The sequence below is a fragment of the Pteronotus mesoamericanus genome, unplaced genomic scaffold (assembly GCF_021234165.1).
Source record: "Pteronotus mesoamericanus isolate MK-2021 breed Mesoamerican mustached bat unplaced genomic scaffold, CSHL_Meso_final scaffold_21, whole genome shotgun sequence".
NCBI lineage: Eukaryota > Metazoa > Chordata > Mammalia > Chiroptera > Mormoopidae > Pteronotus > Pteronotus mesoamericanus.
Genome location: NW_026555310.1, coordinates 4,042,539 through 4,164,434, shown reverse-complemented (window position 1 = coordinate 4,164,434; position 121,896 = coordinate 4,042,539). Strand labels below are relative to the sequence as shown.

The following is a 121,896-nucleotide window of genomic DNA, read 5'->3' as shown; positions in this document are numbered from 1 at the left end:
ACCCCACAGGAAGCAAGTAGGACCTAACCTAAGAGCGACGCCACTAGTCAACTGCCCCCAAAACTGGTGATGGCTCCCGAACATGGTCGTGAAGAAAGAGTGCAGGCAGAGCTCCGGAAGCGAAAAGGAGTCGCAAGCAACTTTCACCTCCAACTCTACTAAATAAGCGTAACTCGCCATTCCAAGGGAACCCGGCACAAGATGGCGGTGCATCACGTGAGCAACGTGTTGACGTAGACGTAGTACGGCGGCCCTTACGGAGGCACCGCCTTAACCTCACCCCCCAAAGCTCGCTCAGTTTTGTCCCCCTCCCATCCCCGCCCCCGGCCTGGTGTAGATCATGCCGCCAGTGGCGGCCTTAACTGCCGAGGAAACGGTAGCCTAGGACAGTTGGCTGTTAAGTGACACTGACTGTCCCCGCCCCGCCAGACGCTAGAGAAAAAGGCACGTCCTCCACCGCGTGACGGGGTGGGGAAATAGGTAGTAAATTCGGAACCACCTGGGAGGGGGGAGTGGAAGTTCCCGCCCCGGAGAACGGCAAGGCGACAGCCACAGGTAAGCGGGGGACGGGGGTGGGGCGTGCTCCCGAGTCCCCGGGTAAGGGGAGGGTGCGGGGACGCGGCGCCGCGGGGACGCAGAGCCGGGTAGCACGCCGGGTGGGGGTCGCGCGCTGGCATGAGCGGTGGGGGAGGGGTGCGGAGTGCGTGCGGCGGAAGGGGGCGGGCTAGCCTGCTGTCCCCCGGCCGAGTGCGCTTCCGGTTTTCGCGGCTTGGCCGCGCTTTTCGCTTTAATTCTCAATCACCTTCTCTCCCGGTGTCCCCCAAATCAAAATAAAACCGAAGACCTCCTGCCGCGGTGTGGCTTTGGCCTCAGAAAGTGCCCCTCTGCGGCTCTAGGCTCTAGTGCCCTCGGTGGAAGGTCTTGTGGTTGGCGCGGGGGTGGGGGGGGTAGGGGCGGCGGCGTGGTCTGGGCTTCGCGCGTTGTCGGCAGAGCTAGGGGACCGGTTACCTCCTCCAGGGAGGGAGCCCACGGGAGCGACCAGGTGCCCTTGAGGTGCCAAGCCTTGGACGGGCTCGCCGGGCAGAGCAGCAACAACAGTTCATGAGCTTACGGTCGAGTAGGGAGACAGTAAAGTAATCACACAGACGCACGAAAGAGTAACGGAAAGATGCAGCGATGAGCGAGGAGGAGTGTGTGGAATGTCGCAAGCTCGTCTGTTTATCTCTGGACAGACGATCAAACCGAGGAGACTTTATTTGATTTTATTTCTCCTGTATTATAAAACTAAGCATGGTATTTCACAGCGTCAACTACGCCGTGGAGCACGCCGTATAATCACTTTAAAATTATTGTAGATGTTAGATAATGTGTACTTAGTTAGCTTTTGAGGAGCAATGGGCCTTTACGCTTCTGAGGCTTTTTCAGCATAGGTTTGGCAGGCGTCTTGGTCACAGTAGCCTCGTTTGTAGTAATAGTTTGTACACTGCAAAATGCACTTTTATCTTGAGAATTCTGTTACTAACGGAAATGCGCACTTTTATTAAAATACTATTTTTCCTATAGACTTTATAATGTGCAGTTATCCCAGTCTCAATAAGATTCAACTCTGTTGTCCTAAAGCTGAATGTGTTAGGCTCTATTATTTGTAGTTATAGTTTAAGGCAGCGATATTCACATCAGGTGCTGCAACAATCACTGACCTCTTTTTCCTCAGATTGTAAAATTTAAAAAGTGACAGCAGCCAACACAACAGTAGCCGTCTGGTGTGAATGAATCAAGATTATACCTTTTCTTTATTTTGGAGAGCAGGAGAAATACTGGTCTGTTGTTCCACTTATTTGTGCATTCATTGGTTGATTCTTATGTGTGCCCTGACGGGGATGGAACATGCAACTTCAACATGTCACGATGTCACTCTAACAAACTTAGCTTCCAGCCAGCGCTATACCAATTTTTTGTCAGATTGGCAAAAAATATATTTTTAGGTGTGCCGCAGAATTTTAGTAATTAGTTTATGTGTGCCATGAGATGAAAAAGGTTGAAAATCTTTTCTTGAAGCTTATGTTTTGGTCTTCCATACATCTTGCAATACTGATATATCACCAGTAGGCGGTAGCCCCGTCTAAAAGTGCCCTTTTTTTCTTTTTTCTTTTTTTAAATGTCATCCCCTTTATAATGAATTTCCAGCTGTAAAGTAGGGTGTTTTTTTGTGCCTTAATTGTCCTGGTTCTTTTTTAAATTTTATTTTATTTATTAATTGACTTTAGAGAGAGAAACATCGATTTGTTGTTCCACGTATTTGTGCATTCATTGGTTGATTCTTGCATGTGCCCTGACTGGGGTTTGAACCCACAGCCATAGCATATGGGGACCAAGGCTCTAACCAACTGAACTACTAGGCCAGGGCCCTGAGTTGTCTTGTTTCTAAAGCTGATTGTCTAAAGATATTTCTTTAATAATTATTTCTATCAGTTTTAAGTAGGTAAACCCAACTAAATACATTTATTTTATTCAGCAGTAATACGTATGTAAGGTATTAGTGTTATATTGGGAATAGGATGTGGTCTTTGACTTCCTGGAGCTTGCATTCTAGTGGAGACAGAAAGTAGGCAATTACAAGGGGGGATAAATGCTAATGGGAAAAAAACAATAAAACTATTTTTAAAAAGCAGGCAATTACAGTATTGTGATAGACATCATGAGAAGGGGAGGCATGTGCCATGGGTATGTTTACTGCCAGAGCTTCTAGATCAGTCTAGGAGAGTGCTAAAAGTTTGCCCTGAAGAATGCCTCATGGGAATAGGCCACATGAAAAGAAGGGGCATAATGTTTCTGGCAGAGGGAATAGCATGTGAAAGCCTGAAGATGAGAGAAAGCAAGGCAGGCACATTTGAAGATCTGAAAGAAGTTCAGTATGACTAATAGCAATTTTGAGAGGAGATGATGAATTCAGTTGCAGAAATGGTGAGCAAGAAACACCTTGACTTCAAGCTTATCACAGTTTATCAACAAGCTTTTCAACATCCCCTATAGGCAAGGCAATTAAGAACCTCTTCATCAGATAAAAATAATATACTGTATCTGTTGATGTTAATTACTGTAAACGTGAGGGGCTCTGCTGGGCACAGCATACGTTCACGCGATCCAAGCCCTGTCCTTAGGTGCCTTAAGACTAAGGGAAACAAACATGCCAATAAACACAGTTCAGAGTGTAAGCAACCTCCTTAGAAACATCTGTAAGGCACAATGGAAACATTAAGAAAGGAGGGATGTGGATCAATAGGGTAAGTAATGTTTTGGATGTAACTTGGAAACGGTAGAAGTTTATGAGGTGGACAGGTTGGGAATGTGAGGATATTCCCAGGAGAGAGGCAGTGCAGAATAAAAGAATATGGACTTTGGATTAAAACAATTCTGGCTTCAGGTCTTGAATTCACATCTTACTGTGAGATCCACAGTAAATGACAGTTTTCTTTGAGCCTCAATTTAGGGAACCCAGGAGATAATATATAAAAAAGCTCTTAATGTCTAGTACATGATATTCATCCCTTTGAAAGTTTTCTCGAAAGTACCAGGCCTTTACTTAAATTTCTCACTGTGTCTTCTTCACCCAGATCACAGCCTGCTGCTGTTGGGTTGGCCAAAAAGTTCGTTTGGTTTTTTCCTTACAGTGGCTCTCCTAGTGCTTAGTTGTCTTTAACTTCATTCAAAAACAATTTTGTTAGATTGTATTATGACAGCTGTCATATCAGTTTGCAATTAAAAATAAAACTTACCAAAATTGGTAAGTTTTAGTACAGCCATTTTAATATTGAAGATGAAAGAATTATACATTTTCTGCGTATTATGCTTTATCATTTCAAGCAAGATGAAAACACAATTGAAATGCAACTGAAAAAAAAAAAGATTTGTGCAGTGTATGAAGGAGGTGCTGTAACTGGTTGAATGTGTCAAAAGTGGTTTACAAAGTTTCTTGGTACTATTGACATTTTGGCCAATTTACTGTGGGGCTCTCTTATGCATTGGAAGATATTTAGCAGCACCCCTGGCCTCTACCCACTAGAAGCAAATAGTGGAAGATAGGTGACATACTCAAAATATCCAAATCAATAAAGTTATTGGTGAAAGTGAAAAATGTGTCTTTTATTTAATGGAAAAAACGTAACAGACTTTTTGGCCAGTATTTCTCAGCTCCCCAAGTTCATGGCACTTTTAAAACTGTTTCACTGCCTGCATTGTGATTCTGCCCTACTTGGGGTTGTCTCATGTTAAGCTTCCAGCTGCTGCCTGGGGTTGACTTGACTTAAGTGCGTTGGTACACGTGACATCTATTCTATTGAGCAAGTTTTTAACAGATTGTTTATCTTAACCTCAGTTTTAGGAATAATAGCAAAAAATAAATGAACATATAAAAGTTACATTCTGATAACATCATTAAAAATACAAAGTATGTATTGTTTAAAGTGAGATGAAACTATAAAGCTGTTTTCATTTTGGGGGTGGGGGAGCTGATTCCTCTTTTAAAAAACTATAGAAAATAGGTTATTTTCTTTTCCATAGGAAATATTGTTATTCAAAATGTTCTTTGCTGACTCTAGTAGCTTTTACTAGGAAATGTGTGTTGTTTTGTTGATCAGGCTAGTTTCAATTAGGTATAGGATTTCTGAGCGATATCGTTATGGGGGAAAAATCAGTGAGTCACAGTGGAACAGAAGAGTACCATTTCCAGTAATTTAACAAGGTTTTAAAAAATCTTTTATAGTTCCTTTTATTACTTAACAGTACATTTTTTTTTCCTTCTTTGTTCTATATTCTAACTTATGACTTCTTAAATGTTTAAAAGGGTACTTCACTAGAGATAGTGTGTAGAAAATATGTAATTCCATCTTTGGTGATATCATTTACTTTGTGGGATTACACTTGTATTAGTGTAGACGAAAAAATCCTAAGGAACGGACTGTTGTGTAGGCTTAAAAGCAGTTGAAGAAAGAACAAAGGAAATGGTAGGTGCATTTGTCAGAATTAAGAGTTTTAAAATAATCATAGTTAAGTCATATTGGAAAACTATTTGTATCAACATGATAGAAATAAAATGTATGTGAAGAAATAATATAGGCAGATAAGAAAAACACTAAAATCTGGTAGATGGATGGACAAACAATATGAAAAGTGAGCTCCCAGAACTAACGGAGAATTAAAGAAATGTAAAACAATACATCATTTTTCACCTGTCATTTTAGTAAAGACTTTTAAAAGTTCTTATTGCTTTCTTATGTGCTACTGGTGGACTATAATTCTTTCAGAAAGCCTCAAATAGTCATACTCCTGAATCAAGCAATTTTTTTTTGGAATATAGCCTATGGAAATAATTTAATTTCAGGAAAAGCTTTATGTACCAAAGATATTAACCACAGTATTGGTTTGGTTAAGAAAATAATAATTATGTACATTCACTGGGTGGAGTATTATGTAGCCATTAATATATTTATTTTCTGCAGAAAAGCTTTATTGTTTCCATTTGGTCCAGTGTATGTATGGGAGAGGCCTCCAGGGTGGTTAAAAGGATGCCTGGGGGTTTCAGGGGGAGGCTCAGGCAGAAGCCAAACATCAGGGATGCAGGGGACCCCTCAAAAGCCTCTGGGCTCCAGAGGCTCCTAGGTGCTTGAGGGTGAGCCTTTCAAGAGATACTTGCCCTGCCCAGCCTGGGGGGTGGCCAGTCTGTCGAGGTTAGTCAGGTGGTCTAACTGTGTTAATTTAAAACCTAGAAAATATTCTTGATAAATGGAAACATGATAAAAATGTGGAGATACAAAATTGTACATACAGTATATTTATGACTTTTAAAAAGTTGTGGAAAGAAGACAAAAGAAGTAGATAATATTGTAATTAAGATCTGTCATCCTTTTTTCTTTCTGTTACATACTTTCCATGTTAGGAAAAGAAAAGGCTAGTGACATGCTTGGGGAGGAGGGGTGGATTAAGACCACTTTATATTTGAGGTGACTTTATACTTTTTCTCAATGACTGGAAACAATAGCTTCAACCCAGATGTGACTCAATTTCTGTTTTCTGATCTCAAAAAAAAAAAAGGAAGAAAAAAATACATAGGCTTAAACTTCACAATTATGAAGTCACTGACGCTAAGGAGCAAGTGCCTAGTTTCTCTCTCTCTCTTTTAGAAAATGTAAAATTGTGGTAAAACACACATAACATAAAATTTATGCCTTGACTGGTGTGGCTCAGTTGGTTGGGCATCGTCACACAAAGCAAAAGGTTGCAGGTTCAATTCCAGTTGAGGCACATGCCTGGGTTGCAGATTCGGTCCCCAGTCAGGGCAGATACAAGAGGCAACCTATGAATGTTTCTCTCCATCTTTTCCTCCCTTTCCCCTCTCTAAAAAATAAATAAAATCTTTTTAAAAATTTACTATCTTAACCATTTTTAAGTACGCAGTTTACTAGCGTTTAGTACATCACATTGCTGTGCAGCCAGTTTACAGAACTTAACCACCACTGAACTTTGTTTTACGAGTTTGACTACTCTAGGTACCTTATATAAGTGAAATCATACAGTATTTTTTTTATGATTGACTTATTTCACTTACCTTAATGTTCCCATGTTGTAGCACGTGTCACTTGTCACAATTTCCTTCCTATTTAAGGCTGAATAACATTCCATTGTATCTATATATCACATTTTAAAAATTTATTGGGGTGACTTTGGTTAGTAAGATTATATAGGCTTCAAGCATACATCATTTCTGTGATACAAGATCTGTATGTTGCATTGTGTGCCCACCACCCAAAGTCAGATCATCTTCCATCACCATATATTTGGCCCACTTGACGCTCTCTACTCCCTCAACCCCCTTCCCTCTGGTAACCACCAAACTGTTGTCTCTGTGTGAGTTTCAGTTTTATGTCCCACATACAGTTCTTGTCTTTTTCTGTCTGGCTTATTTCAATTAGCATAATATTCTCATGATCCATCCATGTTGTTGCAAAATGCAGTATTTCATCTTTCCTTATGGCTGAGTGGTATTCCAGTGTGTATATGCACCACCTCTTTACGCACTCCTCTACCGAAAGACACTCTCATTGTTTCCGTGTCTTGGCCACCCTGAATAATGCTGCAGTGAATATAGGGGTGCATATAACTTTGTGAATAAATGTTTTCAAATTTTTCAGATTGATGCCTAGAAGAGAGGTTGCTGGTTCATATGGTAACTCTATTCTTCATTTTTTGAGGAACCACCATACTGTTTTCTGTAGGCTGTACCAGTTTATATTTCCACCAGCAGTGAATGAGGGTTCCTTTTTCTCCACAACCTAATACTTGTTTTTATTAATACTTGTTGATAATAGCCATTCTAGCAGGTGTAAGATGTTATCTCGTAGTTTTGATTTGCATTTCCCTTGTAGCTAGTGAAGTTGAGCATCTTTTCATATATCTGTTGGTCATTTGTATGTCTTCTGGGGAGAAGTGTCTGTTCAGGTCCTCTGCCCTTTTTTTAGTTGGATTGTTTGGTGTTGCGTTATATGAGTTTTTTATATATTTTGGGTATCAGCCCCTACTTGGAGCTCTTGTTTGCAAATGTCATCTCCCATTCAGTTGGTTGCCTTTTTGTTCTGTTGGCAGTTTCCTTTGCTGTGCAGAAGCTTCTTAGTCTGATATAGTCCCCATTCATTTATTTATTGTCTTTACTTCCCTTCCCTTTGGAGTCAAATTCATAAAATCTTCTCTAAGACCAAGGTCCATAAGTTTAGCATTTTTGTGTTCTTCTGTGTAATTTCTTGTTTCAGATTTTTATTTAGGTCTTTTCATTTGAATTAATTTTTTGTACATGGAGACAAAAGGTAGTCTAGTTTCATCCTTTTGCTTGTAGTTTTCCAGTTTTCCCAGCACCATTTATTGAAGAGGCTTTCTTTTCTCCACACATTTTGTTTATCCATACATCCATCGAGGAACATTTAGGTTGCTGCCACCTTTTGGTTGTGAATAATGCTCCTATGCATGTGGGTGTACAAATATTTCTTTGAGTTTTGTGGATACAGACCCAGAAGCAGCGTTGCTGGATCAAATAGTAATTCTATCTTTAATTTTTTGAGGAAACACAATACTGTTTTCCACAGAGGATGCACCTTTTACACTCACACTATGGTGCACAGGTGTTCCAATTTCTCCATCTCGTCACCAATACATATTTTCTTTTTTGGGGTTATATTAGCCATCCTAATGGATGTGAGGTGATATCTCATTGTAGTTTCCCTAATGTTAGTGATATTAAGAATCTTTTCATATGTTTGCTGGCCCTCTCTCTTGTTTTTAATGATGTCTTTGCACATAACCATAGGAACCTTAAATTCTACCCCCTTTTATTTTTACGAGTCTTTCAGAACAGTCCTCCTCCATTTGACGTATTCCATCTATGACGCATAACCCATTTATCTTATTCTTACCCAGCTTACATATACTTCAGTTGATTATCTGGATCATCTAGATTTTTTTAGAACCTCTTTAGGTATAGTTTTATTTATTTAGTTCAATTTTTACTCAAATTCTCTATCTAAAACTACATGTGCAATTAGAAACTTTTTCCTAGGCTAGAGAAAGGGATTCTGTGTCCACGGACAGGAAGACTGTCATACCTCTTGAGTAGGATAACATTTGAAAATTTAGTCCCAATAATTGATTTACATATGTGCCATTTATTAATTTAAACATATACACTTGGATTGAAATTCAAAATATTTAAAAGAATGCACAAGGAGAAATCTCTTTTCTACCTCTGTATTATAGCTACTTATTCTCTTTTTCTTTTTTTTTAAATAAGAGAAAGTTTATTTAACAAGTCACAGAGATAGAAAAAAATGAGCCATGGAAGAAGTGAGCCAGCTGGGCTAAGGGGGCTCAGAAAACAAAGTACGGAGGCAAAAGAATGACTCTTGGAGTTTAGGAAAAAGAAAGCAAAAGTACGCGCCTTGAGGGAAGAAAAAGGGGGAAGAACGGCGCAGGTGCTCCAGAAAGAGCTGCGCCCAAATTCACTTGAATGGAGGCAACCAAGTTATCAGTTTTCACACTACTATGCAGTATACTATACATATTCTGTAGTACTTCTTATTTACCATCTTTACCATTTTATAGTTAGATTACTGTACACCCAGAGCACAGTGGTGGCAGCATTGAATCTGGTTAAAATGAGTTCAGGTGACAATATAGAAAAGCTTTATCTTGTTCCTCTGAAAAACTATGCGTGTAGTTGAGGGAGTGTGAGAGGCAACCAACTGATGTTTCTCTCCCTCTCTTTCTCCCTGCCTGCCCTTCTCTATAAATAAATAAATAAAATGTTTTTTAAAAATTAAAAAGAAAAGAAATGTCTTCAGATTTCTTGAAAATGATTAGAAAGCATCTTTTAACTGACTTTTTTTCCCTTCCAGTTGATTATGGAAGATTCCCACAAGAGTAACACTTCAGACACAGCACCTCAACCTGCTTCAACAGTTCAGGGAGCTCATATTTCTCATATTGCTCAACAGGTAAGGCAAGGACAAGCCAGGATATTGAGCCAGTTAGGAATATTTTATATGCAGATTAATTGGTTGTTTCAGATCTCTAATTACTAATGTTTTTTAAAAAAACAAGGCAAAAAAAATTGAAATACGTGGAAGGTAGATTTTATTTAAATATTTTATCAGTATAATTCAGTTTTATTTCTTTTATACAAAGTATATTTAGTGTTGTTTTAATACCTGTATACTTTTCAAAAACTTGGAAGAAGTGGATTTTATTTTATGTGGTGCATCATTATTTAGATTGTTTTTCAGATTGATTTTGTTGCTCTGTAAGAAAAATGAAAAATTACTGACTTACTGCAATAACTGAAACAGACTGATAGTCTCAGGAACTAAATCATATTATTTTCTCTCTTTTAAATATATTTTATTAATTATGCTGTTGCAGTTGTCTGTTTTTCCCCCTTGGCCTCCCTCAATCCAGCAGCCTTCACTACCCCCACTCCCTCAGACAATACCCACTCCACTGTTCATGTCCACGGGTATGTAAGTTCTTTGGCTGCTCCATTTCCTATACTGTACTTTACATCCCCATGGCTGTTCTGTAGCCACCTATTTGTACTTCTTAATCCCCTCACCCCCTCACCCGTTCCCCCACACCCCCTCCCGTCTGGCAACCATCATAACGCTCTCCATATCCATGATTCTGTCTGTTCTTCTCATTGGCTTAGTGTGTTTTTTTAGATTCAATTGTTGACAGGTATGTATTTATTGCCATTTATTTGTTCATAGTTTTGATTTTCTTTCCTTAGATAAGTCCATAAAACATTTCATATACTAATGGTTTGGTGCTGATGAACTTCTTTGGTTTTTCTTGTCTGGGAAGCTCTATCTGCCCTTTGATTCTAAACGGTAGCTTTGGGAGATAGAGAACAGTCTTGGCTGTAGCTCTGTGCTTTTCATGACTTTGAATGTTTCTTGCCAATCCCTTCAAGCCTGCAAAGTTTATTTTGAGAAGTCAGCTGATAGTCTTTGGGAACTCCCCTGCAGGTAACTAACTTCTTTTTTCTTGCTGCTTTTAAGATTCTGTCTTTATCCTTAACCTTTGGCATTTTAATTATGCTATGTCTTGGAGTGGGCCTCTTTGCATCCTTCTTGTTTGGGACTCTTGGTGCTTCCTGGACTTGCATGTCTATTTCCTTCACCAGATTAGAGAAGTTTTCTTTCATTATTTTTTCAAATAGATTTCCAGTTTCTTTTTTTTTTTTTTTTTTTCCTTTATAGATTTATTTTTTTTTTTTATTTTTTTTAATTAATTTATTTCACTCTTCTTTTTTTTTCGCTCTTCCCCTGGTGTCCTGAGTCCCTTATGTCCTTCTTTTTTCTTAGTTTCTGCTCTTCCTCTTCTCCTTCTGACACCTCTATGATGCGAATGTTGGAACACCTGAAGCTGTCCCATGCTTATGCTATCCTCATTTTTTTTGGAGGGGGAGGGGGGATTCTTTTTCCCTCTTGTCCTGATTGGTATGTTCTAGGACCCCACAGGTTCCTCCAACGGACTCTGCTGTGTGAGACTGGAGGTTTCTCTCGCTGCTGCCACCCATACAGATTTTTAAAGCCAGAGGTTTTAAGGCTGTATTTCCCTGTGCTGGGACCCTGGGTTGTGTGGTCTGTCGTGCTCTCTAGTTGTTCCTCCTGGTTTACCCACACGCAAATGTGGGACCGCCCGGTCCACCAGGTGCTGCCTCGCCCACCTGGTGCTCCAACTGCATCCTTGCCACATGTCCTTTCCTCCTCGGCTCCCCCTCTCCACTCCTCCTACAAGTCTGGATGTATGTTTCTTCTTTAAGTCCTTAGTTGTCAGACATCCATACAGTTCAGTTTTCTGGCAGTTCTGGGTTTTTTGTGTTTTTAAATTGGTGGTTGTCCTTCTTTTCATTGTGTGAGGAAGCAAAAAATATCTACCTACACATCCCATCTTGGCCAGAAGTCCCATCTTTGCCTTATTCTGTTGGTTAGAAGCAAGCCACAGGTTCCTCCCACAACTCAAGGGGAAAGAATTACACAAAGACATGAACACCAGAAGGTAGGGATTATGGAGGCCACCTTAGAGTTTGCCTGCCAAAGCATACAAGCAGATTTGTCCAGTTGACAATAGAATATATATGGTCTGGAGTAAAGGGGAGAGGTCCAGATTAAAAATGCAAATTTAGGAGTTATGGATAAATAGGTGGCATTTAAACTCACGGGGATGATTTCTGGCTTTCGCCTAGGATGTAGAAAACAGTGTTGATCCCACCCTAATATAAGAAGAAGCTGAAATACAGAAAACCATAACTTCTCTCAACCCATCAGAAATGGTATTTGGGCATGGTTTACCCGTAGCAGAGGACAGGAAGAAGGCAGGGCTGTCATACAGGGGAAAAGAAGGATTTAGTTATATTTTTAATGAATTGCTAAAGTTTAAGTGTAAGCTAGCATGAGAATAGAACCCTAGGGAACTGCAGACACAAGGGTGGGTAACACCCACTTACAGCGTTTCCTCAAGTGAAACCAGAAAAGCATTTGTGCTGCCTGTCACTACCAGAACCAATAAGTAGAGACAAGGATTGAATCTTTATCGGCGTTTGATTCAGATGCTAGTGATCTGAGAAGAGGGCAGGTTATGTGCCCTCAAAGACCATCTAAACACCTCATCTCAAGCCAGCCTTTTTATAGAGAGAAGGAAAGAGTAGGTAAGAGGTTTGGGAAAAGGTTAATCAGATAAGATTTGCAGTCCTGCAGCAATTTTCATAGTGTTTCTTTATCTGCTGATTAACAATTCTTTACCTGAGTCCCTTTCTGGGGCACACTGGCTCAGGTTATCCTGGGGCACAAAGGTTGAATTGCTCGTGGACCTCCTGGAGTCTTGTAAGTCTTGGATTCCAGTTCTTGGAACAAAACTTTTCCACATGCATAAATCACTTCAGCCTATCAACTGTGACTGAAAGTAAAATCTTTAAGTCCTGAGTTCCCCTGTCACAAGGACCTTCTTCATCAGTTGTTCATGAAAAAGATTGGTAGAAGCAAGGAAGACCAGGGGAAGCTTTGTAGGGGGTCCTGGCTTGCCTGGACCCTTTCTCCTTATGGAAAGCAGCTTTAAGCTGCTGAGGGAAAGGAGTAAATCCCATTTTACTCCCAAACTGTGGCTGGCGCATGTGAAAGGAAAAATAAAACCCATAAACCCTGAGGGCAGGAAACTGTCCTAGGTTCAGACCATTAATATTCCTACTCCAGGGAGAGGCCCACCCACTGAGACCCAGGGATGTATGGCATGAAACTGGGTTCAGGATATCAGAGCACCTTCCCCCTGCTAGCAAGTAAATCAACAGCAGTTTACCCTTGGAGGGACAAGAGTATGAAGAGAGCCTCTGGGGAAAGTACATGGAGAAAGCCTAAAGCTGAGGGTAGAATAAGAACATTGAGAAAAATCTCTTGCATGCTGGCACCCACTCTAAGCAGTAGGTAGGTCACAGTAGAGGAATTTGAAGCTGGTAGTGCACTTAATCATAATAAGAAAACCCAAACCCAGCCTCAATTCCTGAATAGATTGACTCAGTTCCTGCTGCCTTCTAACCCCCTCCCAACCAACAGCTAGTAGAAGAGCTCTGGTGGGGTTGCTCAGTTGGTGGTAGTGTTGTCCCATGCACCAGTAGGTTGCAGGTTTGATCCCCAGTCAGGACACATACAGGAGGCAACGCATCGATGTTCCTCTCTCACATTGATATTTCTCTTCCTCTCTCTCCTCCATTCCCATCCTCTCTATCTAAGATTAGTGAAGGTATCCTTGGGTGAGGATTAAAAAAAGAAAGAGGTATGCCCATTTTCAAGCATAAATACTATTTCTTTATACTGTATTATAATGATATCCACCATTCTTGTGAAAATTATGAAATGTACAAAAAACAAAAAGAACTAAAAACCTATAAATTCAGAATGACCCATTTGTTAGAACTATCAGAAAGTGAATTTAAAATAACAATGAATAACATATAAAGGTGGAAAAGATGGACAGCAGGTATGAGCAGGTAATAAATTTCAGCAGAGGAATGGGACCATATGAAAGAGTTTAATGGAAATGCCAGAAATAAAAATTGAGACATAGATGGAGTATGTTCAGGGGCTTATTAGTAGACCTAAGCTAAGGAAAGAATTGATGAACTTCAGGATAGTTCGACAGAAATTTATCGAAACTTAAAAAAAAGTGGGGAGAACAACAGAGCATCCAAGGGCTTTGGGACAATATATATTTAAGGTAAGTGTAATTAAAATCATGGGACTAGATGAGATTACTGTGGGCTGAGTAGTGTTAGAGAGAAGGTCAGTAGATTTCACTCTGGGGTTAAATTTGGAGTTTGAGGAGATTAAATGAAGATGATCAGTGAAGTAAGAAGAAAATCAAGGGAAATTGGGATCTTGGAAATTAAGAATAAGATGATGGTCAACTGTGTAAAATGCTGCTGGTAGGTCAAATGAGGAGTAAAAATTATCTGTTACACAGTTGATCCTCATTATTCAAGGATTCTGTATTTGCAAATTTGCCTACTTGATAAAATTATTTGTAACCCCAAAATCAATACTCAAAGTACTTTTGTGGTCATTAGCAGAGATATACAGAGTGGTGAGAAATTTGAATCACTTGAGACATACCTTCCCAACTGATGTTGAAAAGACAGTGCTCTGTCTTATTTAAGCTCTCATTCTGTAAACAATTCTTTGTATGGACTTACAGTCAAGATGGAGGCATAGGTAGACATGCTTTGCCTCCTCACACAACCATAGAAAGAATTACAACTAGATCTCAAAACAAATAACACCCATAAGTGTCAGAAAATCGAACCGTATGGAAGTCCAACATCCAAGGATTTAAAGAGCCACATTCATCCAGATGAGTAGGGGGGCGGAGTCACAGAGACAGGCAGAGGGGCAACGGAACAGATGATCCCACATTTATGTATGGTAGATAAAAATCCAGAGGGATAGAGGGATACCTTGGTAGTGAGTGATGCCAGCCCCAGGCCAGACAGCACAGTCCAGGGTCCCAGCACCAGAAAGATAAATCCCCGTAACTTCTGGCTGTAAAAACCAGTGAGGATTAGGATGGTGGAAGAAACTGCGGGGACCACTTAAAGGGCCCGCACGGACTTAGAATATACGCAAACATACCCACTCTGTGATTCACCACCAGAACAACAACTGGAAAGGGATCAGTCACATATGGGAAGTGGATGAAGTGACTGGAAATTGGGTGAATGCCGGGCAACCCTCCAGAAGCCAGGCAGCAGCATTGGCCTCTTCTTGAGCCGTCCCTGACACAGAGCCACAAAGTGATGAAGCAGATTATCCCACCCTGGCAATTACCTAAGGCTACGCCCCACACAGTTTACAGGTGCTTTTTCTACAACAGACCATGCTACCAAGACATGGTGTCAAAGCAGCTCTACCTAATACACAGAAACAAACACAGCAAGGCTGCCAAATTGAGGACACAAAGAACTATGGCCCAAATGAAAGAACAGAACAAAACCCCAGAAAAGGAACTAAACAAAATGGAGGTAACCAACCTATCAGATGCATAGTTCAAAATACCTGTGATCAGGATGCTCAAAGAACTCACTGAATATGGCAAAAACATGAAGAAACGAAGGTTACACTAAGTGAAATAAAGAAAAAATCTATCCATCAGTGGAAGGGAAGAAGTCACGATTCAAATCAACAATTTGGAACATAAAGAGGAAATAAACTTTGAACCAGAAAGCAAGAAGAAAAAAGAATTCAAAGAAATGAAGGTACTATAAGGACACACTGGAACATCTCCAGCGTACCAACATCCAAATCATAAAGATACCAGAAAGGAGAAGAGAAAGAGCAAGATATTGAAAACTTTCCTGAAAAAATAATCAAAGAAAACTTCCTTAATTTAATGAAGGAAATGGACTTACAAGTCCATGAAGTAGAGAGTCCCAGACAAGTGGGACCCGAAGAGGACCACACCAAGACACATCATAATTAAAATGCCAAAGGTGTAAGATAAAGAGAGAATCTAAAAAAAGCAGTTACCTTTAAAGGAGTTCCCATAAGACGGTCATCTGATTTCTCAAAAGAAACGTTGCAAGCAAGAAAGATTCAAAGTGATGAAAAGCAAGGACCTGCAACCTAGATTGCTTTACTAAGCAAAGCTATCATTTAGAATGGAAGGGCAGATAAAGTGCTTTCCAGACAAGGTAAAGCTGAAGGAGTTCATCATCACCAAGCTATTATTGCATGGGATGTTAAAGTGAATTACTTAAGAAAAAGAAGATAAAAGCTATGAACATTAAAATGGCAACAAATTAACACCTATCAACAACTGAATCTACAAAACAAACTAAGCAAATAACCAGAACAGGAACAGAATCATAGATAAGGAGATCATTTGGAGGGAATGGGGTAAAGATGCAGAGATTAAGAAGCATAATTGGCAGGTACAAAATAGGAGGATGTTAAAAATAGTATAGAAAATGGAGAAGCCAAAAAACTTACATGCACGACCTCTGAACGTGAGCTAAGGTGGGGAGGATTGCTGGAGGGAAGGAGGTGCTGGGTGGAGGGGGCCAAAGAGAGAAAAATTGGTACAACGGTAATAGCATAGTCAAAATATTTTTTTTAAAAAAACAATTCTTTTTGTGTTCTAGTTAGTGTCATGATTTTTGCATTTTTATGCTTTTTCTTGGTGATTTTGCTCTTTAAAATGACCTCCAAGCATAGCACTGAAGTGTTGTCTAAGTGCAAGTCGGCTATGATGTACGTTATGGGGAAAATACATGTGACTTTCATTCAGGCATGAGCTACAGTGCCGTTGACCATGAGTTCAGTGCTAATGAATTATCAATGTATGTATATAAGGTGTCTTCAAACAGAAACACACATAAAACAAGGTTATATATTGATCAGTTGATGAAAATGTGCCCAGAGGTTTGCAGGGATCTTACCCTCTATTTTCCCTGAGAGCATTGGTTCAGAATTTGTCAGTTCAGTGTACAAGGTGATTTTATGGAGCATAACTACCACAGATAACAAGAACGGATACTATCTGACAACATGTAATTAATTGAAAACCTTGACAAGAGCTATTTTAGTGTGAGTGGGGATAAAAATCTAATTGGAACTGAGAGAGCCTAGAAAAAGAGGGGGGAGAAAATGAGTAGACAAGCTCATTGACCACAAAATGGATAGACAGTCCCTTCTACAAGCTTTCCTGCAAAGTGGAGCTAAAAAGTGAAGTTGCTAAGGAGGGTTGTAGGTTACAGAAGTTTTATTTTTATTAGTACTTTTTAAGATGGGAGGAATTAGCAGCATGTTTGTATACCAATGGGAATGATAAAAGGGGGAAATTTAATGATACAGGAGAGAGAGGACAATCCTGTGATGATGTCGTAGAGCAGGGGAAGAGATGAGAATTAGTCTACAATAGAAAAATTTGTTTTATAAGCACAGGTACCTCATAATAAGGTAGACACAGATTAGGCATGTAGATTCGAGGTGAGATATCCTTAAGTTTTATTTTGATAATGTCTTTGCTTTTCAGTGAAATAAAATGCTTTGAGAAGATAGGGAGGAAGGAGAAAGGATAAAATAGTCTGCTGAGAGACAGAAGCAGATTAGGGATATGTCGTAGGATTACTAGAGAGCATTAACAGTAACTTGAGGTTACTGACCATGGATTTAAAGATTTTATGTATTTTAGAGAGAGAGGAGGAAGAAAGAGAAGGAGAAAAACCTTGACTGGCTGCCTCCTGCATGCCCTCAACTAAGGACTTTTCTCACGCAACCCAGGCATGTGCTGTGACTGGGAATCAAACTGGCGACCTTTCGGTTTGCAAGCTGGCACTTAGTCCACTGAGCCACACTAGTCATGGCTGATCATGGATTTAAAGTGAGATTATTAAATTGAGTGTGTTTTTCTCCAGTCAGATTCAGATATTGTACTTGCATACCTGTTACAGGCATTGAGTAGGTGAGTTAATAGGATTGTTGTTTAGTCAAAGGACTACGGTGAAGCAGGAAAATACAGGACATTAGAGGTGTGTGAGATACAATGCTGGACCTTGAAATTTTAAGCTGTATAAGGAAGGAAGTGGAGACTTCTTGGGGTCAAGAGCAGGAAAAAGATAGTAAACTCAATGGATTATAGGTTCTTATGGAGTTGAAGAGTTCTTGAGAGTCCTATTAGTGGAGGTAGTGAGTTGGAAGTAAGTGGTACTCAGAGAGAGGAATACTTGAATTTGAGATTATGGAGGGTTGTATTTATTGGTGATGATGAGGTTTAAGTAAGTGGTTCTCAACTGGAGTGGTATTACTCCCCCACTGAGATGTCGAAATTTGTCGGGATGGGGGTGGGTTGCCACTGGCATTTAATTGGACAGGGGCCAGAGATGCTAGAAGTTTTGCGTGAGCAGGGTATCCCTGCACATGGAAGAATGGTTTCTAAACAGACATTTCCCAAGTTAGAAATCCAACATAAAATATGACAATGGGAGTGGATGGCTGAGGAGGGTGGAAGACAGGGCTCTGGAGGAGAGGAATGAAAAACAGAGGCTTGGGCATGGAAGGTTACTGGATATTGCATATTGAGATCACCACAAATTGTATCAGGAGTAGTGTTGGAGAGAACAGAGTGATTAGTGTGTTGAAGTCTTAAAGAAATTGAGGGCACATGACCACTACACAGACAGTCTGCTGCTGTGAGTCTCAAAGTTTGGAGTTTTCTGGAAGGAAGTTGAATGGACAGTTTTCTGAAAGTAGCAAGGAAAAGCAAAGGAAACACCCCACCCCCCGCTGTGTGTAGGGTCATGGTAGGGAAGTGCAAGGGAGAGCTATAGCCGAGGCAGTGTTCTTCAGAAGAGAGCTGAAGTTCAATTATGGCAGGAAGGGAAGGGGGAGAACTCAGTACTTGTTAAATTTCATTTAATTACAAAGTATATGGAGATGGAGAGGCAGCTTTGCTCTGTGGAAAGAATAGTGGATGCAGTCAGACCTGGTCCTAGTTTTGTTGCTTAGTAACTTTGGAACATTGACTAAGTCACTTAACTTGCTTGGACTTGATGTTCATCATCTGGAAGTTAAGGGCAGGAGGCTTGGTGAACTCGTAAGGTTTTTTCCAGCTCATAACTTCCAGTAATTCTCATGCTGTAAAGAAATTTTTATACTTTAACCATGTGTGAGTGGGGAAAATGATGATAGTACCGGCTAACATTTACTGAGTGTTCGTGGTGTGCTAGGTGCATTTCTAAGCATTTTACATATTTTTAATGCCTTCAAACCTCATATCAACCTACCTTGCCTTCCTTTTATAATTCCCATTTTAGAAGTCACACACCAGTAAGTAAGGCCAGAGACATGATTTAAATTCTTCAGTTTGACTGGAATTTAAACAGTTTGGGTATCCAAGGAAGCAGACTATGAGACGGAGATTAGCACACAGGTTTATTAGGGAGTCCTCAACAGATAACTATCCACTTTCGGAAGGGAAAGAAAGGAAGGGAAGAAAGCAGGATTTAGCAGAGGGAGAATTTGGACTGTCATTCAGTCTCAATGAATAGAGCACTTTGAAGCTGAACTAGTTCTAAAGAATTGGGGAAAGGGACCAGCCAGGCCTTTGTATCCCTGCATGGCACCAAGTTATTGGATCTCAGGGAGGGAGTGTGTGCATCCTCAAGCAAGGTGACTCTCATCGCCCAGGGCAGCCCGGAAGAGAACTGGCAGCTGAGCACTCTGCCAGCGGCTGTCCTGCAGCAGCTGCAGAGTAAGTCTAACTAGCAAAAGGGGATCTGGGAGTTACCTCACAGTGTCTAGGACAGCACCGGAGTCTGTAATCACTGCAGTCCTTTACTGCCTCCAGGAAGAGGATGAGGATAAATGAGATTATTTGAAGAAAGTACAGATAGGCTTGGCTCCAATACCCATTTATAACAGATTGATCTTCATTCCATTCATATTTTTGATGTGAGAATTTAACCCAAGGTTTGTCCAGGGATATGCTGAGAATGTGAGTGTGGGCAACAGAGCTATTGGTAACCCTTTCTTGCCTAGAGATTCTCTGTCTTAACATCTTCAATGTTCTTGGTCATCTGGGTTTTACTTTTGGTAGAGAGAGGTCCTCCTATAGAGTGAGTTATAAAGCTAGGTGAATTTATTTGGATGTTGCCAGCAGGATGGTATGGGGGAATAGAAGAATAATTTTTCTTATTTGCTTAACAAGGTCTTTCACAGAACCAGGAGTTTTAAATTTTGATTAGGTTCAATTTATCAGTTTTTCTTTTTATGGATTTTTAGTATCTCAGAATTCTTTGTCTCAGAGGTTTTTTTCCCTGAATTTCAGGGATTTTTTTCCCTAAAAGTGTTACAGTTTTATATTTTACATTTAAATCCATGATTCATTTTAAGTAAACTTATCTTTTTAGGTCATTCTTTTAAGTGTATTTTATTGATTATGCTATTATAGTTGTCCTATTATTTTCTCCCCTTTATTCCCCTCCACCCTGCACCACCCCCTAACATTACCCCGGCTTAGTTGACGTCCATGGGTCGTACATATAAGTTCTTTGGTTTCTCCATTTCCTATACTATTCTTGACCGCCACCTGTCTATTTTGTACCTACCAATTATGCTTCTTAACCCCTGTACCTTTCTCCCACTTCTTTCAGCTCCCCACTGATAACCCTCCTTGTAATCTCCATTTCTGTGATTCTCTTCCTGTTCTAGTTGTTCGCTTAGTTTTTGCTATTCTGTAGCCACCTATTTGTACTTCTTAATCCCCTCACCCCCTCACCCGTTCCCCCACACCCCCTCCCGTCTGGCAGCCATCATAACGCTCTCCATATCCATGATTCTGTCTGTTCTTCTCATTGGCTTAGTGTGTTTTTTTAGATTCAATTGTTGACAGGTATGTATTTATTGCCATTTATTTGTTCATAGTTTTGATTTTCTTTCCTTAGATAAGTCCATAAAACATTTCATATACTAATGGTTTGGTGCTGATGAACTTCTTTGGTTTTTCTTGTCTGGGAAGCTCTATCTGCCCTTTGATTCTAAATGGTAGCTTTGGGAGATAGAGAACAGTCTTGGCTGTAGCTCTGTGCTTTTCATGACTTTGAATGTTTCTTGCCAATCCCTTCAAGCCTGCAAAGTTTATTTTGAGAAGTCAGCTGATAGTCTTTGGGAACTCCCCTGCAGGTAACTAACTTCTTTTTTCTTGCTGCTTTTAAGATTCTGTCTTTATCCTTAACCTTTGGCATTTTAATTATGCTATGTCTTGGAGTGGGCCTCTTTGCATCCTTCTTGTTTGGGACTCTTGGTGCTTCCTGGACTTGCATGTCTATTTCCTTCACCAAATTAGGGAAGTTTTCTTCCATCATTTTTTCATAAACATTTCCAGTTTCTTGCTCTTTCTCTTTTCCTTCTGGCACCCCTGTGATGAGAATGTTGGAACGTTTGAAGTTGTACCAGAGGCTTATTATACTATCCTCTTTGGTTTTGGATTCTTTTTTCTTTTATTGTTCTGCTTGGTTTTTTGCTTCCTTATGTTCCAAATCATTGATTTGATTCTCAGCTTTATTCACTCTACTGTTGTTTCCTTGAAATTGTTCTTTATTTTTAGTTTAGTGTATCCTTCATTTTGACAATCTCTTTTATGCTGTTGAGGTCCTCACTAAGTTCCTTGAGCATCCTTATAAGCAGTGTTTTGAACTCTGCACCTGATAGATTGTTTATCTCCATTTGTTTTACTCTTTTTTCTGGAGTTTTGATCTGTTCTTTTGTTTGGGCCATGGTTCTTTGTTTCTTCATTTTAGCAGCTTCCCTATGTTTGTTTCTGTGTATTAGGTAGAGCTGCTATGATTCCCTGTCTTGGTAGCATAGCCTAACATAGGGTCCAGCGGCACAGCCCCCCCCCATCACACAAGCAGGGTACTCAAGTTGTGCCTTGGTGTGGGCTGAGTACACCCTCCTCTTGTAGTTGAGCCTTGATTGCTTTTGGGAGGTCAATGAAAGGGATTTACCCAGGCCAGTCAGTTGCAAGAATTAGCTGTGATTACTGACCACCAACCTCCTCCCTCCCTAGATAATTAGGCTGTGCAGGGGCAAGATGGTGGTACTACAACATGGTCTGTAGCTGTCCACAGGGTGTATAGGCCCTGGGGTTTCCTAGATGGTAGAGGCCAAGGTCGCCTTCATCTGTGTTTTGCCCAGGGCCACCCTGCCTGAGCTATAGAGCAGTCTGCAAATGGCTGCTACTTGTGCTGGGCCTGGAGATTCCTGGGTGGAGTTAAGCTGTAATTCTAGGCTGGCTGCAGTTAGTGCCAGGCCTTGGACCATTTAGCAAGAGATTATAGGGGCTGGGAGCTCACTGAAGCCAGCGAAACTTGAGCCAAGACCGGTCATTTATATGGAAAGGCTACTGTTAACAGCTTTATGTTGGGTGGGACGGAGCTTCAGGGGATCTCCAGGGAGGGGCAAACGGTGTTAGTCAGGTTGCTGGAGTCTCAGATATGACACCCACCTGCAGCAGGCTCTGTGGCCCTGCCCTCCTTTCTCTCCAGGAGAAAACTGTCCCCCAACTCTCACCTTGATACCAGCCACTTCAGTCCCTCCATGTATGTCACTGGTGCCTTTCAAGCTGCTACTGCAGTGCTGGAGCTCAGAGGGGGTGAGTCTGAGTAAGTTCCTGTGTGGGTTCTTTAAGAGGAACTGCTTGGGACTCCAGAAGTTTCTTCCACTGACTCAATCCCTGCTGGTTTTTGCAGGCAGAAGTTATGGGGACTTATCTTCCTGGCACTGGTATCCAGGGCTGGGGTGTGTGGTGTGGGGCTGGGGCTCCTCACTCTCAAGATACCCCTCCCAGATTTTTATCCACCACACGTGTTTGTGCAACCAGCCCACTCCATGTCTCTGCCCCTCTTACTAGTCTGGATTGATGTGGTTTCTTTAATTCTCTAGTTGTCAGACTTCCATTCAACTTGATTTCCACCATTTCTGAGTGATGGTGGTTCTATAATTTAGTTGTAATTTTGGTGTGGTTGTGCAAGAAGGCGAGCCGTGTCTGCCCACTCTGCCATCTTGACTGGAAATCAAAATGCACTTTTAATATAAATACTTAGATTTAAAAATTGAAGGAGTGGTGAAAGATAATACAAACAATTCAGGAACGCTGGAGTAGCTATATTAATTTTGGACAATGTATCCATTGATGTCAATGGGGTGTTACAGTCTCCTCCTATAACTGTAGGTCATCTCTCCCTTTGTGTCCATCAATATTTGCTTCATATATTTAGGTGTTCCTATGTTGGTGAATAAATGTTTACAAAGGTTATCTTGTTGGGTTGATCCGTTTATCATTATGAAATGTCCTCATTTGTCTCTCATTATAGCCTTTGTTTTAAAGTTTATTTTGTCTGATACAAGCATTGCTACCCCAGCTTTTTTTTTTCCATTTCTATTTACATGAAACATCTTTTTTTATCCCTTTACTTTCTGTGTGGGTCTTTTGGTCTGAAGTGGATATCTTATAAACAGCATAGGTATGGATCTTGTTTTTTAATTCATTCAGGTACGTGGTATATCTTTTGAGTGGAGCATTTAATCCAGTTACATTTAAAGTGATTATTGATAGATATGTAATAGTTATTGCCATTTTATTATTCATATTTATGTTCCTCCTTCTTAAAGAAGTCCCTTTAACATTTCTTATAGTACTGGTTTGGTAGTGATGAATTCCTTAAGCTCTTTCTTATCTGGGATGTATAGTAAGCCTTAACATCAGGAAGAATGATTCCTCCCATTTTATTCTTATTTTCCAAAATTGGTTTGGCTGTTTCAGGGCCTTTTCCTTTCAATGTAAACTTTACAATAAGTTTGTCTATCCACAAAACCTACAGATCAATTTGAGGAGAATTGATGTCTTTACTTGTTGACTCTGCCAGTCCTTGAATAGGGCAAAGCTTTCCAGTTATTTAATCTCCTTTGGTTTCTTTCTATAGCATTTTCTCATTCTCAACATATAGATCCTGGTTACATTTTATTAGACTTGTAGCTAAGTTTTTCACTTTATTTGCAGTAATTGTAAATAATATTGCATATTTGGGTCTATTGTATCGATTTTGGACTTTGTTGTTAGTATTTAGAAAGGCAGTTTTGTATATTCAAAACAAACATTGCTGCACTCACTTATTTTAGGAGAGATGACTTTTTAAAAAAATACTCCATGGGATTTTTTACATAAAGAGTTGTGTCATCTGCAAACAGAGATGGTTTGTCTTTGTTGTAGTTTTTAGATTTATTTATTTATTTTTATAGAGGGAAAGGGAGCGAGAGAGGAAGACAAATATCAACTTATGGTTGTCTGTCTAGTGCCTCCTACTGAGGACCTGGCCTGCAACCCAGGCATGTGCCCTGACTGGAAATAGAACCGCCAACCCTTTGGTTTGCAGGCCAGCACTCAGTCCACTGAGCCACACCAGCCAAGGCTAGAGATGGTTTTATTTTGTCTTTTCCAGTCTGTATGAATTTTATTTCTTTTTCTTGCTTTGTTGCCCTAGGTAGAACTTCTAGAGTTATGTTAAATACTATGGTAAACATGGACATCTTTTCCTTTTTCCAAATTTTAAAAGGAAAGCATTTATTCTTTCATCACTAAGTCTGATGTTAACTGTAGGGGGGGTTTATAGATGCTTTTTGTGAGTTCGAGTAAATTCCCTTCTGTTCCTAGTTTTACAAGAGGTCCTCCCGAGCTGGGCTCCCCATCCCCCCCGCCCCTGCCCATGAAATGGTGTTGGACTTGTCAGATGCTTTTTCTGCATCAGTTGGTGTGATTATATGATTTTTTCTTGTTTGGCCTGTTCATGTGGATTGCATTGGTGTTTTTTCAGATATTAAACCAGCCTTACATACCTGAAATATCACTTGGTTATGGTGTTACATTCTTTTCATATGTTGCTGGATTCTCTTTGCTAATATTTTGTTGAAAATTTTTTCATCTACATTCATAAGAAATAGTGGTCTGTGATTTTCTTATTTTGTAATGTCTTTGGCCTCATAAAATGAATTGGAAAGTATTCCCTTTCTGTTATCTAGAAGAAATTGTACAAAATAAGTTATCAGTTCTCCTTTTCATTTTTGGTAAAATTCTTAAGCAAAATGCGGGCTTGGAAATTTCTTTTTTGGGAGAGCTATTCAGGCTATTTCATCTTGGCTGAGTTTTGATTGTTTGTGGTGTTCAAGAAATAAATGCATTTCTTCCTATATTTTCAATTATAAGTATAGAGTTGTTCTGTAGTGTTCCCTTATTACCCATTTAATGGCTGTGGGGTCTATAATAATATGATGTTTCCTGTTTCTTATGTTGATGATTTTTGTCTTCTTTTTTTCTCTTTGACAGTATTGTCAGAGGTTTATAGATTTTAATGATTTTCCCCCAAAGAACTAGCTTTTCATTTATTGGCTTTTTCCCCTAGTGTTTTCCTGTTTTAAATTTTTAAAAAATTTCTGGTCTCATATTTATTATTCCCTTCCTTCTGCTCTTTTTGGATTTATTTTATTGTATTTTTCCTAGTTTCTTAAGGAAGGAAGTTATATTCCTGATTTGCGCTTTTTCCTCTCAATGAAAATACTCAGTGCTATGAATTATCTTCTCAGCACTCTTTAGATGCTTCCCACAAGTTTTGATTTATTTTGTTTTTGTATTCATTCATTTCTGTGTGTATTTTATATTTCTTTTGACGCTTCCTTTTTGACCAGTTGGTTAATTAGGAGTGTGTTGTTTAGTTTCCATGTGTTTAAAGATGCTTCTATTTGTTTGTTACTGATTTCTAGTTTGATTCCATTATGGTCATAAAACATACTCTGTATTTACAGTTCTCTTAAATTTGTTAAGATTTAATTGTCTAGGATATGGTATCTTGGTGAATATTCTATGGGTGCTTGAAAAGGTCATTTTCATTTGGAAAGCAAATTAATAAGAGTTATGAGAGCTCAAATTTTCTTATCTGATAATTTTGTAGATAGTGTGAAATATGGTATTTTGTTGAATAGAATGTCTCTTAGCTTGGGAAAGTTTGAGAAAATGTATTTATAAGGAATATCTATTTCAGTGGGATCCAAAAGTAAATATGGCTTGGGTAAAGTATGAGAAAATGCATACGTAATGAATATCTAATTTTTTTAGTAGGATCTGAGAGTAGATTTGATTTACAAATATGCTGTAAATAAATTCTTTCTGTAGTAAACATTTTATCATCTTATAATAACTGTGTCTATACTGTTTTACTATCCTGGATTTGCCCCATAAAACTGTTAAGACTACTGCCCCAAAATACATATTACAAGTAATATGACTGAACTAATAGACCAGAAAGGCTCATAATTTTTTTATAATAAGAGAAAGTTTATTTAGAAAGTCACAGCGGTAGAAGTGAATAGTAGAAAATATGGGCTCAGGAAACAAGTTACAGCCAAAGAAGGGCCCTTGGAGCTTAGGAGGGAGAAGGTAAAGGTAATGCACCTGCGGTAGAGGACGCTGAGGACGAGAGGGGCGGGAAAGGCCCTGGGCGTGCTCCTGGGAGGGAGAGAGCGTAAAGTGTTCGCAATTTAAATTAACCAGTATATATGGAGGAATTTAATGTGAGAGGTTGTGCCTTCACGGTCCTTGATAAGAGATGAATGTTCCCCAAAACATAGAGTGAGTGTTCTAATCTACAACTGAAGTGTGGTAGTAGTAAAATAGTATTATAATGTGTAAATATCATGTAGGCTAGGTTACTGAAAATGTCTGGCTATTGGAAACTGGAGGTCTTAAGTGTATATGTGTGTTTTTCAAAGGTAATGAGTACACACATTAGCATTCTTTGTTGATAAAAGGCGCTTTTGTGGTAATAGGACTAAGAACAATTGTACCTTAGAAGAAAATTTAGTACACTGTATCACTTAGAGCTACTCAGAGGTACCATGAACTGCAAGTTTCTGCCCTTAGGTTAAGACTCCAACTTTGCTGAAATTATTTAAAAAATATTGAGTTTATATCTCAAATATTTCATATTCGGTGCATTTTTCTAAGTGATACAATTTTGAATAATTTTACTTCAGAAGCACGTTTGTGGTTCTTTGATATCTCTTCCCATGAAGTAATAGAATGTGTTTGATTTAGATCACAAAATTAATGTCAGGAACTAATTTGTAATACAGCTATGCTCTCATGGAATCCATGGTAATTAAAAAAAAATGTTTAGTGTGCACTTGAAAAGAAGGTATATTCTGTTGGATGCAGAGTTTCATATATTTACTAGGTCAGCTTTGTTGGTTGGGTTTAAATCTGCTATATCATTTTTGTTTGCTTGTTCTATGGCTGAAAAAATAGAGTAATCTTCCATTATAATCGAGGACTTAATTCTCCTAGTGAGCCTTCATTTTTAGACTGTGTGATTGTGTGTTGGGAGGGGGCGGGGGAGACAGAGACAGAGAGACAGACACGAGGCTATGTTATTAATTAAGGTAGATTTTTTTAATTATTGTATATTCTTTGAGAATTGTCCCTTTTAGCTGTGTCCCTTTTGCTTTTTACTTTAGAGTCTAATTTGATACTAATTTAGGTTTAATGGCATCTTTTTTCTGAACTTTGACTTTCAAACTTCCTGTGTCTTTGTGTTTTAGCTGTATCCCTTTTTAAGAATATATAGGTAGATTTTTTTAAAAATCTAGTCTCCTAGACTTCCCCCACCCCACAGTTTTTAGATATTGTGTATTGTACTTAATGAATGTTCTTATATTGTACATGTCTGTGCTGCATATGAATTGCTTGGGTATGCAAATGTTTAGTTATAAAAGATACTGCCAACAGTTTTACAAATTTATACCAATTTACACCACCACCGGAAGTGTAGGAGAGCACTGTTGGTCCATTTAAGTGCCCAAAATTGGTATTATGAATTTAACTTAACCGTTCTTGTGGATGTGTAGCAGGAACTCATTGTGGTTTTGTTTGGTTTTGTTTGGTTTTGTTTTATGGTGGTATAATTGACATGTTTCAGGTGTGCAACATAACGATTCAACATTTTGTATATGTTGCGAATTAATCATTACAATTAAGTCTAGTTAACATCTGTCACCACACACAGTTAAAAAATATTTTCTCTTGTGATAAGGATGTCTGAGATTTACTTTCTTAGCAACTTTCAAATATGCAACAGCATTTTTAACAATAGTCACCATACTGTACATTATATCCCCATGATTTATTTATTTTATAACTGGAAGTTTGCACACATTGACCTCCTTCGCTCATTTTTCTCCCCCCTCTCCCCACCCACCAAACCCCCATTCTGGCAACCAACAGTCTGTTTTTTGTTTGTTTTTAATTTATTGATTTTTAGAGGTGGGGCCAGGGGGTGGGGGGAGAAACACTAATTAGTCGTTACACTTACGCATTTATTCATTCATTGGTTGCTTCTTGTATGTGTCCTAAAAGGGGATCAAACCTGCAACCTTGGCTTATTGGACAATGCTCTAAACAGCTGAGCTGCCTGGACAGGGCCAAGATTTCATTCTTTTTATGGCTAAATAGTATTCCATTGTAGTCTTCTAGCCTTTTAACAGACCTTTTTGGTCCATCCACATTTAACATAATTACAGAGAGAGAGAGAGAGATCTATCTTATTATATATATATGCGGTTTAGACCTACCATCTTAATTCTGCATTTTCAGCCAACATGTTCTCTCCTTTCTTGCCTTCTTTTAAATTATTTCTTCTCATTTTATCCCAGAATCACTCGTATCAGTTTGGATGGTCCATAAACTAGATAACTACTTTTTAAGTGATTATCCCAATTACAGCATGCCTACTTAGTAAAATCTAAAATCAGTTAATACTTTTTACTGTCCTCACAGATGATCCAGGGACCTTAGAACTTTTTCTAACTTGTTACCTTTCTTAGGATTTAATTTTACCTTTTTCTCTTTTAATCCCATTAAGCATCATAATTATTTTATGCAGTCAACATTGTTTTTCCCCCCACATATGTGTCACTTTTGCTGCTCTTCATTCATTCTTACGTGTCTAAGTTTCCATTCAAGATTATTCTTCTTTTTCCTTAAGTATAAGCAGTGTAGAAATGTTGGGTCAATTTTGTTAGGGAGGACTGACTGCGCTGTGGGATGTCCAGCAGCATCCTGGCCTCTGCCGTTAGATGTCAGGAACAACCCCCATTGTGACAAACTGAAATGTCTCCAGATGTTGCCAGATGTGGCGTTGGAAGTAAATATCATTCCTGAGAATCACTGCTTTAAAATTTCCTTTGATGTAAGTCTTTTTATGGTGGTGACTTGACTATTTTTGTTTCTTGAAAATATCTATTTCATCCTCATGTTTAAAAGGTATTTTCAATGAGTATAGAATTCTAGGGTTTTCTTGGGTTTTTTTTAAAGATGTTTAAAATATCATTCCTCTGACTTCTGTTTTCCATCGTACCTTTTGAGAAGGCAGTGGGCAATTGCTGTTTTAAATATAACTTGCCTTTCCTCTTTCCTCTTGCTTTTATAGTTTTCTCCTTAGTTTTACATCTTCCATTATGTTGTGTTTAGGGGTAGACTTTATTTTTCATTACACCTGGGAATTATTAGGCTTCTTGAATCTATGAATTGGTGTCTATCATTATTTATATGTAACATTTACAGCCATTTTCTCTTCACATTTTACCCCGATCCATTCTCTTTGTCCTTCTCACTCTATCCTCTGTGTCTCTTTTTTTAATAGATTTTTTTATTTATTTTAGAGAGAGGGAGAGAAACATCGATGTGTGAGAGAAAATCAGTCAGTTGTCTCTTGTACGTGCCCCAACAGGGGACCAGGCCCACAGCCCAGGCATGGGCCCTGACCAGGAACTGAACTGGTGACCTTTCCGTTTGCCACACCAGTCAGGGCTCCTCTTAAGTCTCCTAACCGGTAGTATGTTTTCCAACTGTCTCCCTGTGTCACAGTTCAGGTAATTTCTTCTTACTTGTCATCCAGCTCACTAAGTCTTTCATTAGCTTTATCTGTTCTGCTGGTATATCTGAAACTTTCAAATATATCTTTATTTATAGAAAATGTGTTTGGTTCTTTTTCAGATCTACTATAGTTTCCTGAAGATATTTTAAAGCTTGTCTTAAAATAGAATCCACTGTTTCTTTATGAACATATTAAGCATAATTGTTTTTATTGTCTGTTTGATGTCTGGCCTTGGCCAGTGCGGCTCAGTTGGTTGGAATGTCGTCCCTTTAAACCAAAAGGTCGCAGGTTCAGTTCCCAGTGAGAGCATGTGCCTAGGTTGCAGATTTGGTCCCCAGTTGGGTGCATACAAGAGGCAAACAATCTGTGTTTCTCACATCGATGCTTCTCTCCCTTTCTCTCCCTCCTTTTCCTTTCCTCTAAAATCCATAAGCATGTCCTCAGGTGAAGACATTATAAAATAAAACTAATAAAATAAAATAAATCACTCAGGTCTGATTCTACTGTCGTCTTTGCCTCTTGCTCACGGTGCCTTATGTGATTGGTTATTTTTTTTATTTACTGTCTTATTAATCTTGAAAAATTTAAAGGGAATTCTTTGTGGCCAAAGATGAGAGTGCCTTTCTCCGAAAAGAATTTACTATTACCTGGTGCCTGGAGAACTATTTTCAGGGTTTGAGGCTCTTGTCTTTTTGAACCTTGGTGATGTTAACTTGAGCTGTAACTCTGCTGGAGAGTGAGTTACATCCTCTTCAGCCCTTCCCTCCTCCACACCCACACAACTTTCTTTCTGTTCTCTTCCCCTGAGTGCAGGACCCTTTGGAAGTCCCAGTTTAATGGAGGACTCCTGTCTTTACCTAGAGAATATCCTGGCCTTTTAGGTCCCCTCTCTCTTGAGAGCAGTTCAAGTCTGTCTCGATAGGCAATTCTGTTTACTCTTTATTTATTCTTGCTCTAGCTCAGATTTTGGCCTGGTAATTTAGAGTCTAAGAGTCTAGTTTAGAATATAAATGAAGCAGAAGACAGAGAAGCGTCAAGAAATATGAAGGGCCTGGGGCTTTATTTTACCCTGCCTGCAAGCTAATAAGCTAGATGGCTTCAGTTACAGGGATGCTGGCAAAAGACATGAGAATCCTGGTTCAGAGGAAAAGGACTTTATAATTTGTGGCACAGCAAACAGCTTGAGCTTCATGTTTGTGCAGTACCCTCTTCCCTCCAGGTTCCACAGGGTAGCGGACAGTGGCTCAGGTGGACACTGTACTTACAGGGGCTTTGCATCACTGCGGAGTGGGACTCCAAGCTTAGGAAACACCAGACTTTTAGAAAGAACTACTAGCAAACCTGTCCAACCTTTGCCCTCAAGGAAGACATTACGTTTATTATTCTGGACAGCAAACAAATCTGCCCTTTGTATTCCAAAGCTGTTCACCTTACAAACATCCTTGAAAAGATAGCCCAGAACAAAAGTTGTCATTGCTTCTACTCAGAACATTCACAGAAACACAAAACCTTAGAGAATCATCTCTCAACCAGATGAAACAACAATGTATCTCCTGTTTTCCCCCACTGTCTCCTTGTTTCTATCTTTATGTTATTTTCCTAGATGACAGAAAACTAGATTTTATTCTTTTACTTTTGCCACATATATCCCCCTTTCCACACACCCCCATACACCATCTTACACATTTGTTTGGTGTGAAATTTTGCCTTTCAGACAAGCTTTTAAGAATAAATAAATGCCTTATGTTAAAGCATATGTGTACTGAAACACTATATTTAAAAAGTTTTAATTGGTATCTTTGTAATTGGCTCTGAAGGCAGTAAAAATTGCCTGTTTTATTTTGTCTGTTTTGTTTCATTATCTTGAGGTCTATCATAGCACCTGGCCCATAGGTAACATTTATTGAGTCTTGTTATTTGTTTAATGCAGAATCTTAATCCTGATATTCAAAGGGTAATATTGGCTAGACTTGCTTACTTAACTAATCCCACACCGGTTCTCTAGAGTAGTTTTCTCAAAATGTGGTACACATTCCCCACCACTGGAGGTGTTCCAGATCTCTTTAAGTAATGCATGGATGAACATTTATTTCTATTTTATTGTATTGAATTCAAAGACATCAGATCTTTTATTGGAAAGTTAGGGCACCGACTGGAACAAGATGGGTTGTCAACAATGAGAATGGCCCTCGTAAAACTTAGAGCAAAAAATCCTTTCTCCCTGGTCATACTGGCATGAGGAGTCTGAGAAGGTTGGCATTATCTCTTGTGCCTTACCACTTATTGCTGTTTGGCTGGAAATAAGTAAATTGGTCAAATGTCCTGAAGGAAATACAGAATTCAAGCCAGAAAAGTCAAAGATATACCTAGAAGAAATTACATGAATAACTTCACTAATTATAATATCCAACATTGGAAGGTATTTCATTAATTCAATAAACAATGCTTTATTTAGGATTGAATGTGCTAGTTGGGTTAATACCCTAGCTGGAAATACAGAGTGGAGCAAAAAGAGGCACGTTCCTGTGCCTCAGAGCACTTGCTGCCTAGTGAAGGAGGGAAGACATATGCCAGATGTTCACCAAGATGTGAAACTGTGACCCTGAGAAGTGCTGCAAAGGATTGTACATGGAACACATAGGATAGTACGAGAGATTCTAATAGGTTTTTGACCTTGTTGGGAATAAGACAGCTTTGCTAAGGAAATAATTCTTGAGTTGAGATCTGAAGAGTGAGTAGGTGTTAACTTTCCAGGATGGAAGTGAAGAAGGACCTTTCTAGGCATGTGAAAGAATATCTTATGCCAAGACCTTGTGGTGGGAAATAGCATGAAAAATAAAAGGGACCTCCACTCCACTGTGGGCAGGACTAGGGGAATATGGTTTGAGATGAAGCAGGAGAGGTAGGAAGTGCCATTCTGTGCAAGATTTTGTAGACCATGGTAAGAGTTTTTCGAGTATTTGTTTTAAAATTAAAAATACAGTACTTAATAACTTTTTTCATTATATTTACTTTTATAGTTAAACAAAACCCAGTGCCACTTTCTTTTTTAAGTACATCTGAGTTTACAAAGAGGGATTCTTTAAAGAAATAAGTACATAATTGTATAGGAGATACATAGACTTGCTGATGAGTGTGGATTCTTTACCCCAGTCAGTGTTAAGTGTTTACTGTGTATAAATGCTGGCTGTCCAAGGGTCATTTGAATCTTTTGAGACCTAGGAAGAGTAACATTTGGGGGCAAGTACAACATAGACTTAACTATGGAAAAAAACTTAAAACCACAAAATTACAGTTAAATTATCTTTACCTTAAACTAAAAGATGTAAAGTTTTGTTCATTTTATTTTTCATTTGTATTTTGAATTAACGGCTCCAGTCCATTAAGGAGTGAGCAGATACTCTGGGCTTAAGGGTTTACCAGAGTCAGTGCTGTAGTAATTAACAATCATCATTCCAAGTGCCATAGTCTGTGCTTTCTTTCTCCTTGAAATGAAAAAGCAAAACAAATACACTTGCTATGTGGGAAGCAGACTGAGAACATACAGGGTGAGAGGTTGTAAAACTTGACTGGCACCTAGAGAGATGTCTTGGAAAAAGCAGTGGGCTCTGGAGCCAGACAGGACAGGACCAACCATGGTGTGTTCACCCTTGTGCTGGGTACTTTCCAAAACACTTGTCATGGAAAATTTCAAACGTATTCAGAAGGGGAGATTATTATGTTGAATGATCATGCTTCTCATCACATAGTTCCAGCAATTATTAACCAAGGCTGCTTGTCCCTGCTCCCCTGCCCCCACATTTCCCAACCAACTGGATATGTACTGAAGCAAATCCTAGATATCATTTTAGCCTTCAATATTTTGATATATTGTATTTCTTCAGTATAAAGACTCCTCTAAAGAATGTAACCACAATACTATTATACCTAAAAATATTATTTCTTAATATTATCAAATATTCATCAGTATTTAAAATTTCTGACATATATTTAACAGTTGAACCAGGATCCAAATAAGAGATACGTGTAGGCTCCTTCTCTTTACCTTTTTCTCCTTTTGTTTTTTACCTGTTACTCATTTAATCTTCATTATAACTCTGTGAAGAAGATAATATCAATTCTATTTACAAAGGAAGAAACTGAGGTCCTGACAGGTTAAGTAATTTGCTCAGCATCACGGAACTACTGAGTGCCTTTAACTGAAAATCAGCTTCAGCCTGTCTGACTCCAAAGCCTGTGTGCCCTTCCGGAGTAAGGATATTTTGAATTCAAACTCGGGCTAAATAGGGGCCTTTTCCCCATGCCACTCTACTGACTCCCCACCCTCCCTCACCCAAGTGCTTGCAGTCCAGGAGTCCCCTAATTAGGGAGCTAAGAAGCATGCTAATTTTTGTCTACTCACTCTAATAAGAGGAACTTTGGGCTCAACTGATCCCATGGAATGAGAGGAAACCAGCAGGCTTTAAGTCCTGCAGCTCCCAGTTTAACCAGAGCAACTCCAGAAAAATTCTTTTCTCTCTCCTCCTTCTACAGTTGCCTAAGAGGGGTTCTGAGGTTGGAGCCATAGCATACTAGGAGGTTCTGCATCTCCTAAGATGTAGAACTGCACTGTTCTGTATGGCAGCCACTAGCTACAAGTGGATATTTCAGTTTTTTATTTAAATTACTTAAAATTGAATAAAAGTTAAAAAATCAGTCACAGTAGCTACATTTAAAATGCTTGATACTCACATGCAGCTATTGACCACCATTTTGGATAGTGCAGATATAGAACATTTCCATCATTGCTGAAAGTTCTGTTAGTGCTGAAAGGTAATGAGTGGAGGCAGTTGTCTGTGACCCAGCCTCAGGTTAAAACTGGAGGACTTAGTTCGTGGTTTCCTCCTTTAAGAGAGAGCTCAGGATTTAGATGGATGAGTTTGAGAGTGGAGGTGGGGAAGACACCAGGCTTTGGGAGCCTGAGTAATGAGCCTTTTGTATTTTGTGAGGTCGGAACAGTAATAATAAGGGGCACGGACAACTACAAGCTAAAACAAATTCTGGTGCTTTTTTTTCCTTTCCACCTGTCAGACCCACAGTCTGCCCAAAAATCACTACTGATTCCCAGATAACCTGGAGGAATTGGTTGCTTTTATTCTTTTAAGAAATGTAAATTAATCCTCTTTAGGATTATTGCTCTCTTTAGTTGAGTGACTGGCTTAAGTTGGCATCTGAAAGGTAAGGGGACTTTTCATTTATTTTTCTGAGTCTGATAGTAACTCTAGATCTTGACTCTTAAGAATTGTGAATTCTCGGTTTATTTTTACCCTTTAATTTCTGTATCCCCATATTGAAGTACTGTCAAAGAGATACAAAGCTGGACACTTGTTAAAGACAGCAAGATGGATTTCATTCAGACAAGTGTAGGGAAGAGAGACTCCACCATAAATTGAGGTCAACTCTGCTGAATCAAAAGGTGGGCCTTTTTAAACACTGGGGTAACATTGAAGATGGTAGGTAGGGAGGTTGATCATTTTGATTAAGCCGTCTGTTTTACTAATTGGTGCTTATCAAAGTTAGGCTCCTACCCTCCCACAGAGAAGGGGTTGAAGGGGGGGCCAAAGAGGGGTGGCAGTGGGAAACAAAGTCCCTGTCCTTGGTGATTACATTTTAATTTCTGGGTTGTAGAAGAATTACAGTTTAAAGGTCAGAGAAAGGATTTACAACTGCAAGTTTTCTAAAGTAAATGCTCTAAGAAAAATGAGGTCGGGGCCTATAGTCAGGCTTTGGCTGGAACACTCTGAATTCTTTTGGCAGCATTGAACTTACTTTCTCAGGCAGGCATTTGGAAGTTGGGGGGGGGGGGGTTAGGGTCATCCTAGGGACATGGCCTTGAGCTTATAGAAGATGTGCTAGAATTTGGTTCTGTGTATTGCCTGTGGGGTGAGGGGGAGGTGGATGGAGTCCTTTGTGCTTTGAATTTACATTTCTCAGCTGAATAGAAGTTTATATACAGAATTTCATGACTTGGGCATTTGGGGAAATGATAGACTGGATTTTAATCATAACTCGGGAAGGGGGAAAGAAACTTTAATGAGGGGGACCAACGCACTGTTTGGAGATCCAGTGCAAACAGGGGAGCAATCAAGAAGGTGACTTTCAGGGCCTAAGAAGCAACCTGGAGTGCGTGCCTGCATGCGTGATTTAGGTCCAAGATGAATGGTATGAACTAGAGTAGTCTAGAAATGTGGCGAGAAATCTGTTATCTGAAAATACCCAAGAAAACATCTTGAAAGAGGAATATGTCTGAAAAACCCTTGAGAGATGATGTGTGGGGGTTTTTTTGGTTTAGCATTTTATTGTGGTATCTCCATGAAGCCCCATTTAATTTCCCCATAAATAAATTATAATCTCATGACTCAATTATTTACTTGAAGTATTTTATTTTTCTTTGACGACACTATCCAAAGTTGGCATTTCTCTCACTTTTTGACTCCGGATTGGTCTTCAACCAGATCTCCTCAGGATAGCGTACTCTAAAGAAGCCTCCCTGGTTTTGTACACTCAGTTCCTCTGCCCAGAATACCTTCCAACCCTCTCCCCCATACACACCTTTAGGAAATTGTTTATCCTTCAAACCCAGCTGAAGTAGCACCCTTTCTTTGCTTCCATCGTACAGTACTCTTTCTTTTTCCTCTTATATTATAGCTCTTACTCTGTTTGTTGTAGTTTGTACTCTTAATCCCCTAGTGCAGTCTTCAGCCCATGGAGGAAACCTAATGTTCAGCTAATAGATGTGGTTAAGTATAATAATAAACTCTGAAATGTGTTTTCCAGTGTTAAGAACTCGGGTATCTTATGTGTATAGGTACAGATATATTTTGTTAATTGAATTTTTATTTGTTCTTAGATGTCATTAAGAGGATCTGCGCCAGTGACAATTGTACCTCTTCCTGGAGAGCAAGTACAGGTTCAGGGGGTCATCCAGACAGCTCAGTCTTCTGTAATTCACCCACCACACGTGCAAACGGTACAGAAATTCAAAGACTTAGTGGTTGAGAGAGGGAACTTTTATATCCTAAGTCTTCAGACATATTGAAGTTGCTGTAGTTACTATATTATAAGCCAACATAATAAACTTGTCATGGAAATTAGACTATAGAGCAAATGAGGCAAATAGAAAACTTTTAGAAGACAATTTTGGAGAAAATTATTGCTTAGATTCTAAGGAAATGACTTCTTAAGGGAAACCACCCTTTTTTATTGCTGTGGTGTCTATCCTGCACGAAAAAGAATTCAGAAGCAAGGGTGATAATGTGAGTGGCTTAGCAAAGAGAGAAAGTACCTTATGCTTTATGGAGGTCAAATAAAAGAAGGTTCTCATACTTGAGGGAAGTTCTTACTTACATCTGTCTACCTTCATATTAACACCTGACAATACTAGGAAGGAAAGAGCCATGCTGGGTTCCTTTTCTTCCTGCTCTTTATCCCTATTTTATCTTTTGGCTCCTGCGAGTATCATTATGACCTTGGTCTTCTCTCGTCTTTAGGAGCAGCTATCCTAGAAAAAGCTATATACTTCATTTTTCCTCCTGAATATATAGTGTTTGGCAATACTGTCAGCTCTAGAGCTGCGTTTTTATTTGGTTTTCTTACATGAAAAGAGGGTGCGGCTTGGGTTGTTTTTTTTTTTTTTCAGTTTTTGTATGAAGAGTTTACTCTTAGTCACTAGTACTGTCATTAAAGAGAAATACTTGATCTTTGTCATAAGTAATCGCTTAGTTTTAGAAATTATTTTCTTTCTGAGTTCAGTGGGAGGCTTGGGAGTAAACTTAAGGACAGTGAAAACAGTTGAAAGAGTAATTAGAAATGGTTTATCCATGATGCGGAAGGAAATATAAAAGAGATAAATTTTTCTTACTACTTTTAATATTTGTTACTCATTATTGCTTAATAATTATAGGTTGTGAACAGTTCTTTCTTATCTGTCAAAAAAAAGATTTGATGTAAGGTATAAATAAGAAGTTGTACGGTAAAACTTGTTTTCGAAGATATAAAACAAGCTTCTCTGGAAACTTAAGATCTAAGTCTAAATAATTTAGGGGAAGACTTTTTATAGCTACTGATAGTAATGTGGAGAACTGATTTATGTCCTTCCTAGAGGCCTGTTGGAATTATTATTATTTTTAAAGGTCATATTTTTTTAAGATTTTATTTTTAAAGAGAAGGGAAGGGAGGGAGAAAAAGGAGAAGAGAAGCATCGACCAGTTGCCTCTTATAAACGCCCTGACCAGGGACCAAACCTGCAACCCAGGCAGGAGCCCTGACTGGTAGTCAAACCGGCGGCCTTTCACTTTGCTACGAGATGACGCCCAGCCCACTGAGCCACACCAGGCAGGGCTGGATTATTTTATTTTTTTAAATGAAGGTGAAGTCAGGAGTTACAATGCAAATTTAGCCAAGTGTTGGGAAATCTAATACATTTAAGAAATTGAAAATAGCTTGTTTTCTCAATTGTAAGATACTGTTGTAACTTAAAGCTTGCATATGTTAATTGTGTTGACATAGTTTCAGAGGGTTTGTTATTCATAAGTTAACATTTAAAGTGTGACCACCATACGGGTATAATGCACTAAGTGCTTTACATGTATTAACTAATTTAATTGTGAAGTGAGATAAAGCCAGTACAGATTTTTAAGTAGCCTGTGTTTATACCTGCCCTTTCCAGTGACCTCCACCTTGCTAAGTCTAATGGTCTGTTTTCAGTCCTTGTTTTCCTTCACCTGTTAGCACCATTTGACATGATTGATCATTCTTTTCTCCTCAATACACTGTGTTCTCTGCCATTCCAAAGACACCTCTTCCTGCCTCACTCATGGCCTGTTCTCAGTTTCATTCGCTGGTTCCTCCCCTTCTTCCTAACCTCTTAATGTTAGTGAGTGTTCCTGGGTTTTGTTCTTGGTCCTCTTCTCTATTTTTTTCCCATGACTGAGCCTGTCCAGTCTTGATGGCTTTAAGGACTGTGTAAGAAACCATGACTCCCAAATGTGTATGTAGCCCAGACTTTTCCCCTGACTCACAGACTTGGGTACTCAGCAGTTTCCTCAATGTCATTATCTAATAATAAGATATTAGTTGGGTATCTAATAATATTTCACAGTTAGAATGTCCAAAATCCATATCAGATAGCATTAATGATTAAAAAAAACTGAGTGATGTGCATCAGTTTAGAAATAGGTGGAGATCAAAGATTGGTCTTTACAACTCTAGTGAAAAGTATTGCTTTATTTTGAGGATAGGTTTTCTTCTTAGTTCCAAGCCACTTGTACTGTACGCTCCCTTAATTAGTGTGGGCTCCTGAAATATACTTTCTCCTTTTTTCATTTCCTTTTGTTTCTTTCTTTTAGAGCTTAGATTTAATGACAAGTGAATTTGAGTTGTAGGAAACAGATCAGTTTTTCTGAAAGTAAAATTTAAATTCTTTTTCCACCTCCATCCTTCATCATAGTAAAACCAGTTTTGTTTTTTTTTTTTTTTTTTTTTTAAGGTATCATCTTTATCAGAAAGTGAAGAATCTCAGGACTCATCTGATAGTATAGGCTCCTCACAGAAAGCACACGGGATCCTAGCACGGCGCCCATCTTATAGGTGAGTACTCTCATATCAAACCCTGCGTGTGCTATAAAACCAAATGATTTCAAATGGTGCTGTGTAAAAGCAAACTATATAAAGATGGAGCGTGTGCTTATTTAGGAAGGGAATTGTTAAGACAGATTCAAGCCAGATTATGACAGGCCCAAGTTGCTGTGCTGAAGAAGAATTTAGACTTAACTTTTGGCAAAGTATTATATTTCCACATTTACTTTTACATGGTTAACTTTAATAGCAGTATGAAAGAAGGACTACAGATTTTATGGATTGAATTACTTTGTGTTCCCTTTCTAAACTTCCTTACTCTGGGCCCTTGTTCCTTATCTGTCCCTTTGCTGAAACACATTGTTCTACATTCTGTATAACTCCTGCATATTCTTGAAGCCTTACTTCTTCCTGGAAGCCTTTTCTGATTACCTTCTTTCCAACCCCCCCAAGACTGCCAGGAGCAGATTGTGTCTGTCTTCTGTGGCATCCTTTTGCTGACCCCTGTTACAGTACTTACCTCATACTGTTGGAAATCCAGTCCATGTAAGGTCATGGTCCATATATTATTTTTTTGTGATCCAAGAGCCTAGCAAAGTGACCATACAAGATTAGTATCAGTAATTTGATACTAATTTGATAATTTGTTGAATAAATGGAGTGCTGGAAGTAGTACAACTAATTGACAGAAAACTGTTGAAATAATCTGGGTGATTTCGTATAAGTAGCAGGATGGCTCTGGAGTGGGTGGGCTTGAGACAATGCTGTGGTAGAATTGACAGACCTGATGACTACACAGATGGTAGGGGAGATAGGACAGATAGACAGGGGACTGAAAGGATGAAACCCTGTCTTTGAAACATATAAACAAATGCAGTCAGATTTTTGATGTTATGAGAGAACTACATCTACGTCATTCCTACCTGGTAGAATGAGTGGAAAAGACTGTAAAAGATGTGGTTTATTCACCATCAGTCTGATCAATTTTTTGAGATAGGGACAGGGAGGAGTTTTGCAAGTCAGGGAAATAGCTTTTAAGGCTGAGGGAACAGGGTACTCAAAAGTAGGTTATATAGTAAGAAAAAGGTTGGCCTGTTCTGGGAATTGGGAATTTAAGGTGCAAGGAGGTAAGGAGAGGTTTATCAAGAAAAGGTAAACAAAAGTCCGATTACTGAGAACCTTGTTACAAAAAGGAAGAAAAAATGCCAGAGGCAGAAACATGTAAGAAAGGAATGGTCTGTTCGTTTGCAAATTGGCCCCTATATACAGAAAGTGAGCAGAGACCAAAGAAAAACACAGACCACTCCAAATTGGTAGGTGGCAGGTTTAATAAGCAAGAGAACTTACACTTTTCTTACGTGGCTGCACAATGAGTAGAGCTTTTCCCTGCCCCATCAGAATCTTAAAAGTTTATATAGGGTTCTTAAATGAGTTCAGTCACATATGGCATTATGTGTGAGTGATCACCAGCCAAACTGCTCTGAGTTTAGTTTCTGGCTGCTGCAATTTGGTCCTTTTTCGAGGCATCTGTATACCAGGCCGGCATCAGCAGGAATTTCCCTCATTCCCTTTCGACAGGCCTCGGGGGCCACCGTAGGAACAGGGGCAGGAGTATTTACTCCTCTACAGGGTGGCACCCACATTTATAGAGACATTGAGCTGGCCGAAGGTGCTCCTCTGCTGCGAATAAGTGTGCCACTTAGTCACAGTGGAGGTTTGTGCCATGGCAGGGGTGAGTCACTGGTGGCTTAGGATCAGATTGTGGGCAAGGAACTTCTACAGCAGGCGGAATTTTAGAAAGCCACCACACACACACATACACACAGACACACACACGCACGCACGCACGCCACACCCATGCCCGCCCCCCCCGCCGGGCAGCCCAAACTTTTTTTCTTACGTCTCTGTGGATCGTGTTAGTTTATCTGCTGGACTGTTTACATTTCAGACATGATAAGTTTTATAACTTCAAGGGACAGAGAAAGAATGCAAGTTCTCTCCTAGGAGTTTTGTGGTATATTTCTTTATTATCACAAGTCTAGTCTAATTGCTATTTGAAATTCTTCTTTTTATTAAGATAGAGTGCAGCATGGGACATTCCATCTCTTTTATTGTCAATCACCACACATGACCCCCTTTGCTCTCCTTACTTTCCCAGGGAGTCTGCCTCTTAGCATCCTAATCAGGCCTTGTCACAGCACTCAGATCTTAATACATGACAGCTTGTGACCTCTTAGCTTTGCAAAATGACATGCTATGGTCCCTAGCTTATTATTCTGCTCTCCCACCTTGTCTGCTAGTCCCAAAGCTAGCAGTGTAGTGGACATTCTCCTCTATTCTCAGCCCTTCCTCCAATTTGTCAACTCAAGCTTTAGCCTCTAGCTGGGCATGGTGGCCAGCCAAACTGCCCACAGTATAGGCCAGCCCATTGCGGCAGCCATCTGTTTCTCTTCTTTGCCACAGTATAGTATGTATAGTTTTGTTCTTGTTTTTAAGTAATAAAGCAGCCAGCATTTTCAGGGTACCCCATGCTCACTTAGTGGTCCACAAGCAACTAACACACAGACCAACCCTTCCCAAATAGAGGTTGATGGCCAATTGTTTGTTTGAAAACTGGCCCTGGTACACAAATGGCAAGAGGAGACCAAAGGCAGAGGTAGACCACCCCAGATTGGTAAATGACAGGCATAATAAGCAAGGGAACTTACTTACAAAGCTTGTTTTGGGTAGCTGCAAGATTAATAGATCTCTGCACCTCTACCAGAATCTTAAAAGTTTATATAGAGGTCCTAACTGGGTTTAGTCACATTTACATTCAGATGGTCTCAACAACACCTTACTCTTTCAAGACTATGTCCTTGGAACAGCTTCCACTGTGGGAATAGTAGGCAAAGTGTACATTCCAAGGACAGAGGAGAGGATGAGGTGGTTTTTTTGTTTGTTTTTTTTAAGAAAGGGAAAGGGAGGGAGAGAAACATTGACCAGTTCCCTCTTGCATGCTCCCTGACTAGAGACCAAACCCGCAACCCAGGCACGTGCCCTGATCGGGAATCAAACTCATAACCTTTCGCTTTGCAGTATGACGCCCAACCAACTGAGCCACATTGGTCAGGACGGAATGAGAAACATTTGAATGGACAGGTTCAGCTTGTGGATTTCTTCAAATGTATAACCAGAAGTGGAAATTCTGGGTCATAAGGCAGTTCTATTTTTTTTAATTTTTTGAAAAAAGTTTCTCCATACTTTCTTAATAGTGGCTGCACCTATCTGCATTCCCACAGTAGTGCATGAGGGTTCCCTTTTTAGGGAGATGTTATTTAAATGTTCTAACAATTAAGGATGAAATCTCTTGAAATAAAATGTAAAAATAGGAACTCAGCAAAAAAGAAAAGGAAAACATAGAAATTTTAGAGCTGAGAAGTACAGTAACAGCAATAAAACCTAACTGGATGGGTTCAGTAGGAGAATATAAATAAGGAGGGAGTCAACTTTGAAGATAGGTCAGTAGAAATTATCCAATCAGAACAATAGAGATTAGAAAAATTAACATGTTCTCAGGGTCTTATGAGACACTACCAAAAGATCTAACATTTAAGTCATAGGACAGGAAAAAGTATGTTGCAGAAAAATATTTGAAGAGATAATAGCTAAAATGTCCCCAAATGTGGTGAAACCTACAGATTCAAAAAACTCAGCAAACCCTAAATAGGATAAACACAAAGAAATTCCTACACAGATATATCGTACTCAAACTGTTGAAAACTAAAGACAAAAATCTAATGAGCATCCAGAGAAAATGACACATTACTTACAAGGGAACTGTGTGAATGACTACAGATTTTGCATCAAAACCCATGGAGGGCAGAAGGAAATGAAATAACATTTTAAAGTGCTGGAGGGGAAAAAAAACTGTCAATCCAGAATTCTGTATTTAGTGAGAGTATGGAGGTAAAATAAATAGTCTCAGACAAAGAAGGAAAACAAAGAAAAATCATTGAGAGCAGACCTGCTCTAAAATAACTGCTAAGAGAGTTCTAAAGACAGAAAGAAACTTGGAAGGTTAGAAAAGAAGAAACAGCAAGATCTGGGCAAATATAATGGGTTCTATTGAATTCTTTAAAATATATTTGATGGTTAAATAAAATATGACATTGTCTGATGGGGTTTTCAATGTGTGCATATGTAATATAAAGGACAGCTACCTGGTGATCATATTGGAAAGGTATCACTATGTTTTGCACCTGAAAGTAAATGTTGTATGTCAACTCTAATTTAAAATTTTAAAAAATATATAACTACAACATAAAGGAGGGGAGGATAAAGAGATGTATTATAACATGGTGGTATGGTTCCCAAGGTTCACTTGAAGTGGTAAAATAATGATTCTGAGGAGACCAGGTATCTATATTGTAACACTGTAGAACAACTACTAAAAATACCATGCAAAGAGATTTGTTCAGATATACAATAGATAAATTAAAATGGAATTCTGAAAAGTCTTCAAATAACCCAAGAGACTATAGAAGAACTTAAAAGTAAAAACAAAAAAGCAAATAATAAAATGGTAGATAACCAATATTAATAATTATATTAAGACATGTCTTATATTCACTAATTAAAATACAGATTATAAATTTATAAACCAGTATTCCTCATGAATCTAGACACAAACTCCTCAACAAAATAACAAACCAAATCCAACAACATACAAAAGGTATATACACTGATCAAGCAGAAGTTATCCCAGGAATGCAAGATTGGTTTAACATTTGAATGCATCATATTTACAGAAAAAAACTTACAATTATCTCAGCACATAGAAAAGCATTTAACAAAATCCAGTACCCTTTAATGATAAAAATGCTCATCAAACAAAAGGGAGTTTCCTCAAGCCTAATTAATGATTTAAGGCATCTACAAAAGCCTATAGCTAATATCATATTTAATGGTAAAAGATTGAATGTTTCCTTTGTAAGATTAGGAACAAGATAAGGCTATGGATGTCTGTGCCCACTACTTCTATTTAACATTGTACTTAAGCAATTAGACAAGAAAATGAAATAGAAGGCTTCCAGATTTGAAAGGAAGGAATAAAACAATTAGCAGATGATGTGATCTCATATACAGAAAATTTTAAGGAATTCATTAAAATAAAACTAATGAAAAAGTTCAGCAAGGTTGCCGGTTACAAAGTCAATTTACAAAAGTCAGTTGTAATTCTATACAGTGGCAATAAACAATCCAATCATGAAATTTAAAAAAAAAATTTCACCTATAAAAATGTATAAAATACTTAGGTCTGAAAACAAATATATAAATTTAAATTATATTTAGGTATAAATTTAACAAAAAAAGTATGTACTGAACACTACAAACTTTGAAAGAAATTGTATAAGATCTGATTCTGTGAAAAATGATCACTTCTCAGCCTTTTGGCTAAGATCTAGCATAGAGATCTACAAATAAATGAAAAAGCATCCCAGGTCCATCAGTCAGAAGACAGAACATCGTTAAGACAAATAACCCAATTAAAAAATGAGGAAAGCCTTGACCAGTGTTGCTCAGTTGGTTGAGTGACATCCAACAAAGTAAAATGGTTGCCGGTTTGTTTCCAGGTCAGGGCACATGCCTGTGTTACAGGCCTGGTCTCTGGTTGGGTCGTGTGCTAGAGGCAACCAATTGATGTTTCTCTTACACACTGATATTTCTTTCCCTCCCCTCCCCCTCTCTAAAAATAAGTAATTTGTTTTTAATCTTTTAAAAAGATGACAGGTTGCTGAGTAGAGAATAGACTACAGCAAGAGAAGGACAGATGAAAAGGAGGACCCGTAGAGGCTATTGTAGTTGCTAGTCAAGAAATGGTAGATGCATGGACTGGATGTGGCAGTGGAGGTGTTGAGGGTAGGTAAGAATCTGAACTATATTTAAGATAGAGACAATAGGATTTGCTCACAAATTGGCTATAGGTTGTGAGAAATGAGAGGGTATGACTCCAGAATTTGTGGAGAATACAGTTAATAATTACTTAAGTGGGGAAGACTGCCAGTGATGGAAGGATATCTGACATTAGGTTTTAGATGTGTTAAGTTTGAGGTGCCTGTCAGATGGAAATACTCCATACGTAATTGGATATAGGAGTCTAGAGTTCAGGAGAGAGGTTGGGGAAATACTGTTTGATTGGTCATCAGTATACATAGGGTATTGAAGTCCATGGGGCATGACTATCACCAGAAAGAATATACATAGAGAAGTTACCCAAAAGGTTCTCCAAGGTTGAGTCAGAAAGATGAAGAAAAATACAAAACAATGGCAAATAAATCTCTGAATAATATACAGTAAAAATAAAGTAATATATACAATTTAAATAATGTTCTTCTCTGAGGGGGAGAAAAGGGACAGGGATTGGTGGTGACGTTGATGTATATATAACTTAATTCCTATTAAAAATAAGATTTGAAGCAAATACGACAAAATACTATCTATTGATTCTTGGTATATGATATGTAGGTGTTTTATTTTCTGTACTTTTCTTTATACTCAAAATGTTGCATAACTTAAAATGAAAAAGAAATGGGCACAGTATTCCAGTCTTATGCTAGGCTGGCTGTATAAGACCAGGCAGGCAGCTTGTTAAATGGATTCTGGAGCTCTGTCCTGCCTGCTCACGTAATCATTGGGCTACCAGACAGGAATCTGGAGTCAATAAAAACTTCAGATGACCCTGAGACGTAAGCCCATTTAGAACTACTGTGACTATTCTACAAATGCCTAACAGAGCTCTCTCAGACTGCCATCTCCCTGTCTTTGGTATGGAACTTGTGCTAGTACAGTCTATGATTTTATTAGCTCTGGATGGGAAGACTGTGCAGAGTAAGGAGACTAAGCTGGAGAATGATCTTCAGCATGTTATGTAAGAACAGCTGAAGCGACTAAAATTATTTGGCCTTGAATAAACAGGATCCGTAACAGTTGTCAAATACTGCGAAGTGGGGCATGGATGTAGAATTAGGGTGAAGCTTAAATTTCTCTAGCTTCACTGAGTGGAACCATCTTTTTGGGTCAAATAAGGGCTCTAATAATTGTTCAGTAATTGAATGGTTTGCTTTTCGGATGCCTTATTCCTAGAAGTAGATGTGCTTAGTAATGTAGAGAAGGAATTCCTGCCAGGCCTGGAGGGAGGGCTTAGGTAACATGAAAGATCTCTCTCAATACTAAGGGGGTTTTTTGTGTGTGAATCTGTTTTTGCTGTTGTTTTCACACAAGTACATTTCAGTTTTCTGATTTTTCTACAATGAACATGGAATTCTTGAGTAAACATTTTTTCTTTTTTTTCCCAGAACAAAGAATGCTTATTTCTCCCTCCCCCAGTTGTGTTTTGGAAGACCTTTTCAGTAAGGACTCTCTTTCCATCCCATTCCTCTCATGAGTCCCATTTTACCAAGTCTGAGGGATCCCTCTGGGATCTTATTTACCTCTCCTTGTTAAAATAGGCAATTTCTCACTCATACTCTGCATTTTAATGGTATCTCTAACCTTGTTTCTTTCTGTGGGCTTCTCTTCTACTATGGAGTTGAAGGTTGAAAAGTTAATTTTACCTTTTTAAAACAAGGTCACTAACACTATTTAGAAACTGTTGATTAATGAAACCCCTCATAACGGAGCCATGTCTTTTATAAGGGAAGTGACATTTTATACCTCTATAAGGGCCTTGTGCATTGAAAGGCACTCTCTATGAGTATTTTTTCAATTTCTCTTTCCAAATAGTCATAAACTAAAATATAACTAGCCTGCAGTTACATCATAACAGAAGTGGACAAAAGGATTCCTTGACACATTTTAGGTGTCTAGTAGATTACTGTACTTTTAACCAGACATTAAAAAGTTTTATTTGGCAATTTATTTTTATAAAGCCAGTCACAATACCAACGTTAATAGAGTTCTATTTTTCACAGAAAAATTTTGAAAGATCTATCTTCTGAAGATACACGGGGCAGAAAAGGAGACGGAGAAAATCCTGGAGTTTCTGCTGTCACTTCTATGTCTGTTCCAACTTCCATCTATCAGACTAGCACCGGACAGTACAGTACGTACAGGAAAAAATTTCCACCTGATAGACACATAAAAACTAACCTTCCCATGTAAAGAAAGGGTGTGTAGAAAGACTATCATATTTTAATAGTGATGATTATTTTTAATAGTGATATTAAAAAATATCATGAAAGGATAACATTTTGAACCAGGAATAGTACAAAGTACTTTTTCAGCAATATCTCACTCGCTCCTTACAACTTATTGATGTAGGCAGGGATAAATTTATGTGGGGACTGAGGCTTACAGAGTTAGAAAATGTCCCTAAAGTCACACACCTTATAAAATGATCCACTTAGTTTGGGGTAAAAGTCTGTGAGTTTTGACAAATGCATGGACTTGTCTAACCACCACAATCAAGATATAGTTCATCACCCCAAGAAATTTACTTAAGATGCCCATTTGTAGATAAACTCTCCCTCTACTCCTAACCCCTGTTCTTCGAGTCTACAGTGGAACCTCAGTTCTCGAACTTAATTCATTCCAGAAGTCTGTTCAAGAAGCAATTTGTTCGAAAACCGAATCGCGCCTGAGAGACGCGTGACTAAACATACAGGTACGCAAGGGTTGTCAAGTCAAGAACTGAAGTTTTGTTCAACAGCCAAGACTTTTTCTCCATGAACAACTTGGTCAAGAACCAAATTGATCGAGATGGGAGATGTTTGAGAACCGAGGTTTGACTGTAATTGGCTCTTGCCACAAAATATGTTTCCATCTGACCACTTCTCACCATCTCCAGTCACTGCTGCCACCGTGGCTCACACCCGTCCAGGTTACGGCAGTCGGCGTCCGGTCGGTTACCGTGCTCCCACTCGCGGTCTACGAGTTTTCCACACTGCAGGCAAAGTGACTTATTTAGAATGTCCATTAGATCACATCCCTCTTGCTCACAATCCTCCAGTGATGTTCTGTCACACTTAGAACAAATCTTACAGGGCATTCCATTCAGGATCTGGCCTTGCCTACCACTCTGATTTCATCATCTCCTGTCACTTGATGGCGTTCTGGCCACACAGACTTTCTTGCTGTCCCTTCACTTCAAGAAACTTGTTTCTCCCTCGGGGTCTTTGGAGTTGTCATCCCCACTGCCTGGCACGTTCTTCTCATGGCTTGTGTCCTCACTCCTGCTCTGCTTAAATGTCACCTTCTCAAAGAGACTCTTTTAAAATTCACTGTTCCTCCCCTTATTTTTATTTTCTAATATTTTTATTACACTTCTTTAAAAAGCACATACTTCAATTACAGGTTGTGATTATTGATTAGCTTATTTATGAAGCTGATGTGGGTAAGTTCCTTGAGGGAGAAAAACTCTGTCTTGTTCACAGCTGTATCCTTGGCGTATAGGGCCTGGATTTCACACAGGCTTTCAGCAAAATTTGTTGTGAATATATGATTTAAAGAATAAAAATAGAACATCTCCTTACAGATACATAGGAAACTGGGAATAATGATTGCAAGGAAGGAAATTTGGGAGCAGAGATCAAAGGCAGGTGGGAGGTTCACTTTCATTTTTAACAAAACTGAATTTATTTATTTTACTGTATGCATGTATTCCTATTGACCTGCCAATTTTTTAAAAAAACTTTGTTTTCAACTACAGTGGATACTCAGTACTATTTTATATTAGTTTCAGGTGTACAGAATAGTGGTTAGACAGTGACATAATTTACAAAGTGGTGCCCCTGACAACTCAGGTGCCCACCTCCACTGTATATAGTTATCGCAGTATTATTGACTCTCTGCCCTGTGCCGAACTTTACATCCCCGTGATGGTTTTGTAACTGCCAAGCTGTATTGCTTTCTTTTTTTTCTTTTTTTCTTAATCCTCACCTGAGGATACATTTATTGATTTGGGGAGTAGGGGAGAAACATCCATCGGCGCCCCAACCAGGGATCAAACCCGTGCAAATTTTTGGTGTACAGGACGATGCTCCAAACAACTGAGCCACCCGGCCAGGGCTACCCAGTTGTAGTTCTTCATCCCGCCTCCTTTTTCACCCAGTGCCCCACCCCCTGCCAGATTTTTTAAGGTACTATATTAGCAAGTCCACAGGGAATACGTTCTTAGTGGATGCCTAAAAGCATGCCAACCCCTGTTACAACATACTTTTTTCCTATACATACAGTAACTAGTATTTAGGACAGCACGATCCAACAGAACTTCCTTAATGATGGACGTGTTCTGTGTCTGCGTTGTCCAGTTCAGTAGCTGCTAAGCCCTGTTTGACTATTGAGCACTTGAAAGGTGGCTGGTGAGACTGAGAAATGATGTTTTATTTTAATTTTAGTTACTTTAAATAGCCATATGTGGTTAATGGCTACTGTATTGTACAGCACAGATTTAAGAGTAAATACGTTAAACAAGAATAGGAAGGTATGTTGCAAAAATGAAAGCAGTTTTGATTTATCACATGTTTAACATCAAAAGCTATACATCTGTGAGTGTAATTTCATATATTTTGATATATATTAATACAGCTGACCCTTGAACAACATGGGGCTTGGAGTGCTGATCCCTCATGCAGTCAAAAATCTTTATATAACTTTTGACTCCCCCAAAAACTTAATTACTAATAAATAACAGCCTACTGTTGACCAGAAGCCTTACTGGTAACATAAACTGTCAATTAACACATTTTATATATTAAATGTATTATATACTATATTCTTAAAGTAAGCTAGAGAAAGAAAATGTTATTAGGAAGATCCAAAAGAAGAGAAAATTCATTAACAGTACTATATGTATTTATGGGGGGGGACTCACATATAAATGGACTCACTCAGTCCAAACCTGTCTTTTTCAAGGATCAATTATATATATCAGGCTGTGTGAGCACAGGAAAAGATTAGGAAGGATGTGCACCAAAAATACTGGTTGCCTCAGGGTGGGAGTAGGGGGCAGCCAGTGACATAAGTAGAGATGGGTAATGGGATATTTACTTTTTATTTTATCTATATATTTATATAAATATATGTGTGTTGTGGGGAGGAGACTGAAAGTAATTGCTAATATAAGTTTAAAAACAAATCTCTGCGTGCAAACAATTTTAATGTCTTTATTTCTAGAGCTCTATAACTTAAAAGTAGTATGTGGTAATATTTGTTGTGTGGCAGTGGGGGCAATAATTAGAAACTCCTGAAGAATTTACTTTTTTAAAGATTTTATTTATTTTTAGAGAGAGTGGAAGGGAGAAAGAAAGAGAGGGAGAGAAACATCAATGTGAGAAAAACATCGTCGGGTCGCCTCTCAGTCCTCGGGCCTGAAACAATTATTTTTTATTAAAACACATACAAACAACTGTATATTTTGGCTTCATGGAAGGCAAAGTGTATGATGGCGGTAGGGGGTGTTACAAAATTGTACTCTGAAATGAGGGTATAGAGCCGAGCATTAGATTCTGAAGGGGATTTATTATGTGGGACCTGCATGATGCTAAAATGTTTTCTCTTTGGTTATGCACTATGAGCATTTCATTAAAGGTTTCAGGGGAAATTAAATTCTACATTAACTTAAGTAGAATTCAGTGAGAAGTGCTTATGGGGAGCTTAGTAATATGATCTATATAGTAGCTTTCTAATGACCTAACTGTATTGATGAATTTTGGGAGGAAATGACTGAATACATTTTTAAAATATCACAGTGACATTTAATATGTCTAAGAGCAGTTACCACTAGAGAACGGAGCTAAGAAACAGTATGAAGCTTTTTTTTTTTCATTATGTACCCTTTTTTATCCTATTTGAATTTTTCCTGTGGGCATACTTACCTATTAAAAAATATTTTTGTTACAGTCTTCTTTCTGCCTGTTTTGAAAAAAATTACAAACTGTATTAATGTTTCCTTCTACTTGTTTTTCCTTTAAAAGTTAGCCATCAGTGCCCTCTTAATGCTCCAGAGCTGCTGCGACATTAGCAGTTAGCATGGAGTGGCCCATAGAGCCCAAAGTGTGCTGTGACCAGTTCTGCTGTAGAATATGAGGTTAAGATTAGTGCATCAGAACCAAAAAAGAGATGCCATTTTATTTCTTTTACATATAGTTCACCCACAGTAATCAGCAGTTGTCAAGTGGGACTATTTTCAAGCCTGTTTTAATGGTGTATGCGTTTGTTTGGTTTGTTTGTTTTTTTTCATGAATCCTTTGCAATTAATGTATTGTATAGCCTTATAATAGCTCTGTTCTCTCTTTGGTTAAAGTTGCCATTGCCCCAAATGGAGCCTTGCAGCTGACCAGTCCAGGCACAGATGGAGTACAGGGACTTCAGACACTAACCATGACAAATTCAGGCAGTACTCAGCAAGGCACAACAATCCTCCAGTATGCACAGACCTCTGATGGACAGCAAATACTTGTGCCCAGCAACCAGGTGGTTGTACAAAGTAAGTATGTTTAAGTGTCTATGGAAAGCACCCCAGAGCACTTTTAAAGACACTTATGAATTACCTCATTCTTTTGACCACACAGCTGCATCAGGAGACATGCAGACATATCAGATCCGTACCACACCCTCGGCTACTTCGCTGCCACAAACCGTGGTGATGACATCTCCTGTGGCTCTCGCATCTCAGACAACTAAGACAGATGACCCCCAGTTGAAAAGAGAAATAAGGCTGATGAAAAACAGGTGGGTAGTCAAACTGCCGTGCCAGAATGGTGTCATTTCTGCAAATCTCAAAATGGAACCAGATCTTAACTGGAATTGTATATTAGAAGTAAGGAGAGAGGTTTGTATCAGCCTTATTTCACGAGTGTTGGATTATGTCTAGCTTACTTTCAGTGGATCCGTGAGTTCCTGTTGCTCACTCTCTTTATTTAGTATATGACCTAGAGTTCTTCCATGGTTATTATGTCCTTTGAATAGCACTAGTAAGCAAAGCTCTTCAAACAATGTATTTTGTTCTTGTTGGGCTGACAGAGTTAAATGAAAATAATAATCTGCTGCCACAGCAAGAAGAAAAAAGAATTAGTAGGATTCTGCCTAATACCTAATTTACTTACTGACACAGATATGCCCTTAACAATTAATTTTGATCACTAAAATAGACTGGTAATTTAACCCCCAGAAACACTAACTTTCATTTTCAGCGTATTTTAAACATAGCTCTATGCAGCATACGTACAATCAGGCATGATAAACCACTGCTTCTTTAAGAAAAAGAATATAATGGGTAGCCTCCTACAACGTGTTCAAGAGGGAAAAAAGACACCAATAAACTATATTAGGAACAGAAAAAGGCAAACAACTGCAGATCCAACGAATTTTTAAAATTACAACAGGATCCTATCTTCAGCTCCTCACCAATAAGGTACAAAATTAAGATAAAAGGATGATTTTTCTAGAGCAATGAAAGTTACCATAAAAGGCCAGGTGGATGCATTTTTTCTTTAACCCTCACCAGAGGAATAGATATACTGATTTAAGAGAAAGAAAAAGGGAGGGAGTGTGGGAGGGGTAGAGGGAGTGAAACGTCAATCAATTGCCTCCCATATGCACCCCAACCAAGGATCAAACCTGGAACCTAGGTATGTATCCTGACCAGGAATTAAACCCGCAACCCTTTGATATATAGAATGATGCTCCAACCAACTCAGCCACCCAGCGAGGGCCAGATGGATGCATTTAATTGAAGATAAAATGTTTCTTTACTAAAAACTAAGAGCAAACATCACTGTAAATGAGCTTGGGAACAAGGCAAAGACTGTTGTTTTGGAAGTCCCAACAAATGCAGTAAGATAAGGCAATGAAGTTATGTAGATATCAGAACTTAAGAATTGTGCTTCTTTGCTTATGATATGATTATATACCTAAGCAACCCAGAACAGTTGTTAAAATTTTGTTACTAGAATGAGACTTCTCTTTCTGGTAGTATGACCTTGGTTACATATTTTTAAAGCTTGATAAAATGTAAAAACCATACTTTTATATAAAAACCATACTAAGTAATAGGATGAGCCTGCAGGAAAGTAAGAGAATTCTTTTGAGGTTAGGAATGAACCAGAAGCACACGGCCATGAGGTTAATAAACTGATGCAGCCCTTATATAATTTAGGGATACATTTAGATCTTGTGATAGGTATAGCTTTAGTATGCAGAGGAAACTTAGGGACAGAGCCCGGGACCCCTCTGTGCAAGCTGAGAAACTGGACATGAGGTCAAAGCCCAAGTAGTGCTACACCAATAAGCTTAGAATTAAAATTTTAAAATGGGTTTGGCTCCATAGTGCCCCAGTTGCTTGGAAAAAAGCAGTCTCAACCCAGACTTTAGTGAATTCCCATACACTGAGCTCTAAAAAAATGAGCTGAAAAATCACAAACTACCCAAGGAATTAGGGCTCCATCGTGATAGGCACCAAATCCTTATGTGATTTTCACAAAAATCTTTGTAGTATAAATAATATTACTCTGCACCTCTGCCCCCTTTTTGAAATGAGGAAACTAAGGCCTAGGGAGGTTAAGTTACTTACCCGAGTTTACATTGCTTAGTGGTAGAGGTTGGATTTAAACTCATGTGTCCAGGTTTCAGAGTCCAGAGTTTTAGATAATTCTACACTGACTTTCAGGAGCAACAGTGAGCAGGAAAAGCAGACAACAGAACAAGTTGTGTAATATTTTCATTTATCTAATGGAGAAAGAAATAGTATATATATATATTTAAAGAAAAAGATGTCCTTGAAAATTATCAAAGATCAAGAGACCATAAAATGATTCTAAAAATTGGAAAAATGAAGAAACTATTATTAGCAAAGATATATTCCTCTGCTTAGAATATCCAGGAGAATCATCTACACACTATTTATTTGAAATCTTGAAGAACTCGTGTGAACTGGAAACTCTTGCCAGTTTAGTGAAACAGGAAAAGCGGGGGGGGGGGGGGGGCGGGAGGGGATTACAAGGATTTAAATGGAAGAAGTGGCGGCTCTCTCTATGGAGCATGCCTTCCCCTTTCCCCACTCCCATCCCCAGGAGGGCTTTCCTTGACACTCTCTCCTAAGCTCCAAGGGCCTTTTTGCCTCTGCAACTTGTTTCCTTAGCCCATTTCTTCTACAGCTCACTTCTACCTCAGTAACTTTCTAAATAAACTCTTACAGTTTGAGTCTTGACTCTGAATTCTTAGCCAGAGCTCAAGTACCAAGGTTACCAAACCTAGGTACAGTCTGACTGCCCTGGCCTTAGTACCTGGTGCCATTCCATTGCCAACACTGCCATTTTGTACAGCTCCTGGGAATACTTTTCTGATTAGTAGATGGAATATTGCCCAGTTAATGAAACACTGAATAAAACCAGTTGCTTTAAAAAAAAGAAAAACTATGACTATTTTTTATATAATTGCCTATCAAAAAGAAAGAACCCCGACTGGTGTGGCTTAGTTGGTTGGGCATTGTCCCACGAAGGAAAAGGTTGTGGGTTCAATTTCTAGACAGGGCGCATACCTGGGTTGCGGGTTCGGTCCCTGGGAAGGGCATGTATGAGAGACAACCAATAGATGATTCCTTCTCTCTAAAAATAAATAAAATCTTAAATAAATAAATAATCCCCATAGGTTTATAGGAAAAATTATTAGAAGTAATGAGTGTTTAAGGTTTCTAGATATAAAATCAGTTTTCAGAACTCAATTGTATTTCTTTATATTAGCAATAGAGAGTTTGGTAAATAATTGTTTAAAAGGCATCATTTATGTTATCAACAAATAAAATACCTGCAAATAAATATAACGAAAGATATCCAGGACATTTATGGAAAATATTGTAAAATGTTTTTGAAAGACATGAAGGAAGATCTAAACAAATGGAGAAATATACTGTATCCATAGATTCAATGCAATTCCAATCAATACCCAAACGGGTTGGTTGGAGAACTTGACCAGTAGATACTAAAATTTATAGAAGAGTAAAGGGCCAAGAACAGCCAAAATACTCCAGACAAAAATAAGGTGAGGAGATAATCAAGTGTTATTTAAAGTTGTGGTAATTAAATAGTGTGACACGGGCATTGAGATAAACAAAATGGCCAGTGAAAGAGCTCAGAAACGGCCCCACGCACACACGAGTCTGATGGAACAGTCAGGACAGGTCATGAGGGAAGGACGGGCTCTTCAATAAATGGTGCTAGGGTAATCAGTTACTTATATGTGGGGAAAATACCGGATTCCTTCATCATACCATGCACAAAAAATAATTCCAGATGGATTTAAAACAGAAAAATAAAAGGTGAAATTTTAAAACTTTTAGGTGAAACTATAGCATCTCATGGTTTCAGATATAGGGAAAGATCCCTTAAAACAACAAACACAAACATTAACATAGGAGATTAATGAATATTCATTAAAATCAGTAATTTCTATTCATTAAAAGATAATGTAAAATAAGTAAAAATATAAGCTTCAGACCTATAGAAGATACTTGGAACATATCTAGCCCCCCCCAAAAAATGGGGGCAAAAATATAAAGATCTTGTAAGAAAAATACAATCTGACAGGAAAAAAGTTGGCAAAATATATAGATAGGCATTTAATAATCATACGAAAGATCATTCACCCTTATCAGTAATCAAATAAATGCAAATTAGTACCATACACTTTAGGTAACTTCTATAGCTCACTTCTGTCTAGCCCCACCCCAATCAGGAGCTGGCAAGGATTTGAAGAACGAAATTCACTGCTTATGGGATTGTAAATTGGTGCAGCCACTGTAAATTAATTGGCCCTTTTCTTGTACAATTGATGATATGCCCTGTGTGTGACCCAGTTGTTTTACTCTGTGTATGTGACTGAGAGAGACTTTTGTAGCAAGTATGCATAAGAATGTTCATAGCAGCAGAAATAGGAAACAACCCAAATAACCATCCATAACAGAATGGGTACCTAAATTATGATTCAATTTATACAACGTAATAGTGTTAATTTGTAATAGTGGAGTGAATGAACACAATATCATGAATAAATATTAGAAAAATAAAGTTGAGTGAAAAAAGCAAACTGCAAGAGCATGCATAAAATATGATATTTTATAATAAATTTTTGAAAATAAACTAAATGATACATAGTTTAGGAGAAATAATAACCTGGACTCCCAGTCAAGATGGCAGCATAGGTAAACATGGCTTGCCTCTTCACACAGCCACATCACAATTACAGCTAAACTATAGAACAACCATCACTTAGAACCATCAGAAATTGAGTTGAATGGAAGTCTGACAGCTACAGAATTAAAGAAACCACATCCATCCAGACTGAGCTGGTAAGCTAATGCCATATCTGAAACTCCATCAACATGGGTAAAACTGTTTGACCTGCCTTGGAGATCCCCAGAGACTCTACCCCACACCCAGCTTAAGGGCTCACCCAGGCTGCTTTTCCATCTGAATGGTCTGCTCTTAGCTCAGGTTCCACACCTTCCTAAATCCTCTCAAACAAGCAACAGCTGGCCTCAGTGAGCCCCAGGCCCACCACTAGGAGCAGTCATCACAGATTGCTTACAGTTCAGGCAGGGTGGCCCTGGGCAAAACACAGGTGGTCTGTCCACCTGGGAAACCCCAGAGCCTGCGCACCCAGTGGGCAGCTACAGACCACATCAGAGCACCACCACCCTGCCCCTACACAGCTGATCCTCTATAGGAGGGCAAAGGTTGGTGATAAGTGGTCACAGCCAATCCTTGCAGCTGGCTGGCATGAGTAAATCCCTCCCATTGATCTGCCAACAGCAACCCAGGCTCAACTGCGCAAGGAGAGTGTACTCAGCCCACAGGAAGGGTGCACCTGGAATACCCAATTTGGGTGATAGAGGAGGCCGTGCCACTAGATGCTACAGGACACCTACACAGTAGACCACACCACCAAGACAGGAAGTCAAAGCAGCTCTACCTAATACATAGAAACAAAGCCAGGGAGGCTGCCAGGCGAGAAGACAAAGAAACATGGCCCAAATGAAAGAACAAATCAAAATTCCAGAAAAGGAGCTAAACAAAATGGAGATGAGCAATCTATCGGATGCAGAGTTCAAAACACTGCTTAGAAGGATGCTTAAGGACCTTAGTGAGGACCTCAACAGCATAAAAAAGATGTAGTCAGAAATGAAGGATGCACACTAATTGAAAGAAAGAACAATTTACAAGGAAACAGCATTAGAGTGGATGAAGCCAAGACTGAAATCAATGATTTGGAACATAAGGAAGCAAAAAACAACAAATCAGAACAAGAAGGAAAAATGAAGGTAGTGTAAGTGTGAGACAACTTCAGGCGTTCCAACATTCACAGCATAGGCCCGCCAGAAGAAGAAGAGAGCAAGAAACTGGAAATCTATTTGAAAAAATAATGAAAGAAAACTTCTGTAATTGATGAAGGACATAGACATGCAAGTTCAGGAAGCACCAAAAGTCCCAAACAAGATGGATGCAAAGAGGCCCACTCCAAGGCACATCATAATTAAAATGCCAAGGGTTAAAAATAAAGACAGAATCTTAAAAGCAGCTAGAGAAAAGAAGTTAGTTCCCTCAGGGGAGTTCCCATAAGACTGTCAGCTGATTTCTCAAAAGAAACTTTGCAGACTAAAAGGGATGGACAAGAAATTTCAAAGCCATGAAAAGCAGGGTGCTACAGCCAAGATTGCTCTATCCAGCAAAGCTATCACTTAGAATTGAAGGGCAGATGAAGAGCTTCCCAGACAAGAAAAAACTAAAGGAGTTCATCATCACCAAACTATTATATGAAATGTTGGAGAGACTTATTTAAGAAGAGTAAGATGAAAACTATGAACAATAAAGTGGCAAAAAAAAAAATCTATCAACAATTGAATTTAAAAAACTAAGCCAATGAGAAGAACAGAGACAGAATCATGCATACAGAGAGCATTTTAATGGTTGCCAGATGGGAAAGGGTGGTGGGGGAATGGGTGAGGAGGTGAGGGGATTAAAAAGGATGCTCGGCATCACTAGCCATCAGAGAAATGCAGATCAAAACAACAATGAGATACTATCTCACACCGGTCAGAATGACCATCATAAACAGAGCAGCAAACAACAGGTGCTGGCGAGGCTGTGGAGAAGCGGGAACCCTAGTACACTGTTGGTGGGAATGCAGACTGGTGCAGCCATTGTGGAAAGCAGTGTGGAATTTCTCAGAAAGCTGAAAATGGAACTGCCTTTTGATCCAGTGATTCCCCTGCTGGGATTATACCCTAAGAATCCCAAAACACCAATTCAAAAGAACCTATGCACCCCAGTGTTCATAGCAGCACAATTTACAATAGCCAAGTGTTGGAAGCAACCTAAATGCCCATCAGTGGATGATTGGATAAGAAAATTACAGTACATTTACACAATGGAATACTATGCAGCAGAAAGAAAAAAAGAACTACTAAAGTTCGCGACAGCATGGATGGAACTGGAGAGCATTATGCTAAGCGAAATAAGCCAGGGGGCGACAGACAAATACCATATGATCTCACCTATAAGTGGAACCTAGCCATCAATACAAAGATGCAAGGAAAATAAGACCAGCAACACTGAAAGGAAAAGAAACCAACAGAGACAAGAGGGAAGGAGGGAGGGGGGCGGGGGGAAAAGGAAGGAAAGGGGGAAGTCAACATATAGCAAGGACTCGTGGACAAAACCAAAGGGGAAGGATTGAGGGGGGGAGGGGGCAAGGGAAAGTGGTGGGGGGAAGGCAGAGACAAATGTATTTGGAAAAATAAATTTAAAAAAAGGACAAATAGGTAGTTACAGAGTAGCCATAGGGATGTAAAGTACAGTATAGGAAGTGGAGTCACCAAAGAACTTACATGCATGACCCATGGACATGAACAATGGTGTAGGGATTGCCTGAGGGAGTGGGGGTGCTGGGTAGAGTGGGGCTAAGGTCGAAAATTCTGGACAACTATAATAGCATAATCAATAAAATGTAATAAAGTAAGTGATGCATAATTTAGGGTCATACACATACGCTAAAACTATAAAGATACACAAAAGATTTGAAGCTAGTAATTGCTTCTGGGCAAGAGGCAGGGGTATGGATGGAATCAGCACAGAGAGCCAACAGTATGGGTAATATTTTCTAATGATAAGCTGGGTATTGGAGTGCATGTGTTCATTTTATTATGCTTCAAAACATACCTATACCACATACAATCTTTGGTGTGTAACTACTTCATATAAAATTTTAAACTATGGTAATTTATAAGGAAATTTAGTAAGGTAGGGTTTTTTTACTATGAATTACCATCTTGAAAATAATAGGAAGTAATATTACATTCAGATAGTGACAAAAGTAATAAAATACTTAGTAAATTTAACAGGAAGGGCATAAGATCCACATTTTAAAAATCCTATTGAGAGGTAAAATAGTACCTGAACAAATAGAAAACACTATGTTCTTTGACAAAGACAGATAATAAATATACTCTTCCAAAAATCACAAAATTTAATGGTATTCAAATTAGAATCTTTGTCAATCTTTATAGAACTGGAGAAAGTAAGCAAAAAGTTTACATGTAAGAAATAAGTATTCAAGAACTGTCAACAACAGAAAGAGGTTACTTTGTCTTTTTAGGCATTGAAACTACTCTAAAGCCACTGTAATCAAAACTTGGTGTCAGCGAAGCAGCAATAACAAATAGCGCAGAGAGGCCAGAAATAGCTTGTTGTGCTAGTTAAGAAAACGTGTGAAGGAGGGCTCATTTAATAAAAGACACACAACTCCACATTTGGAAGAAAAATTATATTGGATTCCCATATTTTTATACCAGGGACAAAAATAATTCCAGATGTATTAAACACTAAATTGTGGAAATAAAGCAAAATTTCTAAGATAAAATTTAGAAACATAGTGCATGACATTTTAATTTAAGCCAAGAAAAAGACTAAAGAACATTTATGATACGAGGTAAAAATATGAGAAGTTAAATGATTAGAAAATAATGTAAAACCAGGCAAAGGATTAATAAAATATATATAATGCACAGAAAGTTCCTAAGCTGTTTATCTTTCTAATAATTTCTCACTGTAAAATAGCCAAAAAGTATGAGGGCACAAAGGGTATAAATAGACAATTTATATAAAAGCAGATCCAAAAGACCAATAAAATTTTTGAGAAATGCTCATCTCATTAGTATCTAGGGAAGTGAAAATTAACAAATGTCCATTTGGCAAAAATTTATGTACCAACATAGAAACTGTGTGTGTAAAAAAGCAAGTTGTAGTTAGTATCTACAGCACATAGTATACTCAAAATAACTTTTACTTCTATCTCTATAAAACTTGTATGTGACTTCATAGAAATATTTTAAAAGAATATACAAAACTGAGTATCAAGCACTTTTTGAATTACAATAAAATTTATTGAGAAAATTTATTTTTCAATAAATTAAAGAAAAATAAAAATTAATTTAAAGAATCTGTGGGTCAAAAATTAAGCAGAGGACCCATCAATTTCACTCCTTGGGATTTATCCAAAAGAATTAGGACATATGTTCCCAAAGAGACTAGCACAGAACAGGCACAGCAGCTAAAACTAGAAAAAGCCGAAGACAGTTAACAAATTGTGATGATATTCATACAATGAGATATGCCCCAAAATATAAAGGAACACACCAGCACCCAGCAACATGAATGAGGCTCAAAAATATACTGCATGAAAGGAGACCACACACAACAGTACACATTGTATAACTTGTTTGAAGTTATACATTAGGAAAAACTTGATTTATGGTGATAAAATGAGGTAGTAGTTGCTAGGGAAAAGGATTAATCAGGAACAATCATGAGAGAACTTTCTGGGACAAGAAAAATTTCTGTGTCTTGATGGATATGTGGGTTATTAGGTATAAAACTAATGGAATTCTACACTTAAGATCTATATATTTCACTGTATATAGATGATATCTTAATTTTTTAATGGGAAAAAAAAAGATGAACAGGTAAAATTGCTGAAGTGCATTTACCACTTAAAGAAGGTGAATTTTTCCTAACATTGGTTTTTAATGCTCCTATTTAGAGAAGCTGCTCGAGAATGTCGCAGAAAGAAGAAAGAATATGTGAAATGCCTGGAGAATCGAGTTGCAGTCCTGGAAAATCAAAATAAAACTCTAATAGAAGAGTTAAAAACTTTGAAGGATCTTTATTCCCATAAAAGTGTTTGACTCTTAAAGAAGAAAATACTTTGTGGACTTGCCTAAAAATTAGATGGATTTTTTCTTTTTAGTAGAGTTTTATAAATTAAAAGGTCAAAAATGAAGCTTTTATTTAGGCTTTTGCAACTCAAAAGATAAATGTCTTATGCAAGAGATCTGGTGACAGGATAAAGTGGAAAGTGATCTCAAGGAAGATGCCGGCACAACTGGAAGCTCTGTAAAGATCAGACATACTCAGACGCAGGAAATGGACTTTCACCGATTTCAATTCTCTAAATAACAGTAGTTGTCAATAATCCAAAAATGGCAGAAAAGATGAAATTTGGTAAATTTTTAAAAATAAATCAATTTATCCTGTAGGTTTACATTTCTTACTGTTGCCTAAAATTTATTTTTTTCAATTGTGTGCACGTGTGTATTTTACTTCTGCAAATAAAATCTAAATTACAAATATAAAAGCTAATACATAACTAAATATAAATAATTATGTGTTCTGATTATGTATACTTGTTCTATTGTCCAACCTTTTAAATGGGTGTTTAAGTTTGTTTATTGGACTTGAGAGTGTTTTCAAGACTGGGTTAAACAACTTTTGAGGTCTTGTCCTAACAAGCATCTAAGGTACAGGAATGGGGTTGTGGTGTTTTCTAACATTTTTTATCAGAATGGAAAAGAGAGCTGTTTAAAAGTTTGATACTTTTAAATAGTTTGCTTTTGGTTATTCTGGGAATGCTGATTTTCTACACATATATAACAAATTTTTTTGAATCTATTATGCAGTTGAAGATACGTTACTTACTGTTGTGCTTTAATAGAATGGAATGTTTACAAAGGCCCTTGAGGTGGTATGAGAGTATTTTTTAAAAGCCTTCTGAAGACGCACACCAAAGCTTTCCAAGAGGATTTTATAATCAATTTAACGTGAGGTTTATCAGATTCTAAAATAGTAGTTGTTAAAGCAATTTTATGTTAGAGACTATTTTGTAACGTAGTGAATGGTACATTTATAAAAGTGACTGCCAGTATATTTTTATAGCTAATCTTTATAAATTCTAAAGTTGAGTTTTTAATGATAATTTTAAATGTTTATATAGTTTAGTGAAAAAGATATTTTGCATCTCAAAGTATCATTTTTGTATGATGGGGAGTAAAGTTTCAGATTGGCTAATACCTGCCTTCTAAGTTTTGTATGCAGTTTTTTCAAAGTTCATAAATGCTGTCAGTACACCAGTGTTTAACTTCTGTATTCCAATTTCTATACACTTTGAAATTGTACTGCAAGACAATTGTGTGCTTCTTATACAATATGTATCATATTGTTGTCTATGAAATTAAAGGACATTTGATAAAATTAAGTTTGCTGAATGTAAAATATATTGTATAATATATAAATGACAAGCTTCCTGATAGCCATTCTGTTAATTATACTAAGTGTAACACATTTCTAGTTTTAAAGGAGGATAAATTTACAGTTCCGGTCTATATAACCTGTTTTAAGAGGGGCCATGCTTGTACGTTTTGATCCTTCAGAACTGATCACAGCCCTGACCGCTGTGGCTCCGAGTCGAGTGTCACCCTACAAACCCGAAAAGCCTGCGGTTTGACTCCCGGTCAGGGCGCGTGCCTGGGTTGCGGGCCAGATACCCCAGTCAGGGGGATGCGAGAGGCAACTGATCACACACTGATGTTTCTCTTCCTCTCTTTCTCCCTCCTTTCCCCTCTCTAAAAATAATGAAATCTTAAAAAAAAAAAAAAAAAAAAAAAAAAGAACCACATACAATAAACTAAAGGTAGTGAGATTTTTTTGTTGTTGTTCCACAAGTGTTTAGGACATGGTTAAGGGAGCCTGTTACATTGAAATCTTAATCCAATTGATAAATTTGATATTAACCCTAATAAAATATTTCATTAATGGGGTCTTTTAAGTGGGGTCTCCATTTACTTGGCAGCAGCTTATGAGAAGGAAAAATGTTTGCTCACCAGTAGGGTTACTTATATCACTTACTCTCTGGTAAAGCCAGTCTTAAATTGTGACCCATTCGCCTGAAGAACCGGAGGAGGTAAGGGGTTTTATCAAGAGGTGTTTGTGGTTTTTTTTTTAAAGATAACATTTTGGGTAGATGTCATGCTTGGCTGATATAGAGAGTCTAGTCCTTAATGCCTTAACCGCTGCACAGCCACAGATACTTGTAAAGTCCCCGCTGCCTGCAGACCCTGGTGTAGGGCCTTGCTCGCTATGTCAAGTTACCCGGTCTTGCTTATGTCGCCCACATGGACAAGCCACTGAGGACTCCAGTAAGTGCACACCACAGTATTCCTAGGTGGTTTTCTCATTTGAATCTCACGTCAGGCTTACGGAATTTTAAAGGTGATCAGAATCCAAATCTGAATTAGACTTCAAAAGTTCACTAGACCGGTGAAATTCTTTCTTTCTTAGCTCAATTTACTATCTTACATAAACATTATCAATTTATTAATTTACTCTTTATATTGATAGAAATACATTGCCCATGAATAATGGGCCTGTGTAAGAGCTTCAGGAGTCTTGCTACATCTGTTTGTTCATTCAGCAGTTGTCACACTGAAGTTGCTGATTAAACCTGTTTTTCTCTAATATATGTGGACATAGGATATAAAAATAATGTATTATGGCTTGGAGTTAGCTGCCATAATGGCAGTTCACATTCCCAGCCGAGATACTATAAATGAAACTGAGTGAAATTTTACCGAGGGCTTGATAATTAAGTCAAAGGAAAGTCAGGTTATAGTGAAACAAAATGTGAAACTACATACAAATCTAATTGCAGTAATCATCTAACATTACTCGTATACAAAGTAGGTTCTCATTTTTAATAAATACTGCTTGTTTTTACTATAAAGCAAAGTGCAGGAACACATCAAGTTTATAGAATTCAGAAGCTCTAAGGAAAGTTTAGTAGGAATCTTTAAATGGATAGTCATTTGGAGAGTAAGGCCAATTAATTTTTTTAAGAGACTTTGAGAATTCCATCCCCTTTCATCAGTGTAAAATGTTTTGAAAAACAGATCAAGCCCCTGCCATTTCATGCTTGAAGTCTTTTTCCTCTAAAGTGACAGGATATCTGTAGTAGTTTGCTGACTTCAATAGTATATATAACAGTTTTTTAACTGGTAAGTTACACAAGGGTGGGCAAAAGGAGGTTTACAGTTGTCTCAAAACAAAGTATTCTTGAATTATTTCTTAACTCTTGTATTTCACACAAGCTAAACCTACTTTTGCCACACCCACTGTCAATTTAAATTATCAATCCAGAGTTACCTGTATGCATAATATACACAGTCATACCATATCCTTAATAACTACTATTTATTGAGTACTAACTATGCACCAGAAACTATTAAAACAATGGTAATCATTCGTTCAGCAAATACAGGATGGGGCAAAAAGTAGGTATACAATTGGGAGTATGCAAAACAGTTGATTGTATTACTGTTCATTAATTGTATTTTCCATATAAATTATTGAAGGCCTTTCATATGCTAAACATTAATAGGAAAAGAGTGATGAACCAGGCCGTGTTACAGCTCTTGTGGAACTTAGGTATTAATGTCATCCTGGTGAGACTGGTACTTGCCTAGTTGAGTATTAATAACTAGAAGTCTAGCAATCCAGCCAGAGGTTATAACCCTTATAAGTCTTTATGCTCCCAACACAGGAGCATGGAAATAGATAAAGCAAGTACCGATGGGCATAAAGGGAGAGGGCCGTCACTCATCATCTGACATGCAAATTAAAACTGTGAAGAGCTATCACCTCATACCTGTCAGAATAGCTATCACCAATAAATCAAACAAGTGTTGCTGAGGGTGTGGAGAAAAAGGAACCCTGGTGCACTGTTGGTGGGAATGCAGACTGGTGCAGCCACTGTGGAAAGCAGGGTGGAGGGTCCTCAAAAAGTTAATAATGAAACTGCCTTATGACACAGCAATTCCACTTCTGGGTATATATTCAAAGGAACCCAAAACACTAATTGGAAAGAATATATGCATCCCTATGTTAATTGCAACATTATTTACAATAGCCTATATACAGAAGCAACCCAAGTACTCATCAATAGGCAAGTGGATGAAAAAAGCTTTGGTACATATATACAGTGAAATCTTACTTGGCCATTAGCCCCGGCTGGTGTGGTTCAGTCTGGATTGAGTGCAGGCTTGCAAACCGAAGGGTTGCCAGTTTGATTCCCAGTCTATGGCACATGCCTGGGTTGTGGGCCAATTCCCCAGTAGGGGGCATGCAAGAGGTGACCATGCATTGATGTTCCTTTCCCTCTCTTTCTCCCTCCTTTCCCTTCTAAAAAGTAAATAAAATCTTTTTTAAAAATGTATTTTAAAAATAAATATTACTTGGCCATTAAAAAAGAATGAAAATCTACCATTTGCCACAGCATGGACAGACCGAGGGAGTATTCTGCTAAGTGAAATATGTCAGTCAGAGAAAGATAAATACCATATGGTTGCACTGACATGGAATCTAAAGAACAAAATGAAACAAAATTGAAGCAGATTCATAGATAAAAAGAACAGACTGATGGTTGCAGACAGGGAGGAAGTGGGAGGCAATGAAAAATGTAAAGATTACAAATTAGTTACAAAATAGTCATGGGGATGTAAAGTACAGCATAGAGAACATAGTCAATAATATTGTCATAACCATATATGCTGCCCAGTGGGTACTGGAAATATCGGGGGGGAACACTTTGTAAAGCATATGTTTGTTTAACCTCTATACTGTACACCTGAAACTAGTACAAAGTAATATTGAATGTAAACTATAATCAGGGGTGTCCTGCCTTTTGGCATCTCTGGGCCACACATTGATATACTGCAATATGTGATCACAAAAAAGTCTCATAATGTTTTAAGTAAATTTACAAGTTTATGTTGGGCCGCATTCATAGCCATCCTGGGCCACAGGTTGGACACCCCTGCATGTAATTGAAAATAAAATAACTAGGAATCTGGGATTTAAACCTGATCTCCAACCATTCAGCCTAAAACAGTGTGGTCTCTCGCCCAGCCCCACCCCGAACACACTCCTTTATTAAACTCTAGGGGGTGACTGTCTCCTCTCTAGTCCCGCCTCCCCCAGTCGAGGCAGGGCTTACCTCTTCACAGGAGTGCTCCATGTTTGTTAAATGAATGAGGGTCTGGCGTTGAAATTCCTTAAGAGGTTTGGTACTTTGCCAAGGGCACACAGTAAATAAAAGTAGGGTTCAGATCATCTCCAAAATTTGTGGTCTTAATGATCAGATTGTACCTTCTTATCTGTGTTGAAGAGTGAAAAGCTTTGTTCCATTGTACAGTAGGTCCTCGTTTAACATCCATAGATAACGTATAACAAAACCAGTTTTACTGTAGGTTAATTGATAACAAGAGTTAAAGACTTATAGCATCTCATCACCATTATAACAAGACGGTGTTGAATGAAAAGCTATTTAGGGACCTGCTGTAGCTTTATGCACCCATTATGAAAGATTTCTGAAATTCTATTTAAATACGTCCACTAGGTGGCAACCTCTGTTTTAAAATCTCAGAAGTTTACAAACAAAAGTAAACAGAAAACTCTACAAGTTAGCGAATCAAATCCTTGTAACACCTACCATCCAGAATTAATAAGTGTGAACATTTTCCCTTTAATTCAGATCACTTTCTGAAGAAAAATGCATAGATGAACTCCCCACCTTTCTCTTCCTAGTCCTATTTCTCTCCTTAAAGGTAACCACTACAATTAATTTAGTGTGGTTCCAGTCCATTTTGTTTTTATTTTTTGAAGATTTTATTTATTTATTTTCATAGAGAAGGGAGGGAGAAAGAGAGGGAAAGAAACATCAGTGTATGAGAGATACATTGACTGGTTGTCTCTCACATGCCCCCAACTGAGGACCTGGCCCACAACCCAGCACTGGGAATGTTTTGCTTTGCAGGACAATGCTCAACTCACTGAGCCACACCGGCCAGGACTGTTTTATTTTTATACTTAATATATGATCCATAAATAAAACATCAGATTATAGTATTTTTTTAAAGAAATTCATAAATGGTCTCATAATAATATACCATTATCTCAGGGGTGTCCAGCCTTTCGGCATCGCTGCGCCACACTGGAAGAAGAGTTGTCATGGGCCACACGTTAAATACATTACAACACATAATCACACAAAAAAAATCTCATAATGTTTTAAGTAAATTTACGATTTTGTGTTGGGCCACATTCACAGCCACCCTGGGCTGCGTGCGGCCCCTGGGCCGCAGGATGGACACCCCCGCCAGGAATGAAAGGTCAAGCAGATCAAAGAAAACACAGTCTTAGCTATGGTAATTTAATACTTTATTTTAGGAATAAAACTGAGCATTAAAGCATTTTTTTGACTGACAACTTTTAGAATTAATGTCACGTCTGGAAAAAGTGCTTGCCAAAAAATTTTAATTCAGCAAACACTGCAAATAACATTCAAACTAAGTTTACAAAACACTAAACAAAAACTGAAGCTTTCTAACAATGATTTTTAAAAAGGAAAAGGAGAAAAGACCACATCATTTCTTTGCCCACTACCCACTGCCATCATAAATAAGTAATCAAATACAGTACTAAGAAGTACCTATGCACAGAGCACTGTGCTCGGTGAAGGATACCAGATAAGCATGAGCTGTGGTCGTTCACAAGCTCAAACTACATGGGGAAAGGACAAATAAAAGAGAACAAAAGGACCCTCTACTTTTCATAGTAAAACATCTAGAATTCTATATACTCAAAGATACTGCTCAATCCAAGAGAAGACTGGAAAGGTGATAAAAGAAACAGGCAGGACAAATGGCCCAAAATAAAATGGTAGAAACCTACATGTACCAGTAATCAAAATAAATGTAAATGCACCTGGCTTTTGAGTTAAATATCAAAGAGTATCATGTTGAATTAGGAAACAAAACCCAGCTATATATTGTTTATGAGGGATAAATAAAAAATAGAAGGACATAGCAAGGTTGAAAATAAAAGCATGGAAAATTTAAACCAGATACTAGCCAAAAGAAGGTGCTGATATAGCCCTTTTTATATTGAACAAAACTATATTGAACAAAATACTTGGGACAAAGACGGTCACTAAAATAATAAAAGATGCAATTCACCTGGGAGACAAAACATCTAAACTTGAATGTACCTAATAATACAGGTTCAGGATGTTAAGCAAAATGCAGAAATAAAATGAAAGGAAAATTCTCAATCTCAGCAGATTTTTAACATTTCTCTCATAATGGATACAAAAAGCAAAAAGCAAGAAAATAATGATTAAAGACAGATCTGAACAATTAAGAAACTTGACCGAATCTAAGGAATTTCATCACTGTAAGCAACAATTGAGTGTCAGGCACACCATTACTTCAAGGGCCACTAAGAAAACCCGCTGCCAGTTAAAGCAGGGCATGCTGGGCGCCGCCAGACGCGTCCTGACTTCAGAGATACTTAACAGGAAAAACGTTTGCGTTATATAATGAAATTAGATATAGAATAACAACTAGAGAGAGTTCTTTTCAAACACATAAAGGGTTTATCTCGACAAATTTTCCAAGGACTGGTTCATACAGACCATGTTCCATTGATCTCTGTGTGTCTATCCTTTCACCAAAACCACACCGCTGTCATTTATTGTGGCTTTATACAGCACCCTGAAATCAGGCAATATGAAATCTTCACGTTTAATTTTGTCACTTTTCCCCCAGAATTGTTTTGGCTACTCTGGTTTCTGCTTTTCTATATAAATTTTAGAATCAGCTTGTCTGTATCTACAAAAAAATAAAATAAAATAAGATCCTGCTGGGATTTTGATTGGGGTTGTGTTAAACCTAAATAGAGAGCAATTGGGGAATTCACATCTTAAAAACATTGGGGCTTCCAATCCATAAACACAATATACTTTCCATTTATTTAGGTCTTTGACTTTTTTCTTCAGTATTTTGTTTTCAGCATAGAGACTATTCACGTATTTTGTTAGATTTATACCTAATTCCTACTTTTTCTTTGTTCTTAAACCTAAATGTCTATTTTTTAAAACATTTTATTTATTTTTAGAGAGAAGGGAAGGGAGGGTGAAAGAGGGAAACTTTGATGTGCAAGAGATGCATCGATTGGTTGCCTCTTGCACACCCCCAACTGGAGACTTGGCCTGCAACCCAGGCATGTGCCCCGACTGGGAATCGAACCAGCGGCCTTTGGGTTTGCAGGCCACCACTCAGTCCACTGAGCCACACCAGTCTAGGCTTAAACCTAAATGTTAAATTTTCAGTTTCCAGTTGTTCCTGGTGTCCTGCAACCTAACAAATTCACTTACTTCTAGGAGGATTTTTTTGTAGATTTTTTTGGTTTTTCTTCATAGAAAATGTTAATTCTAAGTAGAGACCATTATATCTTTTTCTTCAAAATATGTATGCCTTTCATGCTACTGGTGTGGCTCAGTTGGTTGAGTGTCATCCTACAAAGCGTGAGGTAGCTGGTTAGCTCCTGGTCAGGGCACAGGCTAGGATACGGGTTTGGTCCCTGGTTGGGGCACAAGCAAGAGGCAGCTGATAGATCCATGTATCTCTCTCACATCGATGTTTCCCTCCCTCTCTCTCTCCCTCCATCCCTTCTAAGAATAAATAAAATCTTTTAATAATATGTGTATACCTTTCATTTATCTTGCTTTATTGTACTGCCAAGGATTTCTAATACAATGTTAAATAGAATTGGTTAGGAGTGGACTTTCTTAATAATGTCCCCAATCTTAGGGGCAAACCACTAGTCTTAATATTAGGCTTGGTTTGTTTCTTTTGTAGAACATCTTTCTCAGTTTAGAGGAGTTTCCTTCTATTATTAGTTTATGAGATTTTTTTAAAGATTTTTATTTATTTATTTTTGGAGGGGAAAGGAGGGAAAAACAGAGGGAGAGGAACATTGACACGCGAGAAATATATTAATCAGTTGCCTCTCACATGCCCCCCCAACTGGGGACCTGGCCTGCAACACAGGCATGTGTCCTGATTGGGAATTGAACCAGTGACCTTTTGGCTTGCAGGCCAGCACTCACTCCACTGAGGCACACCAGCCAGGACATGAGATTTTTTTTTCCTAATCAAAGACAGATGTTGAGTGTTACTAAATTTTTTCTTTCTGCATCCATGGATTTGAACACATGGCTTTTCTTCATTAGTCAGATTATATGGTAGATTTTCTTTATTGATGTTGAACCAGTCTTCCCTACTCAGGATAACTACCACTTGATATGTTTTTTAAATATAAATCTGGACTTAATCTGCTCACATTTTATGGAAGATTTTTGTGTCTCTGCTTACAAGGAACATTGGTCTGCAGTTTTCTGTTCTTGCAATGTCCTTGTCTGTTTTCAGTATCAGGGTAATGCTGACTTCATTTAATGAGTTGCCATTAAAGAATCATAATTCATATTTTAAGTGTGATAATAGTGTTGCAATTATGTTTGAGAATACCTTATTTTTTGAAATAAATATTTAAATGTTTATAGATAAAATTATATAATTCTTGGAATTTGCTTCAAAATAATTTTGGGAGTGGGAAAAAGTAAACAGGTATATAAATATAGCAAGACTGGCCATGAAATGATAATTGTCAAAGCTGTGTGATGGGTACATGGGGTTTATTATTTTATTCTATTTTTTATAAATTAACATATTTCACACACAAAAAGAGTTTAAAAACTAAATTAATGATGCTGGAGCTGTTGGTTATTTACATAGGAAAAAAAGGAAATTGGATTCCTACCTCATACCACATACAAAAGTCAATTCCAGGTAGATGGAAAACTTAAATATGAAAGATAGAACTATAAAATCTTTAGAAGATAAACTGAGCTAAGAGTTTCTTAAGGCACAAAAAATACACCCTAAGCAAGTCATAAAAAGTACAAAACAAAGGGAACATTGCTAGATTCAGTTATGTTAAAATTAAGAATTTCTGTTAGTCAGAAATGAAGGAAGTGGGAGAACATAAATAATAGAAATTAGAGCAGAAATCAATGAAATTGAAAACAGGAAATCAATCAAGAAAACCAATGAAACTAAAAGCTGGTTCTTTGAAAAGACTAATAAAATTGTTAATTCTCTAGCCAGTTTAAGAAAAAGAGAGAGGGCATGAACTAATATTAGAACTAAAAGAGGAAACATCATTACAGATCCCACAGACATTAAAGGAATATCTGGAACAGCTCCATCCCAATAAATTTGATAATCTCTATGTAGACCAATTCCTTGAAAGATGAAGATGCAATCTGACAAACCTCACACAAGAAGGAACAGACAATCTGAATAAGCCTGTATCTATTAAAGAAAATGAATCAATAATGATCTTCTAAAATATAAATCACCAGGCCCAGATGGGTCTTCTAGTGAATTCTACCAAATATTTAAGAAAGAAATTATACCAATTCTCTACAATTTCTTTCAGAAGGTATAAACAGAAGGAATATTTCCTAATTAATTCTGTGAGGCCAGCATTACCTAAAACCAGACAAAGATATTACCAGGAAAAGAAAACTACAGATCAGTATCTCTCATGAACATAAATGCAAAATCCCCCCAAAAATTAACAAATAAAATCCAACAATATATAAAAACTATTATACACCATGACCAAATCGGATTTGTCCCAGGAATACACAAGACTGGAAAATCAATGTAACCCATTACACCAGGCTAAAGAAGAAAAATCACATAATCATATAAATAGATGCATAGGACTTCCAGCCAAAATGGAGGCATAGGTAGATACACTCTGCCACCTCGCACAACAAAAACAGGACAACAACAAATTTAAAAATAAAAAATAACCAGAACTGCCAGAAAATAAAACTGTATGGAAGTCTGACAACCAAGGGGTTAAAGAAGAAACATTCATCCAGACCGGCAGGAGGGGTGGAGATGGACAGCCGGGGTGGAGAGGACTCAAGGAGAGGCGGCCTCTGGAGGACTGGGGGAGAAGTGGCAGCTGGTAGACCAGGTGGTCCCACATTTGCATGTGGATAAACCAGACGGAACAGCTGGGGAACAAGACCGACTGCAAAACCCAGGGTTCCAGTGCGGGAAAAGAAAGCCTCAAAACCTCTGGAGGTAAAAACCTGTGGGGGCTGTGGTGACAGGAGAAACTCTCGCCTCACAGAGGAGTCCACTGGAGGAACCCACAGGGTCCTAGAACGTACACAAACCCACCCACCTGAGAATCAGCACCAGCAAGACCCAACTTGCTTGTGGGTAGCGGGGGAAGTGACTGAAAGCTGACCAAGAGCCAAGCAAGCAGCATTGTTACCCCTCGGACACCTCCTCCACAGACAGCGTCACAACGCAGTGGCCTGGGTTGCCCCACCCTAGCGAATACCTAAGGCCCTGCCCCTTCCAACGATTTCCAAGGCCCACTGAGACAAAGAAAGATGGACCAAATGAAAGAACAGATCAAAGCTCCCAAAATAGAACTAAGCGATGAAGAGAGAGCCAACCTATCAGATGCACAGTTCAAAACACTGGTAATCTAGATGCTCACTGAATCGGTTGAGTATGGTCACAAAATGTAGGAAAAGGCAAAGGCTACACAAAGTGAAATAAAGAAAAATAGACCGGGAATCAACAGTAAAGGGAAGGAAACTGGGACTCAAATCAACGATTTGAAGCAGAAGGAAGAGATAAACATTCAACCAGAACAGAATGATGAAACAAGAATTCAGAAAAATGAGGAGAGGCTTAGGAACCTCTGGGACAACTTTAAACGTTCCAAAATCCGAATCATAGGGTTGCCAGAAGGAGAAGAGGAAGAGCAAGAAACTGAAAACTTATTTGAGCAAATAATGAAGGAGAACTTCCCCAATCTGGCCAAGGAAACAGACTTCCAGGAGACCCAGGAAGCTCAGAGAGTCCCAAAGAAGTTGGACCCAAGGAAGCACACACCAAGGCACATCATAATTAAGTTACCAAAGATTAAAGATAAGGAGAAAATCTTAAAAGCAGAAAGAGAAAAGGAGATAGTTACCTGCAAAGGAGTTCCCATAAGACTATCAGCTGATTTCTCAAAAGAAACCTTGCAGGGAAGAAGGGGCTGGAAGAAGTTTCCAAAGTCATGAAAAGCAAGGACCTACATCCCAGATTCCTCTATCCAGCAAAGCTATCATTTAGAATGGAAGGGCAGATAAAGCACTTCCTGGATAAGGTAAAGCTAAAGGAGTTCATCATCACCAAGCCCTTATGACATGAAATGTTAAAGGGACTTATCTAAGAAAAAGATGATCAAAATCTACGAACAGTAAAACAGAAGGGAGAGGGAGGGGAAGAATGGGGGGGAAGTACAGGGAATAAGCAGCATAAATAGTAGGTACAGAATAGGCAGGGGGAGGTTAAGAATAGTATAGGAAATGGAGAAGCCAAAGAACTTACATGTACAACCCATGGACATGAACTAAGAGGAGGCGGGGAATGCTAGGGGGTGGGGTGGTGTAGGGTGGAGAGGAATAAAGGGGAGAAAAAAATGGGACAACTTAATAACATAATCAAAATTTTTAAAAGAGGCATAAAAATACATGTCAAATATGTATGTTAGCATACTCTCAGTAAACAAGGAATAGAGGGGAAACTTCCTCAGCTTGATAAATATCAAAAATAGAAAAACAAAAACCTTACAACTAACATCATAGATATTGGTGAGAAACTCAGAGCTTTCTCATTAAAATCAGGACAAGGGAAAGATGTCCACACTCACCACTGCTTTTCAACATCATACTGATCATACTGTAAGTCCTAGCTAATGCAATAAGACAAGAAAAGAAAATAAAAGGTATACAGATTGAGATGGAAGAAATAAAATTGTCATTGTTCATGGATGACATGAAAGTCTGTTGAAAATTCAAAATATTCTACAAAGAAGCTCATAGAACTAATAAATGATTACAGAAGAGTTGCAGGATACAAAGATAATATACAAAAATCAACTGCTTTGGGGGCAGGGATTGAGCAAAAAAGAAAAAAAATAACTCATGAATACAGACAACAATATGGTAACTGCAGTAAGGAGGAGGTTTAAGGGGAGGTGGGAGGGGATGCAGGGGGGATAAATGGTAATAAAAATATATATATATATATATTCTAAAAAGTACAATTGTTTTCATATATATCAGCAATGAATAATTATAATTTTACATTTTAAATGCAATACATTTTACATTTTCACCTCCCCAAAATAAATTATTTAGGTATAAATCTAACACAGTATGTATAAAATATATACAAGTAAAACTATCAAACTCTGATAAAAAAATAAAAGAACTAGATAAATGGATACATATTCCATCTTAATGTACATAAAAAGACAATATTGTCAGGATGGCAGTTCTTCCCAACCTGGCCTACAGATTTAGTGCAAGCCCAACAAAATCCCAGCCAGCTATTTTTATGGATATCAACAAATTCATCTTAAAGCTCATGCAGGGAAGAAAAAGGCACAGAATAGACAGTACAATATTGAAGGAGAGGAACCAAATTGGAGGACTGAATACCAGACTTCAAGACACACTATAAAGCCACCGTATCAAGACAGGGTGGTACTGGTGAATGAACAAATAGATCAGTGGAAGAAAATAGAGAGTGCAGAAATGAACCCACATAAATATAGTCAACTAACTTTCAACAAAAGAATAAAGGTAATACAATGGAGAGTGCTTTCAACAAATGGAGCTGTAAGAATTAGACGTCCTCAAGAAAAAAAATGAATTTAGACACAGACCTTACATGCTTCACAAAAATTACTCCAAAATGGATCACAGACCTAAAGGTAAAACACAAAAGTACAGAACTCTTAGATGATAACATAGGAGAAAACCTACATGATCATGGATTTGGCAATACTTTTTTAGATATAATACCAAAGGTATGATCCATGAAAGAGCTGATAAACTGGACTTAATTAAAATTAAAAATTTCTGTTCTGCAAAAGACAATCGGACACGATGAAAGACAAACCACTGATTGAGTGAAAATATTTGTGAAAGGCATAACTGATAAAGGACTATTATGATAAAGGACTATTATCCAAAATATACAACTCTTAAAACTCAATAATAACACAATCCAATTTAAAATGGGCCACACATTTTAACAGATCTCACTCAAAATGGCAAATACATATATAAAAAGATGTTCCACATCATAAGTCATCAGAAAAATGCAAATTAAAATGAGATACCACTACATAGCTATTAAAATAGCCAAAATCCAGAAAATCCATAATACCAAATACTGTCTGGCTAGGATGTGAAGCAACAAGAATGCTCATTCACTGCTAGGTGGAATGCAAAATGGTACCGCCATTTTGGAAGACAGTCTGTTGGTTTCTTACAAAATAAAACCATACTATTAATGTGTGATACAGCTATTGCTCTCCTTGGTATTTGCCCAAAAGTATTGAAAACTTATGTTCACAAAACACCTTTACATGGATGTTTACAGCAGCTTTGTTCATACTTCCCAAACTTGGAAGCAACCAAGATGTCCTTCAATAGGTGAATATATAAATAAATTGTGGTACATCCAGACAATGGAATATTATTGAGCACTAAAAATGAACTATCAAACCATGAGAACAAGAAAATATATAGAAGAATGTTGAATGCATATTATTAAGCAAAAGAAGCCAATCTAAAAAAGACTACATACTGTATGATTCCAATTATATGACATTCTAGAAAAGTCAAAACTATGGAGACAGTAAAAAGATCAATGGATGCCAGTTAATAAAATCAGTAAGACAAAGCTAAACAAATAAAAGACCTGAATAGTTACTTAATATGAGATGTCCCCTAAATATATGAAAATATATTCAAATACTCAAATTCATTCAAAATCAGAGAAATGCAGGTTGAAACCATGAGTTCTAAATTCATACCCACAAGACTGGTAAAAAAATTAAAAAAATTAAAAAAAAAGTGCTGGTGATAATATGAACAATGGGAGCATTTATATGCTGCTAGTTGGAGAGCATATTGGCACAATATTTTGGAAAACAACTTGGCATTATTTAGAGAACGTGCTAGTATGCATTCTCTATGAATCAGCAATCCCAACCTGGGATTGAACTAATGCTTATATGCATAATAGTATTAATTGTAATGGCAAAAAAATCCAAAAACAATTCAAACATCCATTAATAATTCTGATGTAGATAAATATGTTGTGGCATTTATATACCATGTGTGTGATAAAAAATAGTGGTATAAAACTATAGTTACCTAATCATACCACTATATAATCATAACTACATAATCACGTAGTTATAGTTACATAATAACTACATGAATGAAAGTCAAGAACCTAATATTAAATTAAACAAAGTTAGCTGCAAAAGTCATTGCATGATTCAATTTATGTAAAGTTCAAAAACATGCAAAATTAAGCAATATATTATTTAGCAGTGCTGTCCAATAGAACTCTCTACAATGATGCAAATATTCCATAAATTCGCTGTTCAGTATGTTAACTACTAACTACATGTGGCTATTGAGCACTTAAAATATGGCTAATGTGACTGAGGAATTGAATTTTTATTTTATTTAAACTTAAATTGTCACCTGTGCCTAGTGGCTACCATATTATACAAAAAGATTTATAAAGAGAATCAGTGGAATAATAAATACAAAGTTCAGAATATTGGTTAGTTTTAAGAGAGAGAGAAAAGGACAGGGTACACAGGGAATTTCAAAAGTAACTAACTTTTTTCCTCTTATATAGGTACCGTTGCATTGTTAGTCTTCAAACTGTAATATACAGTTATGTAAATATTCTTTCATATGGATTAAATATTTAATAAAACAAAAATAGTGAATGAAATTGTGGATATGTGAATGTTTATATTATTATTACTTCAGGTCTACATAATAAAATACTTCCAGTTTTCTTTTCATTTTATTTATTTATTTATTTTTATAGAAAGGAGAAGGGAAGGGGAACAAGAGGGAGAGCAACATCTATGTACAAAAGAAACAATCCGTTGTCTCTTGCACACCCCCTGCTGAGGACCTGGCCTGCAACCCATGCATGTGCCCTGACTGGGAATCGAACCAGTGACCTTTTGGTTTATGGGATGACACCCAACCCACTAAGCCACATCAGTCAGGACTGATAAAATATTTTGATCACAAAGATTTCTAGCACTAACTCATACATGCCCCAAGCGGAGCAGGGGACACCTGGGAAGAATAAAACCTCCCCCAGCTCCAGCCCCAGTCACTCCTATTTCCCGGGCCAATCTTAGGCCCCATCCTCCCTCACTGGTAGGGGAAACAAGATGTACTATCCGTTGCGGCATAACAAATTATTCCAAAACTTAGTGGCTTAAAACGACAAAAAATTTGTTATTTCAGTTTCCATGGGTCAGAAATCTTGAGTGTGGCTTAGTGGGGTGCCTGGCTTAAGGTCGCAATTGAGGCTGCAGTTGCGGTGCCAGCCAGAACTGTGCGCGCTTCCCAGCTCGCTCATGGGGTGGTGTGTGATCTATTAGATTGAGGACTCCAGTTCCTCGTTGGCTGCTGCTGGAGGACACTCCACAGGGCCATGGGGTAGTATACAACATGGCAGCCCGTTCCCTCAGAGCAATAGAGCTTGAGAGAAGGTTCAAGTCAGAAGTCACAATCTCTTCATAACCTAGTATCAGCAGCAATAGGCCATCTCCTCTGTCACTCTTTCTAATTGCTAGAAGCGTGGCCCTGAGCCCAGCTAACAGTAAAGAGGAGGGTATGACTAATAAGGGTATGAATACAGGAGACGGGGCTAATTGGAGGCCATTCTGGAGGCTGCCTACCACACCGGAGGAGTGCATGGGTCTGCTCAGGGGAGTGAGCCACAGAGAAGGGAAGGGACAGTGCAGGGAAGGAGAGAGGGGACCTAGAGAAGGCAGAGGAAGTCCAGGCAAAGGATCTTGGCAGTTACCAGTCCACTGCATTTTTCACTGCCCTCTCATGACTTGCCTGCACACACCTGTTTGTGATCAAAATAGGTAAAATAAATCTGTTGAGTCTCTGTTCCGTCACAGCAAGGTTCGTCGTCTTGCCCTGCTTATAATGCCATACCCAATCTGATTACACCCTGCGCACACAGAACACCGCCCCCCCCCTGCCCCCGCCAACTGTGCTTCCCTTTCAAGTAGCACTTCCCTCAAAAAATATTTGGGCCCTGTGAAATTTGTTTCTTGTCTGGCCAGGATCAGTTCACTGTGCAACTTATTTCTGCAACATCACCTGCCTACCACCCACTGTTTCAGCTCAGCCCTGAGCGTCTATTCCCTTTCCCACCTGTAAAGCCCAACTACTGGCCTCCTTTGATTTAATGCTGCCTGCCATGGCAACCTCAGAGGCCTGATACATGCAAGGCGGCTGTCCTGCCACTGACCCTTACTTTAATTCCCCACCGTGTGACCAGCCTCCCAGACTACCACAGCCCACAGTGTTCCCTTATTAATGAAGGTGTGGGGTTAACAGAGGCAATCTTTGGGGCACATCAAGATAGCAACAATAAAGCAATTTAAAACCAAACATTAGATATCAATGTTCTTAAAAACCCTGGGTCAACCCACCTCAGTGAAGCACTCACAGGCCTATTTTTGGCTCTGACCTGGCCTTGGGCTGTGGGCTACCTGCTTCTTTCCTCCCTCTTGCCCAGCTTCCTTTGCACACTGAAAAATTTCTCCTCATTATGCAGAGCAATTGGCAGCCTTACCCTAAGTATGAAGCAGGCTACAGGCCTACTACTGCATATCCATAAACCATATTAAACGGCTCTGCTAAAGGGAAGAAGGGCCATACATGTTGATTCTGGATATGAGAATCAAATCAAACACAAAACCAGAATAAGCCTTCAACTTAGCTTTTTCTCACATATCCTGGTCAAAAAATTTAAGGCAAGGTTTCTTGTCTCTGTTAAGATAACAGAACAGTAAAAATAAGAAGAAAAAAGTCCGTCTGGTCAGAATGGCGAAGTAGGTAGAAGTTATGATCGCCTCCTCCCACAATCACATCAAATTTATAACTCAATTTGAGAACCACCACCATTGAGAACCACCTGAAGACTAGTTGAACAGAATTTCCATACTAAAGATACAAAGAAGCCACAGTGAGACTGATAGGAAGGGAGGAGATGCAGAACCAGCAGTTCCCACGCCTATCATGTGGCTGTTAAGAATTAAGAAGGTTCTCTCAGTTGCAGGGGTTGCCTCGGAGGAACAAGGAGTCCCAGCCCCACACCTCATTCCCCAGCCCAGGGCACCAGTGTTGGGAAGAGGAGTCCCCATAACATCTGGCTGTGAAAACCAGCAGGGATTGCATCTGAGAGAAACAAATGGCTGCTAGAGGCCAAGGGGCTGCTTTTAAATGACCCACACACAGATTTGCTCTCAAACTCACTGGCTGTAAGCTCCGGGGCAGGGGCAGCAGCTCAAAAAGCATTGGAGACATGAGAAGGAACTAAATTGACTAACTTCAAGGTGAGGGCTGGAGAGACAGGGGTTGGGACAACTTCAACTCTTTCTGGGGACATTTCATTCAAAAGCAGCAGAATACACATTTTTTCTCAAGTGCTCATGGAACATGTTCCAGGGCAGACCAAGTGTTAGGCCACAAAATAAGTCTCAATAAATTTAAGAAGATTTAAATCATACCAAGTGACTTCTCTGATGAAAATGGTATGAAACTAGAAACCAATTGCAAAAAAAAAAAAAACCCTGAAAAACATAAACATGTGGAGCCTGATATAATTCTATTAAACAACAAGTGGGGTAACAACAAGATTAAGGAAGAAATCAAAAGATACCTTGAGACAAATGAAAACACAATGACCCAAAATCTATGGGACACAGCAAAAGCAGTTCTAAGAGGGAAATTTATAACAATATAGGTCTACGTTATGAAAATTTTTTTAAATTCTTAATCTCACCTTACGCCTAAAGGAACTAGAAAAAGAACAAAGCCCAAAATGAGTGGAAGTAAGGAAATAATAAAGATAATAGTGGAAATAAAAGAAATAGAGTCTAAAAAAAAAAAGCAGAAAAGATCAATGAAACCAAAGCAGGTTCCTGAAAAACAAAAGTGATAAACCTTTAACCAGACTCATCAAAAAAATAAAGAGAATCCAAATAAATAAAATCAGAAATGAAAGAGGAAAAGTGACAACTGACACCATAGAAATACAAAGAATTTTAAGGAAATACTCTACCATTATATGTCAACAAGTTGGACAACCTGGAAGAAATTGACAAATTCTTAGAAACATACAATCTTCCAAGACTGAATCAGCAAGAAACAGAAAATCTGAACATACCCATAACTACTACCAAAATCAAATCAGTAATCAAAAAACTCCCAACAAACGGAAATCCTGGGCCAGTGGCTTCACAGGTGAATTTTACCAAACATTTAAAGAACTAACACCTCTCCTTCTCAAACCATCCCAAAAATGTAAGAGGAAAGAAGACTCTCAAACTCATTTTACAAGGCCAGCATTACCCTGATACCAAAACCAGATAAAGACACTCCAAAAAATAGAGAATTATAGGTCAATATTCCTGATGAACATACAAGTAGGGGGCCCCCAAAAAACTGGAGTTATCTTCTGGAGGTTGGGCCCCTTGGAGTACAGGCTTCCCCTACTAGGTGAGTGTTGTAGGAAGCCACTTGTATCAGTGTGCCACATGGTATTGTTGTGAGAGGCTGAGTTCAGCTTCAGTGAATTTTTTTGAAGACTCTTCAATGCATTTGCCCATTTCATGACGGGTGATTTAAAAGCGCACCTGCGCACACTGCACTGAGTGCAGCAGTTTTTGACCTAAAACAGCACAGCCCCCATGCCCTACCCTCCCTATTCACCTAATCTTGCCCCAAGCAACATTTCTTTGCTTCCCTGAATGAAAAAAGTTCTCAAAGGAAAACATTTTGCCGATGTGGAAAAGGTGAAACAAAAAATGGCAGAAGCTCTAAAAGTCATCAAAACCAAAAAGTTCAAAAACTGTTTTGAAACAAGTGCTGGTGAGGCTGTGGAGAAAAGGGAACCCTAGTGCACTGTGGGTGGGAATGCAGACTGGTGCAGCCACTGTGGAAAGTAGTGTGGAATTTCCTCAAAAAGCTAAAAATGGTACTGCCTATTGACCCAGCAATTCCACTGCTGGGAATATAACCTAAGAGTCCTGAATCACAAATTCAAACAAGCTTATGCACCTCTGTGTTCATAGCAGTGCTACCTAAAATAGCCAAGTGGTGGAAACAGCCTAAGTGCCCATCAGTAAATGAGTGGATCAAAAAACTGTGGTACGTTTACACAATGGAATTCTATGCAGCCGAAAGAAAGAAGGAACTCCTACCTCTCACGACAGCATGGATGGAACTGGAGAATATTATGCTAAGTGAAATAAGCCAGGCAGTGAAAGACAAATACCATATGATCTCACCTATAAAAAGAACCTAATGAACAAAATTAACTAAAGAGCAAAATAGAACCAGAGGCATAGAAACAGGAAAGAGACTGACAGAGAGCAGAGTGGGGTTGGGGGGAGATAATGATAAAAAGAAGGGACATGTATGGAATAATCAGTGACCCACGGACACGGACAACAGGGTGGGGAATACCTGTGGGAGTGGGGGGTGAGCTAGGTGGAGGGGGCACAGCCAGATAAATTGGGACGTGTGTAATAGAACAACAAAATGTTTTTTAAAAAACTGTTTTTCACTGTCTGGCTTAATTCCCTTGGCATAATATTCTACAGTTCTGTTCACGGGTGGATAGAACTGGAGAATATTAAACCACCATTTCTATTAAATATAGTATTAGAAGTCCAATCCAAAACAATGAGACAGGGAAAATAAATAAAACACATCCAACTTGGAAAAGAAGTTAGTCTCGTGTTATTTGCAGATAATATAATGCTATATACAGAGAACTCTAAAGATTCCACAAAAAAACCTATTAGAACTGATAAATGAATTCTGTAAAATAGCAAAATACAAAATTAATATTCAGAAACTGGTTGCACTTTTATACACTAATAATGAACTTTCACAAAGAGACATTAAAAAACTATCTTATTTACAATTGCATCATAAAGAATAAAATACGTAGGAATAAATTTAACCAAGGAGATAAAGACCAATACTTAAACTACAAGACACTGAAGAAAAAAGTGAAGAAAATACAAGTAAATGGAACTATATGATGTACTCACAGTCAGGAAGAACTGACATTGTTAAAATGTCCATATTACCCAAAGCAAGCTATAGATTCAATGTAATCCCTATCAAAATATTAATGGCCTTTTTCACAGAACTATAAGAAACAAATCTAAAATTTATGTGGAACCACAAAAGGCCTTAAATAGCAAAAGTAATATTGAGAAAGAAGAAAAAAGACAGAGGTATCACACTACCTTATATCAAACTCTAAAGCTATAGCAATCAAAACAGCATGTTACTTGCATGAAATAAGAAATATAGGTCAATAGGACTGAGCAGAGAACCCAGAAGTAAACTCAAGAATAAACAATGAAGTAAAGCAGTCTCTTCAATAAATGGTGTTGGACAAGCTAGAGCTACATGCAAAAAGAAAAAAGAAAAAAGAAACTAGACCATTTTCTCACACTATATACAAAAATAAACTCAAAATGGATTAAAGACTTAAATGTAAGACCTGAACCCATACAACTCCTAGAAGAAAACATAGGCAGTAAACTCTGTGACATCACACTCAGCAATATCTTTTTAGATGTGTCCGCTTAGGCAAGGGAAACAAAAGAAAAGTTTTGCACAGTGAAGGACCATTGACAAAATGAAAAGGCTCCCTACTGAATGGGAGAAGATGTTTCCCAATGAGACGTCCAATAAAGGCTTAATATCCAATATATATAAGGAACTCACACAACTTAACACCAAAAAAATTTTTTTTAATTTAAAAAAGGGCCATGGACCTGACTAGACATTTCTCCAAAAAGGACATATAGGATGGCTAATGGACATATGAAAAAATAATCAGCATCACAAATCATCAGGGAAATGCAAATTAAAACCATGATGAGATATCATCTCACACTTATTAGAATGGCTATGATCAATAAGACAACAAACAAAAAGTGTTGGTGATGATGTGGAAAAAAGAGAACCCTAATGCACTGTTGGTGAGATTGTAAATTGGTGCAGCCACTATGGAAAATAGCATGGAGGGTCCTCAAAAAATTAAAAACAGAACTACAATATGACCCAGCAATCCCTCCTCTGGGTATTTATCTGAAAAAAATGCAAATTAAAAAAATATATGTACCTCTATGTTCATTGCACTATGTTATTTACAAACGCCAAGATATGGAAGCAACCTAAGTGTCCATCCATAGATGAGTAGAGAGAGAAACTGTGTTACATATACACAATGGAATATTATTCAGCCTTAAAAAAGAACGAAACCTTGCCATGTGTAACAACATGGATGTACCTAGAGATTATTATGCTAAGTGAAATAAATCAAGAAGAGAAAGACAAATACCATATGATTTCACTTATATGTGGAATCTATAAAACAAAATAAATGAACAAATAAAACAGAAGTTTCAGAGAACAACTGATGGTCCCCAGGTGGAAGGGGAGTTGGGGAGACTGATAAAAAATGTGAAAGGGATTAAGAAGTACAATTTGCCAGTTATAAAAATAGTCATAGGGATGTAAAGTACAGCATAACGAATAGAGTCAACAGTATAATTATATACGGTTCAGATGGGTACTAGACTTATTGGAGTGATGACTTCATAAGCTATATAAATGTCTAATCCCTATGTTGTACACTTGGAATTAATATAATATTGCATGTGAACTGAACTAATAATAAAATTATACAGACACATATTGCATTATTACTACTTTGACGGTAAATTTTTTATGTCAACCAGACTTGGCTAAGGGATGTCCAGATAGCTGATAAAACCGTATTTCTAGGTGTGTCTGTGAGTTCATTTCTGGAAGAGATTAGAATTTGAATTAGTAGACTCAGTAAGAAGATATGCCCTCACCAATGTGGGCAGGTGACATCCAATCCAATCAACTGAGGGACCAAATAAAAGAAAATGGTGGACAAGGAGCAAATTCTCCCTTTCTTCTCGTTGAGACAGCCATCTCTCCTCTCCTCTGACATCAGAGAGCCTGGCTCTCAGACCTTTGGATTGGGACTGCATAGTACCACCGGTCTTCCTAGTTGTCCATCCTGCAGACGGCATGCTGCGGGACTTCCCAGCCTCCATAACTGCGTGAGCCAATTCCCATACTAAATCTCCTCTTATATAGCTCTATATATTCTATTGGTTCTATTTCTCTGGAGGAACATGGATGGGTACGTATTATTGACCTTAAAAATAAAAGTTATTTTACTAGCAAAAATGGATTCATTGAGGAATAGCAGAGAATTGCAATTCAAAACATGTGAGCTATGACAAAATCATAGTAAAGTCTGGAGAACAAAGGAGAGGAGCTTTCTTTTATGGAGGAAAGGGGAAGCTGGGAGAAAGTGTTCAGAGTCTACTGGGGAAAACTAGGAGTTCAAAGCCTAGTGGCTTTTCTTTGGCTCAGTTGTGACAATCTCTTATTGGCCAGGCAGTCACTAGGGTAGGAGAAAATCTCCCTCCCGCTGGAACAGTAGAGTAGAAAACATCTTCCTGTTGGAGGTGCAAGGCACATCTCTTCCTGTTTGGGGCAACCAATGATGAGTGGTAAGGGTGGACGAGTTCCCCTACAAGCCCTCCAGACCCCAATTCTGGCTGAGGTCTCTTTTATGAATTTTCACAATTTCATGCCTTTGCTTATGCTGTACCTTAGCCTAGCCTGTCTTTTCACTGCATCTCTTCCCTCTTCTTGACCTTCCCCATCCCCATCCCACAGGGAGCCCTTCCAGACTGCCACAGCCCACACCAGTCCCTGCCGTCTGAATTGGTGTTAGTCTTGCGTGTCATGGGTTATTTATTCCTTTATTCCCCCAAATGAATTAGACCTGATTTTCTCTGCTAGCCAAGTTATAAAGCTCTCCAGATCAGACGGACAGGTCTTAACACAACCTCCCCATTATGTGATACTTATTTCCCTCTGCCGCACATAGTGGGAGGTTAATAGTTGTTCAATGGACCCCTTAACTGGAGCCACTTAACTGCACCCTCTCCCCACACTGTTTGGGATGCCAAGGGGGCCTCTCACAGGTTCTGATGGGACAAAGAATAATGCATCCTCAGGCTAGGGACTGAAGGGGGTGCCATTACCTTCAGTCAGGCTTTGTCATCGACTTTGCAGGTCCTTAAATTTGATTTAATTAACTCACCCTGAAACAAGCTCAAGGCAAATTACTCCCAAAAAGTTAATAATGAGATCAAGCTGTATCCCAGAAATTGGGTACCCGCCTTTGCTTAGAAGCCCTTCTGGAAACCTTCTGGACCTTGCAGGTGTGAGCTAGTAGTCCTGGTGGTCCCAGCCACTCCTCCTCTGCGGTAGAAGCGTGTGGACCTGACCAATTCTCGCGCCCCCAGAGGCCGGCTGAGGGTGGGTCACTCCACGTACATCTGTCCAGCAAGTGCACACCACTTAGAACGCATCTGGGAGGTCACGCTCCTCCGGGCCACACACTGCCGGCCTCAGGGGCCGCTGGCTGGCCCCCGCCCACGAGGCACACCTCCCCGCGGCTCCCACCGGGCACGGGGCTCAGCGGGGCCGCGCCGCGAGCCGCGAGCCCCGACGGAGGCGGGTGGGAAGGCCTGCCGCCATCTTGCCCACCAGGGGCCTCACCATGGCGCCCGGGCTGCTGAGCACCGCGTTGCTGTTGGTGGGGGGCGCTGTCCTCTACGCGGAGCAGCCCTCGTTCCCGGAAAGGGGCGGGCGCGACCGCCCTGGGGAGCAGGCCGCAGGTCCCGGGTGGTGGCCGGAGGCCAGGCGTGGGGGGCCCAGGCGGCCGCAGGGGCACCCCGCCCAGGGAAAGGAGAGGCCGGACGCGCAGGGCAGTACCTGTTCATTCCTTTTTTCGGACCACAGCCTCCCTTGCCTTTCCCCCGCTTGTACGTGTTTGATTCTGGGTCCCTCCTTTTCCATTGTTCCAGCTGCCTTTAAAAATCTACGACCTAAGCAGTCCAATTTATAACGATGACAATAGCAGTACCAATAGTAACAATGCCATACATTTGTGCAGGGCGTCTAAATACGCGCATCAGAACATGCTGGGGCCTGTCATTCCCATTTCGCAGGCTGGTAATTCATTGGAATTCAGAATTGAATTAGGGCTCCTGGTGACCTTTTCACTACAGCTGAGAAAAATTAACCCAACAAGTTAAATGGCAAGTATTAGAAACTGTAGCTCTTGATTCAGCACTTCCAGGTTCTTAAATTGCCATTTCACGCGGGCAGGAGCATACCCGGCCAGAAAAACATCTCATTTTTATACTTTTGGGGAATAGAATTTTAAAAATAAGGAATTGTGTTGATGTCTTTCTATTTGCAAGCAATCGATGAAGGCATATTTAACTTAACTCCCTCAAAGTATGGGCATGCCTTAGGTATCAGTTTTTAAAATAGGAATTTAAAAGATTATATTCATGTATTAGCCTTAGGAAGTAATACACATTATTAGATGTTCAGTCTAAATAATATATCATTTTATTTTCAGATTGTGGAACAGCACCACTTGTGGATACGTTGAAAGGGTCTCGGATTACAGGGGGCACAGACGCTCAGACGGGTGCGTGGCCGTGGCTAGTGAGCCTGCAGATTCAGTCTGGACCGCTTCTCAGTCACGTATGTGGGGGAAGCTTAGTGAAACATAGTTGGGTCCTCACAGCTGCCCACTGCACTAAGGACGCTAGGTACGTGCTCAGAACGCAACTCTTTTATTCTCTTAGGGCATAGTTTAAAGTGGTAGAGAAACATTTGACTTGAATCATGTTCATTAAGCTGTACGTTTGTAAGGGCCCATTATGCCTTCTATGTACTACACGTAGTATCTTTTGAAATGAAGCCTTTAAGTCAGAGGTCAACAAACATTTTCTGTAAAGACATTTTATGTAAATATTTTAGGTTTACAGACCACATGGTCTCTGTCACAAGCATTCAACTCTGCAACTATAGAACCAAAGTGGCAAGAACAATACGTAATTAAATGAGTGTGCTGTGATCCAATAAAACTTTATCAATACTGAAATTTGAACAAAATGCTATTTTGTTATTTTGGGTTTTTCCCCAACCATTTACAAGTGCAAAAAAACTTTATTTATTAGCTGCGTAAAAATAGGAGACAGGCCAGATTTGGTTTGTGGGTTGGAGTTTGTTGGACCTTGCTTTAAATAATGTAACTTTCTTTTAGCTTTTAAAATTACTGTATTGTAATCATGTATTTGTCTTTCTCACCATTAGATCATGAGTTATTTGAAGGCAAGGACTATATGTTTTATTTTGTATTCTTGGTACTAATATAGGACTTGGCCTGCTTTACAGGAGACATAACAATGTTTATCGAATCTATAGATGATGTCAATCTTGGATAATAGGATTTACCACAGTTAGACTAGAACTTCATGACACTCCTAATTATTTAATATGAAGCTCTAAGATAAATCCTTTGGGAAACCATGATACCTGTAATACAGTCTCCCTTTAGTGTTTAATTTTTAAGACAACAGCTATCTTAAAGAAGAATGAAAAGTCTTTAAGAGGACCTAACAACTTCAAAATTCAATTGAGGGCAATTGGCCTGATTGGGTAAGTTTTAATAGGTATATTTTTAAAACATGGATTTCAGTTCTCGCAATTAGCCTTTGGGGAGCAGAGATTAGAAATTTGGGAAGATACTAAGGTATAAATCAAGGGTAGAGAAAGATATAGAAAAAAGTTTCAGAGTTAGGAATCAATTCTTTCAGGTGTGGGTGTTTTACACCTGTTTTACAACATGCTGTCTTTAAAAACTGCTTTTCTCAAGCTTTCAAACCGTAAACCAAGGGAGGAAATGTCTGCTTGGTACAGTTTGAAAATCCTTGGAAAAGCTCTTCTTGCTTACAAAATCCTCATGTTGTGCCTTAATGGGTTTGTTCCTTTGACATGGTAGGGAAACCCATTTCCCAGTCCTCCTCTGACAGTTTGTGGTGCGGTGCCTTTAAATAAGATTCCAAAAGCTACTAGATGTAGGACCTTGGTCAAGTGATATAGCTTTGTTATATTGTGAGAGAATCTTAAGAGTTCTCTGACAATATAACAACAAAGAACCACACATTTAACAATATAACAGAAAGAACTAGACATTTAAAATATCCCCTTTCAATGAATCCTTTTTACGATATTGAAGTAAAGGGTTCTCTAGTCTGTCCTGTAAATGAATCCTTTTTACAATATTGAAGTAAAGGGTTCTCTAGTCTGAAATAATTATCACTTCGTCCTGGTCAGGATGGCTCAGTTGGTTGGAGCGTTGTCCTATAGCCAAGGTGTGGGTTTGATTCCTGGTCAGGGCATGTGCTTGGGATGCAGGTTTGACCCCTGGTCCAGGTACCTATGATCCCTGGTACCAGTGCGTGGAGCGGGTGGGGGGATCTGATCAATGCTTCTCTCTCGCATCGATGTTTCTCTCTCTCTCTCCTGTTTTTCTCTCTCCCTTCCTCTCTAAAAGCAATGAAAAAAACCTCCTCGGGCGAGGATTAAAAAAAATATTACTGCTTCAATGTACTGAGCCAGGCATTTTTCATATATAATTTCCACTAATCTTTCCAACCCCTCTTTGCTGTAGGGAGACCCTGAGACTTGAGCTTTCATAAGGACCCTGCTCATGGTTCCAGGGCTGGAAAGCAACAAATCAGGGATCAAATCCGGATTTGTCAGAATGAAAACCCACACGCATAACCATGACTGCACCGTCCGGCTCTCTGCCTGAGCCACCTCTGTGCTGATGGGCTGCTACTGTGGGGGGCTCTCATTTCAATGTCCAACAGCTGCCATTCCTAGAAAGCGTTTCCTTGTGTTGAACTAGGCATTTTGATTTTCTCTGTCTTCTGAAGCCATATTTATTAAACCTAATTCCTCTTCCAAGCATTTGAAAATAATGTTTATATTCCACTTAATAGTTCCAAAGGCTCAATCTTGGTGACGTTTTTACCCCTTTACTCCACAAACATTTACTGAATGTACTAGACACTGGGCTAGGTTCTAAGAAAGTAGACATTACGGAGGCATAGTCGTTACTTTTCAGGAGTTTCCGCCTGTCTCAGAGGACTAACGATGCCACCTTCCATTCCTGGTCTCCCTCATTTCCTAAACCTTGAGCCACCAATTATCCCTTGTTCCTCCTTAAAGTAACCACTTATCAAAGACCTGCTTTGAGATTAGATGCTGTCTAAGGGTGTTACATATAGTTCTGGATTTAAAAAGCCCTCCCACTAACCCTCTGAGACAGCTGTTACTATCTCCACTTTACACTTAAGGAATCCAGAAATCAGAGAGAATCGGTCACTTGGCCGAGGTCACATTGCTGTCAAGTGTCAGTCCACAGATTTAAACCCAGGTCTCAAAAACGATAGTTTCATTTTATCTTACTGTCTCTCTAGTATTTTTCAATCTCTTCCTCTTGTTTCTTCACGATAGCCTTCAAACATGTTTGGGTCATCTCATTGTTATCTATAAACAAACAACGAAAAAATCCTAACTTTCTGTTCTTCCCTTCACTGTTAGACTCCTCGAAAGAGAGATTCCCTTTTGCTTCATCTGCATTGACTTATAAAATCCCAACTGCAATCTGATTCTGTGGCTAACAACACAGTATGTCTTAAAACCCACCTCCGTGCCAAATCCAATGGCCTCTTCACAGTCCCCATCCTATCTGATCTCTATAACATTTGACAGAGTTGACTGCTCTCACAACTATCTTTTCCTTCGATTCCTAAGGCACCACTTTACTTTTTTCCCCCTTTTTCTCCACTTCCTTGGTATGTCTTTGTCATCTTTTAAATGGCAATACTATTTTCTGGAGTTCCACCTTCTAGCCTCTCTCTCGCCTTGCCTTACGATCTGTACTCTTTCCTAGAGACACCGCCTACTTCCACTCCTGCCGTCGCCGCGTGCTGGCAAGTCCCAAGTCTCTCCAGCTGAGTCATATTTCCAGCTGCCCACTGTACATACATATATATTGGAGTCTCATTCTCAACACATCCAGAAATTTAAAACTGTTAGGTTTTTATTTTTTAAATTAGATTTACTGGGGAGACACTGATTAATAAAATCATATAGGTTTCAAGTGTACAATTCTATGATACATGCTCTGTATATGGCACTGTGTGCCCACCACCCAAAGTCAAATATTCTCCGTCTCCGTATGTTGGTATTGGACCCCTTTACCCTTTACTACCCCACCCCCTTCCTTCTGGTACCCACCATACTGTGATTTGTGTCTGAGTTTTTGTTTTTCTTGTTTGTTCATTAGTTGCCAAAAATGAATTTTTAAATCTTTCTTTTAATCTTGTCCCTTCTCTCTCTCTCTCTCTCAGATAACAGCATTACCAACAGCTCCACTATCCAGGGAACTAGCGGATTCTCTGTTCGGTAGCTCTTAAATTTGTTTCTTCTGTCCCCCGCATACTCCCCACTGATTAGAAGTAGATCCAGAATATCAGTCTCCTTTTCCTTAGTTCCTCACTTAACACTGCTGCCACTTACACTACTATTATGGTAATAACTACCCTAGTGAGTGTGAAGTAGTGTCTTATTGTGGTTTTGTTTTACATCTCTCTACTCACTAGTGATGTTAAACATCTTTCCGTGTGCATACTGGACATTTGTAGATCTTCTGTGGAGAAACGTCTTTTCGAGTCCTTTGCCCATTATTTAATGGGGCTGTTTAGGGGTTTTTTTTTGGTTAGGTTGTAGGACTATTTTATATATTCTGGTTCTTAATCCCTTATCATATATATGTTTTTCAGATAGTTTCCCCTATTCTGTGGGTTGTTTTTTTCACTCTCTTTATAGTATCCTTTGATGCACAAAAGTTTTAAATTTTTTTAAAAATTAAAGTATAAATGATATATAATCTATTAGTTTCAGGTGTACATCATAGTGATTGATGTTTACATACATTAAGAAATGATCCCCATGATAAGTCTGGTTACCATTTATCACCAAAGTTATTACAATATCATTGACTGTATTCCTTATCTTATACATTATATCCCCATGATTTATTTATATTATAACTGGAAGTTTGTACCTCTTGCTTTTTTTTATCCTCGCCTGAGGATATTTTTTCATTGCTTTTAGATAGAGGAAGGAAGAGAGAAACATCGATGCAAGAGAGAAGCATCGATTGGTTGCCTCCTGTGCACGCCGGGACCAGGGATCGAACCCACAACCTAGGTATGTGCCCTGACTGGGAATTAAACCCATGACCTTTTGGTTACGGGATGATGCTCCAACCAACTGAGCCACACTGGCCAGGGCGAGGTTTGTACTTCTTAATCCCCTTCTCGTATTTTGCCTGCACTCCCCAACACCTCCCCACTCAGGTAACCACCAGTTTGTTTCCTGAATCTACAAGTCTGTTTTGGTTTTTTGCTTACAAGTTTTTAATTTTGAAGTCCAATTTATCTTTTTTTTGTTGTTGTTCCTGTGATTTTAGTGTCATATCCAAGAAATCACTGCCAAATCCAACATTATGAAGGTTTTCTCCTGTGTTTTCTTCTAAGAGTTTTTATCACTTTACTCTTATATTTAGGCCATTATCTATTTTTTAAAAGATTTTATTTATTTATTTATTTTTGGAGAGAGGGAGAGAAACATCAATGTGTGATTGCCTCTCATGTGCCCCCTACTGGGGACCTGGGCCACAACCCAGGCACGTGCCCCGACTGGGAATGGCACTGGCGACCCTTTGGTTGGCAGGCCGGCACTCAGTCCCCTGAGCCACACCAGCCGGCGTGGCCATTATCTGTTTTGAGTTAATTTTTGCATATGGTGTAAGGTAAGGGTCCAACTTCAATCCTTTGCATGTAGATACCCGATTTTCTCAGCACAATTTATTGAAAGCCTGTGCATTCCTCCATTGAATTATCTTGACACTCTTGTTGAAAATCAGTGTGACCACAAATGCAAGGGTGTATTTCTGGGTTCTTTCTCCTTTTCCAGTGGGGTTTATACGCTCCTTGTGTCAGCACCATGCTGTTTAGATCGCTGTAGCTTTGCGTTAAGTTTTGATCAGGAAGTGTGTGTCCTTGAACTTCGTTCTTCTTTTTCAAGATTATTTTGGATACTTTGGGACCCTTATATTCTATATAAATTTTAGGATAGGTTTTTCTATTTCTGCAAAGAACATTACTGGGATTTTTTATAGGGATTACCTTGAATCTAGATAAATCGCTTTGGGTGGTGCTATCATCCTAACAATGCTAAGTCTTTCAGTCCATGAATGTGGGATGTCTTTCCATTGATGTAGTCTTTAATTTCTTTCAGCAATATTTTGTAGTTTTCAGTGTATACAATCTTTTTTTAATCTTACGTATGGTCTGAATATAAATTGAAGTAAGTAATATAAATTAAGTTTGGAAAAGAAACATCATTATTTCAAAGTAGCTTAAAGCAGAGTCAAATACAATGCAGCTTCTATAGGCTATTGACAATGCACACACTACCGAAGTACTCATCTATCTATACTTTTCACAATGAATAAGAGTAACTTTGTTCCTCTGACTCCTGCCTGTACTGAGATTTATCATCAAATATGCACACTCACATGCGCGCGCGCACAGATATAAACATTGCCAATTTGAAGGATGAAAAGGAATGTCATCATTTGTAAACAACCATGTGAAAAGTAAAAGTCCTTCCTTCCCAATACAATTACAGGTGTAACAACTATAACGTGCTTGGGTTTTAATTATTGATTTTTGACCTACAGAACATCTTTTGGTTTGGTTTTTGGGGGTTTTACTCTCTTTGCTTGTTTTTTGTTTTTTTAAGACTGTCAAGATCCATTATACATATTTTAATTGATTTTAGAGAGAGTGAGAGAAAGGGGGAGGGAGAAAGAAAGGGAAGAAGGGGGACTAAAGGGGGGAGGGAGAGAGAGAGACAGAATGAATTTGTTCTTCCCCTTACTTTATGCATTCCTTGGTTGATTCTTGTGCCCTGACCCGGGATCAAACCCACAACCCTGGCGTACTGGGACAACACCCTAACCAACTGAGCTACCTGGCCAGGGCTCCCACTGGTTGCTTCTTGTTTTTATCTTTAGTGTAATGCTTTATAAAGTCCTTTCTCATGTCAATGTTATGTATGCACCTATCCTTTCTTTCTGATTTCATTTTTATAATTCTCACACTAATTGATTATCCAAATATTTCATTCTAAAATTTCAAAACTTAACCCAGGTAGAGGGAATAGTTTAGTGAACTCCCATATACCGATCACTCAGTTTCAAGTTATCAGCTCATGCCTGATGTTTCACCTTTAACCTCACCAGCTCCCCCTCCAATTATTTTGAAGCAAATCTCAGACATACCACCTTATGTACCTCTAAAAAATAGGAAGTTTTATCTAAAATGTTTAAATATTTAATCCATTTTGAGTTTATTTTAATGTTTAGTGTTTTTAAAAGATTTATTTAACTTCTCAAACTATTTAGTTAGCTAGGTATCCCAATACCATTTACTGAGTAATCCATGTTGTGTCCACTGGTAAGAAGTGCTACCTTAGTCATATAAATTCTCTGATTCTGTTTTTGGACTTACTGTTCCATAGATCTTTTTTCTCTTTCCCTACATCTTGATATTTTGGCGGGTTTTTTTGAGAGATTTTATTTATTTTTAGAGAGAGGGGAGGGGAGAGACAAAGAAAGGGAGAGAAACATCAATGTGTGGTTGCCTCTCACACATCTCCTACCAGGTGCCTGGCCTGCAACCCAGGCACGTGCCCAGATTGGGAATTGAACTGGTGACCCTTCGATTCACAGGCCAGCACTCAACCCACTGAGCCACACCAGCCAGGGCAATATTTAGGTTTTTATTTGATGTGACTTTATGTCACATAAAGGTAGAACTAAATCTTTTTGTTATTAACACAAGAAAAACAAAAAGTAGTGGGACATTAAGAATATTCTTAAACATGTTTATAATAAGAACCTTTACTTTCTTTTAGAGATCCTTTAATGTGGAGAGCTGTGCTTGGAACTAATGATATAGCTGGGCATCATCCACACACCAAGATTATAAAAATTAAAGCAATCATCATCCATCCAGACTTCGATATGGAAACTTATGTAAATGATATTGCACTTTTTCATTTAAAAAAAGCAGTAAGGTATAATGACTATATTCAGCCTATTTGTCTACCTTTTGATGTTTTCCAAAACCTGGATCGAAACACAAAGTGTTTTATAGGTGGCTGGGGAAGAACAAAAGAAGAAGGTAATTATAGTCTGAATTTTATTGTTACAGTTCTTTTCTGGTTAGTGGAAAGGATGAATCCTTTTATACATTTCTTTATCTCTTTGTATTATGAGCTTGAACAATAGGCCTTTACAAACCAGTGAAAAGAAAATATCTGTTTTTCTTTTTCACTTTTTTTTAACTGAACTTACTGAGGCAACATTGGTTAATAAAATTATGGAGGTTTCAGGAGTACAGTTCTGCAATACATCATCTGTATATTGCACTGTATGTTTACTACCGCGCGTCAAGCCTCCTTCCATCACCATCTATCCCCCTTTTCCCTTCTTCTACTTCCCCCGACTTCCTGACCTCTGGCAGTCTCCACACTGTTATCTGTGTCCATGAGTCTTTTTTTTTCTTTGCTTAATCCCTTCACTGTTCTCACACAGCCCCCAACTCCCTCCCCTCTGACAACTATGAGTCTGTTTTCTGTACTCATGAGTCTGTCTCCACTTTAATTTTTTTCATTAGATTTCACATATAAGTGAAATCATATGGTACTTGTCTTTCTCTGACTGGCTTATTTCACTTAGCATAATATTCTCCAGGTTCATCCATGCTGTTACAAAAAGTAAGATTTCCTTCTTTTTTACAGCTGAGTAGTACTTCATTGTGTAAATGTACCACAGCTTTTTTACCCACTCATCTACTGATGGGCACTTGAGTTGCTTCCAAGTCTTGGCTATTGTAAATAATACTCCAATGAGCACAGGGGTGTATATATTCTTTCAAATTAGTGTTTTCAGGATCTTTGGATATATTTCTAGAAGTGGAACTGCTGGATCATAAAGCAGTTCCAGTTTTAATTTTTTGAGGTAACTCCATACTACACTCCACAATTGCTATACCAGTGCCCAAGGGTTCCCTTTTCTCCACATCCTCACCAACACCTGTTGTTTGTTGATTTATTGATGATAGCCATTCTGACAGGTGTGAAGCAATATCTCATTGTGGTTTTAATTTGCACTTCTCTGATAATTAGTGACAATGAGCATCCTTTCATATGTCTGTTAGTCATCTGTATGTCCTCTTTAGAGAAGTGTCTATTCAGGTCTTTTGCTCATTTCTTAATTGGATTGTTTGGGGGTTTTTTGGTGTTGGGTTTTGTAAGTTCCTTGTAAATTTTAGATGCTAAGCTCTTATCAGATGTATTGGCAAATATGTTCTCCCATTCGGTAGATTGTCTTTTCATTTTGTTAATGATTTCCTTTGTGTGCAAAAACATTTTAGTTTGATGTAGTTCATTTGTTTTTTCTTTTGTTTCCTTTTCCCAAGGTGATATGTCATAAAAAAATATTGCTATGAGAAATGTTCAAGATTTTACTGTCTATGTTTTCTTCTAGGATTTTTATGGTTTCAATTCTAACATTTAAGTATTTAATCCATTTTGAGTTTATTCTTGTGTATGATATAAGAATATGGTCTAGTTTTGCACGTATCTATCAAATTTTCCCAACACCATTTATTGATTTATTTATGTTTTTGCTTCCTTTGTCAAATATTAACTGACTAAAAAGGTGTGGATCTGTTTCTGGGCTATTTGTTCCATTGATCTTGTCTATATATTTTTCTTCCTTGTGGGAAAGAGAAAATTACCTTCCAAAGCAGAAAGAGAGACTTTTTATGGTTATACATGCCAAGACAACTTGAATCTTTCTACATTCTCAGAGAAAATGATGGATATAAGTGTTTCTGTCATTTTTGAGACTCATAGGTGATAGAGCCAGCTATGCGACAGAATTGCTTACCTTAAATAATAAGCTTCTGGCTATAAGGAATCAACTTAGTGTCCTTTTTATTTTAATGCCCTATTTAGTATCAAACAGGCTGGTTGCCATGTATTTTCTTTAGTACATGAAGGGACACTTATTGTTGATTGGCTGAATTTTTTAAAATGTAGAAAACAGTCTCTGACTTTAGTCATAACAACAGCTATCATTTGGGAGCATTAACCATTTTTCAGGCCCTATTCCAAATAGAGATTAGCCAAAGAACATATATGCATATATACATAGCCCATGGACACAGAGAGCAATGTGATGAAGGTGGGGTGGAGGGAACAAAGGGGAGAAAATGGGGGACATCTGTAATACAGTCGACAATAGTAAATCAATAAACAAACAAACAAACTTTATTGTATCTTATCCTGCCAATATTCCTATTGGGAAGTTAATATTATTGTTCCCTTTTAACAGATCAAGAACTGCAGATCTTAGAGGTTGAGAAGCTGGGACTCAAATCCAGGTCTTTTGATTCTAAAGCCTGAATATTTAAGTACTGCATTAAGTACAAACTGTTCTTGAGGTCATTAAAGCCTAGTTAGCAGTATATGAGATCAAGTGCTGAGACTTTTTTCTATTCCTCACAGAAACTGGCCATTTCAATATATTTGTGGATTATTTAGATAGCACAGAGATAAATGTATGAAAGATTGTGCAGTACTGTTTTTTCCTGTTAATATTGTACTTTCCATGGCAGATAAGGAAGGCAACGTGGTACAGGGAAAAGAGCATTGGCTTTAGACTCACAAGCCTAAGTGTGCATCTCAGCCCTGCCACATACTAGCCAAATGGCCACTGACAATCATTGGATCTTTAACAAAACAACAATGATAGGAGCAACTACTATTTATTCAAGACAAGCATTTTAGTGCATTTCTCATTTAACACCCATAACGATACTATGAGAAATACTATAACATGAATGAATAAACTGAGGTTTAACAAGGTCATCATGGGGAGTGCAGATATCTAGGAGCCTGTGGGTCCCAAGGCACCGTGGCCATGCACGTTTTTCAACTATGGTCGTGCAGCTGCAGGCTGCCCCCTACACTCAGGCCCCACGTGGAAGCAGCTCCTTCACACAGCCCAGCCAAGGACCATACAGATTTTTGATGGGTGTTGAGTATGTTGTTGGAATTAAAAACTGGCATTGTCATTGAAAACGACCAATCTGTCGAAATCATGATGTGTTAACTGCCAGCTTTTCTGTAACCAACTGGAGTCAAACAAAAAATTCCTATATTGACAATAAGAGATAGTTCTAAGTATGGTAACTTTGTTCATGAGGAAAAATGAAGAATGACCTTTCCCAAACTTTGAAGATGGGACAAGGTTACTTTGGGAATGTTTGAAAGTAAATGCAGAGCGGACTATGAGCCTTTGGTTGTGTGCTCTTCTTGTTTAGATGCCTCTGGAAAAAAAAACACTTTAAATCAAGCCTTATTGCAATTTGGAGGACTTAACTGTAAACACTTGGACAGAAGAATGCACTCACCTTGTCATGAAATCAGTTAAAGTTACCATTAAAACAATACATGCACTCATTTGTGGACCTCCAGTTGTAAAGCTGGAATATTTTACTGAACTTCTTAAAGCACGCAGTCCAACCCTCCACAAATTGAAAGTTTTCTACCTACCTATTGATGAACCAGCTATTGGAAGTAATAATGCTGACCTGTCAGGACAAGAGGAAAGAAAACAGATCTTCAAAGGGAAAACAGCTGCATTTCTGAATGCCGAGCCCCATAAAAATTAAGTTCAGCAGTTGTTTTTGGAGGAGGAAATGTGAGGTTGATAACAGAAAAAAAAAAAAAAGATTATAATTTCATATCAGCTCCTGAAAATTGTGTTGATGTAGAAATAACAAATTCATAGACCTTAATTTCTGACTCAGAAAAAATGTTTTCATTCAATTATGGATATGCTCCAAAGGCAGCGTCTTAGACTTATTTCTGAAGTGGAAATTGGATTGGCAGTTATTTTCATGACTATGGGGAATTACTGTGATCCTCAGGGCCAGCCAAGTGTAGGATTCAAGAAAAGACTCCAGGGCCAAGCCTTTCCAAGGCTTGTCAGTCAAAGAGAACCTTATGCCAAGTACCCAGTGAACACAACAGCATATGTAGCCAACACAGAGTCCTAACAAGCAGACACACAATATGGATTTGAGTGAAAGGTCAAACGAAATAAAAATCTCAGAATGGAACAAAAATTCAGAATGCCTTCAAGGAAACATCCACTGCGAAGGAACCCCCAAATTAAGCTCTGAATATAATACTGTAATATCAAACTACTTCCAGCCCTGGCTAGTATGGCTCAAGGATTGAATGCCGGCCTGTGAACCTAATCCATTCCCAGTCTAGGGCACATGCCTGTGTTGTGGGCCAGGTCCCCAGTAGAGAGTATGTGAGAGGTAACTACATAATGATGTTTCTCTCCTTCCTTCCCTCTCTAAAATAAGTACAATTTAAAAAAAAAAAATTACTTCCAGCTATCTACCAAGAAAAGGGAAAAGGATGAAGAAAATCAAGAAATGTCTCCCATCTAAATCAGCAACAATGGAAATGTTTTGTTCTCATCTAGAATAAACAGAACTCGATACACCCTCAATATAGAAAAACAAGGAGAACCATCTAAGAATGAGCCTGTGGGGGGAAAAACAGGTAACTTATTTACAGCTATAGATTCAAAATCCACTGTGAAAAATTCTGCCAATAAATCTCTTTCTACTGAAAAACTAAGATCAGAAAAAAAGGAAGTTGATGACTAAGCCATTAAAAAATGAAATACTGGAAAATTATTCAAGAACACAAAACCAGAGTAAGAAATTGAAGTGAAAGTTCAAAAACAAGAGAAAAATGTCAATATTAGAAAAATGGCAAGAGAATCAAGATGGCAGAGGAGTTAGTGGAAGTCACACTGACTTCCCCCCAGGGCCAACCTGGAATTACAATTAAATTGCGGAGAAATCACCTGGAACAAACAACTGAACAATAGCGAGAGAGGAGCCTTTTAACCTCGGACAGACAGAAGAGTCAGCTTTAGCACAACCTAACTGGTAAGGAGTGTGGTAGAGACTTGAGAAGGCAGGTGGGGCACCCACGGGCGGCAGCCCCAGAAAGATACTGAAACAGCCAATTGGATCCCCCTGAGATGAGCGAGGTCTAAACCATAAGCAGGGATCTTCAGCCTACAGCACCAGAGCCCAAAAAGTACACAGATAACAGCCAGCTGCAAAAAACAGCAGGGTTGCTCTGCCAGAGACAGGTGGCTGGAAACACAGAGAGCCTTTTAAACGGCCAGACCATAAATTTTTGTTTGCAGCCACTTACCCTGGTCTCCGGCAAAGGCAGGGCAGAGTCAGCTTGAGACGCCTGGGGAGACTGAGGAGGGAGGCTTTGGGGTGAGAGCTGAGAGAGTGGCTGGCAGGATCCTGGTGCTGACTCCTCCCCCATGTGCCAGCAGCCATCTGGCTCAGGCAGACCACTCCCCTGAGCGGCAGCAGCGTGAGAGGACCCAATAGCCCTGCCCCCAGGAGGCTTGGCCTAGAGCAGCCCGGTAGTGCTGAAACCTGACGGCTCAGTACAGGGTGGCAGCCACAGATAGTAGATTCCTGGCTATGGAGAAACAGAGTGGTCTAGAGACACTTGAGGAGAGACTGGAGATGGAGGCTTTGGGGAGAGAACTGAGAGAGTAGCCAGTGGGAGCCCAGTGCTGACTCCTCCCCCATACAGCAGCAGCCATCTGGCTCAGGCAGACCACTCCCCTGAGTGGCACCATATGAGAGGACACAATCACCCCGCCCACAGGAGGGACTCAGCCCCACCCTGTGGTGTCTCTAAGCCAGCCTGCTGAGTGCAGAGTGACTAGATTAACAACAGAAGGAGACAGCCTCAGAGAGTAGATTCCTGGAAGTCTCAAACAGACTGCTTAAGGTCACACAGCGACAACATCTGACATCATCAGAGGCAGATCCAGAAAGTAAAAACAGCGGTCTCCTACCATCGAAGTTCACACCACAAAGTCAGGAAATCATGACAAATCAATTTAAAAAGCAGAAGCAAACAAGAAGAGCCTCACAAATAATGGGAAGACAAAGAAACACCCCCCAGCTGAAGGGAAAGGAGGAATCCCCAGAAAGAGAACTAAATGTAATCGAGGCAAGTAAACTCTCAGATACTGAGTTCCAAACAATGGTTCTAAGGAAGCTCAATGAGCTCAGTGAGCTCAGAGAGAACAACAAAAAGCTACAGGGAAACTATGAGGAACTTACTGCAAACTACATCAGCATGAGAAAGGACATAGAAACTATCAATAAGAGACAAGAGGAAATGAAGAATACAACTTCTGAATTGAAGAAAACCACAGAAGGAATAAAAAACAGGCGAGGTGAAGCAGAGGACTGAATCAGCCAGCTGGAGAATAAGGTAAGAAAAAGCTCCCAGAAAGAGCAGTAAAATGAAAAAAGACTCAAAAAGAATGAAGAGGCATTGAGGGAAATACAGGACAACTTGAAACGTAATCATATCCGTATAATAGGGATACCAGAAGGAGAAGAGGAACAAAGGATAGAGAACCTGTTTGAAAAAGTCATGATGGAAAACTTCCCTAATTGGAGGATAGAAAAAGGCACACAAGTCCAGGAAACACAGAAGGTCCCACTCAAGAGGAGCCCAATGACGCCCACTCCAAGACACATCATCATTAAAATGTCAGATAGCGAAGACAAACAGAGAATCCTAAAGGAAGCAAGGGAGAAAGAGATAGTAACAGATAAGGGAGCCCCAATATGGCTAGCAGCTGACTTCTCAACAGAACCACTACAAACCAGAAGGAACTGGCAAGAAATACTCCAAGTAATGAAAAGCAAAGGCCTGCAACCAAGACTGCTCTACCCAGCAAGGCTCTCAATTAAAGTGGAAGGCAAAATAAGGAGTTTCCCAGACAAAAGAAGGCTACAAGAATACATCTCCACCAAACCAGCACTGCAAAATATGCTAAAGGAACTGCTTTAAGAAGATGAAGAAAAAGAATCTGTGAATACCCAGCTCCTTTCACAGTCACCAATATTTGATATTACCAATATTTTTAATACTTATTCATCTGATTGTGACAGTGATGTGTTATTTTAAGTGTTCCTTTATTATTTGTTAAACTAAACCTGCTTTTGTATATTTTTTGCCTACATCTTTTTTTTTAAAGCTATAAATGACTTTTTGGTATTCTTTATCCATTTTTTGATTAAATGTTTGTATAATTTTTTCCCTAAAAAAAAAAAAAAACCTATTAACCCTTTTTTAGATGTGTTGCAAATACTTTCCTATTCTATTACTTGGCCTTTAACTTTTTTTATATGTACATTACTGTATAGTCTTAAATGTTTAATATAGTCATATTGTCAATATTTTATAGCTTCTGGGTTTGAATGTGTTACTTCAGGGTAAGAAAAATATTATTTTGTACTTTCTCTGAAAACTCCTTAGATTTTACATATTGACTTTTAACTCACCTGAATATTTTTTGTATACTGTGTGAAATAGGGCTCTATATTTGTTTTATTTCAAGTAATAGTGGTCCATGCACCTTATTTGTTGTATAAGCTTTATTTTCCCCAGTAATTTGAAATATCAATTTAATCATATATTACATTGTTAGACAGATATATACTTTTTTTCTAGAATGCTCATTTTATTTCACTGCCCTACTTGATTATTTCTGTGCAGCTGTCATGATTGCTGAGACTTTATAATGGGTTCAAATTTTGTAATATTTTATATTGGATCTAGACATTAAAAAATAAATAAAATCAATCTGCATTAAAAAAGAGAAAGAAAGGAAAGAAAGAAAAGGAAGAAAGAAAAGAAGAAAGAAAGAAAGAAAGAAAGAAAGAAAGAAAGAAAGAAAGAAAGAAAAGAAAGAAAGAAAAAAAAGAAAGACCTACCATTTATGACAACATGGATGGAACTGGAGAATATTATACTAAGTGAAATAAGACAGTCAGTGAAAGATAAATACCATATGATCTCACCTATAAGTGAAATCTATTCAACAAAATAAACTAACGAACAAAATAAACCACAGGCAAGGAAACATGGAGCAGACCGAAAGTGACCAAGAGAGGATGGGGAAGGAGGACAAAGGTGGAAAGGAGAAGGAACTAAACACAGAACATGTATAAATGACCCATGGACACGGACAACAGAGTGGGAATTGACTGTGGGAGAGGGGGTGGGGTGGGGCGGGTAGAGGGAGGGCAAAGAGGGAAAAAATGAGACAACTGTAATAGAATAAACATGATTTTAAAAAAAGAAAAAAGAAAAATGCCAAGGTTGGATATAGAAACAAATGGCTCTTTTATTGATGGAACAATATAAGAAAGTAACAAAGTATCTCAAGAAAATTAAATTAGGAAGAAATGTGTTCTGAAGAATTACTATGGTCAAATGAAGAAGAATCACCTGACAGTGACAGGCTTCAGGATGACGGCGAGATGCTTCCAAAGAAGCTGTTACTGACCAGCATCGCTGCTGCTAGTAACTCTGCCTCCAGAAATGCATCCGGTGAAAATGATGATGAATGTTGACTAAAGAATTTCAAGAAATTCAGAAAGGTCACATTTCCTGAAACAGGAAAACTTCAACAAATCATTGGAGGATCAGATCTAATTGCTCATAATGCTTGAAAGAATACAGAATTAGAAGAATGGTTAAAGCAGGAAATGGAGGTGTAAAATCAACACACAAAAGAAGAGCCTCTTGCTGATAATCTCGTTAGATTCAATCCTAATATATAAAGGTAATCAAGGATTTTATAAAGAAGTCACAGAAGAACATTTCCTGTCATGTATTACCTCCTGTTTCCTCTGGGATACATGCATATAGTATAAACAAAGGATTTAAGTTAACAAATACTCTGTCATGAATTTGTTAAATAAAATGCACAAAACTCCAAAAAATATGTAATAAATTGCCCAAAGTTACACAGCGCACTACGTAAGGAGTCAAAATTCAAGCCCAGGTCAGCCTGCCTCAAAACTCATTTCTATTTTATATCATCTCTCACAATGTCACACATTTTCATGATCTATAAGATGGGAGTAATAATCCCTATCAGAGAGTTGTTTGGAGGATTAAGTTGGCTCTCCAGCTACATGGTAGACTTCTGGCATACACCAACCTTCCCACTAAAAATTATTTAAAAGGTAAAATACATAGTCCAGAGTGTGAAGACAAACTTAGATAACGTACCTCAACATAAAAAACACATTCATCTTGAGGATCTTTACCAAACTGATAATGTTGAATATTGATTTCGTGGTTTCATGGGCCTTGAGAGGGTTGAAGAACAAAGTCTGCTGAAGTGTGTGTGTGGAAACTCACATAAAGCTGGATGGAGTTCCAGCTACATTCTAAGAATGAATCATAATCCAGCATATAGTTCATATATACATAGTACACTTCAAATATGATAGAGGTATGTTCAAAGCAAAAGGATAGGAAAAGCTACACCATGGCAACATTAATCAAAAGAAAGCGGGAATGAACTTCTGCTCATGTAAAGGAACTAGAAAAAGAAGTCTAGCTCTGGCTGGTGTGACCCAGTTGATTGAAGTGTCATCTTGTAGACTGAAAGGTCACGGGTTCAATTCCCGGCCAGGGCACATACACAGATTGTGTGTTCAACCCGGGTCCAGGTGTGTAAGAGAGGGAAACCAATCAATGTTTGCCTGTCTGCCTGTCTCTCTCTCTCTCTCTCTCTCTCTCTCTCTCTCTCTCTCTCTCTCTCTCTCTCCCTCCCAGAAATGAAAAAAAAAATGTCCTCAGGTAAGGATAAGAAAAATAAATTAAAAAGAACAAACAAAACACAAAATGTATAAGTAAAGAAATAATACAGGTCAGAGTGGAAATAGAAGTCTTTAAAAAAGCAATAGAAAAGCCAATGAACCAAGAGCAAATTGCTTGAAAAAATTAAAAAATTGATAAACCTTTAACCAGACTAAACAAAAGAGAAAGAGAAAAAGAAAGAAAGGAGCCAAATAAATACAGAAATGAAAGAGGAGTTACAGCTGAGACCACAGAAATATAAAGAATTATAAGGAAATACTATGAACAATTAAATGCCAACAAGTTTCACAACCTGGAAAAAATATACAAGTTCCTAGAAGCATCCAACCTTCAAAGACTGAATCAGAAAGAAGTGGAACACCTGAACAGACCCATATCTACTAACAAAATCAAGTCAGTAGTCAAAAACTCACAACCACCAAAAGTTCTGGACCATCTGGTTTCACAGGTGAATTTTATCAAACATTCAAAGAAGGATTAACACCTATCCTCAAACTATTCAAAAAATTAAAGCAGAGGGAAGGCTCCCAGCTTATTTTATGAGGCCAGCATTGCCCTGATTCCAAACAGACAAAGATAACTACAAAAAAAGGGGAATTACAGGTCAATATGACAGATGAACGATGCAAAAACCCTCAAGAAAATATTAGCAAACCAAGTTCAGCAATACATTAAAAGCATCATACATCATGATCAAGGGGGACTTATTCCTGGGGTGCAAGGTTGATTCAGCCTCCACAAATCTCTTGATATGATACACCACATAAACAAAATGAAGGATAAAATTCATATGATTGTATCAATAGATGCAGAAAAAGCATTTGACAAAATCCAGCATCTGTTTATGATAAAAACTCAGCAAAGTGAGAACAGAAGGAATATACCTCAACAAAATAAACTGCATACGACAAAACCACAGCTAACAACATACTCAACAGGAAAAAACTAAAAGTGTTTTCCTTAAAATCAGGAACAAGAAAAGGATATCCACTTTCACCACTTCTATTGAACATAGTACTAGCTACAGAAACTAGCCAAGAAAAATAAAGAAAAGGCATGTAAACTGGAAAGTAAAAAGTAAAACTGTCTTCATTTGCAGATGACATGATACCATACATAGAAAACACCCAAGATTCCACCAAAAATCTATTAGAAGTGATAAATGAATTAAGTAGCAAGATACAAAATTAATAATCAGAAATGGGTTGCATTTTATACACCCATAACAAACTCTCAGAAAGAGAAATTAAGAAAACACATTTTACATTTGCCTCAAAAATACAAAACACCTAGGAATAAATTTAACCAAGGAGATAAAAGACCTGCACTCAGAAAATTGTAAGACATTGAAGAAAGAAACTGTGAAGATACAAATAAATGGAAGTATATACTGTGCTCATGGATAGAAAGAACTAGCATATTTAAAACGTCCACACTACCGAAAGAAATCTACAGATTCAGTGCAATCTCTATCAAAATACCAATGGCATTTTAAAAGAATAAATAATCCTAAAATTAATATGGAACCATGAAAGGTCCTGGGTAACCAAATCAATCAGGACAAGGAAAACTAATGTTGGAGGTATCATGCTACCTGATTATCAAACTATACTACAAAACTATAGTTATCAAAACAGCATGGTACTGGCATAAAAGCATACAGATCAAGGGAACAGAATAGAGAGCCCAGAAATAAACACATGCCTATTATGTGGCCAATTAACATATGATAAAAGAAGTAAGAATGTGCAATGGGTTTAGGACAGTAGTCTCTTCAATAAATGGTGTTGGGCAAACTAGACATATAGTTGCAAAAAATGAAATTGGACCACTTTGTTACACTGTATACAATAATAAACTCAAAATGGATTAAGCACTTGCCCTGACTGGTCGGGCTCAATTGGTTGGGCAGTCGTCCCACAAAGTGAAGGGTCACCGGTTTGATTCTTAGGGCACATGCCTGGGTTGTAGGCCTGGTCCCCAGTTGGGGGCATACAAGAAGCAACTGATTGACGTTTCTCTCACACATTTGCCTCAGATTTTTCTCCCTCTCTTTCTACCTCCCTTCCTCTCTCTCTAAAAATAAATAAATAAAATCTTATTTTAAAATAAGGATCCATAAAACTCCTAAGAGAAAACATAGGCACTAAATGACAATCTTGCTCTTAGTAATTTTTTTTTTTATATGTCTCGGGCAAGGGAAACAAAAAGATAAACAAATGGGACTACATCAAACTAAAAAGTTTTTACACAGCAAAGGAAACCATCAACAAAATGAGAAAACAACATACTGAGTGGGAGAAAATATTCACCAACGGTACATCCTATAAGGGGTTTATTTCAAAATATGTAAGGAACTCATACAACTTAACACCAAGAAGGCAAACAATCTGACTTAAAAATGGGCAGAGAACCTGAATAGGTATTTCTCCAAAGAGGACATACAGAGAGCCAATAGATATATGAAAAGATGCTCAACGTCACTAATCATCAGAGAAATGCAAATTAAAATCACAATGAGATATCACCTCAAACCTGTCAAAGTGGCTATCATCAAAAGATCAACAAGTGACAGTGAGGATGTGGAGAAAAAGAACCCTTGTGCACTGTTGGTGGGGTTGCAAATTAATGCGGCCACTGTGGAAAACAGTATGGAGGTTCCTCAAAAAATTAAAAATGGAACTGCCTTATGATCCAGCAATTCCACTTTTGGTGATATACATTCAAAGGAACCCAAAACACTAATTTTAAAGAATATATGCACCCCTATATTCACTGCAGAGTTATTTACAATAGCCAAGCTATGGGAGCAACCCAAGTGCCCATGGATAGACTTAGAGGTTATTATGCTAAGTAAAATAAGTCAGTCAGAGAAAGACAAGTACCACATAATTTCACTTACATGTGGAATTTAAAGAACAATACAAATGAACAAACAACAGAAACGGACTCATAGATACAGAACACAGACTGATGGTTGCAAGAGGGGCAGGATTGGGGGCCGGGGTGAAAATCATGAAGGGATTAAGAAGTACAGACTGGTAGTTACAAAACAGCCATGGGGATGCAAAGGACAGCGTAGGAAATATAGTCGCTAATATTATAATAACTATATATAGTGCCCACTGGATACCAGAAATATCAGAGTGAACACTTTGTAATATTGGCTAACCACTATGCTGCTCAGCTGAAACCAATACAAATAGATGACTCAGTAATTAAATGATCAAAAACATCAGAACTCAGAACAATTACCTTAATTACCGAAGACAGATAAATCTTATATAAATATTATCACAGAAACCAAAAGGCAGAAACACGCCCCAACTCTAGGTATGAGGATAATAATAATCATACAATAATCATCATGACAATAATCATTACTATGTATAATGACCAAGTCAGGTAAGTATAGTACAAGAAAAGCCAGTATTATAAACGCAGACACATGCTAAGCAAATTATTAGCATACTGAATCTATCAAGAATAGAATTTAACATAAACAAAATGAGTTGTTTTTGTTTTTCTTTTTAAAAAGATTTTACTTATTTTTAGAGAGAGGAGGAAGTAGAGAGAAGAGGGAGAGAAGCGTCAATGCGTGAGAAAGACATCAATCCGTTGCCTCTTGCACGCCCCCAGGTGGGGACCTGACCAGGAATGAAACCTGCAACCTTTTGCTTTGCAGAACAACACCCAACCAATTGAGCCACACAGGTCAGGGCCCAAGCTGAGTTTTCTAAGGAATTCAAGGGTGTTTTAAGATTTCAGTCCCTTAATGTAATTCACCCTATTAACCAATTAAAGGATTAAAAAACAATTATCTTAGATGTAGAAGAAGCACTATTAAAAACTTACAACAATTTAAACATAAAAGGAAACTTCCTTAACCTGATTAAGGTTATCTATTAAATACCTCCAAACTGCAACAAACATTGTATTACAGAAAAACATTTCCTTTAAAATCTGGAACGATTTCCCCCACTATCATCGCTTTTATTCTGTATTGTAGTAGAGGTTCTAGCAAGTGCAGGGACACTAGATAAAGATGGCAAAGATACAGGACTTAGAAAGGTAATGGGCCCGGGCCAGATAGCTCAGTTGCTTAGAGTGTTGTTCTAATAGGCCAGGGTTGTGAGTTTGATCTCAGTCTGGGTACACACAAGAAGCAATCAATGAATGCACAATTAAATGGAACAGCAAATTCTCTTTCTCTCTTGCCCTCCCTCAAAAAAAATTAAGAAAAAATAAGAAAGGTAATAAAAAAAATCCATCATTCACAGATGATAGGGCTGTACATTAAAAAAGAATGTATAACACAAATATAACAATTTATTTCATTTCTACACACAATCAGTGGTTAGAAAATGTAATTTTAATAGTTAACAGCCCTGACTGGTGTGGCTCATTTGGCTGGGCTTTGTTAGTTGGACTTTGTACTGCAAATCAAAAAGGTCGCCAGTTCAGTTCCCAATCAGGGCACATGCCTGGGTTGAGGGGTCAGTCTCAGGTCAGGGTACATACAAGAAGCAATTATTGATGGATGTTGCTCACTCACATTGATGTTTTCCTCCCTCTCTTTCTCCCCCCACCCCTTCGCCTCTCTCTAAAAATAAATAAATAAATACCTACATAAGTAAATAAATAAATGTTTTAAAGTTACTAGATGTCACACCCAGATGATGGCTATAATAAAAAATTTAGACAGTAACAAGCGTTACCAAGGATGCAAAGAAATTGTAACTCTTATACATTGCTGCTGGGAATATAAAGTGGTACAGCTGCTTTGGAATACAGTTTGGCAATTCCTCAAAAATTTAAACATACAGCTCTTTCTTCTCAACGAGGTGGCAGAACAGATATTATCCGCTGGAGCAAAGGCAAGAGGTGTGGTCTGAGACGTTTAGGGGTAACTGCAAAGGAGACCGGACCGCCCCAGCACACTCACAGGCGCAGATCTTCATGAAGACCCTGCCTGGCAAGACCACCACCCTTGAGGTTGAACCCAGTGACGCCACTGAGAATGTCAGAGCTAAAATCCAAAACAAGGAGGGCATTCCGCCTGACCAGCAGCGTCTGATTTTTGCGGGCGAACGGCTGGAGGATGGCCGCACTCTCCCAGACTGCAACGTTCAGAAAGAGTCCACCCCGCACTGGGTGCCTCGTCTACAGGTGGCATCATCGAGCCTTCCCTCTGCCAGCTCGCCCGGAAGTACAACTGCGACAAGATGATCTGATGCAGCGGTACACCCGCATGCACCCCTGCGCTGTCAACGGCCAGAAGAAATGCAGACATGCCAACAAACTGCGCCCCCAAGGAGAAGGTTAAATAAGGTCTCTCCACATCCTCTGGCCTGCAGGGCAGCGTTCTTCCTGAACCCCGTGACCCCGGAGCCTCAATAAAGTTTCTCTTTCATTGACTGGAGCAAAAAATAAACAAATAAACACACATTATCATATGACTCAACAATTTCATTCTTAGGAATATATCCAAGAGAAACGAAAACATATGTTCACATAAAAACCATACTCAGCTGTTCACAGCAAAAGTAGTCATAGCAGCAAAAAAATGAAAACATCTCAATGTCCATCAACTGATGAATACACAAATTTTGGTATATTCATACAGTGGCATGTTATCCAGCCATAAAAAGAAATGTAGTACTGATACATGCCAAAGAATTATGCTAAGTGAAATAGACCAGACACAAAGTCCACATATTATATGAGTCCATTTATATGTAAAATGTCCAGAATAGACAAAAAGTGGGTCAGTGGTTGAAATTAAACTATAAACAATAAAATTAAACTATAAATAAATAACAGAAAGATAGCTGGAAAACCCAAAAATACACAGAGATTTAAAGTGAATTGAATAATAGTATTGCACCAGTGTTAAATTTCCTGATCTCGATAAATGCATGATGGTTAATCAGAGACTGTCCCTTTTCTTACCAAATGCACACTAAAGTATATTTAAGGGTATAGGAAAACAGCATCTGCCATTCTCAGGTGATTCAGAAAAAAGTATAAAAACAGAGTACAAATAAATAATAGCGCAAGTGTGACAAAAAGCAAACAAGTGGTGAGTCTCAGTAAAGGCTATTAGACAGTTCTTTGTGCTATTCTTGCTTCTTTTTTTATAATTTTGAAATTATATCTAAATAAAAAGTTATAAAAACAACTATAGATTAAAGAACCTAGGCAGTGGGCATATGACCATTCACTGAGAAATTTTTTATCTTTGCTTTAGGTTTGAAATTTTTCATAATAAAATGTTGGAAAAGTTAACATTCATTAACATGTACAGTAAAACCAAAATGATTAGGTAGCTAAAAACAAATATAACAAAAGATTACAGGCCTTATATAGAAAAAAACCTGAAAACATTTTAAAAAGACATTAAGAATACCTAATTAAATGGAATGGTATACTTTATGCTTGAATAGGAAGATATCATAAAGATGTCAATTCTATCTGCAAAACTGGAAAAAAATACCCCAGGGAATAATAAACCCTAGTATGACTTTTGAGACAATTAAAAAGTTCATTCTAAAAGACCCAGGAATAGCCAGGACAATCCTATGGAAGAAAAATATGTTGGAGGGAATTGCCATCCAAAAATCAAAGTTTATTCTGAAGCTAGAGTATAATTAGTGTTACATTTGTGCAAGAAAATTCTAAGTGACCTGTGGAACAGAATAGAAAACCCAGACATGTGTTTTTGGCCTCCCTCTTCTATTCACTTTGAAATTTTCTGTTTTTTTGAGTATCGCTGTACCAATAGCGCATTGGTTTTAGTATTGTTCAGGTTCATAAATTGGGTGGTGGATTCCCAGGTGTTCATTTCATTATTAAACTCTATAACTTACATTACATATATTCTTTTATATGCAGCCAGTATTTCTGTAAATTAATTATTTGCAAGTAAATGGCAGAAAAATGGTTGGCCTCTAGGAAGCCTTGATCCCAGAATCTGAATGCCTCTGTCATCTACTTTATTTCTATTTCCTATTCCTCTTCTCTCTGTATGTTGATTTTATTTTCTCAGGCCTCCTGTCCTCAAAAGGCTGGAACTAGGGTGAAAAGTTCTTCTGTGGCAGCCCTGGTTTAAAAAATGCTGGAGAAATATTCCAGTTGGTTACAGTGATACCAAATGTAGTCGTGTCTAAACCAATCAGTGTCACCAGGAGAATGGAATTCTGTGAATGGAACAGTTGGCTCATCTGCCCACCAGCAGTCGAGGGCATAATGTCTGTTACTAGAAAAGTGGGAGCAGTATGTGAGCCACACAAAATATTCAGCCACCGCATGTGACAGCTGCATCTCTGAGACTGGCTGATAGGAGCTTTTCTATGGATAACTCTTGCCATAATCTGTCCTTTAATAGTTCCTGAAGTGTTGCCTTGCATTTTTCTTTTTTTCTTTTTCTGTATCAAGGAACCACTTTATGTTCAGGAATTAGCAGCGAAATTATGGGAGTACATAGATTAAAATGTGTTTTATTTTTCTGTGTACCCTCCTTTGAGATTTAGCATCTCATTATAAAATTAAATAAAATTATTCACAACTTACAACATAAGAAAGATTGACCTCAGACTATACCTCTTTAGTCCTTGACAATATCTTTATTTTGTAAAATTGATAGCTCCTATTGTGAGACCTTCAAGAGTATAAAGACAGCAAAAATCACCTAAAATTCCTACTATCTAGAGATTACTGCTATCAACATTTTGGTGAATGTTCTTTCACAATCTTCCTAGGTATACATACACACATATATGGATACAATTTTGCATAATTGTTGAATCAGTCACTTTGGAAAGAAAACCTATTCAACATCAACATTTAATATATCACTGTCAAAATATCTGCTCTCCCAAATAACTTATTGTATTTTTTTGTTAACAGGTAGTGCTACAAGTATGTTAAAGGAAGCAGAAGTGCATTATATTTCTCGAAACATTTGTAATTCTGAGATGAGTTATGGGTCTATAATTCCCATAACTTCGTTTTGTGCAGGTGATGAAGATGGAGTTTTTGATACTTGCAGGGTAAGACCAAATATTTTCTGAAGCAAGAGGGAACTTGAACAAGGCCTTTAATCATTTTTCTGGTGAAGTCCTAATTATCAAGTCTAAAAGTACTAAATTATTTTTTCTCATTTTTAACTATGCCAACAATCCAAATCTTCTTGCTTTCCTGATTTGCATTAAATCTTTCTTCCTCTTTTTTCATTACCACCTTCATTGGGACATAATTTACATATACACAATTCACCCATGTAACGTGTACAATTCAATGGGGTTTTAGCATATTTACAGAGTAACGCAACTATCACCATAATCTAATTTTAGAACATTTTCATCACCCCACAAAGAAACCTCTACCTGTTACAATCGCTCCCCATTCTCCTCCCACCCACCCCCAGCCTTAGGCAACCACTAATCTTTATAGATTTGCCTATTCTGGAAATTTCATATGAATGTTATCCTTCCATATGTGGTCTTTCATGACTGATTTCTTTCACTTAGCGTGTTTTCAAGGCTCATCCACATTGTCACATGTATCAATATTTATTTTACTGCCAAGTAATATACCATTGTATGAATACATCACATTTTACATATGCGTTCATTAGTTGATGGATATTTGAGTTATTTCCACTTTTTAGCTATTATGAATAATGTTGCTGTAAACATTTGTATATATGTTTTTATGTGTCGGTATGTTTTTCACTTAGAAATGTCACCCAGGGGTGGAATTGCTGAGTCAATGTTTAACATTTTGAAGAACTGCCCCATTGTATTTCCAAAGCGGCTGTGCCATTTTACGTTCTCACCAGTTGTGTATGAGGGCTCTAGTTTCTCCACATCCTGTCAGCATTTATTGTCTGTGTTCTTTATTACAGCTGTCCTTGTGTGAAGTGTCATCTCATTGTGGTTTTAATTTGCATTGCCCTAATGACTGCTAATGTTGAGCACATTTGGTGTGTCTATTAGCCATTTGTATATCTTCTTTGGAGAAATGTCTCTTCAGATCCTTTGCCCATTTAAAAATCGAGTTATCTTTTTTATTACGGAGTCATAAGCATTCTTTATAAATTATGGCTACAATTTTCTCCCATTCTGTGCACTGTCTTTTCACTTCCCTGATGTTATTGTTTGTAGCACAAAAGTTTGGATTTTTTTATGAAATCCAGTTTATATATTTTTTGTTTTGAATCTTTTTTTATTCCTCTTTTCTTCAGGGCTTCTCAATCCATCAGCACCTCACTCCAAAGCAGTACCTCATGCTCTGATCTTTTCCTGCTCATTCTGATTTCCAGAAATCCAGAGTTTATCTTTCCTGTGTCCTTTTCCTTAAAAACCTTGCTGAATAAAATAGCAAAGAATCCAATCTAACTGAACTGCATTCATAAGCAGAACATTCTCATTGTCAAAAAAAAATAATAATCATTGAAGGCCTACCATATAGAGAGAATTTGAGAACATCTTAGAAACAGGCTTTAACTTGAAGGCACTGTGACCGTTAGTTCAGAGTCCTTATTGTTTTGAGTGATTAATATCCTTGGTAATAGCGTTTTGGTTGCTACATTGACAGTCTGGTATAAACTACCATGGAGATTTGCCATTTATAATACTGTTAAGAGGATTACCCACTTATTCCTAATATCCTGCACCAGCCAATGTCGACCCTTAGAAAGATGCCATTTCTTTCAAGATTCAGTTTACTCCTCTCCTCTACCTAGCAAACCACACGCACCTAAAAGACTCCTTTACGTAAAAGTTATACCTTTCACAAACCACATTTAGCAACAGAAGTACTCTAATAAACAATGTTTACAATATTTGCACACATCCCAAATTATATTTCTCCTGAACACTGTACTAAAGATTCCAAACAATTTCATTTATAGTATCCTGGTTCAAAACTGTGCAGATGGTAAGTTTGTCCACCAGCTATACTGTTCCTCTAAATACCAGGCCAGACTGAATGTAACTGAATTCCTGTTTGCGATGGAATGTAAAACTGAAAATCCATTACCTTAATAACTCAGAAATATATTGAAAATGCATATTTATACAAATGTATGTTTAGTGACTAATTTATTCCAACTTTACTATTATATAGACTATTAAAAGTAACTAACACTATTCTGGGACTTTTTTATAGGGTGATAGTGGTGGACCATTAATGTGCTACTTTCCAGAACATAAACGATTTTTTGTAACGGGAATTACCAGTTACGGATATGGCTGTGGTCGAAAAAATTTTCCTGGTGTCTATAGTGGGCCATTCTTCTACAAAACATGGCTGACAGGCCACCTCAACAAGGCAATCAATAAAGGCATATTTAATATAAATATTCTACTCGGACATGTCCTCATCGCCTTATGTTCTGTTATCTTACTAGCAACTCCATAAAAAAATTCTGAAGAATCTTTGTTTTTCATCATGTCCCTTTCCATGTTCTACATAATGAAAATAATTTATTCTTTGGGCAAGTTATTGCCCACTTTTGAGTTCACATGTGAACACTTTTGCGGGAATAAAAGACTGATATTTGAGGTATGTGATTGTAAATTTGGCACTGAATCACATGCATCCTTGATGTATTTTTATTGCTTTACTTTATAATCAATACTTTCCTAGAGCTTGTGTAAAATATTCAGTTTAAATACATATGCTTTACGTATGCACATGCCAAATAATAAAGAGTTTGTAATTAAAGTGGAAGTTGTTCTTACACTCACAACCCATAGACATGAACTAAGTGGGGGGACTGCTGGAGGGAAGGGTGATACTGGGTAGAGGGGGGCAAAGGGGAAAAATTGGGACAACAGTAACAGCATAATCAATAAAATACACTTCAACAGAGAAAAAAATGGAAGTTGTTCTTTTGTTAATCAAATTTAATCAAGACTCTTTCCTTTTAAAGTTAGATTTTAGGAGCATTTTCTCAATCTGTTGAGATTTTGTTTCCTGGCAATAGTCGTCAGTTTGGCTGAAATAAACACACAAAATTAAAAAAAGAGGCCCTGGCCAATGTGACTCAGTTCGTTGGAGTAGCAGCCCATAAACCAAAATGTTGCCAGTTCGATTCCCGGTCAGGGCACATGGCTAGGTTGTGGGTTCAGTCCCTGGTCAGGGCTAATATGAGAGACGACCAATCGATATTTCTCTCTCACTTCAGTGCTTCTCTCCCTCTCTCCCTGCCTTCCCCTCTCTGTAAAATCAACAAGCATGCCCTTGGGTGAGGATAATAAATAAATTAAAAGATATAAAGTTAGATTGTATTCTATTTAAAAGCATTTGTATGTTATTTTTTGAATTATCATCTGATTCTCAAAAAATATTTGGACAAGTACCTGTTATTTAAATTCTAATTAAAACTAATTAATTTTAATTCTTCCTTTCCTATGTCAAGAAAGAACTGTGGTGCAGGCACACCCAAAGAATTTACTTTTTATTTTGAAATGTGTAATATGATGAGGCTGGGACTTCCAGTCAAGATGGAGGCATACATAAACATATTTCTCCTCCTTGCACAACTACAGAAAAAATTACAAGACCTCAAAACAAATAACACCCAAAACCAACAGAAAATGGAGCTGTATGGAAGTCCAATAACCAAGGATTTAAAGAATCCACTTTCATCCAGACAGGGAGGAGGGGCAGAGACGTGGAGATAGGCGGAGAGATAGTAGAATGGGTAGTCCCGCATTCACAGGTGTTGGATCAAAATCAAGAGGGATACCTGGGGAGCAGAGGAACCAGCCCCAGGCCAGACTCCACTGCCCAGGATTCCAGCGCCAGGAAGATAAATCCCCATAACTTATGGCTATAAAAACCAGTGGGGGTTGGGGTGGTGGAAAAACTGCTGGATTTTTCAGGAGATTCCACTTAAAGGGCCTGCATGGACTTAGAACTTACGCACACCTACCCTGTCTGGATTCAGCACCAGGGCAACAGCTGAAAGGGCATCAGTAGCATACAGGGAGTAAGGGAAGTGACTGGACACAGGGCAAGGGCCGGGCAAACCTCCAGAAGCCAGGCAATGGCACTGTTCCCTCTCTGAGCCCTCTTACCCCACAGAGCCACAGAGCAGGGAAGTGGGTTGCCGCACCCTGGTGATTAACTAAGGTTCTACTCCACACAACTTACGGGCCCCTTTTCTACAATAGGCCACGCTACTAAGACAGGGAGTCAAAGCAGCTCTACCTAATACACAGAAACAAACACAGGAAGGCTGAAAAGTTGAGAAAACAAAGAAATATGGTCAAAATGAAAAAAACAGAACAAAACCCCAGGAAAAGAACTAAACGAAACGGAGTTATCCAACCTATCAAATGCAGAGTTCAAAACACTGGTGACCAGGATGCTCTAAGAACTCATCGAGCACAGCAAGAGCATTAAAAATAAGTAAGTAAGTAAGTAAATAAATAAATATTAAGTCTTCCAGTCAAGATAGAGGTGTAGGTAGATACACTTTGCCTCCTCACACAGACAAAAGAAGGACAACAACAAATTTAAAAATAAAAAATAACAAACGAAAAAACACAGAACTGCCAGAAAATCGAACTGTATGGAAGTCCGACAACCAAGAAGTTAAGAAACACTCATTCAGACCAGTAGGAGGGGCGGAGATGGGCAGCCAGGGTGGAGAGGAATGAGCGGCAAGGCTACAGCTGGAAGACCAGGCAGCTGAGGCGGCAGCTGGCATATCAAGTGGTCCCACATTTGTGTGCAGATAAAGCGTAAGGAACAGCAAGGAGTGAGACAGATCATGCAATCCAGTTTTCCAGTGCAGGAAAAGAAAGTCTCAAAACCTCTGAAGGTAAAAACCTGTGGGGGTTGCAGCAAGAAGAGAAACTCCCAGCCTCACAGGAGAGTGTATTGGAGAGACCCACAGGGTCCTAGAATGTACGCAAACCTACCCACCTGAGAATCAGCACTAAAAGGGCCTAATTTGTTTGTGGGTAGCAGGGAAAGTGGCTGAAAGCTGGCAAAGAGCCCAGCAAGTGGCATTGTTTCCCCTCGGACACCTCCTCCACAGACAGCGTCACAACTCAGTGACCTGGGTTGCCCTGCTCTGGTGAATAACTAAGGCTCTGTCCCTTTCAACATAACAGGTGTGCTGAGACAAAGAAATATGAAAAATGAAAAGAACAGATCAAAGTTCCAAAAATAGAACTAAGCAATCAACAGAGAGCCAACCTATCAGATGCACAGTTCAAAACACTGGTAATCTGGATGTTCACTGGATCGGTTGAGTATGGTCACAAAATGTAGGAAAAGGCAAAGGCTACACAAAGTGAAATAAAGAAAAATAGACTGGGAATCAACAGTAAAGGGAAGGAAACTGGGACTCAAATCAACGATTTGAAGCAGAAGGAAGAGATAAATATTCAACCAGAACAGAATGATGAAACAAGAATTCAGAAAAATGAGGAGAGGCTTAGGAACCTCTGGGACAACTTTAAACGTTCCAACATCCAAATCACAGGGGAGCCAGAAGGAGAAGAGGAAGAGCAAGAAATTGAAAACTTGTTTGAAAAAATAATGGAGAACTTCCCCAATCTGGCCAAGGAAATAGATGTCCAGGAGATCCAGGAAGCTCAGAGAGTCTCAAAGAAGTTGGACCCAGGGAAGCACCCACCAAGGCACATCATAATTAAGTTACCTAAGATTAAAGATAAGGAGAGAATCTTAAAAGCAGCAAAAGAAAAGGAGACAGTTACCTACAAAGGAGTTCCCATAAGACTATGAGCTGATTTCTCAAAAGAAACCTTGCAGGGAAGAAGGGGCTGGAAGAAGTTTCCAAAGTCATGAAAAGCAAGGACCTACATCCCAGATTACTCTATCCAGCAAAGCTATCATTTAGAATGGAAGGGCAGATAAAGTGCTTCCCAGACAAGGTAAAGCTAAAGGAGTTCATCATCACCAAGCCCTAATTATATGAAATGTTAAAGGGACTTAACTAAGAAAAAGAAGATCAGCTATAAACATTAAAATGGCAACAAATTCACAACTGCATCTAAAACAAAAACAAAAACAAACTATGCAAACAACCAGAACAGGAACAGAATCATAGACATGGAGATTATTTGGAGGGTTATCAGCTGGGAGGGGGAAGGAAAGAAGCGGGGGGCGGGGGGGGGAGATGCAGGGATTAAGAAGCATAATTTGTAGGAACAAAATAAAGGGGACGATATTAAGAATAGTATAGCAAATGGAGAAGCCAACGAACTTATATGCACAACCCACAGAAATGAACTAAGGTTGGGAATCCTGGAGGGCATGGGGCTACTGGGCAGAGGGGGGCAAACAGGGGAAATTGGGACAAGTGTAATAGGATAATCAATAAAATAAATTTAAAAAGAAATGTGTAATATGACTTTTGCAGCATTATAATCTATCTGAAGCTTATTTTCTTGAAGTCCATAAAAGTTTGTATTCCTTGGGCCTTCAGAATTAACTGTGAGATGGGGAAACTGAAAAGCATTCTGGGTAAAAGAAGGAAGCTAATCTGAAATAAATTTTATGATGACCAATCTATAAAATGAATTATCAAATGAAAAAGTTCACTGAATTAATATATACTATTAATTAACTGACATCTCACTTCAACTTTGAAGAACCCATGCAGTAAAGGAGAAATATTTTATCTTCCTTTTTACATTTAACCAGGTAAAACCAAGTGTTTTTTTATTGTTGTTGCTTTGTATGTTTTACTTTGCTTTGCTTTGCTTTGCCTTGCCCTAATTTCAGGATTTAATTGAAAATAAGCATGAGTTTTCTATTAAATCCTTTCAGGATCATTACTGGTTTAACACAAGGGGTCAAAGACTGATTTTTATAGACTTGTGAGCAATACTGAGGGAGTATTGACTGTTCTTTCCTGAATAAACCTTAGATTATCCATTGACAAGGTCTTATAAGTTGTAATGCTTGCATAGCAATCACCATAATGCATTAATCCTTTCCTATTAATATTACCTGAGCATTATTCAGACTTATTTGACAGTCCTGAATATTAATACAGATGCTCTCAACTTCCAATGTATATGTGACAAACACATAGTAAATCAAGGAGCCTCTGTAATTGCCTTCCTCTTCTTCTCACCAGAAGCAAGAGAATCAGATGGGCATTTTGTAGACATGATGGAATTCATAGACAGAAAACACAATATCCTAAAAAAAACACTAGCAACACAGTACACAGTAGAGTGTTGATTTTTGCCTCCTGATCAGGTGGCTGAGTGGGCGCTGCAGCTGCCCAGCATCAGAAGAGAGTGTCGTACTGCATATCACTAGTCTGGAAAAAGATAAAAATTCAAAGTACAGTTTCTGTGTTGCATTCACACCATCATAAAGTCAAAAAATCTTAAGTCCAACTGTCAGAAGTCAGGACATCTGTACTAAGAAACTCTTCTAGAATGTACTGACAGCATTGAAGGGGGAGCCCTTGCTTTCTGTTTCAAAGGTATGTCCTAATTACTCTTTAGGTCGGAATTTCTCATCAGCCAGGAGCTACTCCCGTGAACTTCTTATCTATTTGCCCAGCTTAGTTCACTTATTTCAGCCAAGGGGAATTCAGTTATACATTTCCTTCCACCGTAAGACTCTCGCAGAGATGTCCAGCCTTCTGGCATCCTCACGCCACACTGGAAGAATGTGTCTTGGGCCACACATTAATCACAAAAAAATCTCATAATGTTTTAAGTAAATTTACAATTTTGTGTTGGGCCGCATTCACAGCCATCCTGGGCTGCAGGCAGCTCACAGGCGGCAGGTTGGCCACCCCTGTTAGAGTACAGATGTTGTAATATAAGCAGACTTTGTTTCATATTTCTTCCTGTTACTAGTTATAAAAATTTGGACAACTATTAATACAGTCTTCATAACTGTAACTTTCTAGTAATATAGCTTAAATCCTCCAGCTTTATATTTCTCTTTAAAACAGTTTTTACCTACTCTAGGACCTTTGTATTTTCACTGGAATTTTAGAAACAGCTTTTAATTTTTACATAGAGGCTACCGAGATTTTTATTGAGATTTAATTTAATTTAGAGATTAATTTGGGAAAACTGACATCTTAGTCACATTCAATCTTCTGATTCATGACTATGTCTCTCCATTTATGTAGTCTTTAGTTTCTCTCTGCCATGTTTTATATTTTTTATTGTATAGGTCTTAATCATTTTTGTTAAATTTATCTCCAAATAATTTATGGGTTTGATGCTATTTAAATAGTATTTATTTAAATTTAAATTTCCCATTATTCCAATCAATACCATTGGTTTTATCTGTTGACCTTGTATCCAATGACCTTGACAATAAACTAAGTAAGAGTAGCAGCTTTTTTATAGAATCTTTAGGCTATTCTAAATAACAAAATCGTGCCTAAGTAACAAAATTGTATTGCCTAGGACTTTAGGAACAATGTTGAATAGAAGAGGTGAAAGTGGAGAGCTTTGCCTTATCCCATCTTAGAAGCAAATACAACTGTGAAAAAGAAAAGGAGGGGGAGGGGGAAGAGGGAGGGAGTGGAGAGAGAGGAGGGGGAGGAGACAGTGTTTATTAAGATAGGAAGAAATTGGAACCCTTGTCCTGCCCGGCTTCTGGTCCAGCCAGTCCCGAGACGCAGATGTAAGACTATCCAGGCACACGAACTTAGGGAACCTGACGGGAGAAAGAGGGAGCCCCTCTCGGCAGGGAGTGCTCCCAACCAAGTCTCTCCCCCGGCTTTTATTCATAGTGCTCCCATACACCAGGTGAACTCTATTAATCATTACTCGCCCCCCAAGCTTGGGAAAGCTATTTCTCAGAAGAATGGTTAAATGCTTCACAGAGCAGGATACACTTGCCTATACATCTTAGTTAGTTTATAGCAATCAGAAAATGTTCCAGGGCACCAAGCTCCTTACAGGAGGCTACTTGCCGCTAGCCGTGTTCGGCTTCTAGCACCTCTCCTGTGTTCGGGTCAGGCCACCTGCAGGTCATAGCTGCAAGAACCAGAGCTGGCGGTCCCTAAACTTCCAAGGAAACACAACATTCTCCTTGTCTGGCAGTACAGAGCAGAGCTAGCTTCAGCGGATTCAATGCATTCTTTACGCCAGACTTCCCGTGGGACCCTCGGTGCTAGCATCGGGTCATGCCCGCCTCCCAGCATCCCTGGCGTTCTGGTGGAGACTTACAGGCCCTTTTTCAAGGCCTGGCTTATGCGGGGCTACGATTCCTCATACCACACATAGTGGTCCCCGCCATTGTCCAATGTTGGTAAGACTGTAAAATGGTGCAACTGTTATAGAAAACAGTATGATGGTTCCTCAAAAATTTAAAAATATAATTACCATATGATTCATCAA

General features: G+C 38.5%; 2 protein-coding genes and 2 pseudogenes across 7 annotated transcripts; all 4 read left to right on the top strand.

The window, feature by feature from the left end:
- The first annotated feature begins 308 nt into the window (after positions 1 to 308).
- ATF1 (activating transcription factor 1) lies at positions 309 to 62,740 on the top strand. 6 transcript variants are annotated; one of them, XM_054591110.1, is made up of 9 exons: positions 309 to 555; positions 9,438 to 9,536; positions 36,453 to 36,572; positions 39,090 to 39,190; positions 47,131 to 47,261; positions 47,754 to 47,822; positions 51,462 to 51,644; positions 51,730 to 51,889; positions 61,250 to 62,740. In XM_054591110.1, exons 2-9 carry the CDS (start codon positions 9,444 to 9,446, stop codon positions 61,392 to 61,394), a joined length of 1,002 nt encoding a protein of 333 aa, XP_054447085.1. In that variant the 5' UTR covers positions 309 to 555; positions 9,438 to 9,443; the 3' UTR covers positions 61,395 to 62,740. The 6 variants fall into 6 exon arrangements, with proteins under 6 accessions (XP_054447085.1, XP_054447088.1, XP_054447086.1 ...); XM_054591113.1 differs by lacking the exon at positions 36,453 to 36,572; XM_054591111.1 differs by lacking the exon at positions 47,754 to 47,822.
- Positions 62,741 to 86,246: 23,506 nt separating this feature from the next.
- On the top strand, positions 86,247 to 114,949 carry TMPRSS12 (transmembrane serine protease 12). The gene is made up of 5 exons (XM_054591508.1): positions 86,247 to 86,457; positions 87,117 to 87,312; positions 94,607 to 94,875; positions 112,433 to 112,575; positions 114,698 to 114,949. The coding sequence occupies exons 1-5, from the start codon at positions 86,247 to 86,249 to the stop codon at positions 114,947 to 114,949; spliced, it is 1,071 nt and encodes a 356-aa protein (XP_054447483.1).
- LOC129085060 (nibrin-like) lies at positions 97,700 to 103,473 on the top strand (annotated as a pseudogene).
- On the top strand, positions 107,041 to 109,905 carry LOC129085059 (ubiquitin-60S ribosomal protein L40-like; annotated as a pseudogene).
- Positions 114,950 to 121,896: the final 6,947 nt, after the last annotated feature.

Coding starts and splice junctions, on each gene's coding strand:
- ATF1 (XM_054591110.1), top strand. CDS start 9,444: ATGGAAGATTCCCACAAGAGTAACACTTCAGACACAGCACCTCAACCT. Junction 47,262..47,753: donor GACTAGCACCGGACAGTACA/GTACGTACAGGA, acceptor AATTCATTCCAG/AAGTCTGTTCAAGAAGCAAT. Junction 51,645..51,729: donor CAACCAGGTGGTTGTACAAA/GTAAGTATGTTT, acceptor TTGACCACACAG/CTGCATCAGGAGACATGCAG.
- TMPRSS12 (XM_054591508.1), top strand. CDS start 86,247: ATGGCGCCCGGGCTGCTGAGCACCGCGTTGCTGTTGGTGGGGGGCGCT. Junction 86,458..87,116: donor GAGGCCGGACGCGCAGGGCA/GTACCTGTTCAT, acceptor TTTTATTTTCAG/ATTGTGGAACAGCACCACTT. Junction 94,876..112,432: donor GGGAAGAACAAAAGAAGAAG/GTAATTATAGTC, acceptor TTTTGTTAACAG/GTAGTGCTACAAGTATGTTA.